This window comes from Ovis aries, chromosome 12 (assembly GCF_016772045.2).
Source record: "Ovis aries strain OAR_USU_Benz2616 breed Rambouillet chromosome 12, ARS-UI_Ramb_v3.0, whole genome shotgun sequence".
NCBI lineage: Eukaryota > Metazoa > Chordata > Mammalia > Artiodactyla > Bovidae > Ovis > Ovis aries.
The window spans coordinates 36,593,551-36,719,044 of record NC_056065.1 but is presented as its reverse complement, the minus strand read 5'-3'; the positions used below and the strand labels follow the sequence as shown (position 1 = coordinate 36,719,044).

The 125,494-nt window shown below is 40.8% G+C and overlaps 2 protein-coding genes and 1 non-coding gene across 4 annotated transcripts; all 3 read left to right on the top strand.

The window, feature by feature from the left end:
• Nucleotides 1–54,648: 54,648 nt before the first annotated feature.
• On the top strand, nucleotides 54,649–64,627 carry SELE (selectin E; the record flags this gene model as incomplete). Its single annotated transcript, NM_001009749.1, is given in 9 exon segments — nucleotides 54,649–54,729; nucleotides 55,566–55,949; nucleotides 56,945–57,052; nucleotides 57,701–57,883; nucleotides 59,004–59,189; nucleotides 59,288–59,476; nucleotides 61,095–61,271; nucleotides 61,811–61,920; nucleotides 64,541–64,627. Coding segments are annotated over 9 exon segments (1,452 nt in total), but the record flags the coding sequence as incomplete, so codon positions are not given.
• Nucleotides 57,941–58,012, top strand: TRNAC-GCA (transfer RNA cysteine (anticodon GCA)). Its single transcript has one exon. It is a non-coding gene; the product is annotated as a tRNA-Cys (tRNA).
• An 8,277-nt stretch (nucleotides 64,628–72,904) lies between the features above and the next one.
• On the top strand, nucleotides 72,905–98,200 carry SELL (selectin L). Of its 2 annotated transcripts, XM_004013677.6 has the most exons (9): nucleotides 72,905–73,005; nucleotides 74,020–74,101; nucleotides 75,372–75,758; nucleotides 77,175–77,282; nucleotides 83,206–83,391; nucleotides 84,848–85,033; nucleotides 87,085–87,213; nucleotides 91,637–91,655; nucleotides 97,096–98,200. In XM_004013677.6, exons 1-9 carry the CDS (start codon nucleotides 73,003–73,005, stop codon nucleotides 97,112–97,114), a joined length of 1,119 nt encoding a protein of 372 aa, XP_004013726.1. In that variant the 5' UTR covers nucleotides 72,905–73,002; the 3' UTR covers nucleotides 97,115–98,200. The 2 variants fall into 2 exon arrangements, with proteins under 2 accessions (XP_004013726.1, XP_012042636.1); XM_012187246.5 differs by lacking the exon at nucleotides 77,175–77,282.
• Nucleotides 98,201–125,494: the final 27,294 nt, after the last annotated feature.

Below are 125,494 nucleotides of genomic sequence, written 5' to 3'. Positions count from 1 at the left end.
ACCCGGGTCTCCCACATTGTAGACAGACACTTAACCATCTGAGCCACCATGGAAGTTATACGATATACATTTAATAGGCCACAAATAGGCTGTTTTGGTTAGCCCAAAGTTCAAAGTAAATCATGCATAAGCCAGAATGATTTCCCCATACCTCAACATGTGAAAATTTCTTTCATCATTTACCCTTTTCAACTGTAAATCTTTCCATAGAAATTGTTGATAATCAGTATATTTTCCCAGCGTTGCCAGGGTGGCTCAGTGGTCTGCTCTGGGTCTATCCATGTCCCTCGGTTCTAGACCTCCTTTATGTTTATGTATCTGCCTAGTTGTCCACATTAGGGGAAAACTAATCAGGTATCATGGAGAGGCTCTGAAGTATATTCATAGGGAAACACTTTATAAGCCATGCATTTTAACATTTATACCCAATTGTCACACAAACACTGGCCATGTGCTTTAAGCAGTGAACTTAAAGCCATCAGTGCTGCACATCGTGAGGAGTTATCCTCTGTGACAACTTTACTGGACAGTTTTTCCATAATCTTAATCCTGACAATGTACAAAATTCTTTTCTCAGAGTTTCTTTTTCACAAATCTTTTACCATCTTATGGATCCAAACAAATTTGTTTTGTATTTTCCCATCCAGAAACAAACAACTGTAGGACAAAACTATTATCATTTTTCCTCAACAAAAAAATATTTCCATTCTTTATACCCTCTCTTCACTGAAAACACACATATCCTACTTGCTTTACACACTGAAATGCTTCCCTCATCATTTATACACATCACAAGTTTTAACCCTGGAAAACCTTAACAAAACCAAGAAACAAGTGATTGAAATGTTATACCAGCATTTTCTGATTGGAAAATTTAAGAACATATTCCATAACCTCTAAAAACATACATTTTTCATATCAAAATTTTTCTTAAATGTGGTACAGGGTGTGTGTCTATAAATCCAAACATTTTTAGTTTCCTTCTTGGTCTTGCAAAACAAAAGTAGATACATTTAGATTTGTTGGATTAGTAAGCACTTATTTTTTAAGCCAATTAAAAGGATCTCCTTTACAAATTAACCTCAGCAGTATTATCCAAAGACAAAAACACATATTCAGACATATAGACATTCAGACAAACAGAGATCTCATTGTTTCACCTTTTTACATTTCATAAATTAGACATTGTGATTAAACTTTATCAGTTTATTAATAATAGTCAGAATAGTTGAATTTATACTCTCAATGTTAAAAGGCTTCCCTTTTGTTTCCCTTGGCTTAAACTTTTACTATTTAACCCAAGGTTAGAGTCCCAGGCAAAGTGGTCTGTGTATGTATTTCAAGGACATGATAAAATCTAACTTCAAATTTTCTCCTAGGCATATTCATTTCCTTAGTGTCTGAAAAAAAATGTTTTATCAAGCCAGGTTTCTCTAACTGCATATGCAAAAAGAACAAGTTTTGTAATTTCAAAAGAGTTTCATCTTAACCAGTTTTCTCTGGAGTCTAAGGAATACTGTTGTCATACATTGTTCAGAAAAAAATCATCTTTCTTTTTCTATAGTCATAGTTTTATAGCTTGACTTTTTCTTAATGAATTGAACCTGATTTTCTCATTTTACATAGGCAACAATAATGTCAATCACACAAATGGAATACCCAGTCACACATCAAACAACAGATCTGTCATAAACCCTCTCCATTGGTGACTGGTATGGAGTCCCAAACAAACACTTCCCCAACACAAATGATCCTCAACGATAGTCAGATATCAGAACCAATTGGCAAAAATGCCTAAATGACACTCAGTGCTCACAAACAGTCCTCAATGGTAGATGGATGTCAGAACCAATTGGCAAAAATGCTCAAATAGCAGTCAGTGCCTGCAAACGGTCCTCAACATCAAACACACATCAGAATCAGCTGGCAAAATGCCCAAATAGCACCTCATGCCCCTAAACAGTCTCAACATCATATACACATCAGAACCAACTGGCGAGAAAGCCCAAGTAGCATTAGCACTCAGAAATGGGAAGGTTGCCTGGGTGCATACCAGTGAACTTGGGAGGGTGGGTATCTGTCCAAAGGTCGACTCCCATCCTGACAAGCAGGGGGTGAGAGCTTTTATAGGCTGAGGGAGGGGGCCACAGCAGAAACAGTACAGTCAGCTCTGACAGCCATCTTCAGATTGGTCATCGGTGGTCTGACCAGTGTCATCTAGTTGTTTTAGGTACAGTTAATCTTCAGTTCCAGGGTTGGTTTGTTTCCATGTCTTTGAAGCCAATTCCCCATAGCTCAGTTGGTAAAGAATCCGCCTGCAATGCAGGAGACCCCAGTTCAATTTTTGGGTTTGGAAGATCTGCTGGCGAAGGGATAGGCTACCCACTCCAGTATTCTTGGGCTTCCCTTGTGGCTCAACTGGTAAAAAATCCACTTGCAAGGTGGGAGACCTGGTTCAATCCTTGGGTTGGGAAGATCCCCTGGAAAAGGGAAAGGGCTACTCACTCCAGTATTCTGGCCTAGAGAATTCCATGGACTGTATAGTCCATGGGGTCGCAAAGAGTCGGACATGACTGAACGACTTTTACTTTCACACTTTCACTCATAACTGTGGTAGCCTACAACATGGCTACAGCCTGGTCTCCATGTATTCAATTTCTCCATCTGATGAGCCTTTCAGTGTTTATAATATTGCTGAAAGGATATGGCTCAGAATATTATGTATAGCCCTTGAGAAGGAACAAAAAGTCTTTGATTACACTTAATGAGTACTTATTATTTGGTCTCCTGTGACTGTCTTCCTTTGTTTGTGAATGTGCTCATTTCTCTGACTAAACTTATTCTTTGACTAAAGTTTTCCACAGACAAAGGGCAGGCAGAGGACATGGGGGGAAGGACTATGGGGTCCCGCTGTGTTTCAGTAATAGGAAGAATTGAGCCCCTCCGTGGTGCCAGTCCCTTCGTGGTTAGTTTTGTCCAATATTTGGAAATAAAATAGAATTCTGCTCTATTCTGAAGCCTAAATGCATTCTCATGCCAACAAGAATTCATCAAGCGCTCACTGTTTCTGTTAAAGACATGTAATATTTGTAATAAAAGTTTACTCTTCAGTTCTCTGGTAACCAAACACTCCAGGTATACTCCATTTCTTCTGTATCTTTCCGGAAGTGGTGCAGAGAATAAACAAGTCCCCAAGTATATTTGACTTCTGTGTGCCCCCTTTACTATGGCTTGTGTATTTCCTTTGTTATTCAAGAGACTTTGTCAAATTTAATTTGTGAAATGTCAGAGATTATCTAACAGGAAACAGAACAATAGATAAGTGATAGGATTCAAGCCTCAGAAGAAGAGAGATGTATGAAAGCAAAACAAACACCCAAAACTGGGAGGGTTTGAGGGAAAGGACAGAAATGAAGAATGATAGAGAGAAATGAGTACCTGTGTGCTTAGTAGCTCAGTTGTATCTGACTCTGTGGTGAGACTGTAGCCTGCCAGGCTCCTCTGTTCCTGGGATTCTCTATGCCAGAATTGGAGCAGGTAGCCATTCCCTTCTCCAGGGTATCTTCCTGACCCATCGATCGAATCCCAGTCTCCTGCATTGCATGCAGATTCTTTTTACCATCTGAGCCACCAGAGAAGCCCATGGAGTTATATCTACTAAAATATGGAGTTCTATCAACTAAAATGCAGGAAACCAGAAAGGGTTTCAGGAAAGTTAAGATGGTGGAGCCCAAGGAAAAAGACCAATCAGAAAGTCAAGAGATTTCCTGGAATTTTCACAATAGCTGAACTTTTAAACAAGTAACTAGAGGTGGGATTCCTGGTGACTCACAGCAGAAAAGACAATGAAGGAACAAAGTCACATGATTATGGTAAGAGGCCAAGGAAAAGCATTTTATGGCAGCCCCACGTGACCTGGCTATACCCCTAGCATTTCATCCCCATTGGAGATTTGGTTTTATGGGACAATACCGCTGAGCTTCAAACCTAGAATGACCACACATCCAAGTGGCCCTGACACAGTCCTAGGTCCACACCCACTGCCCCAGTGTCTTATCTGGTTTAACATTCTAGCATTCTCAAACTCTCCTGGTTTGAATGATAATGATATGATCATTTATACCAACCCTGTAGCACTATCCTTAACCTTATAATTTTGTGGAGTAAGTCACAATGGAAAAAAACCACTCAATAAATCAGTATTAACTTCCAAGTTCAGTCTTTTAAAAAACCTACACCCAGGAATCAAGCAAAATGCACCTCTTTTTATCATATGTCAGACACTGAGCTTGACAATGGAATATAAAGATAAAGTAATATATTCTGTGTTTTAGGGAGCTTCCAGTGTGGGGTAGAAATAGTAACACAACTAGTGAACTGCTTACATCACACACACACTGCAGGTTTCTTTTCCTTTTTTTCTTTTAAAAAGTTGTTTTGGAGTATAGTTGATTTACTATGTGGTGTTAGTTTCTGCTGTACATCAAAGTGAATCAGTTATACATAAACATAGGTTCAGTTTTTGTTAGATTCCTTTGCATCTAGGCCACTGTGAAGATGTCTGATAGAGTTTCTTTTTGAGTTCTAGAGTAAGACCATCTGTCCGTAATGGCGTATATTAGGGAGGAAGTGGATAGAAACGAGAAAAGGTGGGTATTTCCAAATGTTAACGATATGATGGTGACTTGGTAATTTTTCAGACAGAAATAGAAGTTGGAAGATGGGTCACAGAGTTAGGAAATCCTGCCTTTCTTTGTTTTTTTACTTTTAATTTCAAAATTGAGACAGTCTTGTAGGGACAGATAGCCTCTTCCAAGTGGAGGCATGATATGGGGGACCATAGGCTAAAGGTGAGAAATCTAGACCTTAGAAGGGGAATGTTAGGTGAGTACTACCTCCCTTCCTAATTAGAGTCTCCTCATTGCCAGTCCTAAAGGCTAGGGATGTTATGTTATTAGAGGAAGTTACCAGTTTCCTTACATAGACATGTAAGCAAACCATTAACTTGCGACAGCAGAATAGCAATAATGGTAGACACCGTTGACTCAGTGCTAACACAGAGGAGAAAATCCTTTGAGCCAGTGAGGAAAGACTTCTCCGAAGGATAACACTTGTTCTCAGATTCAAATGTAAGTAGATTTTTATCAGATTGTGAGAGGAGTGGGGTTGGAGAGACAAAAGGACTGTGAAAAAGAACTGAAAGCTGAGATTATGTTAATTCATTGACTCACTGAATATTTATATGGCAAGCACATTACTAGGTGCTGCGGAGTGAGGGTGGGGAGAGGTGATTCTGGATTTCTAACAAACTCAGGTGCAGCTGCTGCTACACTACGGATGGCACCATAGAAAGCAAGGGGCTTCCCTGGTGGCTCAGATGGTAAAGGATCTGCCTGCAATGCAGGAGACCAGAGTTTGATCCTGGGGTCAGGAAGATCCCCAGGAGAAGGGAATGGCTAACCACTCCAGTATTCTTCCCTAGAGAATTCCATGGACAGAGGAGCCTGGTGGGCTACAGTTCATAGAGTCACAAAGAGTTGGACACAACTGAACGACTAACACTTTCCCTTTCATAAGAAGTGAAACTCCAAATAATGGTGCCACATGACCTCAGTCAGATGTGAAACGGACTCCTGGTGACTGGAGAAAGCTTCTGAATTCAATGCTTTCTCTGTTAAAATTTGACATCAATTAAATTTGTTCAAAACCTCATTACTTTGCCGGCTAAGGTCTACCTAGTCAAGGCTATGGTTTTCCCAGTGGTCATGTATGGATGTAAGAGTTGGACTGTGAAGAAAGCTGAGCGCTGAAGAATTGATGCTTTTGAATTGTGGTGTTGGAGAAGACTCTTGAGAGTCCCTTGGACTGCAAGGAGATCCAACCAGTCCATTCTGAAGGAGATCAGTCCTGGGATTTATTTGGAAGGAATGATGCTAAAGCTGAAACTCCAGTACTTTGGCCACCTCATGCGAAGAGTTGATTCATTGGAAAGAGTCTGATGCTGGGAGGGATTGGGGGCAGGAGGAGAAGGGGATGACAATAAATGAGATGGCTGGATGGCATCACCGACTCGATGGACGTGAGTCTGAGTGCACTCTGGGAGTTGGTGATGGACAGGGAGGCCTGGCGCGCTGCGATTCATGGGGTCACAGAGTCGGACACGACTGAGCGACTGAACTGAACTGAAACTGTAAGTTCCATGGGCACTTTACAAATCGCCTTTCTTTTAAAATGAGTCAATACAGTTTAGCACTTTAGTTTTAGATTGTGTTGTGGAGAAAAAATATTTTAGAGAGTGGGCAGTTTTTTATAAACCTACACCATAGCATATTAAAAAGCAGAGACATTACTTTGCCAACAAAGGTCCATCTAGTCAAGGCTATGGTTTTTCCAGTAGTCATGTATGGATGTGAGAGTTGGACTGTGAAGAGAGCTGAGCACCAAAGAAGTAATAATTGATAATATGATGAATTGATAATTTATCATAATTATCTCTGCCTCAGACAGTAAAGCATCTGCCCACAATGTGGGAGACCCAGGTTCATTTCTGGGTTGGGAAGATCCCCTGGAGAAGGAAATGGCAACCCACTCCAGTATTCTTGCCTGGGAAATCCCATAGATGGAGGAGCCTGGTAGGCTATAGCCTATGGGATCGTAAAGAGTCAGACACGACTAAGCAACTTCACTTCACTTATTTACATTACCTCAGAACCATAAGAGCCTCAAGTATAGAAAAGAGGACCAGGATGTCATGGGAGACTTTTCAGGGGAAATTTTGAAAAGAACTTACTTTGGTATCTTTGATTATTCCAAGGATAGCCTCCCCCTACTTCTGGAGAAAGGCCTGTGGGCTTGAGAAATGGGTCAGTGTTTTATTTTATCACTTCTTTACTCAAAAACTTTCAGTAACTCTTTATTATCTCAAGAGTGAAGTTTAAATCTCTTAGTCTGCATTCAAGACTCTCCTTAATTTAGCCAAAACTACCATGTCCATGCTGTCTCTAGAACACTGCTATAACAATTCCTCCTAAAGCAATCTTTCATTATCAAAGGTTACTTACCCCCTTATGGATTTACCGGGTGGTGCTAGTGGTAAACCTGCCTGCCAGTGCAGGAGACATAAGAGACACAGGTTCGATCCTGGATTGGGAAGATTCCCTAGAGAAGGAAATGGCAGCCCACTCCAGTATTCTTGCCTCGAGAATCTCCTCCTTCTCTTGGACAACCTCATGGACAGAGGAACCTGACGGGCTACATAGAGTCCATGGGGTCGCACAGAGTTGGACACGACTGAAGTGACTTAACACACACCCCATTATGACCACCTGGGTTCCCTTCTCTTTCTCTCTTTTAAAATTTTATTTCTTCTATCAGTTTTTTAGCTGGATAATGTTTATATTTTGGCTGTGCTGTGCAGCATGTAGTATCTTAGTTCCCTGACCAGGGATGGAACCCATGCCTCCCGCAGTGGAAACACAGGTCTTAATCACTGGACTGCAGGAAAAGTTCCCCTCTTCTGTCAGTTTTATTGAGATATAATTAACATACAGCACAGTGTAAGTTTAAGGTATACAGACCTCAAGTCAAGCATAATGACTTGAGTCACATACATTGTGAATGATTACCACAAGTTTAGTTAACATCCATCATCTCATATAAATATTGGAAAAAAGGAAAGAAAAATTATTTTTTTCCCCTTGTGGTGAGAGCCTTCAGGATTTGCTCTCTTGGCAACTTTTAAATATCCTGTAGAGCAGTGTTAACTATGCCATCATGTTGTGCATTCCATCCCCTATACTTATTTGTTTTCCTTGCATAAAATGGATGTTTGTAACTTTTGGCCACCTTCATCCAATTCTCCAACCCCAACCCCCCAAACTCTTACCTCTGGTAATCATAAATCTGATCCTTTTCTCTATGAGATTTTTTTTAAGATTCCGCATATAAGTGAGATCATATAGCATTTGTCTCTGCCTCATTTATTTTATTCAGCATAATGCCTTCATAGTTTATCTATGTTGTCTCAAATAGCAGGATTTCTTTTCTTTTCCACAGTTGTGTAGTATTCCTCTGTGTGGGTGTGTGTATGTGTGTGTGTGCGTGTATACCACATTTTCTTTATCCGTTCATTGTTGATGGACACTTAGGTCATCACTCTCCTTGGGATCTCTGAAAATACATTAGAACAATAATACTTCCATGTAAATTATTTTATCAAATCACTTTCTTCTTTTTCTGTGAAGCTAAGATTCAGAGAACACAATACGTCTGGTGCCTATGAAAGGAAAAAACACACATAAAAATAGGGAAAGGGAAACTCCAAAGATTCATTTTCATTGCATGACAATTTCCCCAGTAGTTGCTCTGAGAAAGGGAACCCATTTGCAAATAAAAAACTTATTTTCAGTTCAAACTTTTTCCTATTAGTTATCCCCATGGCATATAAATATGTCCATTGTAAGTTTCCTGCGTGTATGTAATTCCCCAGAGGCTAGTCAACCCCTGGTAACTATGGATTTGACAGTTTCAGAAACAATTTTAGGAAAAGTAAGATACAGCAAGCCAAGAGGTTGGGGCAAACAGCTAACACCCTTTGTCTGACCTTGTTAGTCACTGAGACTACTGTCTGATTGCTATGGAAAGTGTCTTAAAACAAATCTTGTTTGAGAATTATCTTTCCATTGTTTAGACCAGTCAAGTATATCAATGATTTTCTTGTTACTGACAGAGTTTCGGGAACAGTTTTTATTAAGGACCCCTGGGAACCTTGGGGCTATCCAAAAGGGGCTTTCAGCTTTTTAATCCTGAACAGGAAGCAACTTTGCAAGATACTAACCACAACCAATGAAACACCAAAACTTTTCCATGAGAAACATGCTAGTATCAACGCTCACTTTTTGAAATTCTAAGCAAATAATTGCATCTAATATTCTTTCCTGGTGGCTCAGTGGTAAAGAATCTGCTTGCCGATGCAGGAGACACAGGTTTAATACCTGGGTTTGGAAGATCACTTGAAGAAGGAAATGGCAACCCAGTCCAGTATTCTTGCCTGGGAAATCCAATGGACAGAGGAGCCTGGCAGGATATAGTCTAGGGGTCACAAAAGAGTTGGACATGACTTAGTGACTAAACAACAACAAATTCCTAGGTAACCTTCATGAGCTGAGTTTCATGTTTCACTGGCGTCAAAGTTAGAACAAAAATCTAAAGCCTCCTATCTCCATTGTTGCTTTGTTTCTGTTGTAAGTGTCCTCTTGGCAAGTCATAAGTCATCCATCCATCTATCCACCTATCCAGGCATTTAGCCAGTAAGAATTAACACACTTAGGGGTATAGTTGTATGCTAAGTAAGATGTATTGGCCCAGTTGTGTCTGACTCAGCAACCCCGTGGACTGTAGCCCCCCAGCTCCTCTATCCATGGGATTCTCCAGACAAGAATACTGGAGTGGGTAGCCATTCCCTTCTCCAGGGGATCTTCCCAACCCAGGGATCAAACCTGGGTCTCCTGCATTGCAAGTGAATTCCTCACCATCTGAGCCACCAAGGAAACCCAGGATAGAAATATAAAATGAATAATAAAATACTATTCCCAGTCTCAAACTGTTTACATTTCCCATGGAAAGACAAGCCATGCTAAGACTCTATCTCACTCTTCCTTTTTACAGAAAAATGTCTCCAAAATATTATTTATATTCACACACTATATTGCCTCATTTTTCCTATTTCCTCAAGCTCTTCTAATTGAGCTTCTGTCTCACCACTCTATGGGCCTCCCAGGTGCCATTAGAGGTAAAGAGCCCGACTGCCAGTGCAGAAGACATAAGAGATGTGGGTTTGATCCCTGGGTGGGAACGATACCATGTAAGAGAACACAGCAACCTGCTCCAGTGTTCTTGCCTGGACAATCACATGGACAGTGGAGCCTGGTAGGCTACGGTCCATAGCGTCTCAACAAGAGTTGGACATGACTGAGGTGACTTAGCATGCACGCACTCATCACTCTACACAGATAGCTCATTACTCCATATTTCCAAATCCAGTGGTGGTCACTTTTGTGTTCTTACATTACTCAACAGCTCAGGAGTTGATGACAGCCTTGTTAAAATCCTTCCTTCTCCTGTCTCCTATGATGCTCAGTTCAGTTCAGTTGCTCAGTCGTGTCTGACTCTTTGCGACCCCATGAATCGCAGCACGCCAGGCCTCCTCGTCCATCACCAACTCCCGGAGTTCACTCAAACTCATGTCCATCGAGTCAGTGATGCCATCCAGCCATCTCACCCTCTGTGGTCCCCTTCTCCTCCTGCCCCTAATCTCTCCCAGCATCAGAGTTTTTCCAATGGGTCAACTCTTTGCATGAGGTGCCACAGTACTGGGTTTCAGCTTTAGCATCATTCTTTCCAAAGAACACCCAGGACTGATCTCCTTTAGAATGGACTGGTTGGATCTCCTTGCAGTCCAAGGGACTCTCAAGAGTCTTCTCCAACAAGACATTCAAAAGCATCAATTCTTCGGCGCTCAGCTTCTTCACAGTCCAACTGTCACATCCATACATGACCACTGGAAAAACCATAGCCTTGACTAGACATGAACTGTGAACTCCCTGATGTTCAAGCTGGTTTTAGAAAAGGCAGAGGAACCAGAGATCAAATTGCCAATATCTGCTGGATCATCGCAAAAGCAAGAGAGTTCCAGAAAAACACCTATTTCTGCTTTATTGACTATGCCAAAGCCTTTGACTGTGTGCATCACAATAAACTGTGGAAAATTCTGAAAGAGATGGGAATACCAGACCACCTAACCTGCCTCTTGAGGAATCTGTATGCAGATCAGGAAGCAACAGTTAGAACTGGACATGGAATGACAGACTGGTGCCAAATAGGAAAAGGAGTACGTCAAGGCTGTATATTGTCACCCTGCTTATATGCAGAGTACGTCATGAGAAACGCTGGACTGGAAGAAACACAAGCTGGAATCAAGATTGCCGGGAGAAATATCAATAACCTCAGATATGCGGATGACACCACCCTTATGGTAGAAAGTGAAGAGGAGCTAAAAAGCCTCTTGATGAAAGTGAGAGAGGAGAATGAAAAAGTTGGCTTAAAGCTCAACATTCAGAAAACGAAGATCATGGCATCTGGTCCCATCACTCATGGCAAACAGATGGGAAAACAGTAGAAACAGTGTCAGACTTTATTTTTGGGGGGCTCCAAAATCACTGCAGATGGTGACTGCGGCCATGAAATTAAAAGACGCTTACTCCTTGGAAGAAAAGTTATGACCAACCTAGATGGTATATTCAAAAGCAGAGACATTACTTTACCGACTAAGGTCCATCTAGTCAAGGCTATGGTTTTTCCTGTGGTCATGTATGGATGTGAGAGTTGGACTGTGAAGAAGGCTGAGCTCCGAAGAATTAATGCATTTGAACTGTGGTGTTGGAGGAGACTCACTGCAAGGAGATCCAACCAGTCCACTCTGAAGGAGATCAACCCTGGGATTTCTTTGGAAGGAATGATGCTAAAGCTGAAGCTCCAGTACTTTGGACACCTCATGCGAAGAATTGGCTCATTGGAAAAGACTCTGATGCTGGGAGAGATTGGGGGCAGGAGGAGAAGGGGACAATCCAGGATGAGATGGCTGGATGGCATCACGGACTCGATGGACGTGAGTCTGAGTGAACTCTGGGAGATGGTGATGGACAGGGAGGCCTGGCGTGCTGTGATTCATGGGGTCGCAAAGAGTCGGACACGACTGAGCGACTGAACTGAACTGAACTGAACTGACTAGATGGACCTTTGTTGGCAAAGTAATGTCTCTGCTTTTCAATATGCTCTCTAGGTTGATAATAACTTTCCTTCAAGGAGTAAGCATCTTTTAATTTCATGGCTGCAGTCACCATCTGCAGTGATTTTGGAGCCCCCCCAAAATAAAGTCTGACACTGTTTCCACTGTTTCCCCATCTACTTCTCATGAAGTGATGGGACCAGATGCCATGATCTTCATTTTCTGAATGTTGAGCTTTAAGCCAACTTTTTCATTTTCCTCTCTCACTTTCATCAAGAGGCTTTTAGTTCCTCTTCACTTTCTGCCATAGGGGTGGTGTCATCTGCATATCTGAGGTTATTGATATTTCTCCCGGCAATCTTGATTCCAGCTTGTGCTTCTTCCAGCTCAGCATTTCTCATGATGTACTCTGCATAGAAGTTAAATAAGCAGGGTGACAATATACAGCCTTGACGTACTCCTTTTCCTATTTGGCACCAGTCTGTCGTTTCATGTCCAGTCTAACTGTTGCTTCCTGACCTGCATATAAGTTTCTCAAGAGGCAGGTCAGGTGGTCTGGTATTCCCATCTCTTTCAGAATTTTCCACAGTTTATTGTGATGCACACAGTCAAAGGCTTTGGCATAGTCAATAAAGCAGAAATAGATGTTTTTCTGGAACTCTCTTGCTTTTGCGATGATCCAGCAGATATTGGCAATTTGATCTCTGGTTCCTCTGCCTTTTCTAAAACCAGCTTGAACACCTGGAAGATCAGCAAACTAAAATGGACTGGAATGGGTGAATTTAACTCATATGACTATTATATCTATGATGCTACACCTTCCCAATTTTCTGCTCCACTCCATTACCTGCTCAGTCTCAATCTCCTTTGCCAGTTCCTATTGCTCTGATAACCATCTAAATGCATCCCAGATCTCCAGGCCTTCATCACTTCTTTATCTTCATCTATTCAGAGTAAGTATCTCATCTACTTTTATGCCTTGCATACATCAGTGACCCTCAAGTTATTTCCTTTGTCCCTTACCTTTTATCTGAACTCAGCTGGTGGGCAAGCACCTGCTTGCTTAAAATCTCCACTCAAATATTTATAGGCTTTCAATATTAATGTAGCAAAACAAAGCTTGTGATCCGTCTTCTCTTTCCCAACTTCCTTCTCAATTCATAGCTCCCATTCATTCAGTTTCTCAGGCATAAACCTAGGAATCATTATCACTTTCTTCCTTTTCCCTATTCCTATTAATGATTTATAAACCAACTGTATTAACTTTACCTCTAAAATGTCTTAAATTTGTTCCACTTTCATTTATTTCCACTACTATAATTCTAAAAATAGACCCTAATTTATTTTACACTTGCCTCTTCATAATTCATTCTCCATAATTATCTTTTAAAAATATAAATCAAATATCCCATCCATCCTAGCTTAAAACCTCTAGTCATTTCAGATGCCCTTGGAATAAAATCTAATTTTTTTATCATGACCTATAAGGGACTCGTTATAATTCTAGCCTCAGCATATACCACTTTTTCCCTCCTAACTCACTACACTAAAGGCACACTGACTTTTTTGTTCCTTGAGCAGAGACCAAGCTAGCTCCCACCTCAGGGTATTTACCCTTATTATTCACTCTAAACATCTGTCCCACATCTTTGCACATTCTTGATATCCTTTGGGTCTCAGTTCAAATGTGGTTCCCTTCTCAGAGAGACTATCCAAAGTGAAGTACCTTTCCTTGCTTTACTTTCTCTCCGGCCACAGCCTTGTTTTGTATTTTCCACAATAGAAACCATTGTCTGAAATCACCTTGTTCAATTATATGTTTCCTTATTTATTGTCTTCCTCTCCCTCTCTGGAATGTCAGGAATCTGGAACATTATTCATTCTATTCATTGTTGTATCCTCAATGTTTAGGAGGATGCCTGCACTTAAAAGGCTCTCAATCAATATTTGTTGAACAACTGGCTGAAAGACTCTTTAGCTGCTCCCTAATGCATTTAGGATAAGGGTCAGCAATGGCTCAGCTGGTAAAGCGTCTGCCTAAAATATGGGAGACCCGGGTTCAATCCCTGGGTTGGGAAGATCTCCTGGAGAAGGAAATGGCAACCCACTCCAGTATTTCTGCCTTGAAAATCCCATGGGCAGAGGAGCCTGATAGGCTACAGACCATGGGGTTACAAAGAGTCAGACACAACTGAGTGACTTCACGTTCACATTCAGCAACTCCGCAGGGCTTACAAGTGAGTCCCTGCTTCCTTATCTAGCCTAATCATTCACTACTCAGATGCTCTGAACTCTCCTTAGCTTTGGTCAGGTACTATCACTACTCACCACTTCTGTAGTTTCACATTTGTTGTTCTTTCTTTGGATTCTCTCCCTGCTCTGTATTCATCTGTGCCTGACTCATTTCTACGTACCTTTTAACTCTTAGCTTGGGGTTCAGTTCCTCTGTGTTGGTGGTTGATAGATAATCATCCCAAACAGCTTCCTATTCAGACCAGAAAGTTTGAAGTCCTCATTTAGAAAGTTCAGAAGTCTCCTTGTCTTCTTGGAATTGTGTGTGTTTCCACAAATGCCAATAACAAGAAAAATGTTGGGAGTTCTCACTGAGACAATGGTCTCAGTGAGACCATTAAATAGTCTATTACCATAGCAATCAGAAAGCAGTTGTAGTGACTAATATAGTAATAAAAGTTTTGAAGGTTAGGTTAAGCAAGGTGTTTCCTATGCAAACTGATGACTTTTAATTCTTTACCCCTCTGCCCTTGGGCCCCTTTGCTTTTCACTGCATGTTTTCTAAGGAATGGGCGTTTTCAGGAATTACACTCTAATTATCAAGTTTCATGAGTACATATCTAAATCAAAATTAGACTTGTGATTAATTTAAACTGGGAAACATCCTTTGAACTTAAGAATGGGAATTTGCCATTTGTAAGAAAACATTTTTTCAGGGCAGACAGCTGAGGAGAAAAAAACAAGCAAATATCATCATATATATAAATTCACTCTAATCTCACAAGTATCTTTCTACAAATACCAGAAAGGATTTGGATTGTTACCCCTGCTCTGTTCACTAAAGCTTCTCCTATCACAAAACTTGGTGGTGGTTTAGTTGCTAAGTCGTGTCCAGCTCTTGAGACCCCATGAACTGCAGCCCACCAGGTTGTCAGTCCATGGGATTCTCCAGGCAAAAATACTGGAGTGGGTTGCCATTTTCTTCTCCAGGGGATCTTCCCAACCCAAGGATCAAACCCGTATCTGTTACATCTACCTGCACTGCCAGGCGGGTTCTTTACCACTAGCTCCACCTGGGAAGCCCATCATAAGATCATCTGTGAGTAAGTATGAATTAAAGAGTCAAAAGGAGGGGACATACCTATGGCTGATCCATGTTGATATATGGCAGAAACCAACACAATATTGCAAAGCAATTATCCTCCAATTGACAATAAATTTTAAAAAATAGTCAAAAGAATATCGTGGAGTTCAGAATAGGTAAAAATCACAGTGGGCTGAAGTAGTCAGAGAAAGCTTTGTAGGAGCTGAGATAAGAATATGGCTTTGGAGGTTGAATGCAGTTGAGTAACCAAGATGAAGAAAGGACATTTCTCTAGAAACTGTGACAGAGCAGATGTAAGCAAGAAGCACAGGGCCAGTGAATAGACAAGTACTGCAGTGGAATTATTGCCACAAAGTCAGCTTGAGGTCTGCTTGGGGAGAGCTCTGTTGCCCCACCTAAGGGGTCAAAATCTTTTGCCTGTAGATAGTGGGAAAGTGTTAAAAATCTGTCACTGTACAAGTAATATACTGCAAATTCAATTTAAGAAAGAAACTTATCTTGTCATGGAATACAGGATCTATTAGAAGGAGGAGAAACTGGAGATAAAGAAACTAGTTTGGAATCTTTCATAAGATATAAAAGGAAGGCTTAGATTAGGCAAGTGGCTTGGAAAAGAGTATTCAGAGGCAAAGGATAGCCACCAGTGGTGGTGATGCCACACGTTAGGAAGGTGCCATAAGTCCTTTCCTTAAAAGATTAAAGTTGCTGAACTTCTGGTGCTCTTTGTGGACTCCTCTCCCTATATTCTTTATATACACCACGTCTCAATATCCTTCATCAATTCTAAATCAAGACTCTAAGATCTTTAAGTTGGGAATTTCCTCCATTCCTCCCTTCCTTCCAACAGCTTTGTTGAAGAATAGATATATAGCAAACAGAATGTTTTAAAGTCTGCAATTTGGTGAATTTTCACATATGTATACAGCCATGAAACCTCATCACATAAGATCATAAGCATACCCATCATCCCAAAGTTTTTTAGGCTACCTTTTTAATCCATCCTTCCACCTCAAAAATTCTATAACTCTCACCCCCATCCCCACCTAGACAATAATTGTTTTGCTTTTTCTCACTATAGATTAGTTTTCATTTTCTAGAGTTTCATGTTAATGGAACCATACAGTATGTATTCTTTCTCATCTAACTTAATTCATTTCACATGATTGTTTTTAGATCCATCCTTGCTGTGTCTATCAATAATTTAGTTATTTTTATTGCTGAGTAGCATTTCATTTTATGAAGTGAAGTGAAGTCACTCAGTCATGTTCGACTCTGTGATCCCGTGGACTGTAGCCTACAAGACTCCTCCATCCATGGGATTCTCCAGGCAAGAATACTGGAGTGGGTTGCCATTTCCTTCTCCAGGGGATCTTCCCGACCCAGGGATTGAACCCGGGTCTCCCCCATTGCAGGCAGATGCTTTAACCTCTGAGCCACCTTTCAGTTTATGGATAACAACAATTTGTTTATGCATTCACTTATTGATGGACATTTGGGTTATTTCCTGTTAAGGGGCTATTGCAAATGAAGCTGCTTCTGTTTCTGTTTTATTGTATCCGTTCACTTGTTTTAATTTTAGATTTCACATATAAATAATAACATGTGACATTTATCTTTATCTGACTTGTTTCACTAAGTGTAATACCCTCCAAGTCCATCCATATTGTTGCAAATGGCAAAATTTCATTCTTTTTTTTTATGGCTGAGTAAATAGTCCAAGTCAGGCTTCAGCAATATGTGAACCATGAACTTCCAGGTGTTCAAGCTGGTTTTAGAAAAGGCAGAGGAACCAGAGATCAAATTGCCAACATCTGCTGGATCATCACAAAAGCAAGAGAGTTCCAGAAAAACATCTATTTTTGCTTTATTGACTATGCCAAAGCCTTTGACTGTGTGCATCACAATAAACTGTAGAAAATTCTGAAAGAGATGGGAATACAGACCACCTGACCTGCCTCTTGAGAAACCTATATGCAGGTCAGGAAGCAACAGTTAGAACTAGACATGGAACGACAGACTGGTTCCAAATAGAAAAAGGAGTACGTCAAGGCTGTATATTGTCACTCTGCTTATTTAACTTCTATGCAGAGTACATCATGAGAAATGCTGAGCTGGAAGAAGCACAAGCTGGAATCAAGATTGCCGGGAGAAATATCAATAACCTCAGATATGCAGATGACACCACCCCTATGGCAGAAAGTGAAGAGGAACTAAACAGCCTCTTGATGAAAGAGGAGAGCGAAAAAGTTGGCTTAAAGCTCAACATTCAGAAAACGAAGAGCATGGCATCTGGTCCCATCACTTCTTGGGAAACAGATGGGGAAACAGTGGAAACAGTGTCAGACTTTATTTTGGGGGGCTCCAAAATCACTGTAGATGGTGACTGCAGCCATGAAATTAAAAGATGCTTACTCCTTGGAAGGAAAGTTATGACCAACCTAGAGAGCATATTGAAAAGCAGAGACATTACTTTGCCAACAAAGGTCCATCTAGTCAAGGCTATGGTTTTTCCAGTGGTCATGTATGGATGTGAGAGTTGGACTGCGAAGAAAGCTGAGCACCGAAGAATTGATGCTTTTGAACCGTGGTGTTGGAGAAGACTCTTGAGAGTCCCTTGGACTGCAAGGAGATCCAACCAGTCCATTCTAAAGGAGATCAGCCCTGGGTGTTCTTTGGAAGGAATGATGCTAAAGCTGAGATTCCAGTACTTTGGCCACCTCATGCAAAGAGTTGAGTCATTGGAAAAGACTCTGATGCTGGGAGGGTCTGGGGGCAGGAGGAGAAGGGGATGACAGAGGATGAGGTGGCTGGATGGCATCACCGACTCGATGGACATGAGTTTGAGTGCCCTCCAGTAGTTGGTGATGGACAGGGAGGCCTGGCGTGCTGAGATTCATGGGGTCGCAAAGAGTTGGACATGACTCAGAAACTGAACTGAACTGAAATAGTCCATGGTATATACTGAATGGATATACCAAATGTGCTTAACCATACTCATTAAAGGACATTGGATTGCTTCCAATTTTTAATGAATAAAGCTTCTAAAAATATTCAATTACAAGTTCTTGTGTAAAATGTTTCCCCCCAGCCCTGGGGTAAATGCTCAGGAGTTTAATTCCTGGGTTGTATGGTAAGTACATGTTTAGTTTAAGAAACTGCCAAACTATTTTCCAGAGCGTCTATACTATTTTACAATCCTCCTACCTTTAGGCTATGCTTCTCTCTTAAGCTCCAGACCTTTGATTCCAATTGCTTATTGGGCAATTGCCTTGGGTATCTCTTATCCTGAAGCTCAGCGTGTTAAAATGTGAGTTCATTATCTTCCCATACATACCAGTAACCCTCTTTTATTTTCTGTCTTCACTAACATAATCATTTACTACCCAATGTAGACACTGAAAGCCACCTTGGATTCCTCTTTCTCATCTATCTCCATAGTAAATCCCAAACTTGGATAGGCCCCCTTTTAACTCTTGTCTTTCAAACGGAGAAGACAGATCATTATTATCTACCAATAATTATAACTATCTAAGCATTCACATAATCATGTCCTAGCTTAGGGTACTTCCTCGTCAAATTAAGCACAAGTATTTTAGAGTTGGTAGGTATATTCATGCTTATGGTATGGAGAAGTGAAACAGACTCACTGGTCACATATAAGTAGGTCTAAATTGCCAAGTGAACTTAAAACCCTCTGCATAGTAGCAGACTGGAAAACACAGATTTATTCTGGGAAGAGCTCTAGACTTCTATCTGGGTCAAAACTGCAAATAAATTCTACTATATTTATGAAACAAGTATTTTAGCAGTGTGGAGACTGTCAAACAATCATATGTGGCCCAGTTTGCCGGCTTAGATCCACTGTCAGTTATAATAATGTGTGGTGGTGGTTTAGTTGCTAAGTCGTGTCTGACTCTTATGACTCCATGGACTGTAGCCTGCCAGGCTCCTCTGTCTGTGGGATTCTCCAGTCAAGAATACCGGAGTGGGTTGTTATTTCCTTCTCCAAGAGATCTTCCTGATCCAGGAATCGAACCTGGGTCTCCTGCATTGCAGGCAGATTCTTTACCGACTGAGCTACAAGGGAAGCCCATAATAATGTGTAAAAGTCACCAAGGAATTTAGCTAATAATTAATAATAATTGTGCCTTGATGGCTCAGGAACTAAATATCTACATTTAAAATTTTTGAAAGGAATTTTCAAGTTGTTTGTGAGATGAGCCAGGGCACACTTGTTTCTGGCCAATACTCTGGACATTTGACAGAATTTGAGTCATACCTCACTGCTGCTACTAACTCTTCTTACCTAGTTAGGTCAACCACACGACCCCAGGCTCCAAACTATGTCTTCTTTGTCCAAGGAACAAATTATCCTTAGATCAAATTCTCAGAGACATGACTTAACACTCATCAAATTGACATTCTGAAATAAAGGCCCTGTCAGTGCTGAGAAGTAAAATAAAGAAATGTACAATGAAGAGTCAGGTGCCAATCCACTTATTGGAGATTACTGTCCATTTCTTGGAGATGACCGTTTCCTTGTCTTCTTGAGGTGGGGGATGAGGATCAGAGTTAGCAATACCAACTGTGGCCAGAACACACACACCACAGTTACCACTGTTCGAGAGTTTCCTATGTTACCCTCTTCCTGGCTTCTTTTCCAGTTGGGTAGCCAATTCCACTTCTGGTGGAAAAGCCATCATCTCTTTTGCATTTAGTATAAATGTCTATTAAGAAACGGCTTCTATTGAAAGCAATTAGTAATATCGTGTCCCTAGAGACTGTGTAGTGTGACTGCTTGGTATAATTGTAGGTGAGGAAGCCAATGCAGCTTTGTAACAATGGGGAATATGTTCAGGAAATTCCCCATTTAAGCTCATTTCCAACCAGTTTTGTTCAACGTGTCCTATGGGATATTGGAGTCCTTGGACGCCAGAGCCATTATTACTGTTATAACCAGGTCCCATCACGTTACTGGACTGTCACCAACGGCTGCAAAGGGAAAACATTCATAAGACTGCAGCCTTAGACATGAGAAAGAGGCCAGGCTCCTACCTCTTGTCTTTTTGCTTGGAGCACAACTCATTTCCAATCCTTCTTTTCTTCCCAGCTACTCAGTATCCAGGTTTGACTTTCCTGTGGATATACTGGACATACAGTGAGACTAAGAAAGTGAAGCTGGAGGACTAGACATAATAGTTTGCTGCACAATCAGCTAATCTTCTGAGAAGTTTATCTGGCGTAGGCCCAGACACCTGCAAAATTTTTAGGGAAGAGCTCACTCACTCTCGCTTAAGTCTTTCTGTGTTAACTTTCCATTGACGCAGTAATAAATAATCATAAATGTATTATCTTATAGTCTTGTAGGTCAGAAGTCTGACAGGTCTCTCCTGGCTAAAATCAAGGTGTCACAGGGCTGCGTTCCTTCCTGAAGGTTCTAGGGGAAGATCCACTTCCCTGCTCATTCGAGCTGTTGATAGAATTCAGCTCCTTGTGCTTTAGAACTAAGGTCCTGATTTCTTGCTTGCTGTCAACTCAGGGCTTTTCCCTGTTTCTCAAGGCTATTCACTTTCCTAGGTTTATGGCTCCCTTCCTCCATCTTCAAAGCCAGCAATAGTGGGTAAATTCATTCTCTCACTTTGACTCTCTTCACTTTTCCCCCTCTATCTCATCCTTTTATAACTTAGCCAGGGCACGTTTTCTGCCTTTAAGGTCTCATGTGATTAGACTGGGCCCACACAGGTAATCCAGAATAATCTCACAATCTCGAAGTCCATACCCTTCATTACATCAGGAAATTCTCTCTTGTCATTTGATGCAATAGACAAATTTCAAGATTTTGAATTTGAGCATTTGGGGAGGTCCACTACTGTGCCTGTTAAATTATCTAAAGGTAAGAACTCATTCCACAGTTTACTGTGATCCACACAGTCAAAGCCTTGGGAATCACAATAAACTGTGGAAAATTCTCCAAGAGATGGGAATACCAGACCACCTGCCTGCCTCTTGCGAAACCTATATGCAGGTGAGGAAGCAACAATTAGAACTGGACATGGAACAACAGACTGGTTCCAAATTGGAAAAGGAGCACATCAAGGCTGTATATAGTCATCCTGCTTATTTAACTTATATGCAGAGTACATCATGAGAAATGCTGGGCTGGAAGAAGCACAAGCTGGAATCAAGATTGCTGGGAGAAATATCAATAACCTCAGATATTCAGATGACACCACCCTTATGGCAGAAAGTGAAGAGGAACTAAAAAGCTTCTTGATGAAAGTGAAAGAGGAGAGTGAAAACATTGGCTTAAAGCTCAACATTCAGGAAACGAAGATCATGGCATCCGGTCCCATCACTTCATGGGAACTAGATGGGGAAACAGTGGAAACAGTGTCAGACTTTATTTTTGGGGGGCTCCAAAATCACTGCAGATGCTGATTGCAGCCATGAAATTAAAAGACGCTTACTCCTTTGAAGGAAAGTTATGACCAATCTAGATAGCATATTGAAAAGCAGACATTACTTCGCCAACAAAGGTCCATCTAGTCAAGGCTATGGTTTTTCCAGTAGTCATGTATGGACGTGAGAGCTGGTCTGTGAAGAAGGCTGAGCACTGAAGAATTGATGCTTTTGAACTGTGGTGTTGGAGAAGACTCTTGAGAGTCCCTTGGACTGCAAGGAGATCCAACCAGTCCATTCTGAAGGAGATCAGCCCTGGGTGTTCTTTGAAAGGAATGATGCTAAAGCTGAAACTCCAGTACTTTGGCCACCTCATGTGAAGAGCTGACTCATTGGAAAAGACTCTGATGCTGAGAGAGATTAGGGGCAGGAGGAAAAGGGGATAACAGAGAATGAGATAGCTGGATGGCATCACTGACTCGATGGACATGAGTCTGAGTGTACTCCAGGAGTTGGTGATGGACAGGGAGACCTGGTGTGCTGCGATTCATGGGGTCGCAAAGAGTCAGTCATGACTGAACGACTGAACTGACTGAACTGAAGAACTCATTCATTCATTCATGTATTTTTTCAACAAACATTTATTTAGTGCCTTTTATATATCAGACAATTTGCAAGGCATTGGATGTTCTGGCCTTTTTCATTTGTGAACTGTAAGAGGTGACAAAGAATTTGTGCATTGACCAAATTTATCTGCTGAATTTTCTCTTGTGCCACATATTGTCCACAAGAAGAGGAGATCTGGGAGGCAACTGATGACATAGGAGACTCTCCAACAACCACAACTGTGGTACATGGTCATCCATCTCTAACTGCTATGCTGATTCAATTCACTTTCCACAGATCAGGGTCTGGGTGTCAGATGAGGAATTAATGATGTATATGGACTACTGTGGGAGTTATCTTTAATTCAGAAAGAATCAATTCATGTAACAGTACCTAAGGACATATGATATGTTTTATGGTGTGACACTAGCATCAATAAACACAAGCTTTGCTCTACCAGAACTTATGATTTAATTCAGGAGATATGACACTTCAAATAGCTTGATAATAATGCAGAGCAATATGTCATTTAATCGAAGCAAAAGTCATGCTTCGCTTACAGGGAGCCTAAGAATGACACGACCAATGCAAGCCTGAGATGCAGGAAAACTTCCTTTCTTTCTTGTTTACATCATCAGCAGGGGTGGTTCTGGCAGTGGGAGAAGAGGATCAGAGTTAGTAATATCAGCTGTGACCAGAACATCTCATTAATTGATGGACTACAAACAAAAGATAGCATTGCCATTATATATTCATTCTCCGTTATCTGTTATCTTCCTTGCACAAGAAAAGACTAGGGAAAATTACATAAAATATAATACTCAAACAGTGACAAAACCAAATGCTGGTGAGGACGTGGAGTTACAGGAACTTTCATTCATTGCTAATGGAAATACAAAACTATACAGCTATTTTGAAAGGCAGTTTGGCAGTTCCTTACAGAACGAAATATACCCTTATCATATGATCCAACAATCTTGCTTGTTGGTATCTATTCAAATGAATTGAAAACTTATGTCCACATAAAAACCTGCACACAAATGTTTATAGCAGCTTTATTCACATTTGTCAAAACCTGAAAATGATCACCGTGTCCTTCAGTAGGTGAATGGATAAACAAACTATGGTTCACTCAGAAAGTAGAAACTATTAAAAAGAAATGTACTATCAAACCATGAAAAGATATGAAAAAACTTGAATGTATATTACTAAGTGAAAGAAACCATCTTTCAAGATTATGTATAATATGATTCCAACTATATGACATTCTAGAAAAGGTTAAACTATGGAGACCAAAAAAAAAAAGATTATTGATTGCCACAGGTTTGGAGACACAGAGGCTCTTTAGGGCGGTGAAACTATTCTGTATAACGCCACAATGGTAGATACATATCATTAGAAATTCGTCCAAACCCATAGAATGTATGACACCAGCAGTGAACCCTAAGGTATATTACGAACTTTGGGTGAAAATGATTTGTCAACGTAGGTTCATCAATTGTAAAAAATGTACCCTAGAGTGATGGTGCCTATGGATGATGGGGTAGGTTGTGGATGGGAAGTGGTAAGGAGTTATATGGAAGCTCTGTACATTGAGCTCAGTTTTCCTATGAGCCTAAAAGTACTCTAAAAATAAAGCCTATTTTTAAAAATGCCATTGCTACTATTTTCTGAGGACCTATTTTGTGTCAGATAGCAGGCCAATCTATGCAAGCTATCTCTTGTCCTAAAATAGATGCTATTAACTTTTTTGGGGAGCTCCAAAATCACTGCAGATGGTGATTGCAGCCATGAAATTAAAAGATGCTTACTTCTTGGAAGGAAAGTTACCAAACTAGATAGCATATTAAAAAGCAGAGACATTACTTTGCCAACAAAGGTCCATCTAGTCAAGGCTATGGTTTTTCCAGTAGTCATGTATGGATATGAGAGTTAGACTATAAAGAAAGCTGAGCACCAAAGAATTGATGCTTTTGAACTGTGGTGTTGGAGAATACTCTTGAGTCCCTTGGACTGCAAGGAGATCCAACCAGTCCATCCTAAAAGGGATCAGTCCTGGGTGTTCATTGGGAGGACTGATGTTGAAGCTGAAGCTCCAATACTTGGCCATCTGATGCAAAGAGCTGACTCATTTGAAAAGACCCTGATGCTGGGAAAGACTGAGGGCAGGAGGAGAAGGGGAGGACAGAAGATAAGATGGTTGGATGGCATCACTGACTCAATGGACATGAGTCTGGGTAGGCTATGGGAGTTGGTAATGGACAGGGAGGCCTGGCATGCTAAAGTTCATGGGGTCGAAAAGAGTTGGGCACAACTGAGCAACTGAACTGAACTGAACTTTGTCCTACAAATTAGAAAACTGTTACTTTCTAGAATAAATGAGTTTGTCAAGGTCATTCAGTTAAATAAGTGAGAACCTGAGATGCTAACCTTTATTCCCTGGCTGAGAAGACCAAGTACTTTTAAAATTATACTATACTGTCTTTGGGAACCTGCTTGCCAATGCAGGAGACTTAGATTATGGAGGACAATTGATAACAATCACTGAACCTTCAAGCAGAAAGATACCTGACTAAGAAACTAGGAAATAAAAAGTTTATGGCTGAGAAAAACAGAAACTAAGAAGGTACACAGGAAGTAGCTATAAATCCTTTCCAAAGAAGAACACAATTTTAAGGCCTGTTATATCGAGAGGATTCAAACTTCCAATTATGGAGAAGTAGTCCTTTGGATAAAAAATGTTCCCATTTTTGTCAACTTTTTGCCTCAAACAAGGCTAAAACTTAGATAGGAAATCTAAAATCTTACTGACCTGAAGAATCATAAGGCAAAGTTTAGGGGAACCATAACAACTAAAAGGAAAAATTCTAGAAAAGGAGAAATCCAGAGAAATGGAGTCCTAAATTCTGTATATAATGTCCCCACATCTCTAGCTGCTCATGAACTACTGTGTGAATGGCAGATGTCAAGCATATGACTAAGGTTCAAAGAATTGAACAAAGATTTCTGCTGCTGCCCATTATGAAGCAGTGAGTTTGGAATGTGAGTTTGACTGAGTTGCCTGCCTGATAGAAAAAAATATTCTATATGCCTCAGGGAATCCAGCTGAACTTATTTTTCACAATGAACAGTTCAAAATGTTTAGGTAGCACCAAAAAATTATTGTACATATGAATAAACCAGAATATATGATCCACACTTTTAAAAAAAAAGGCAATTTAATAGAGACTGATTCCAAAATAACTCAGGTGTTGGAAACTGAGACAAAGATTTTAGGTTAGCTATTATAATTATTCTCAATACTGTAGAGGAAAATATGGTCATAATTAACAAATAAATAGGAAATCTCAGCAGAGAAATGGAAACTACAAGAAAGTATGGGTGTTCTAGAACTAGAAAACAACGTGTCTAAAATTTTTAAATTCACTGACTGGGCTTAACAGTACATTGGAAATGACCAAATAGAATGAATGAACTTGAAGTTAGCTAAATAAGAATTACACAGTCTGAAGAACAGAAAGATTGCATACAACAGAGAAAAACAAAAGAAAGAAAAACAAAAAAGCCTCGGTGACTTGTGGAACTGATAATATAGTTGGGTAAGATAATACAAAGGGGCTCCCCTGGTGGTTCAGTGGTAAAGAATCCACCTGCCAATGCAGGAGACTCAGGCTTGGTCTCTGGGTTGGGAAGATCCCCTAGAGGAAATGGAAACCCACTCCAGTATTCTTGCCTGGGAAATCTCATGAACAGAGGAGCCTGGAGGCTACAATAAATAACTGCTATCTTCATATGCTAAATCAGCTTTCAGGATGATGTCAATACTTGGCTCATTCTATGAGGTCTGCTGTTCTCATTTTCAGTGGTGCTATTAGTTAACTCACCCAGTTGTTATTGAACATTTTGTTTTTCTTGTATCAGCTACTGTGCTAACTGTTGTAGAAAGTAGATGAAATAGATTATACTTGAGAGGGCATGAAATAAGTGCAACACTAGAGATTCAGGCAAAGGGCTATTGTGTTATTGTGATGAGATGTTCGCTAGAGAAATTTTTTCAGCAACTGTCCATCTTCTTTTATTGGAGAGATCACGATAAGCAGTTGACCCCACAGTGTTTCAGTCCCTCCCTCTCTTCTCTTTGGGATTTGCTTGTCCATAGAGAATTTGTGTCCTACTCAGTGATATAGGGTATAAGGCATTGCCCCTGCTGGACAAACCTTGTGTTGGCCATGTGAGGTCAGAGACGTAAGTGGCTAAGTCCAATTCTGTGAGCAATGTTAAAAAGTCAGTTGCTGAAGACCTAAGCTAAATTCATCAAAAATGTATGCCTACATTAACATTTTTAGTGGTGGTATAGTATTTTGATGACCTATATGTACTACCATTTAGGTTGTTTCTGATTTTTTTTCTTTTTGTTGTTAATACTGCAATGAACAACTTATTATATGTTTATCTACACGAATATTTCTGAAGAAAGAAATGGAATTGCTGGGTCAGTTGGTAAAAATCTGATAACTATTGACAAAGTTTCCTCCATAATCCATTGTAAACATTTTACACCCACCGATTTTTCACAACCTCCTATCTTTTCATTTAGACCATCCATTTGTCCTCACACAGGGAGCTCCATTTTGACTGCCCCTTTCATCCACATCTTAGTACTCTTTATAGCCATTAACTTTGGCCACTAATCTCTCTCACAGGAATTGATGTTGGGACATTCTGTAAAAGATGCAATAATTGCTGAGAAAAATGTGCAGTCCTCTCTCTCTTCTATAATATCTCCCTGATTTCTATAGGGACAGCACAAATACAGCAAGTTTTTCAAAATATGGTTAGAATATGTGGATGTCAAATACTCAATAAGATTTATTTTTAACCATGCAAAACTTGCCATTTCCTGAGGGCTTGGTGGTGATGAATGGGGATGCAAAAGTAAGAAGGAAATCACTTTTTAAGGATAAGGCTTTTTAATCCTATCTTTGGAACTTGGAATATGCCAGTGGAATTATACCAAACATTTTTGTTATCATATCTCAGAATAGTTTACCAACATAAAGATAATAGTGACTTAACTATGTTTAGGTTAGAGGCCTTGCAAAACACTTGCAAGACAAGTGGGGTGTACATTAATATCCCTGCTTTACAAATGAAGAAGTGGAGGCTCAGAGACTACAAGTATCTTGCCCAGGGTCACTTTCTAAGTGGCCAAAGAAGGACTTAAAGTCAGACCCACATCCTACTTTGAGCTGACGAGAGAGACTAAAGGCCAACTAAACAGCACAGTGAATAGCTAACAGTAAACTTGTTTTTGTTTCCTCTGCTTTCATTTTGTTACTAGTCCAAGTTCCCTCTGCTTGCCACATGACAGGCCAATGAATCCAAGAGACAAGGTGTTGGGGCAAGACGTTGAGATAATGTCATTTGGAAAGCCAGCTGACTGAGAAGATGGCAGACTAATGACTCAAAATAACCATGTGTTGGGGCCTGAATGCCAGGTTCCTTTACAGAGAGAGAGGGAGGATCTTAGGAAGTAAAGGCCGTTATCTTGCAAATATCTCCTGGAATGGCCAACCTCAGGGAGTTCAGTTCAGTTCAGTTCAGTCTCTCAGTCGTGTCTGACTTTTGCAACCCCATGAATCGCAACACACCAGGCCTCCCTGTCCATCACCAACTCCTGGAGTTTACTCAGATTCACGTCCATCGAGTCAGTGATGCCATCCAGCCATCTCATCCTCTGTGGTCCCCTTCTCCGCCTGCCCCAATCCCTCCCAGCATCAGTCTTTTTCAATGAGTCAACACTTCACATGAAGTGGCCAAAGTACTGGAGTTTAAGCTTTAGCATCAGTTCGTCCAAAGAATACCCAGGACTGATCTCCTTTAGAATGGACTGATTGGATCTCCTTGCAGTCCAAGGGACTCTCAAGAGTCTTCTCCAACACCACAGTTCAAAAGCATCAGTCCTTTGGCAATCAGCTTTCTTCACAGTCCAACTCTAACATCCATACATGACTACTGGAAAAACCATAGCCTTGACTAGACGGACCTTTGTTGGCAAAGTAATGTCTCTGCTTTTGAATATGCTATCTAGGTTGGTCATAACTTTCCTTCCAATGAGTAAGCATCTTTTAATTTCATGGCTGCAATCAGCATCTGCAGTGATTTTGGAACCCCAAAAAATAAAGTCTGACACTGTTTCCCCATCTATTTCCCATGAAGTGATGGGACCAGATGCCATGATCTTTGTTTTCTGAATGTTGAGCTTTAAGCCAACGTTTTCACTCTCCTCTTTCACTTTCATCAAGAGGCTTTTTAGTTCCTCTTCACTTTCTGCCCTAAGGGTGGTGTCATCTGCATATCTGAGATTACTGATATTTCTCCCAGCAGTCTTAATTCCAGCTTGTGCTTCTTCCAGTCCAGCATTTCTCATGATGTACTCTGCATAGAAGTTAAATAAGCAGGGTGACAATATACAGCCTTGATGTACTCCTTTTCCAATTTGGAACCAGTCTGTTGTTCCATGTCCAGTTCTAACTGTTGCTTCCTGACCTGCATATAGGTTTCCCAAGAGGCAGGTCAGGTGATCTGGTATCCCCATCTCTTTGAGAATTTTCCACAGTTTATTGTGATCCACACAGTCAAAGGCTTTGGCATAGTCAATAAAGCAGAAATAGACGTTTTTCTGGAACTCTCTTGCATTTTCAATGATCCAGCGGATGTTGGCAATTTGATCTCTGGTTCCTTTTCTAAAACCAGCTTGAACATCTGGAAGTTCACGGTTCACATATTGCTGAAGCCTGGCTTGGAGAATTTTGAGCATTACTTTACTAGCGCGTGAGATAAGTGCAATTGTGCGGTAGTTTGAGCATTCTTTGGCATTGTCTTTCTTTGGGATTGGAATGAAAACTGCCCTTTTCCAGTCCTGTGGCCACTGCTGAGTTTTCCAAATTTGCTGGCGTATTGAGTGCAGTACTTTCATACCATCATCTTTCAGGATTTGAAATAGCTCAACTGGAATTCCATCACCTCCACTAGCTTTGTTCGTAGTGATGCTTTCTAAGGCCCACTTGACTTCACATTCCAGGATGTCTGGCTCTAGGTGAGTGATCACACCATCGTGATTTTCTGGGTCATGAAGATCTTTTTTGTACTGTTCTTCTGCGTATTCTTGCCACCTCTTCTTAATATCTTCTGCTTCTGTTAGGTCCATACCATTTCCGTCCTTTATCGAGCCCATGTTTGCATGAAATGTTCCCTTGGTATCTCTAATTTTCTTGAAGAGATCTCTAGTCTTTCCCATTCTGTTGTTTTCCTCTATTTCTTTGCATTGATCACTGAGGAGGGCTTTCTTATCTCTTCTTGCTATTCTTTGGAACTCTGCATTCAGAGTTCCAAAGTATCTTTCCTTTTCTCCTTTGCTTTTCGCTTCTCTTCTCTTCACAGCTATTTGTAAGGCCTCCCCAGACAGCAGTTTTGCTTTTTTGCATTTCTTTTCCATGGGGATGGTCTTGATCCCTGTCTCCTGTACAATGTCATGAACCTCCATCCATAGTTCATCAGGCACTCTATCTATCAGATCTAGTCCCTTAAATCTATTTCTCACGTCCACTGTATAATCATAAGGAATTTGATTTAGGTCATACCTGAATGGTCTAGTGGTTTTTCCTACTTTCTTCAATTTAAGTCTGAATTTGGCAATAAGGAGTTCATGATCTGAGCCACAGTCAGCTCCTGGTCTTGTTTTTGTTGACTGTATAGAGCTTCTCCCTCTTTGCAAAGAATATAATCAATCTGATTTCAGTGTTGACCATCTGGTGATGTCCATGTGTAGAGTCTTGTGTTGTTGGAAGAGGGTGTTTGCTATGACCAGTGCATTTTCTTGGCAAAACTCCATTAGTCTTTGCCCTGCTTCATTCTGTATTCCAAGGCCAAATTTGCCTGTTACTCCAGGTGTTTCTTGACTTCCTACTTTTGCATTCCAGTCCCCTATAATGAAAAGGACATCTTTTTTGGTGTTAGTTCTAAAAGGTCTTGTAGGTCTTCATAGAACCATTCAGCTTCAGCTTCTTCAGCGTTACTGGTTGGGGCATAGACTTGGATTACTGTGATAGTGAATGGTTTGCCTTGGAAACGAACAGAGATCATTCTGTCATTTTTGAGATGGCATCCAAGTACTGCATTTCGGACTCTTTCGTTGACCATGATGACTACGCCATTTCTTCTAAGGGATTCCTGCCCACAGTAGTAGATATAATGGTCATCTGAATTAAATCCACCAATTCCAGTCCATTTTAGTTTGCTGATTCCTAGAATGTCGACGTTCACTCTTTCCATCTCCTGTTTGACCACTGCCAATTTGCCTTGATTCATGGACCTGACATTCCAGGTTCCTATGCAATATTGATCTTTACAACATCGGACCTTGCTTCTCTCACCAGTCCCATCCACAACTGGGTGTTGTTTTTGCTTTGGCTCCATCCCTTCATTCTTTCTGAAGTATTTCTCCACTGATCTCTAGTAGCATATTGGGCACCTACTGACCTGGGAGTTCCTCTTTCAGTATCCTATCATTTTGCCTTTTCATACTGTTCATGGGGTTCTCAAGGCAAGAATACTGAAGTGGCTTGCCATTCCCTTCTCCAGTGGACCACATTCTGTCAGACCTCTCCACCATGCCCACCCGTCTTGGGTAGCCCCACAGGGCATGGCTTAGTTTCATTGCGGTAGACAAGGCTGTGGTCCTAGAGTGATTAGATTGACTAGTTTTCTGTGATTATGGCTTCAGTGTGTCTGCCCTCTGATGGCCTCTTGCAACACCTACCGTCTTACTTGGGTTTCTCTTACCTTGGACATGGGGTGTCTCTTCATGGCTGCTAATCTTTTCATTCTGGCAGCCATTCACAGATGGGCAGGGTCAGATTATTTCCCTGTGAGCTGAACAAAGGAAGTTATATAGATTCATGTTGAGGTTTGACAGAAAACAACAAAATTCTGTAAAGCAATAATCCTTCAACTAAAAAATAAATAAAAATTTTAAAAATGCCAGGGAGGGGGGCAGGGTTCCTTGAGGCAGGCCATTATGTATTATTATATTAACAACCACCTCACGCTAACGATAAGCTTGAGGAGCTGGGGGGATGTGAAAAACACAAGAGGTAGTCATCCGCCACATCCGCCACCCCTTACCGTAAATGAGAAATTCGGATGTGGCCTGATGGCTGCCTTTGCGCTTTCTCACATCCTGCTGGCTCCCACACCCAGCTCCTCTGCAGGGGATAACTGATGGCTGCTGGATAGTGGCATTGTTCTTCCTGGGCTTGGAAATGTACGTTTAGGAGGCTGGAATCCCGATGAAGACTGTGATATCCTTGTTTACCGCTACGGCAGGAAAAATTCCACTTCACAGTACCTTCTTAATCTTATGTGCACATGTTTTTCTAGAAGTTGTGATTGGCCTATAAACAGATTTTATGTTCACTTTTACAATTTAGCATCAGAACCATCATCCATGTTACCACAGTCTTCATAATGAGTGTTTTATTGGTTTCAGAGTAAATGATTTCCCCAGTGGGCATTTAGGTTGTTTCCAGTGTTTGGTTGTCCAAATCAAATTATGTTTTCTGCTAAGTGTTTTGTTGCTACTAAATTATTTCCTTAGAATAAATTCTCAAGAGCTATATTACTGAATAAAAGGGTGTTTTTTTTTTAATAGCCCTTCCCACATGGTGCCACATTATTAGGCAAAAGGGCTCTATGAATCTAAGTGACACACATAAGTAAGTGCAGAGTCAGATATTTTCAAAGGAAACCATCCTGTTTCCCAGTCCTAGTAATTTGATGAGTTAGAAACTTTGAAAGACTCTCCACATTAAAACAACCAAGATACTGAATAAAATGTAAAAGCCTTTTTCTTAAATGAATTACTGAACTGACGAGAAAATACAGAGTCTGAGATCCTCAAAATGGATTAAAACCAACAACCCCAGAAAGTAATTAATAAAGCTCTTCTTTACCTAGAGTACTGCCCAACACAGAAGAGTATCACATTGATAATTTGTATCTTTCCTAAGCATGATATCATATAAAGAGACACATGATTAAATTTGATGCCTTATTGGTGACATTAAGTTTGATCACTAGATTTAAGGCAGTATCTGTCAGATTTCCCCCATGTAAAGGCACCTCTCCCCATCCGTAATGAATAAGTTATCTTTAGCGTGTTACCTTAAAACTGTATAAATACCTAATTCTCTTTATGAATAGCATCTTTCAGTTCAGTTCGGCTCCCAGTAGTAATATATCCATTCATAACACTTGTTTGAAAGATGGTGATTTTTTTCCTTATAATTTCAGTTCAGTTCAGTTTAGTCACTCAGTCATGTCTGACTCTTTGTGACCCTATGAGCTGCAGCACGCCGGGCCTCCCTGTCCATCACCAACTCCCAGAGTGCACTCAAACTCATGTCCATCGAGTCGGTGATGCCATCCAGCCACCTCATCCTCTGTCATCCCCTTCTCCTCCTGCCCCCAACCCTTCCCAGCATCAGGGTCTTTTCCAATGAGTCAACTCTTCACATGAGGTGGCCAAAGTACTGGAGTTTAAGCTTTAGCATCATTCCTTTCAAAGAACACCCAGGGCTGATCTCCTTTAGAATGGACTGCTTAGATCTTCTTGCAGTCCAAGGGACTCTCAAGAGTCTTCTCCAACACCACAGTTCAAAAGAATCAATTCTTTGGCGCTCAGCTCTCTTCATAGTCCAACTCTCACATCCATACATGATCACTGGAAAACCATAGCCTTGACTAGATGGACCTTTGTTGGCAAAGTAATGCCTCTGCTTTTTAATATGCTATCTAGGTTGGTCATAACTTTCCTTCCAAGGAGTAAGTGTCTTTTAATGTCATGGCTGTAATCAGCATCTGCAGTGATTTTGCAGCCCTATAAATAAAGTCTGACACTATTTTCCCATCTATTTGCCATGAAGTGATGGGACCAGATGCCATGATCTTCGTTTCCTGAATGTTGAGCTTTAAGCCAACGTTTTCACTCTCCTCTTTCACTTTCATCAAGAGGCTTTTTAGTTCCTCTTCACTTTCTGCCATAAGGGTGGTATCATCTGCATAGCTGAGGTTATTGATATTTCTCTCAGCAACCTTGATTCCAGCTTGTGCTTCTTCCAGCCCAGCATTTCTCATGATGTACTCTGCATAGAAGTTAAATAAGCAGGGTGACAATATACAGCCTTGATGTTCTCCCTTTCCTATTTGGAACCAGTCTGTCGTTCCATGTCCAGTTCTAACTGTTGATTCCTGACCTGCATATAGGTTTCTCAAGAGGCAGGTTAGGTGGTCTGGTATCCCCATCTCTTGGAGAATTTTCCACAGTTTATTGTGATCCACACAGTCAAAGGCTTTGGCATAGTCAATAAAGCAGAAATAGATGTTTTTTCTGGAACTCTCTTGCTTTTGTGATGATCCAGCAGATGTTGGCAATTTGATCTCTGGTTCCTCTGCCTTTTCTAAGGCCAGCTTCAACATCTGGAAGTTCATGGTTCACGTATTGCTGAAGCCTGGCTTGGAGAATTTTGAGCATTACTTTACTAGCGTGTGAGATGAGTGCAATTGTGCGGTAATTTGAGCATTCTTTGGCATTGTCTTTCTTTGGGATTGGAATGAAAACTGCCCTTTTCCAGCCCTGTGGCCACTGCTGAGTTTTCCAAATGTGCTGGCATATTGAGTGCAGCACTTTCACACCATCATGTTTCAGGATTTGAAACAGCTCAACTGGAATTCCATCACCTCCACTAGCTTTGTTTGTAGTGATGCTCTCTAAAGCCCACTTGACTTCACATTCCAGGATGTCTGGCTCTAGGTGAGTGATCACACCATCGTGATTTTCTGGGTCGTGAAGATCTTTTTTGTACTGTTCTTCTGCGTATTCTTGCCACCTCTTCTTAATATCTTCTGCTTCTGTTAGGTCCAGACCATTTCTGTCCTTTATCGAGCCCATGTTTGCATGAAATGTTCCCTTGGTATCTCTAATTTTCTTGAGGAGATGTCTAGTCTTTCCCATTCTGTTGTTTTCCTCTATTTCTTTGCATTGATCACTGAGGAAGGCTTTCTTATCTCTTCTTGGTATTCTTTGGAACTCTGCATTCAGATGCTTATATCTTTCCTTTTCTCCTTTGCTTTTCGCTTCTCTTCTCTTCACAGCTATTTGTAAGGCCTCCCCAGACAGCCATGTTGCTTTTTTGCATTTCTTTTCCATGGGGATGGTCTTGATCCCTGTCTCCTGTACAATGTCACAAACCCTATAATTTAAGTAATGTCAATTTCAAACCGCTTGAGCCAATTTTCACTCCTACTAGTGAGACAGGAGTTTCCAATGTTCCACATCTGCACCAAACTTGCTAAGTTTGGATTTACTGAGTTTTAGCACTGTAATGAATATGGGATTGTATTTCCTATAAACTGAAAATTTAGATGCTTGTTCTAGATTCAGGTTCATTTATTTAGTCAAAGGTGCTTCATACGTGATACTATATACTTCCTGTTGTATCATATCAAGAGGAGTGTAATGTAAGGTTGTCAATCAATAGGTAAAAATATAGTTAACCTGATCTATTAACAGATATAATAATAAGATTCCTCATCAAAAAAAACACTCTTGTGTGTAATATAGTCTATTTTTATAAAAGTTTCATATATGTATTCAAATACTTAAAAATAATAGTTACCTGAATTGACTATTGCAATCATCGGTTGCAAAACAATTTTTCTTCAGTTCTGTCACTTCCTCTTTATTTATTATTTGATACTCTTCTAAACAAGAGCTTCCCCTTCTTTCACCTTCTGTTGGCTTTTTTAACAGAAAAAGATTATTTTTTAACCAACGTGTTATAATTCATTGTTCTTGATATTCTTTTTCACGTTCAAATTTCTCCATATTTGGTCAATTTGGATATATGAGGCAGCTTGATATAATCCTCTGATACATTCCCATAAGTTTTTGAGCACTTACTTATTTCTGGCCCAGCAAGAAATTCAAAGCTTAAATCGTGCTTTTTTCTGCTCCAGACCTGGGGTCAGTTATTTCCCCCAAGGAAATGACTATTCTCCTTTTAGTGGAGAATAGTAATGAGATATTAGATTCTGCCAATAGATGTATTTATTTCTACTAGGATTGCTAGTAAATCTAGGCCCTGCCACGCAGAGCTAGGAGATATATTTTGTGGCTCAGAGGTTAAAGCGTCTGCCTCCAATGCGGGAGACCTGGGTTTGATCCCTGGGTCGGGAAGATTCCCCTGGAGAAGGAAATGGCAACCCAGTCCATTATTCTTGCTTGGAGAATCCCATGGACGGAGAAGCCTGGTAGGCTACAGTCCATGGGGTTGCAAATAGTCGGACACAACTGAGTGACTTCACTTCACTTCACTTCACTTATACAGATATGTCACCATATAAGGATTGTTGAGTCCATATTATAATATCCCTTTTTACATATTGATAATTTTAGTTCCCAGTGACATCAATATATTTATTCATTTACTCAGTCCTATAATACAGGAAAAACAATTTCAGGATTCGTATGTCAATTTCATTACCAATAAAATCCTACAAGCTAAAGTTCAAGGTATTTTTGCAATTCTTTTGTCCTTATAATGTTTCTGGTGACCATGTATAGGGAGAACAGTATGCTCCACTGATACCTAGACTGGCTTTTTTTTTTCATCTCTGAGTTTATGTTATCAATTCCAGTAGGGTCAATTATTTCCTGTTTGCATTCAATTTTAGGGCTTTTTTTTTTGCTACTCAAGTTAATTTTTATTTTTGAATGTATAAACATGAATTTGGCTCAAAAGTTAAAACCATATATTTTTGTATACCCAAAGATGCTTCATTCTCTTCTATCTACCCTTTCCTCACTAACACCAGGAGATAATCAATATCATTAATTTCTGATTTACCCTTTTTGTGCTTATTATTACAAAATAAGCAGATGCATACATATTTACTCAATTTCCCTTTTTTATATTAAAGGTAGCATACTCAAGTATTTAAGAAAGGAAAATCAGGGTAAATATGCCTCTATCTGTTTATTGTAAAATATGTGCCTTGATTTTTAAAAAACTAACAAAGTAATTGAATAGCACTCCACTGTATAATAGTCCATAGTTTGTTTAACGTCTCCTATTTTGTCCATTCAGATTATTCCAATAGTTATTTATTAAAATTAGAGCATAATGAACATTCTCGTGCATATATATTTTTATATTGTTGCAGTGCATATTCACCCCAAATTCCTAGAAATTGGGTTCCTTGATCAAAGAGTAAATTCATGTGTAGTTTTGCTGTGCCTGCATGCTCAGTCGCTCCAGTTGTGTCTGACTCTTTGTGACTCTATGAACTGTAGCCCGCCCAGCTCCTCTGTCCATGAGATTCTCCAGGCAAGAATGCTGGAGTGGGTTGCCATGCCCTCTTCCATGGGATCTTCCTAACCCAGGGATCAAACAAGCATCTCCTGCATTGCAGGCAGATTCTTTTATTGCTGAGCCACTGGGGAAGCCCCATATTGTTAAATTCCATTTTGTAAGTGGGGTACCGTTTCTCATCCACACGAGCAATATATAGAAGTGAAGGCTTCCCTTCAGCCTCACCAAGAGAGTATATGCTATAAAGTTTGTGAAGATACTGCCTTTTAAATGGTTTGGCCTCTTATGGTCTCTCTTCTCTTTCTTCCTCCCATCTCTCATAGTATTTATACTAATTCATTTTGCTTGTCAGGACCTTTTTTGGTTCTGTCAAGTCTCCAGAAACAGCGCAGACTAGGAATATACCCTATCTGCTTTGGAGTTTTTACATTTACAGCATTAACAGAAAAGTTGCTTATTTGTAACCAGTCTATTCTAGGACAAGAAGGTTCTGCTTCATAATCTTAGAACATCTAAAGAAGCCAAACCACTCCTAGAAATGGTGAACTATGAAAAATTTACACCATATCATGCTGAACTTCACAAAAGCAAAGCCAAATTTCTTTTAGGATTAATCACTCGGCAAAACAGATATTGGTATAATTTATTCCTACCTTGAACTTTAACATGATTATGTGCAAAAAATAAAATGAATGTCCAAGACAGCATCAAAGATTGTAAGGCAGACATAAAAGATGATAGGAGAACAGCTTACATTTCTGCTTATATAGGTAGGAGGCTAGCAGAACTTTATTCTTGCATAAAGTGTTTTCCTTACTTTTAGCAACAGGACTATTTTCTTTCTTTCTTATTCTTTTTCTTTTTTTTTGAGAAATAATTGAATGGTTACAGTCTTAAGGTATCATAAATTTTAAAAATTATATATTTATTTATTTTTGGCTGCACTGGGTCTTCACTGCTGCACGTGGGCTTTGTCTAAGTTATGGTGAGCTGCAGCTGCGCTCTAGCTGTAGTGTGTGGGCTATGCTATTTGTAAAATGGGAATTCTTTCTATATTGTAATTCTGTGGTTTTTAAGTAAAAATAGATGACATAGGGACTTCCCTGGTGGTCCAGTAGCTAAGACTGCACCCCCAATGCAGGGGGATAAGGTTCCATCTCCGGTCAGGGAACTAGATCCCACATGCTGCAACTAAGACCTGGTGCAGCCAAATACATGAATACATACTTAAAAAAATTTTAATAGATGACATAGCATGAATCAAGCACTTGGCATAATCACTCAATAAATACTACCATGTAAAATACTATTATAAATGCTAATTTTATTTATTTTTATTTTTAAAAATGTATTTATTTTTCAACTGAAGGGTAATTGCTTTACAGAATTTTGTTATTTTCTATCAAACATCAGCATGATTCAGCCCCATAGGTGTACATAGGTCCCCTCCTTCTTGAACCTTTCTCCCACCTCCCTCTCCATCCCACCCCTCTAGGTTGATACAGAGTCCTTGTTTGAGTTCCCTGAGACATACAGCAAATTCCCATTGGCTATATATTTTAAACATGGTAGTGCAAATTTCCATGTTACTCTCTCCACACATCTCATCCTCTGCTCCCTCCCTGTGTACATAAATCTGTTCTCTATGTCTGTTTCTCCATTGCTGCTTTGCAAATGAATTCATTGGTACCATCTTTCTAGATTCCATATATGCATTAGTAATAGATATTTATCTTTCTCTTTCTGACTTACTTCACTCTGTATAATAGGCCCTACGTTCATCCACCTCATTAGCACCGACTCCATGTGTCCCTCTTTATGGTTGAGTAATGTGTGTATATACCGCAACTTCTTCATCCGTTCCTCTGTCGATGGACATCTAGGTTGCTTCCAGCGCTGTTGTAAATAGTGCTGCAACGAATACTGTTGTACGTGTGTCTTTTTCAATTTTGGTTTCCTCAGGGTATTTGCCTAGGGGTGAGATTTCTGGGTCATATGGTGGTTTTATTCCTAGTTTTTTAAGGAATCTCCATACCATCTTCCACAGTGGCTGTATCAATTTACATTCCCACCAATAGTGCAAAAGGGTTCCCTTTTCTCCACACCCTCTCCAGCATTTATTGTTTGTAGACTTTTTGATGATGGCCATTCTGACTGGTGTGAGGTGATATCTCTTTGTAGTTTTGATTTGCATAGAAATGCTAATTTTAGACTTAGCTATTCAGAGATAGTCAGCCAAGGCTAGCTATGTCAGGTGGCAACTAAGAATTTGCTTCATCTTTAGAACAGGAATAAACAATTCTTGAAAGTGAAGTGAAAGTCACTCAGTTGTGTCTGGCTCTTTGCGACCCCATACAATCTATGGAATTCTCCAGGACAGAATACTGGAGTGGGTAGCCTATCCCTTCTCCAGTGGACCTTCCAGATCCAGGGATCAAACCAGGGTCTCCTCCATTGCAGGTGGATTCTCTACCCACTGAGCTATCAGGGAATTCCCTGAAACAATTCTTAGCAAAGCCTCAATCCTAAATTGGAGTCTATCAGCCTGGGCAGGTGGGAAATTTCTGGTCTAGTGTCATGAAACCCCTTTCCTTGAGAAATAGATTCTGGATTGAGTGAAGGAAAATAAATAGAAATACTGCCCATAAAGCAAATCAGCAAAACAAACAGTTCTGGTGTTGACACAGACTGGCTGTGACCTTGACCTAGATATTAAATCTCTCTGAACTTCAGGTTCATCATCTGTAAAGCCATATAGTATCATGTTACAGCTTTGGGAAAACTTGATTTGTGTTTGTCTTGACCTTCCTTGGCAGCTATTGCTGTAGGAAAGTATTAATAGCCTTATTTCATATAAACATTACTTCCAAGTGCTAATGTAGAGGACTAAACGTGTCTGGTATTAAAGTAATCCGAGCCGGTTCTGTTAATGACTGTGTTTTGCATTACTGTGAACATGTGAAAATGCAATTAATTATAATGTCAAGAGTGTTCTACGTGACTTCTTTTTTAAAAAAAAAAATTTAATTATTTCTTTGATTGCACCCGGGTCTTAACTGCAGCATGTAGTATCTAGTTACCTGACCAGGGATCGAACCCAGACCCTCTGCACTGGGAACATGAAGTCTTAGCCACTGGACCACCAGGTAAGTCCCCATAGCTTCTTAATTTCTATATTTCATCTCTTACTTTTCTTCAAGGGTTTCCTTTCAGTAAGCAACTTTCCATACTGTTAATATATTCCTTACTGGTAGGAATCCAAAAGTATCAGATTGAATGGAAAATCATTCGACATTTCTAGGCTGGGGAATCACAAACTGAAATGCCTCCTGTGTCATATATGATGGAAGTATGGTGTATCTATGAAAACAGAGAATTTCCTGATACGCTCTTCATTTGCTGCTATTTAAGTTGACAACTTCTGTTCCCAATAAAAATTCACTTCACTTACACCTGCTGCTTTTGGAGTACTGGTATTCACTTCACCATGTAGTAGAAGTAACCTGTTGATGTCAAAATACAAGCATTGCTTTTGGCAAATTGAAGTGCATGTCATTTCTTAATACACTAGAAAGGGGAAATAAGCTAACGTACACAAGTCCGAGTCTAAAACTTTAGTACTTTTCCATGCAGATTTGTGCATGTGATTATTGTTTAGAGAGTTGGACCACTATTGTGTGTTGCTAATCATTGACTGTAGGTCCAAAAGAGTTTTGTGAAAATGTTATGCCTCTGCTGTTATGACAGCAGAGTAGCAAAGATAAAATTATATTTTATAAACAAAAAATTATCTGTTAGACAAAGAAAATGCAAAAAATATATATATACTTTCATTTCAATTTTCTGAATATGACTCATTTCTGATACTCCAGACAACTGCCCTTATTTGGGTTTTTTTAGTGGGGATTATGGTCCACTCATATCTGAGAAAGTGTTTCATTTTCCCCAAGTCAGATAAGACTTTCTTAATTAAGGAAAACATTCTACTTTTTAGAATCACAAAGATGCTCCCATGCCAATTACCTTTAGCCAGACTGACTGGAGACATCTTCTTAGGAAATAAAGCTGAACTTCTTAAAAATGTATTGTTCATCTCTTCCTCTCTTCCTATCTTTTGGAAGCTGAGATGAAGCCTTGCCGGCTTCATGAAACTGCCATCTGTATTCCTGTAACAGTCTCTAGAAAACGACCTCTGGGTTTTTGAATGCTGTTTTCTCTCCAAAATCAACATTGTTGAACAACAAAAGGAACTTCTAACCATCAAAGGCCAAGGAAGCCAACACCCAGAGAGCAAGGAAATTCCATTTTGAAAGTCAACCCTAAATCTTCTTTCACAGTTTCTTTCCTGAACAATGCATGCAAACTCCTCATTGTCAGGTTTATCATTTCATAACCATGGATGCTCTGCCCCACATAAGCACTAACTTTTCAACCTATGCTGCTGCTGCTGCTAAGTCGCTTCAGTCGTGTCTGACTCTGTGTGACCCCATAGACGGCAGCCCACCAGGCTCCCCCATCCCTGGGATCCTCCAGGCAAGAACACTGGAGTGGGTTGCCATTTCCTTCTCCTTTCAACCTGTAACACTGGCCATTTAGATGAAAGGAATGTGGTTGATTACCCTGACTCCTATGTTTTACATAGATGACTATTGTGTGTAGACAAGACACACAGAGGTAATACCAGGATGGTTGATTCAGGTGGGGTTTCCAGATCAGGACTCTTTTTTCTAGATGTCCAAAGATTGGTTTCCTTAAAAAAAAAAAAATGGTTTCCAACTTTTGTGCTAGCCCTCCAATAATTAGTTGGGTAAATTAGATTAATAATTAGTTGTATTAAGATATTTCAAAGATGGTTTCAGGGAATTACCTAGTGGTCCAGTGGTTAAGACTGCCCACTCTTACTGCCAAGGAACTGTGTTCAATTCCTGGTCAAGGAACTAAGATCCCCATAAGCCCAAAGTTGTGGCAAAAAATAAATAAAGTATTAAAGAGGGTTTGCAGATGCTATAAATCAGAGTCATTCTTTATTGAACAATCTTCTTTATGCCTTTAAATATTAAAAAAAAAAAACATTTTAGCTATGTATCTAATGCTGTGCTGTGCTGCGCTTAGTCCATACATTCGAGTCTCTTTGTGATTCCTTGAACTGTAGCCTGCCAGGCTCCTCTGTCCATGAGGATTCTCCAGGCAAGAATACTGGAGTGGGTTTCCATACCCTCCTCTAGGGGATCTTCCCAACCCAGGGATCGAACCCAGGTCTCCTACATTGCAGGCAGATTCTTTACCATCTGAGCCACCAGAGAAGCCCAAGAATATTGGAGTGGGTAGCCTATCCCTTCTCCAGGGGAACTTCCCGACCCTTGAATTGAACCGGGGTCTCCTACATTGCAGGCAGATTCTTTAAGAGCTGAGCTACCAGGGAAGCCCCATGCATCTAATATTTGAGCCTAATTATTTTCAGTGTGGAACTGTGCCCCTGGAGGGGTGCTCTCTGATCTCATGTGATCTGACTACCCACAGGGCTCTCAGCATGGTGAGGCATGTGGGTGAGGCTCAGCCACCCTCTCACTCAAGCACTCAATTTGTTTTTAGGAGACACTGAGGCTGACAGCTTTTCCCAGATGCTTTTCTGTTTTTACAATCACAAAAAATTAAAGTGGAAAGAATAGCGCATGCACTTTTATTAGGATGCCAACTTTTCTAAAACTCATGAGTAGGACACATTAACAAATGTTTTACATGTTTCAAGTGACTTCATTTATTCATTCAATAAGTAACTGTTGATTGTTTCACCTCCACAACCTGATTTCGGTATTGACCGTCTGGTGATGTCCATGTGTAGAGTGGTCTCTTATGTTGTTGGAAGAGGGGGTTTGCTATGACCAGTGCATTCTCTTGGCAAAACTCTGTTAGCCTTTGCCTTGCTTCATTTTGTACTCCAAGGCCAAACTTGCCTGATACTACAGGTATCTCCTGACTTCCTATATTTGCATTCTAATTCCTTATGATGAAAAGGACATCACTTTTTGGTGTTAGTTCTAGAAGGTCTTGTATGTCTTCATACAACTATTCAACCTCAGCTTCTTTGGCATTAGTGGTTGGGGGCATAGACTTCGATTACTGTGACACTGAATGGTTTGCCTTGGAATCAAACTGAGATCATTCTGTCATTTTTGAGATTGCATCCAATTACTGCAGTTTGGACTCTTGTTGACTATGAGGGCTACTCCATCTCTCTTAAGGGATTCTTGCCCACAGTAGTAGATATAATAGACATCTGAATTAAATTAATTTTGCCCATTCCCATCCGCTTTAGCTCCCTGATACCTAAAATGTAGATATTCACTCTTGCCATCTCCTGCTTGACCATGTCCAATTTACCTTGATTCACGGACCTAACATTCCAGGTTCCTATGCAGTATTGTTCTTTATAGTTCTTTACTTTCACCACCAGACACAGCCACAAATAAGTGGCATTTCCATTTGGGCCCAACCTCTTTATTCTTTCTGGAGCTATTTCTCTGCTGTTTCCAAGTAGCATATTGGATATCTACAGACCTCGGGACTAATCTTCCCATGTCATATCTTTTTGCCTTTTCACACTGTTTATGGGGTTCTCAAGGCAAGAATACTGGAGTAGTTTGTCATTCCCTTCTCCAGTGGACCACTTTTTGTCAGAACTCTCCACCGTGACCCATCTGTCTTCACTGGCTCTGCACCACACGTCTCATAGCTTCACTGAGTTATGTAAGCACCTTCGCCACGACAGGGCTGTGATCCATATGATCATATTGGTTGGCTTTCTGTGGTTGTGGTTTTTGTTCTGGAGGCTGTGGGACTGTACTTCTTGTGTCTTCTGTCTGCCCTCGGATGGATGAGGATAAGAGGCTTGTGCAAGCTTCCTGATGGGAGAGATTGGCTATGGGGAAAGCTGGGTCTTGGTCTGGTGGGAAGGGCTATGCTCAGTAAACCTTTAATCCAATTGTCTGCTGAGGGATGGGGCTGTGCTCCCTTCCTTTTAGTTGTTTGGTCTGAAGTGAGCCAGTCCTGGATTCTACAGGCTATAAATCTCTATTTATATTTAATCCCCACTTAAAGGTCTGGAACATTCTTGGATTCAGGGAATTAGTCCCAGTTCTAAGTACAGTAATTCCCCTCCATGAGAACTTTCAAAGATTCAAAGTGTATTCTCATGACCAATCATGTAAGTTAGTTCATATGTATGGTGTACACTGTCAAGTATGTGCTGTAAGGTCGGATCCCGGGGGCCATGATGGGCTGCCCCTTTCTCTCCCCCGCCAGCCAGGGAGGTCTCTAACGGAAGGAGCCTCCCAGATCCCAGGGACCAATGACAGCACACTTCGCCAGCTAAAGCCGCCCCACCCCAGCCACGTAGAAGGACCTGTCAGCCAGCGACGCCTCGGCCTGGTGACCTATCCAAACCCCCATCCATCTAGCCTGACCATCCCTCACAACGAACGTACAAAAACCACCCCCAACACGGTCAGGGTGCAGACTTCCTCGACCTGCCTCGTTCGGGTCCAGGAACCCCGCGCGGGAGCGCTTCGCCATTAAAAAGCCTGTTGGACACTCTTTTGGTGTCCTGGTCTTTTACCTAACATGTGCATTCTCTATAAGTGGTTGCACATTTGTGTCCTTTACTGAACAGTAATGTATAAGTACAGTAGTACAGATTATTATTTCAAGCTCAGTAAGTCCAGAAGCAAGCATAAAAGCAGTGGTAACATAGCTGGTACTACTGTACTTTTCAAAGTTAAAATAAGATTTAAAAGGTTTTCTTTATTTTTAGTGTTTATTTTTAATGTATTCGTTGTATGAAAAGTATTATAAACATGCTACAATACAGTAATATATAGGCACCTGTGTTAGTTGGGTACTTTGGCTAACTTTGTTGACTTTCAAACAAATTGGACTTAATGAACATGCTCTCAGAATGGAACTTATTTGTATATAGGGGACTGACTATAGAAGAGAAAACATCACAACAGAATTGGCCTTAGCACAGCAGCACTAATTTAGGCTAGCCATTTACCTAGTTCCTGTACTGCATCCCTGTGACCAAGTCCCTATTCTGGTAGGCAAAATGCTAAAGATGTCCTCCTCCATCCCAAAAAATTCCCTTCTCCTCTTTGATTATCTAATCAAATATTTTGATTACCCAATCAAATCTAGGTACTGTCGGGAAGGGATTTTGCAGATGGAATTCAGTTATTAATGTATTGACCTTAAAATAGGGAGATTATCCTGGATAATTTGAGTGAGCCCAATGTAATCACATGAACCCTTAGTAGTAAAGTGGTGGCAGAAGAGTAAGGCAGAGAAATGTGGCAGAAGTTGTAGGCCAATAAGTGATGAAGCAGAAAGGGAGGTTGGAGAGATTTGAAGAGAGGAGGACAAATTGCTATTTTGGACAGTGAAGAGAGCCATAAACCAAGGAATGCAAATTGTCACTAGTAGCTGAAAATGACTCCTGACAGCCAGCAAGAAAATGGAGATCCCAGTCTGACAACCACAAGGAACTAGATTCTACCAACAAGTTGGATGATCTTGGAAGTATATTTTCCCCAGACTACCCCAAGAAGAGCCCAGCTGGCTGACTTCATGACTTTGGCGATGTGAAACCCAGAGCAGAGCATCCCATAATGTTGCCCTACAGAAACAATGAAATAATCAGTTGGGGTTGTTTTTACCCACTAGATTTGTAGTATTCTGTTAAAGCAGTGATAGAAAACTAACATGCCTATTATGTCCCAATACAGTTTATAGACCATCCTTTAAAAACCCAGGTCAAATCATGTCATTTCAAACCACAAGCAGCTGCATCTCTTTGTGGAGGGCTCTCTCTGGCCTCAGGAATCCACTTGGAAGAGCAGGAGAATTAACCATGGCCTCCCTCCCACTAGGATCAGCCTCTAGCCAATGATGACTGGAATTAATAGGTACATCCCCCAGCTCCCTTGCCTTTCCTTGAGAATACTCTGAGGTATCTCCCAGTACTCTAGTGGGGCTGGATCCTGGTTTCCACAGTGGTTACCTGCTGATTAGCACACCCTTTACTAGATTCCTTCCTTTGCTTGTCTCACTTTCTCACTCCCCTACTAGTACTTCCCAGGATCACCTTGCAAATAATTGACTTACACCTACACGCTTGTGGCCTGGTCTGCTTCAGAAGGAACTCAATCTAAGACACTGAACTTACAGGGCTGATTGGAGGTACAGGAAGCCAAGGAAGTTGCTATAACATTTTTTTAATGGAAAAACTATAGTATATTTTCCTTCTGAGGTTTTAATCTGAGCAGGCATGGAATCAACACAAAGATGGGCTTTAGAATAACAAAGACATGGATTTGATTCCCTGCTTGACCACATATCAGCTGAAAAAACATAGGCCAGTTACTTAACTTTTTGAGATCTGTGTTTCATCCTCTGCAAATGGAATTAATAATATCTACTTTTCATTTTGTGAAATTTGCCTGAAGTAATGCAGGTAAAGTGCTTGGCACACATTAGGCACATATGTATGCCAATAGTACATGATATCATTATTAATCATCAGCTATAAACATCACAGCAAGGAAAAGTGATGAACACTTGGATGTAGAGTTTCTTCCTGTATTTACGTTATATCATAATATATTACAGCTGGCAGGGACTGGGGTCAAACACCTTTAATTCTAGATGAGAGATCTGAGACTTAACTAGGACAAGAAGCTTGCTCCAAGTCACAGTGTTGGTGTAAAATAGCAGATTTTTTTTTGATAGTACATTCATATGCTCAAAAATTACAATATACAAGGGAAACAGAGTAGATCTTTTTATTCCAAAAGTGACCAGGCCAGGTTTTCCTCCTGATGTAGGGCTCTGAGAGCAAAGCTAATAATAATCATTTAGGAAATTTCTGATTACAAAACAAGCAGCACAATGGCCAAGGAAAACAAGTGAAGTTTTCTAAAATCCAGGAGGATTTTCCCTTCTTTGTTAATGACAGATGGCAAACAGCCTGGCTACATTCAGGAAGGATTCCGTCAGTCTATCAGCCCATCTGCCCTTATTTCTTCTGCTTTGGGAACTCACTGGGCTTGGCTCATTTTGAAGATATTCCCGCTAGTTATTTCTTAGATTCCAAAACAGAAAATGGAGCTTCAGGATTGCTGGGAGAACTATAAACAACCTCAGATATGCAGATGATACCACTCTAATGGAAGAACAAGAAGAGGAACTTAAGAACCTCTTGATGAGGGTGAAAGAGGAGAGTGAAAAAGCTGGCTTAAAACTCAACATTCAAAACTAAGTTCATGGCATCCGGTCCCATAACTCCATGGAAAACAGAAAGGGAAACACTGACCAATTTTATTTATCTGGGCTCCCAAATCCCTGTCGATGGTGACTGCAGCCATGAAATTAAGAGACGCTTGTTCCTTGGAAGGAAAGCTATGACAAACCTAGATAGTGTATGAGACATCACTTTGGAGACAAAGGTTCACATATTTAAAGCTATGGTTTGTTCAATGGCATGTATGTGACAGTTGGACCACAATGAAGGCTGAGAGCCAAGAACTGATGCTTTTGAATTGTGGTGCTGGAGAAGACTCTTGAGAGTCCCTTGGACTGCAAGAAGATCAAACCAGTCAATCCTAAAGGAAATCAACCCTAAATTGGTAGGACTAATGCTGAAGTTGAAACTCTCATACTCTGGCCACCTGATGCAAAGAACTGACTCACTGGAAAAGACCCTGTTGCTGGGACAGGTTGAGGGCAGGAGAAGGGGATGACAGAGGATGAGATGGTCGGATGGGATCAGAGACTTAACAGACATGAGTTTGAGGAAACTCCAGGAGATAGTGAAGGACGTGGTGTGCCGCAGTTCGTGGAGCTGCAAAGATTCGGACATGACTAAGCGACTGAACAATAAACAGATAAGGTGCTGCCAAGCAGGAAGCAAGGAAACACATTAGACCTGAAATCTCAGAATCATGTCAGAAGTTTAGAAAGGGAAATTAGGGGAATACGGAGTCCTTAAATCAGAGGAGAAGGGAGAATAAACATATACATACTTACGGTATTTCTTTAAAGCAACTTGCTTTCTTTGGTTAAAAACCATAGACTTCTTTGGAAAAATGTCTGTTTAGGTCTTCTGCCCATTTTTTGATGGGGCAGTTTGTTTTCCTAATATTGAACTGCATGAGCTGCTTATATATTCTGGAGATTAATCCTTTGTCAGTTTCTTCACTTGCAAATATTTTCTTCCATTCTGCAGGTTGTTTTTTCATCTTGTTTATGGTTTCCTTTGCTGTGCAAAAGCTTTTAACTTTAATTAGGTCACATTTGTTTATTTTCATTTCCATTACTCTGGGAGATGGGTCATAGATCTTGCTGCGGTTTATGTCAGAATGTTCTGCCTATGTTTTCCTCTAAGAGTTTTATAGTTTCTGGCCTTACATTTAGGTCTTTATTCCATTTTGATTTTATTTTTTTGTATGGTGTTAAGAAATGTTCTAATTTCATTCTTTTACACATAGCTGTCCAGTTTTCCCAGCACCACTTACTGAAGAGACTGTCTATTCTCCATTGTGTACTCTTGCCTCCTTTGTCAAAGATAAAGAGCCCATATTTGCATAGGTTTATCTCTCAGTTTTGTATCTTGTTCCATTGGTCAATATTTCTGTTTTGGTGCCAGTAACACACTGTCTTGATGACTATAGCTTTGTAGTATAGTTTGAAGTCAGCAGGGTTGATTCCTCCAGCTCCTTTTTTCTTTCTCAATGTTGCTCGGCTATTTGGGGTCTTTTGTGTTTCCATGCAAATTGTGAAATATTTTGTTCAAGTTCTGTGAAAAATGCCATTGGTAATTTGATAGGGATTGCACTGAATCTGTATATACCTTTGAGTAGCATAGTCATTTTCACAATATTGATTCTTCCAACCCAAGAACATGATGTATCTCTCTCTCTGTTTGTGTCGTCTTTGATTTGTTTCATGAGTGTCATAGTTTTCTGTATACAGGTTTGTTTGTTTGTTTGCTTGTTTTTGTCTCCTTAGGTAGGTTTACTCCTAAGTAGTTTATTTGTAGGGCAGGAATAGAGAAGCAGACATAGAGAATAGACTTGTAGACACAGCAGGGGAAAGAGAGGGTGGCATGAATTGAGAGAGTAGTGTTGAGACATAAATATTACCATATGTAAAATAGATAGCTAGTGGAAAGTTGCTGTATGACACAGAGAGCTCAACCCCATACTCTGTGACAATCTAGAGGGGTGGGATGGGGGTGAGGGGTAGGAGGGAGGTTCAAGAGAGAGGGGACATATGTATACTTCTGGCTGATTAATGCTGTTGTGTGGCAAAAACCAACACAACATTATCACACAATTATCTTCCAATTAAAAATTTAAAAAATTACTTTCCATGTATGAGAAATCAAAACAGTGACTCATCCTACTCATTTTCTGTATTTGCCCAGCACTGTTACCAATGATGCCTCTAGTCTTCCAGTGGAGAGTGTGTTAGTAACCATACTGACATTTGGGTCAAAATTCTACTGAGAGCTGAGCACCAGCCACAGGGTCTTCTTGGTATTCTTTCCCAAATTAGGTGACCCTGGACCAACATATCACAAAGCATGGTAGAACTGGGGCATTTATATCAGAATCACCTGAATATTCATTTAAACTACAGATTCCTGGTCCCAACCCTAGACCTACTGAGTCAGAGTCTCTGAGTGTTGGGCTTGAAGATAATGCACTTTATTTTATTTTGCTTATTTATTTTTTGGTTGCCCTGGGTGTTCATTGCTGCACTCGGGCTTTCTCTAGTTGCGGTGAGTGGAGGCTACTCTCTAGTTTCAGTGTATGGGCTTCTCACTGCCATGGTTTCTCTTGCTGCAGAGCACCAGCTCTGGTCGCTAGGGTTGCAGGCTTCAGTAGTTGCAGTGCACAAGCTTAGTTGCTCCATGGCATGTGGGATCTTCCTGGTCTAGGGATTGAACACATGTGTCCAGTATTGTAAGGCAGACTTTTAACCACTGGACCACCAGGGAAGCCCAAGATACACATTTTATTTTTCAAAAGACATTAGTTTTTTGTTTTTTTTTGGTTGCACTGGGTCTTCATTGCTGCATTCAGGCTTCTCTAGCTGTGATGAGTGGAGGCTATGCTCTGGTTATGGTGCATTGGCTTCCCACTGAGGTGATTTCTCTTGTTGCAGAGCACAGGCTCTAGGCATCCAGGCTTCAGCAGTTGCAGCATGTGGGCTCAGCAGTAGCAGCTCCCAGGTCCTCGAGCACAGCCCCGGTAGTGGTGGTACACAGGCTCAGCTGCTCAGTGGCACATGGGATCTTCCCAGAGTAGGGACCAAACCCCTGTCTCTTGCATTGGCAGGAGAGGTCTTTACCACTGACCCACCTGGGAAACCCCACATACACATTCTAAATGAGCTGCTCAGGTGAGTCTTCTTCATATGAGAGAAGTCTGAAAACTCCACTTCTCCCTAGGACTGGGAGTGCAGACTGAGAGCCCAAGGCTCCTACCTGACCCAGCTGTTTTGAGACGGCTACACATCCCAAAAAAGTGAACATGCCTTTCTGCAGGATGAATTTAGACAGAACCAGACTCATTTTCTATCAAATATACCCATGTTTCAATCATGCAAGAAATGCCATTCTACACCATGATGGCACATTGTTGATTTATTTTACTTCACAATTTTGAGTGTGCAAGAAATATCATATTTGTATACTCCATGTAAGATTGAATCTTTATTAGGATTTCCCCTCTCTACCTTCAGCTTCCCAAGTGGCACTTGGTAAAGAACCCACCTGCCAAAGCAGGTAACTTCGAACCCACGTTTGATCCCTTGGAGGAGGGTATGGAAACCCAATCCAGTATTCTTGCCTGGAGAATCCCAAGGACAGGGAAGCCTGGTGAGCTATAGTCCAAAGGGTCACAAAGAACTGGACACGACTGAAGCAACTTAGCCCACATGCACTCCCGACCTTAGACTCTGCAGAAGTACTTTAGATGTTAGCAGAGTCAAATTTGGGGGCAAGTTACCAAGGCTTTCAAAAAGAAGCACCTCGCAACACTGCCCAGAGGTGAGGGAACCCAAAACCTCAGGAAGGCCACTGCCCATGGGTCATAGTTCCTTTCAGCTGAGGGAACTGAGGAACCAAAGCTAAATTCACACTTTAACAGGTGGTCTTGCCATATATTCTTACGGCCCATGCTACTTCCCATTCAACCCAATAATCCCCTGTCCATAGCTTTTATTGTCCCTCACTATGGAAGATGAACTGGATGGCCTTGAGTAAACTGTAACATTTGCCTTGGGAATCTTGACATCCTCTTTCCGGCTCTCCCTCACTCCCTCAGGGATGTCCCTTCACCATAAAGATGAGAATGAGTTTGCCTGGGGGGCAGCAGCAAAAGTGTTTAAAGTCCTTGGTGCCCCATTACAGGATGTGGAGAGGCCAGGCAGTGCACTTTCAGGAAAGTGATGATGACGCCAGGAAGGGCGGTGCCCGAGGTGTGCCCGTGTTTGGATTATCTTCTTTCCTTTTCTCCTTGCCTCCCCAAGTTGGAGATTGTAAGAGGGTGTCCATATGAGGCCAGGGTTGAAAATGGAGCTATCCAGGGATAGCCAGCTGCATCTTCTAAGCTTGGGAGATTCCATGTGGCCTTGAGGCACCTCTAATCAGCCTCCTATGTGGGGGTATTAAGTTCATTTGGGGAAGGGGAGATAATATTCAACACCCCCTATTGAGCTATTCAGTGCTCACCTGATTTCCCCTTCAACTCATTCTTTGATCCTCCAAGTGAGGGTGCCCCCTCATCAGACTCTGATTCAAAAAAAGCAGGTGAAGAAGCTACAGTCCAGCTGTCAACCCACTCCCGGCCCTCACCGTGCTGGCATCTCTCTATGACAGGCAAATGAGGTCTGTCTATGGCCTCTTTCAGCAACTCTACAGTCAAAAGAAAGCCCCTCCACTCTTAGTGGCCAGGTACTTGATTTGTGGTCCCAACCTCAGGGGACAGGCATGTGGAAAATATTCTGGGAGAATGCAGGATAACTGTAAGGGTGAGTGAGTTTGGAATATTATACTTCTGGTGGTAATAACAATAATAATAAGTTACCTTTACTCACTATTGCTTCTATTCCTTATTTTTCATATCCCTCTTTTTTGGTATTGGGGTATGTCCCTGCACCCTTTAGCCACAGAGAGAACCTGCTTTAAAACAGGATCTCCTGGAAAGTGTGATACAGGGATCAAAACTTTCCCTGGTGTAGCTCAGCCTGCCTTGCTTCTTTCTTCATCCACTTTCCTGCCGGAGCTGAGAACCTAGAGTCTCCTTTGATTGTATCTTCTGTCTACTGCTTACTGCCCCCTAGTTCCCTTCCTGCCTTCATGTCTCAGGACGCAGGACACAGCCACTCTGAGGGAGAGCTGGGACTATCACACCGCTCTTGGGAAGAAGAAGAGATTGGAGGTTTGGGAAAAAGAGGGCAAGGGGAAGACTGGAGACTTGGGAAGAATAGGGAGGCTCGTCGTGGAGCAAAATAACAAGAGAAACCAAAGACTGGAATATAGCAGTTAAGGAAGCTGGCTCCGGAGACTGCCCAGGTTTCAACTCCTTACCACCGTGCTTTTAGCTGAGTCCCGTAAAATCCTTGGTTCCTCAGTTTCTTCATCTGTATTGCGGGGATCATAAGAGTGCCTATTTCATAGGCTATTGTAAGAATTAAATAAATATGTAGATGAATATGTAAAAAACTTAGAACAGGGCCTGGCACATGGTGAAGGTTCAATATATGTTACAGATTATAACTGGGGAGTCCAGGACATATATAGTAAATGAAATAGGGACTGTACCACCATTGGAGATATTTTTAGATATTTGTGAACTAATGAGAAAGGAAAAAGACAAACAATTTAGTTACGAAAAATTGTAATAGTAAATGTAGTTATCCTCGGCTGTTATGGCTAACTTCTATTTTCAAAATAATTATTAGGTACTTTATTATTGTGTCAGATAAAGATCTGCCTACAGTCCACATTTTTAAGTGACAAATCATGTGTTCACAACTTATTGAAAATTAACATACATATAGATTAACAATATTAATATTAACCCAGCTTCACGTCTTTCTCTAAAATCTAAACAAACACTGTGACCGATTACTTTCCACATTTACTGAGCAACAACAAGCACATTTACAAAAGTAAAGTTTGATTAAAAGTTAAAATAATGCTAACATCTGGAAAATATAGGACAGTGGGAGGGTGGATGGTATATATTCTCTGTTAAAAGTTGAGCATATTTAGGAGTTAAATTAGCTAACTGGGTTATTCATTTACTTTTTAAGTCGGTTGTATTTGCTGGAATTTTTCTCCTCTTTTCCTGTTTGGTTTAGGTCTTTATGTACACAGAAAGAACCAGGGCGCTAACAAGTAATGAGAGAAATAAACCTGTTATGTCCCCCTCAACCCTCTCACGACTACTTCATGTCTGCTGAGAGTACATTGTTAGGTGTCCTGTTTATAAAAGCTGTAACTGTGGAATATTAGCTTTACTTGATCTCTACAGGATGTGGAAATTAAAAGGTTCCCATTTACTGTCTCTACCATTTGAATTAGATGGGATGCAGAGATAGGGAATGGTGATTGTATTGTATATAATCCCCCCAAAGAAATGCCACTATAAAGAGCAGGAATCAGTGATATTATATATACATATATGAAGGTGATAACTATATATATAGTTATATTTGACACAGAATTCTTTAAACTGTGTTCATTTTACTATAAAAGTAATAGAGGGTCATTGCAAAAACTGCAAAATGCTGAAAATAATCATGAAGCTTATAAAAATAACCCCTAAATCCTGCCCTCTAGAAATCTATTGTTGACATTTTGATACATTAAATTTTTTTTTTCTTTTTGCAATTCACATTTAAATTTTTCAAACCAAATTTGGTTCAATTAAATACAAATATGTATAGTTTTCATCTTTATTTTCTCACTGAACAAATCACAAACACTTTCCAGATGGCATATCTGTTTCTCATTTTTCTTATATTTAAGAAACAAGGAATTATTTCAGACATGTAAGTGGGTGATACTATTTCTAGTAATTTAGTCAAAACTATGCATATAATCTGAGGATTAACATTTATTTAATAATTAACATTACCTCTGTGAGACAATGTACCTTAAAATGAGTTGAATTGGAAGGTGAGAAAGAGAAAAAAAGTGAGTGATGACCCATTATTGACTGGTATGCAGTAAGAAAATCAAGAGTAATAGCCCATAGATGACAAAACTATTCTTAGTTCACTTCAGTTGATAAAATTCTGATTACTACCACGATTTCAGGAAAGGGACTGCTAATTAGCCACATTTTAAAACTTTCTAAAGACATGGATTTTATGTTAATAGAATTAAAACCATGCCTTTGTGTCATATTAATAGAATTCATCTAAAATAAAAAGACACTTTAAAAAGGAGAACTCATTTTGACATCATTGTAATTTTTAGCACTGTGGAATTGCTGGGAATTCCTCTTTACTGGGTTTGGACATATCTGTATTACTCACAGGAAGCGAGCTATCCTATAAAGGATGGTTCCAGCAGGAGCAAGGCTCCACTATTCTTGGCTGACCTCACATCAAAATCTGCAGGAGTGGCACAAAACAGAAGCAGCAGCAACACGGGAGGAATCTGATACTGAACAGTAAGTGCAAGAAATCTTTACAAGAGCAGTCTTGACCATGAAGCACAGATCATGAATATGAATAGATATGCAAAAAGCCTTCCATAGAAGATCTGTGCAAGCTCTTATTGTATTCAGACTAGTTAAAACCTGACTTTTATTTTTGACTGAAATTATGAAAATCTTAACTTCTGTATTGATTCCCTTGGGCAGACTTCTTTGAAATAAACTTTGTGGCACAAGATTATAATCCTTTAATCTAAACATCTTATGATGCCACTCTACACATCACTGTAGAATGATCTGCGTATCTGGTAGCCTGGGAGTTCATTCTATAATTAATTTTGTACTTCCCTCACCAGAAAAGCATTTTCAAGTCTAATCTTTGGATCAGAAGAACTCTTGAAGTCATGATTGCTTCACAGTATCTCTCTGCTCTCACTTTCGGTAAGTCAATGTCAGTTGATAGACTAAAATTTCTTATCCTTAGCACTACTGGTATTTTGGACCAGATAAGTCTTCCTTGTGGGGGGCTGCCAAGTGTAATGTAGGTTGTTTAGCAGCATCTTGGGCTCCTCCTCATAATGTGTTGTGCCCTGGGCTAGGAGCCATTTACCTCTTTGTGTCTCAGCTCCCTTAGGTATAAACAGTGATCATAAATAATCTATTTCCCAGAAGCCTTTTGAGGATTCAATATCATGGCTCATATAAAGTGCCTCAGACAGTGCTTGGTGGTGTATATTTAGTGCTCAAAAAAGCTTAGTTATTCTGATTATTATTCTACTATTAGGTAGGTGTATTGATAGGTTATATTGGGTGAAGCACCAAGTGGAAGGTCAATTACAAAAGAGAAACACAGTAAATGGTAGTTTCTCCATTCGTACCCATTTTACTTTGGAAAAAAATTTTGCAAGAAATTCTTACTTTGGAAAAAAAATTTGAATCATCCCAAAGGCCACTAAGGGGCTTCCCTGGTGCCTCAGCAGTGAAGAATCCACCTGCAATGCAGGAGACATGGGTTCGATCCCTGGGTCAGGAAGATCCCCTGGAGAAGCGCATGGCAACCCACTCCAGTATTCTTGCCTGGAGAATCTCATGGACAGAGGAGACTGGCGGGCTATGGTCCATGGGGCCGCAAAGAGTCAGACACGGCTGAAGCGACTGAGCAGGCACGCACACAAAGGCCACTAGATTCCAAAAATACGACAACAAAAGATTCAGCTAACAGAGTCAAACCACAGCAGGGCTAAACTTTCCCATTCCTCTCATGTTTTCCCCCTTAGTGCTTCTGTTTAAAGAAAGTAGAACCTGGTCTTACCACGCATCCACGGAAATCATGACTTTTGAGGCGGCCAGAGATTATTGCCAGAAAACTTACACAGCTCTAGTTGCAATTCAAAACCAGGAAGAGATTGAATACCTGAACTCCACATTCAGCCACTCACCGAGTTACTACTGGATTGGAATCAGAAAGATCAACGGTACATGGACCTGGATAGGGACCAATAAGTCTTTGACTGAAGAAGCCACAAACTGGGCTCCAGGTGAACCAAACAATAAGCAAACTGATGAGGACTGTGTAGAGATCTACATTAAGAGAGAAAAGGACTCAGGCAAGTGGAATGATGAGAACTGCACCAAAAAGAAGTTCGCCTTGTGTTACAAAGGTAGGGAGTCTGCGGCAGCAGTGGGAGGGAGGTGTTGTGTGTGAGCATCATGACAGATTGTTGACTGTATACAAAGACTGGTCTCTATTGTGTGGATTTTATGTTCTAAAAAGATACAGGTTGTACACATTCTATTTGAAATGTTTAAACACCTGAAATTTGCCTCTTTTTGCTTCTTTGTGTGAATGTAGTTAAGAATGTATGTATTTATGTGTGGTGGTGATTTAGTTGCTAAATCGTGTCTGACTCTTATGACCCCATGGACTGTGGCCCACAAGGCTTCTCTGTTCATGGGATTTCCCAGGTAAAAATACTGGAGTGGGTTGCCATTTGCTTCTCCGGGGGTCTTCCCCATCCAGGGACTGAACCTGAGTCTCTTGGATTGAAGGCAGATTCTTTACCTACTGAGCCACCAGGGAAGCTATATATAAGTATAGACCTAAATATATGCATATGTGGCTTCCCTGGTGCCTCAGGTGGTAAAGAAACCACCTGCAATGCAGGAGACTCAGGTTCAATCCCTGGGTGCGGAAGATCCCCTGGAGAAGGAAGTGGCAACCCACTCGAGTATTCTTGCCGAGAGGAATCTCACGGACAGAGGAGCCTGGCAGGCTAGAGTCCATGCAGTCTCAAAGAGTCAGACATGACTTAGCGACTAAACCACCACATACTTATATACAGTGTGTATGCACACGTATAACACAATTTTTAGTTACTTGTTATTTATTTGCAGTAGGAGAATTCTCTTTAGAATTTGTGATAAAGTGACTTTTCTATTTTGGGTGCCAGTTACAGCTCTACCTCTAATATTAACATCAGGGTTTGAAATTCTTGAGCTTAAAACTCAGCTTGGGCATTTCATCAAGCACCTCTATTAAAATCTCTGACACTCTGTATCATTGGTGACATCCCTGTTACACATCATCGATCCTAAATTCAAAGAAACTCAGTTGAAGCATAATAAGAGCAGTCCTCACGGATTGTCTTTTCCACAGCCGCCTGTACCCCCACATCCTGCAGCAGCCATGGTGAATGTGTGGAGACCATCAACAGCCACACTTGCCAGTGCCACCCTGGCTTCAAGGGCCTCAGGTGTGAGCAAGGTAAGGCTTGGTCTCACCTTTTCCTTCACTTGAGATTGTAGGAGCACTTTATGTCCCAGTTGGTTTTGGCGTCAGGTCTGCATGCTTTCCCTTCGCTGGAGCATATGGAGTCAGAAGGAGGTTAAGAGCTGAAGCTGTGAAATCAGCTCCTCCTGTGTTTGAATCCCAGATCCACCTCTTAGTAGTTATGGCACCTTGACAACAGCGAGGTAAACTCTCAAGTCCCAGGTTTCTCATGGTAAAACAAGGACAAAAGAGTACCAACTTCATAGGCTTATGGTTTGGATGATGTGAACAAATGCAGACATGACATTTTCATAGTGCCTGTTCTTCACTGAGTCCCGTTAGTCATGTATGACTCTCTGCGACTCCATGGACTGTGGCCCTCCAGGTTCCTCTGTCCATGGGATTCTCCAGGCAAGAATACTGGAATGCGTTGCTGTGCCTTCCTCCAGGGGAACTTCCCAACCCAGGGATCTAACCCAGGTCTCTTTTGTCTCCTGCATTGGCAGGCAGGTTCTTTACCACTAGTGCCACCTGGGAAGCCTGGTGACTGACATTTGAAAAATAGTAGTTCTGGTTTCCAGGGTTCTTCCCACGTGCTACAGGGTGACAGAGGAGCAGAACTGATTTGTTTTCCTTTTTCAGTTGTGACCTGTCAGGCACAGAAACATCCTGAGCATGGACATCTGGTTTGCAACCCTTTGGGGAAATTCACCTACAACTCTTCCTGCTCCATCAGCTGTGCAGAGGGCTACCTCCCAAGCAGCACAGAGGCTGCTCGGTGCATGTCCTCTGGAGAATGGAGCACTCCTCTCCCAAAATGCAATGGTAAGTCTCTCTCAGAAAGCATAGAGCATTCTCCAATTCATCTCTCATCCCCTTGGTTCCCTGGTGGCTCAGACGGTAAAGCGTCTGCCTGCAATGCAGGAGACCCAGGTTTGATCCCTGGGTGGGGAAGATCCCCTGGAGAAGGAAATGGCAACCCTCTCCAGTACTCTTGCTTGGAAAATTCCATGGACAGAGGAGCTTTGTAGGCTACAGTCTATGGGGTCGCAAAGAGTCAGACACGACTGAGCAACTTCATTTCACTTCACTTCACTTCACTATGCCATTTTCAGCACTTCAGGGAAAGTTCCTTCTAAACTTATTCTAATTAAATTCCAATTCAACTTGTTCTCTCAGCCAGTGTATATAGGGCCAATATGGTACCAGCTGGCTTTGAGAAAAGTTTTGATCCTGTATTTGGCATGAGTGTTTCTGAGGCTCTTGTGATGTGTAAGGGAACACAGAACTGTGGAACTGCCCTCTCAAAATCTGAATGGCTTCCTCTCTCCTGTCTCTGTTGAATTTCATCCATGCAATTGGACCATTGAAGATCATGATAACCAAGCAGCCTCAATATATCCTTTTCTCTCTGTTTTATCTTCTTAGGAAAAGACAGAAAAACTCTTTCCTCCAGGTCTTATTGTTTAGTCACAAAGTCATGTCCGACTCTTTTGTGACCCCGTGGACTGTAGCTCCTCTGTCTGTGGGATTTCCCAGGCAAGAATGCTGGAGTGGGTTGCCATTTCCGTCTCCATCCTCCAGGTCTTGCTGGGATAAAATAAATGAACATTCTGTGTCTGCTGGGATTTTTTTTTTTTAATCACAACTAGTCATAAATCCTGATCTAGAATCTGCTATTTTTCTTTGTTTTTGCCTTTTGTAAAATAAGCCAGGTAAAATGATCAGGAACCACTTAGCATAGTCAAAGTCAATCAGAGAGGATGAAAATATCAAGAAAAAAACATAACAACTTTATTGCGGGTGTGCATGTCCCCAGAAGGTAACCTCAGGCTTTGAGTTCTACCCTCTGATGGTAGTTTCCTTACTGTGTTATAAACTCCAGTTCAAGAAGTGAATATCTCACTCATCTTTAAAATTTCATGGTGTTCTTTCAAATCCCTAGTGGTTAAGTGTGATGCTTTGTCAAATCCAGACAACGGAGTTGTAAACTGTTCCCAAAACCATGGAAGCCTCCCATGGAACACTACCTGTATGTTTGAGTGTCAGGAAGGATATAAACTCACTGGACCCCAGCACTTACAGTGTACCTCCTCTGGGATTTGGGACAACAAGCAGCCAACATGTAAAGGTAAGGTGGTTCCACATCAAGATTTACTGTAACATCTCAACCTGTTCTCCAAATGGGCAAGTCTGACCTGCTAATATAACTTGGGACATGTGTTGCAGCTGTAACCTGTGCAGCCATCAGCCATCCTCAGAATGGCACTGTGAAATGTAGCCACTCCTTGGTTGGAGAGTTTGCCTTCAAGTCATCCTGCCACTTCACCTGTGCAGAGGGCTTCGCGTTGCAGGGGCCAGCCCAGGTTGAATGCACTGCCCAGGGACGATGGACACAGCAGGTCCCAGTTTGTGAAGGTAAGCCTAAGAGTCTCCTTTCTCAAAGAACAGCAGTCTGCAAATGGGGGCACTTAAAATGAAACCAGCTGCCTACACTAACTATAATAATCAGATCTGATGGGCAACAATCATCTTATGTTTCTGAGATGCATATAAAATAACTGATGCTTGTCCAGGGAAAGGACTGTGTGGAATAAGAGTGGATGCTTTGCTGGTTTCTTAATTGTCCTGGGCTAATATAACTTTGCAACTCCATGGACTATAGCCTGCCAGGCTCTTCTGCCCGTGGGATTTCCCAGGCAAGAATACTGAGGTGGGTTGCCATGCCCTCCTCCTGGGGATCTTCCCAACCCAGGGATTGAACCCACATCTCCTGGGCTCTGGCACTGGCAGGTAGATTCTTTATTGCTGAGTTACCAGGGGCTACAGTCCATAGGATTGCAAAGAGTCTGATACAACTGAGCACATAAGCATATATATAAATATATATAATTTTATAACATTAGCATCAAGTAAGCAGAAATCTTAAAGGGAAATCGCATTAGAAAATTTACAATATAGAATTATGAGAACATGTTGTTGCTGTTGTTGCTCAGTTGCTAAGTCATGTCTGACTCTTTGAGACCCCGTGGACTGCAGCACTCCAGGCTTCCCTGTCCTTCACTATCTCCTGGAGTTTGCTCAAATTCATGTCCATTGAGTTGGTGATGCTATCTAACCAACTCATCCTCTGCCACCCCCTTCTCCTTATGATTTGACTCTAAAACTCTTGTCATGCCCTTCTTCTGAAACTGCTCATAACTAGCAGTGAGGAAAATGTTTCAAGAATGGTCTCAGTTAAAGAGACACCCTTAAAACATACATAAGCACTAAAATTTAGTTTAATAAAGCAAGAGTGAGGATACTGAAAACAAACAGGTTTCACTATTAGGTACTAACATTTTTGTAGCCAAATACAGCACAGAGTTATTTCTAGTGGCAAAAAACCACAAGACAAAAACCAAACTGTAAAGCAGATAAATTTGATGTGGCTGCCTTCTTATCTTCCTTTCTTTTTAGCCTCATCTGTAAGTACTCAAGACTCATAAGTTGCTCCCTGGCTACCTAAAATCTTTCTCCTGACCCTAACTTCATCACATGTCAGAACAGAGCTCAGGAGCCATTGGTCCTATAAAAGGCTGTCTAGTACCATTATCAACAGAGGGACTGGAATTCAAAGAAAACACAGCCATCTTCCCATTTGTCCAGGGACTAATGAAGAGGCACAGTTGTGTCCGACTCTTTGCAGTCCCATGGACTGCAGCCTGCCTTGCTCCTCTGTCCATGGAATTCTCCGGGCAAGAGTACTGGAGTGAGTTGCCTTTTCCTTCTCCAGGGCATCTTCCTGACCCAGGGATCGAACCCGGATCTCCTGCACTGAGGGCAGTTTCTTTACCAACCGAGTCACTAGGGAAGCCCAATGAAGAGGCAGCCACATAAAATTTATCTGCTTTGCAAATTGCCCCAAAGGACTTGATTCTAATTTCCTACGTACTGAAAACTATTTAGCACGGAAATGTATTGGTGACTTTCTGTCAGTTTCAGAAGTCTTCCAGTAGATTTTTCTTAACTGTTACCCATATCCTATCATTTTCAGTGGTACGATGTTCACGTCTGGACGTTTCTGGAAAGCTCAACATGGACTGCAATGGGGAGCCTGTGCTTGGCACTGAGTGCATGTTTGCATGTCCTGAAGGATGGACACTCAATGGCTCTGTAGCGCTGACCTGTGGTGCTACAGGGCACTGGTCTGGGATGCTGCCAACCTGTGAAGGTGAAGCACTGAGTGATCGTGGTTGTCTGGGGTGGAGGAATAAGAGAGAAGAAAGCAAGCGAAGAAAGGAAGCTATCTGGCTACAATAATGAACTATTCAGTATATCCAAACCAGAAAGGTCAGAAAGGTCGCCCAGGTTAACATTTAAGGGATGGATATTTCGTTTTACGGGGAAGAGAGAAAACAGGAGTGACATGTTGATGGAATTTTGATAATTGGAGAAAGGAGAGCTAGTGGGAGAAACTGGAGGGAAAGGAAAATGAGTGAAAAAGAGAGAAAGAGAGACAGAGGTTAACCAAGGTGAGCTGTAAAAGCTTGGCAAGTTAGAGCTCTGTCTGACCGTGCTGGGAGATAAGCTCACAAAGAGGTTTGGGCTGATCTCAAAGGCCTTTAGTACCATGTCTCTGCCTCATGTATTGGACTAGATGACCTCTGCTTTGCACATTATAACCAGTGTACAAAGAAAAGGGCAAATGGACAGAACAGAAGACTTTAAATTTAGTTTCTTCTCATGACCGTTCACCCCCTGCTTCCTTAGCTCCCACTGTGTCCCAAACTCCCTTGGCGGTTGGACTTTCTACTGCTGGAGTCTCCCTTGTGACAATACCATCATTTCTCTTCTGGCTTCTGAAACGCCTTCAGAAGAAAGGTGAGGGCATTTATGAATGTACTCCAAAAAGGTTTTTGAAAAAAATTTTTTTTTCTCATTGATGAGTCATGTTGTCTTTCACAGATTTAAAAAGTAATTAGAATCAAACCACTAGTCATTTAATGATAAACATGAATAAACAGCAGGATGAATAAGCAGAACTCTTAGGAAAAGAGTTTTAATACAAATGTTAGTATGCTAACATTGTACAGCTCCAGGGGATGCTATTCACTTTGAACCCTGTGGTCCGAGGAGTTGCTGCACTGAGGCTGCCATAATTAGTGTTCATGGGAAAATGAAGAAAATGTTTCCAAAAATTGTATTTGGAATATAGGCTTAAATTTTGGAGCATCTCAGGAAATATGCAGTATTCTTGCCAGAAAAAAATCATAGAGGAGCCTGGTGGGCTACAGTCCACAGGGTCACAAAGAGTTGGACACGATGGATCAACTAAGCACACACAGAGAATATGCAAACACATCTAGCCACACTCTTGATCTGTTTGGCCTACAGAGTCTTTAAATTTTTTTGAACTAAATTCTGACATTTACGAAATAGGAAATTTCATATCAAATCAGATTTGAGATTTCTCATGACCAACTGGAAGACAGACTAACTTGGCAGGTGGAGCCTATAGGCTATCTGCCTGCCTTTGGAAGCTGCTGCACCCTCTGCATGAATGTGCACTTTGCATTCACCCTGCCCTGTTGTCACCAAGATATGTTTGTGTTCTGATAATTATAGGGGGCTTGAAGGCCTTGAGTTTACAATCCGTGATAAATAGAGACTTATTGTTTCAGGATTTAAAATGTACTTGAAAGTCATTTAGTCCAAATTAATAGTTCTCTTTCTCTTGCAGCAAAAAAATTTTCTCCTGCCAGGTAAGCTGCATTCTTGAATTTAGTTTGGTGCAAAAGTAATTGTGGTTTTGCACTGTTGAAATTTGCTGTTTGATATTGGAATACATTCTTAAATAAATGTGCTTATGTTATACATTATTTTAATGCACATTTCTCACTTTATGTGTTTTTGCTAATGACTTTGTGTGTGCTAAGTCGCTATAATTGTGTCTGACTCTTTGGAACCCTATGGACAATAGTCCACCAGGCTCCTCTGTCCATAGGATTCTCCAGGCAAAAATACTGGAGAGGATATTTCCAACCCAGGGATCGAACCTGAGTCTCTTATGCCTCCTGCATTGACATAAGACAGGTTCTTTACCATTAGTGCCCCCTAGGAAAGCCCCCTAGGAAAGCCCTGCTAATGGCATTACTTGCTGTTTATTTATTTATTTATAATGAAGAGTAATAGTTTCCTACTCTGTTCCTATTTGCTCTCTTTTTAAAATTAATTAATTTAATTAGAGGGTAATTTCTCTACAATACTGTGGGGGCTTTTGCCCTACATCAACATGACTCACCCACAGGTGCACATGTGTCCCCCCATCCTGAATCCCCCTACTCAGAGCACCAGCTTTGAGTGCCCTGCTTCATGCATCAAACTTGCTATTTTGGACTGTAAAAATGATGTTCGGCAAAACTCAAATTAAAGCGATTTTTAAATTTGAGTTCAAAATGGGTTGTAAAGCAGCGGAGACAACTTGCAACATCAAGACATTTGACCCAGGAACTGCTAATGGACACACAGTGCAGTGGTGGTTCAAGACGTTTTGCAAAGAAGGCAGCCTTGAAGATGAGGAGCATAGTGGCAGGCCATCGGAAGTTGACAATGACTAATTGAGAGTACCACCAAAGCTGATCCTCCAACAACTAACTACGTGAGAAGCTGCCAAAGAACTCAATGTCAACCATTCTATGGTCATTCGGCATTTGAAGCAAATTGGAAAGGTGAAAAGGCTCAATAAATGAGCTGACTGCAAAAAAAAATATCATCATTTTGAACTGTTGTCTTCTCTTATTCAGATTGTGACATGCGATGAAAAGTGGAGTTTATATGACAACCAGCTCGGTGGCTAGACCAAGGAAGAAGCTCCAAAGCACTTCCAAAAGCCAAACTTGCATAAAAAATAGTCATGGTCACTGTTTGGTGGTCTGCTGCCTGTCTGATCCACTACAACTTTCTGAATCCCACTGAAACCGTTACATCTGAGAAGAATACTCAGCAAATTGATGAGAGGCACCAAAAACTGCAATGCCTACAGCCAGCATTAGTCAGCAGAACAGGCCCAGTTCTTCTGCACAATGCTGGACCACACATCACAGAAGCTGAACACATTGGGCTATGAAGTTTTGCCTCATTCACCATATTCAGCTGACCTCTTGCCAACCAGCTAGCCCTTCATTAAGCAGCTTTACAACTTTTTGCAGGGAAAACGCTTCTACAACCAGCCTGACGCAGAAAATCCTTGCCAAGAGTTCACTGAATACCAAAGCACAAATTTTTATGCTACAGGAACAGAGCAACTTATTTCTCATTGGCAAAAACGTGTTGATTGTAACATTCCTATTTTGATTGCTAACGATGTGTGTGAGCCTAGTTATGATTTAAAATTCACAGTCTGACACTACAAATACTTTTGTACCAACCTAACTGTAAAGCATGCCATTGAACATTTTACACATTTTTTTCTTCATGTTGGAAACCAGTGCTTTACCTTGGCGTTCTCATGTGTTCCACAGCAGCTGCTCAAGCCTGAAATCAAATGGATGCTACTCAACACCTTCTGAGTTAGTTTAAGTCCAAAGGAATCAGGTAAGATTTGAAAATCACATATGGTTTTGAAAAAAGACATTTTCTCCACATATTCTATTGTTCCTTGAAACCTCCAAACCTGCTAGTTTCTAGGCGGGAAATCACCACCTTGGTGTTATTTTATGGAAAGTTGTTTCTTTTCCTTTTTTTTTTTTTTTTTTTGTAGGAGAGGAAAGGAACAAGAATCTTGCCTTCAATGAGTCATTTCATTTATGAACATTAATAATAATAATGATAGTTAACCATTCTATGGCACTCACTATATTCTAGGAAACACTCTAAGCTAGGAATTCTATGAGATAAGGGCTATTGTGTTTATTATTATATATATGAAGAAAATGAGGCACAGGGAAGTTGAGTAATGCCTAAAATCTCAAAACTATTAAGTTACATAGTCAGGAATCATACTCAGGCAGTCTGGCTCTAAAATCTGTATTCTTAAAAACACTCTGCTTTGCTTTGTGAGAATCTGGAAGGTTCAAGTTGCCTCTGAATAGATTTTTTTAAATTAATAGACATTTTTGTGTATGCAGTTTTGGGTTTACAGAAAAAATCGGTAGAAAGAACAGAGTTCTAACATACCTCCCTCATACCTTCTGATTTCCTCTATTATTGACATTTACATTAGTATGGTATTTTGTTAAAATTGATGGGCCAGTTTTGATACATCATTATTAACGCAATCCCACAGTTTACATTAGGGTTCAGTCCTGGTTCTGTACATTCTATGGGTTTTGACAAATATGACATGCATCCATCATTAGAGTACCGTACAGAATAGTTTCACTATACCAACTGAATAGTATAATGTTCATATTTGCTGTTCGTATTTGGACTAGCCTTGTGAGAGTACACACAGTTGTCTGTGCTAGAAGGAGAATTTTGTTGTTGCTGTTAGTATGCAAAATATTAAGGATCCTGGTGTCATGCACTCTCATTGCAGGAGCACAAGCAAATTAGGGAACTAGAGCAATACCCTGAAGATGGCAGAGACAGAGAGGTCTGCTTGGGTCTCCAGCTCTTCTCTCCTACTGTATCCACTGGCTACATTTACAGGTGGGGCCATGGTGCTCATGAGGACTTCAGTGGACAAAATCCAATGAGCAAGTCCAGTCTGCCACCAAAATAGACTCAATTCTCTACTTTCCAGCGCTGGCTACTGGAAGGAAAGCATATTCTTATCCATGCAAAAGCAAAGAGCCTAAGGCTCTAGAATCTCAGAATTCCTTTCCTAACTCACCCTTCACTCACTTTGAAATCTTGTGGGGGTAATACAATATTTAGTGGCACTGTTTCTTTCTTTTGTCCGTCATCATGTTTCAGCTGCTGACTCTATAGTTGCTGTCATGGGGATGAATAATAATTGTCAAGAATTTAGAGGAAACTAATTGGTCATAGATATTCTATTAATAGACTTGGGGGAAATGACAAAAGTTTAATGCCATTTCAAAGTTGTTAATAGTGAAAACTCTTATTTAGCACAGCAAGTACCGTCTCAATCACTTTGATCCTTGTGGGATTCAGTGTTTTTTAAAGTATTTTTACCTTCCCAGGTGGCACAATGTTAAAGAATCTGCCTGCTACTGCAGGAGATGTAAGAGACATAGGTTCAATACCTTTGTAGGGAAGATTCCCTGGAGAAGGAAATGGCAACCTACTCCAGTATTCTTGCCTGGGAAATCCCATGGACAGAGGAGCCTGGAGGGCTACAGTCCATGGGGTCACAGAGTCGGACACGACTGAGCGACTAAGCACTAAAGTGCTTTTAGAGGTTGTGTTCTTTTTGCTTGCATTGAATGTAGTATAAATGTGTAAGTCTTAATTCAGTGCAAGTATTTTAAGTTATTATTTTAAATGTTTTATGTACATATTTATTAAGCTTATGTCATACCTGGGCTTACCAGGTGGCTCAGTGGTAAAGAATCCATCTCCCAAGCAGGAGATGTGGGTTCGATCCCTGAGATAGGAAGATACCCTGGAACAGCAAATGGCAACCCACTCCAGAATTCTTGCATGGAGAATCCCATGGACAGATAAGCCTGGTGGGCTATAGTCCATGGGGTTGTAAAACAGTTGGACATAACTTAGTGACTAAATAACAAATGTCTACAATCACAACTATTGTACGTAACATGGCACTGTAAAGTTTGATAATAAACATGTTTATATTTATCCTGTGTAATGGCTCTTAAAAATCTATTTTACTTAGGTAAAACTCACATACCATAAAATTCACTGTTTATAAATATAAAACCCAATGGATTTCAGTATATTCACAAGATCCTGTGACCATCACTGCTATCTTAACTCTGGAACATTTCTATCACCCCCCAAAAGAAACACAGGACCCAACAGTAGTCACTCTCCATCTTTCCCAGTCCCTGATAACTACTTACCTACTTTTTCCTTCTATAAATTTATCTTTCTAGACATTTCATAAAAATAGAATCATTCTACAATATGTGGCCTGTTATGTCTAGCATCTTTTGTTTAGCATAATGTTTTTTGGGCTCCAAAATTACTGCAGATGGTGATTGCAGCCATGAAATTAAAAGACGCTTACTCCTTGAAAGGAAAGTTATGACCAACCTAGACAGCATATTCAAAGGCAGAGACATTACTTTGCCCACAAAGGTCCATCTAGTCAAGGCTACGGTTTTTCCTGTGGTCATGTATGGATGTGAAAGTTAGACTGTGAAGAAAGCTGAGCACTGAAGAATTGATGCTTTTGAACTGTGGTGTTGGAGAAGACTCTTGAGAGTCCCTTGGACTACAAGGAGATCCAACCAGTCCATCCTAAAGGAGATCAGTCCTGGGTGTTCTTTGGAAGGACTGATGCTGAAGCTGAAACTCCAGTACTTTGGCCACCTCATGCGAAGAGCTGACTCATTGGAAAAGACTCTGATGCTGGGAGGGATTGGGGGCAGGAGGAGAAGGGGACGACCCAGGATGAGATGGATGGATGGCATCACTGACTCGATGGACATGAGTTTGAGTTCACTCTGGGAGTTGGTGATGGACAGGGAGGCCTGGCGTGCTGCAATTCATGGGGTTGCAAAGAGTTGGACACGACTGAGTGACTGAACTGAAGTGAACTTTTAAGGTTCAGCCTTTTTTTTTTTTTTTACCATGTATCAGTATTCTATTCCTTTTCATTACTGAATAATACTCTACTGTTTGAATATGCCTCATGTTCTTTTTCCATTCATCAAATGATGGACATTTGGATTGTTTCTGTTTCTTGACTATTGTGACTAACACTGCTATGAACATTCATGCCCAAGTTTTGGAGTAGACTTATATTTTCAGTTCTCTTGGTCATATACCCAGAAGAGGAATTGTTGGGTCATATGGTAACTTCATGCTTCACATTTTGTGGAATTGCCAAATTGTTTCCCAAAAGGGCAGTACCCTTTCACAGTCCCACCTACAATGTGTGAAGGTTCCTATTTCTCTACATTCATTTCAATACTTGTTATTGCCTGTCATTTTGATTATCACCACCCTAGTGTGTATGAAATAGTATACATATGGGTTTTTGCATCAGTTTTTGGAAAAATATTAATAATCTAAAAGCAATCATTAAGTGCGATGAAACAAAGACTTCTGGAGTCTGTGTATCATGCTAGCTTCAATTCTAGGTTACTCAAGTCAACCAATTCACCTTGATTTATCCCCCAGACTCAGTTATTCTCCAGGGTTAGAGACAGTAGTTTTGTCTGTGGATGTGTGCCTTCTCTTTGCTAAAATAATGTCAACGCAAAATGCCTTGTGTATACCCAGCTAAAAACCACCTCGTGAATCTCATTGTTATCAAAGAATTGGAATATCTGAAATTCCTAAGAAAACAGGGTTTAATGTTTGTCTTGGTTAGCCAGACTTGAAAAAAAAAATGTGGCTATAACATTGTTACAGGCTAAAGTTTTTTTCACTTTGATTTTATACTTCTTCTTAGCTCAAAGTACTACTTAAGATAAAATTAAAGAAAAGGCGAAAAACAAGTATAGATCCTGCTAATTAGGGATGTTTTCATGTAGGACTGAAATGGGTACACACTTGAGACATCAGCTAGAAATGCAGAGGAAGCAGGAATATTAGCTTTCCCAGGTTCCCCCAAAGAGAAAACTGGACAAATTAAATGTATTCAGAAGATACCTAAGTCAAACAGACATAGACAAGTAGCGCACACATGGTAGTGCGAAGTGGAAAAATTCTTGGTGTCAGCAGATTAAAAGATTAGAAAAGAAGTTTTTAATGAAAGAAAACAAAAATCTACCTAAACAGGAAGAGCTCACGGTCCTCTTTCAGTTCGAAAAGATATAGTTTCTACCTTAAAACTTTAACTGCCCTCTCCCGAAAGATTCTAAGCCAAGAGAAATTAAAATATTTCTCTCTTCAGTTATGCACATATGTAGTCATGCTGCTGGTTTATAAGATTAAAGTCTAAAATCAAGAAGATGTTTTCTTTTCCTTGATCTCCCAATAGTGCAAAATCCTATCAATAGCTGTTTTAATAACTTTCATCAACTGATTCCTACTGAGAGCCCTCAGAATGGGTCTTTATTACCACCCCTGGACTACACGGTAAAATCCCCACCAACTCATTAGTTTCTAGGTTCTCAGTTGGCTGTTAGGATGTTCTATGGTTTCAAGTCATTGACACAACAAGCACACAAATCTAGTCTTTGCTCACTTCCCAACCACATTTCAGCACTTCAGGAATTGTACTCCATCCACAATGGAGAACTTTCTCTGCCTGCCTTGGAGACATTAGCTTCTTCCGTCTGCAGCTACTCCCCCTCCCCATCTAGACAGCCTCTACTCTTTGCGTCCCTGATTCCTACTCATCTTTCAGGTTCTCTGCTTAAATTTCGCTTCATGACAATTGACGCCTTAGACCAGGTCCCCTCTTTAATGCTCTTATAGCCCTTATTCTTCTTCTTTTTTGATTGGCATTAAATAATTATTTGTTTAATATCTGTCTTCCCCACTAGATTCTATGTTTCTTAAGAGTAGGAACTTATTATCTTATTCATTGCTATAATCTTAGAACCTCGCCTATACCTGACACATGGTAGATACTCAACAAATATTTATTGAATGAATGAATAAATAAGTGGATGAACAAAAGCAGATTTGGGCTCATCTTAAGAAGCAGGACTGCTTTTCACAAATGGAATGAGTTGTCTCCGAAGGCAAAAAGTTTAAATCCAGTTATGGAGCAAAATATATTTGGCAACAGTGCAGCATAAAATGGAAATAAAGGAGAAAGCTGATGGCTACAAATAAAGGAACTAGGTAATATCCTAGAGGTTCCATAAGGTAGGATTAAGAGGCAATGCAGTGGGCTTCCCTGGTGGCTCAGTGATAAAGAACCCACCTGTCAATGGAGGAGGTGAAGGTTCAATCCCTGGGTCGGGGAAGATCCCTTGGAGAAAGAACTGGCAACCCCCACTACTTTTCTTTCCTGGAGAGTTTTCCATGGACAGAAGAGCCTGGCGGGCTACAGTCCATGGGTTTGCAAAGAGTTGGACATGATTGAATGAGTAAACAACAACAAAAGCAGACCAGAAAATGAGAAGAGAGAGTGGTCAGGTTGTTTCCTACTCACTCTTTTCCCTTTCTGGTGCTATTTCTGGAAGCAGCTGCCTCCTTCCTCTACTACATCTTCTGATGGGGGATTTCTCCCCAGGGTCCTAGTCCTCACTGATACACTATGTCCTCTCCTTGACTTTCCAGTCCCAAGGACGCAATAGCTTCCTGTATTGCCAGTCTCTGGATACTCATTTTCTCTTGTTTGTTCTCTTAACCTTGTTGTTCGCCTGTCGCAAGTGGTCCCTCCATTAAAGGCTTTTCAGGGGGGGAAGAATTCACTCATCTGGGGCCAGCTTTGTTTCTGGATGGGCCCCTGAATGAAACTCATTTTAACTGAATCACTTAAACTATTTTGTTGAAAACAGGCCATGAGAGGAAAAGAGTAGAACCATGGAGTCCAGATAGGAGGCTTTTGCAACAATAATATAGGTGAGGGATGATGATGGTTTGGATTCATAATAAAATAGAAGTGATTGAATGCTGAAAATATTTTCATGAGAAAGACAAAAATGGTGACATATTGGATATGAGTTGTAAGAAAAAGAGAGGTGTCCCAGTTAACTCCAAAGCTTTGGCTTAAGTAATTGGAAGGATGGGGTTATAATTTACTGAAATGGGAAAGGCTGTGGGAAGAACCCACCAGGTATGGAGGAAGTTTCAATTCAGTACATGCACAATTTGAGAGGCTTGAGGTGAGGCTCAGTTGTGTTCAACTCTTTGCAACCCCATGGACTGTAGCCTACCAGGCTCCTCTGTCCATGGGATTTCCCAGGCAAGAGTACTGGAGTGGGTTGCCATTTCCTTCTCCACAAAGTCATCAGCATCTAGCTGGTCATCAAAGTGTAGAGACTGGATTGTGTTGTCAAGTCCATGAAGGTAAATAAGAAGAGAAAAAGCAGTGAGCAGTGGAGCACTCCAAAGGTCTGGTGGTTGGAGAGATGAGGGAGAGTCAACAAATGAAATAGAGAGGGACTAGTCAGGGAAGTAGGAGGAAGTTCAGGAGTGCGTGTGTGCACCATTGGTCAGTCACGTCCGACTCTTTGTGACCCCATGAACTGTAACACACCAGGTTCCTCTGTCCATGGGATTTCCCAGGTAAGAATATTGGAGTAGGTTGCCATTTCCTCCTCCAGCGGATCTTCCCAAATCTGGGATCAAATCTGAGTTTCCTTCATTGGCAGCTGGATTCTTTACTGCTGAGTCACTAGGGAAGTGAAATCCAGGAGCTGATTGGTCAAATAAGATGAAGACAGATAACTGGCTTTTGGCTTCAGTGAAGTGAAGGACCTCGGCAAGAGCAGTGTCTGGGGATGTGTGTGGCTGGAAGCCTGGTTGGATGGACAAGGGTTGAGAGAATTAAAAGGAAGGACTTAGAAACACAGGTCTAAACATGTCTTTGGGGTATATATAGCAGGAGCACTGGCAATTCTCCGTCTTCTTAGCTCCCAGGTTGGTTCCCACTTCAGCATGTCTTCTGGGTTCCTTTCAGAATTGCAGCTTAACTATCAACAGCATGGTTTCCAGGACTGACTGACCCTGGTTCAAAACTCCAGCCCTGTCTCTTACTACTTTTGTGACTAAAGCAACTTTTTTAACCTCTCTGAGACTTTTAAAAACGGGGATAATAATTATATTCACTGGAGAGCAGTAATACTTAATATAATTACTGGATTATTGTTTTAATATTACTGCTTAAATATAATAATTTAAGCAGTACTATTTAATATAATTACTGGAGAGCTGTGATATTAAGCTTTATAAAGGTTAAATAAGGTGATAAATATGGAGTGTTGAGCCCTACACAATTGTTGTTACTGTCTTTCTAAAAATGTTAATCTGACTATGTCAGTAACTCTTCCTTTACATTTCCCTCTACCATACGGATCCTAATTTTGTATGCAGTCTATCCCCTTTACATCTTAGGTCTAGAAATATAAAGGTACCTGTAGGCCCTGACACCTGCTAGGGCAAAAAGCTAGAGTCGCCGATCTTCAGGAGGTGCCATTAATAAGAATGTCCACTAGGGGGTGAGCAAGGAAAGAGGGAGGAGAAAGAGCTACTATTAATCCAGTCTGTTGGGTTAACTCTACTGGAGTTTAACAGGGCCTCCCCGTGTAGCTCAGGGGTAAAGAATCCATCTGCCAATGCAAGGAGATGCTTGGGGTTGAAATTCCATGGACAGAGGAGCCTGGCGGGCTACAGTCCACTGGGTCGAAGAGTCGGATACAGCTGAGTACACAAACACTGAGGTTTAAGACTTTATAAATCTGGCCAAAATAATAATGTTTTGAATGTGTGGTGCTTGAAACTGTCAGGGGCTCTCTACCATGGATTGCCAGGAGCTAGTCTAATGCTTATAAAAAGAAAGGAGAGAGACAGAGAAAGGAGGAGGAGGAGGAGGAGAGGAAGAAGAAAGGGGAGGAGAAGGTGGGGAGGAGGTTGGAAGGAAGGGAGAAAGGAAGAGGGAGGGAGCAAAGGAGGGAAGAAGGGAAAATCCAGCACTAATGTCTTGGATCAGCAGTTCTTGTTTTCTTAGGGTTGGTGTTAGAGCACAGACTAGGAAAGGGGTGGAGAAAGAGGTGCAGAGAGGTGGAGGAAGGGGAGGAAGAAGGGGAAGGGGAGGGTGTGAGCCTTGGTTAGAGATATGAAAGAAAGTAAGCCTTTCTGGGGACAGTGAGTGCAGTCTTCCTGCACACCCAGCCTTGGGCAAGGACCCAGAGACCTGTGGTGCTGAGCTGAGAGGCTGAAGGGCTGCAAAAGGACGGAGCAAAGCCATGGTAAGCTTTTCAGCCTAAAATATGTCCAGATGCTCAGATAGAACCTCGTCTTGGAATGCAGAGGCAGGTGGCAGAAGACAAGAAGCAGCACATTTATTTTTTGGTTTAAAAAAGCCAAAACTAAAATTGCTGAGTCTAAATTAAAAAGTGTTCCTAGAATCTCTCTTCCCACGTGTGCTGATTTCTTCTCCTTGACTTGTCTCTACTGAGGGTTCCTGAAGAAGTACTACAATCTTGCGGAAATTAGCACTCTTGTGACTGAACACTGACGCTATCTTGAGAATTGATACATTTCAGAAAATATGATGTAAAGATGTGAGGAAAACTTATGGTCTTGTCATTTGAGTTGCTCAAAATGTATTTCTGTTTAGTTGAGAAAAAATGAACTCCTTTCTTTTAGTAGTGTCTGTTTGGTTACCTACTTCTTTTAGGAATTTGGAGTACTGACCCATCATAGTTAAGTGTGAGTTTTTAATATTAAATCTAGACACTAATAGTTCATTAAGGACTAAGTAAGTAAGTGTTAGCTGCTCAATCGTGTGCAACTCTTTGCAACCCCATGGACTGCAGCCCGCCAGGCTCCTCTGTCCATGGGATTCTCCAGGCAAGAATACTGGAGAGGGTTGCCATTTTCTTCTCCAATTAAGGACCAAAGAACACTTAAAAAATATATGTACTATCACATAGCTTTATCTGACAGCTCAGCAGATAAGTAGATGCAAAAAGTTACTGAAATGTAGAAAAAAATATCAGAACAGCAGCAATAGCAACTTGAGGCTAAAATAGGAGAAAACAAAACAAAACAAAACAAAAAAAACAACTATACACCAGTTTTGAAGCAAATTTAACTCTACTTTTTCACCCATGTCTGAGAAATCTCTTACCTCAGACAAGGTTAGTAGGCATATGCGTTATACTTTGAACTTTGAGAAAGTTGTAAGTACCTCTTCAAGGTACCTGTAAAATGGTGATTTAGAGTATAAATCTGAGTAAACTTTTGTATTCTATTTGCAGCTATGTCCATGGAAATGTCAAAATGTTCAGAGGGGCTTGTGGAATGTCTTTAAACTGTGGGTCTGGATTATGCTCTGTTGCGGTATGTTATGATTTTTTTTTATATTGCTAAGCTTTTTAAAAAACATATGTTTAGTTTTTGGTAAATATCTACTGAGTGTACATAGGTAAAAGTGGCAGGTAAAAGTATTAGGTAGGTAGCTGCTAATTCTACCCTTTCTACAAACATCCCTTTTCTTCCTTTCACCTTTAATATTTCCTTCCCCAGAGAACTCCTAGCCTTGACCCAACTTTTGCTGCAGGGTTTATTCTATGACATGATTTATTCCTTAATCATAACTGTTTCCCAGTTCTCTGTACATTTTATATTTGTTTAATCTGATCAAGATTAATTATGTATTCTTTGCATCTGTTATTCCTTGCTCAGAGTCCTTAGGAAACTATAAAAATTGAATCTGTGTTTTCTTTGGTATTTCTCCATAGTATTTGCCCTACACAGTGAAAACTCAGCAAATGGTGATGGCTGTGAAAAGTTTCACCTTGTGCTATAATAGTGCTTTACTTAGATCATACCATGCTTAGAATGGCATGTATTATTATAGTGTCATTGTGTAATTATGTGTTTGTTTTGATTTCTTCAAAGCCCTCATATTTGAAGCACCCATGTGATTATTAAACACCATCAGCTGAGTATCTTTGTGTGTGTAACAAAATCTAAAATCAGTTTCATAATCCTACCTCATCTGGTTTTGTAAATTGTTCTTTTTCTATTTGTATATAAGTCTTGGACTGTCTGTTTTCCCAGAAGCAGCTCTTTCATGATAAAACATTATCTTTTTGATATAAAAGAGATTACTTCAAAGTGTGCCATTATTTCTGTTCTTATTTTACTTCTCCTTTAGAAACATAAATATTGGTCTTTAGGAAATTATCCCAGAATAAAAGAGTGGGCAGTAAATTTTAGAGTTATATGATATTGTAATTAAATTAACTTTAAATGATTGAGAGCCACTAAGAAATATGAATTTCTAGAATATGTTGGTTAAATTTTACTGGAAATAATTTTTGAGAAAAAACTAGTTTATGAAAATAAATCTAGAAAGCCACCAAATTCATCTAAAATAGAGCTATGAGCAAAAGTATTCCATATTATGGTGAAAAGTGATTGGAACTAGAAGTTCTAGGTTCTACTTCAGATCTGCAGATGACTAATTCCACAGCCTCAAGCAGGTAACTTACCTTCTTGAGGTGTCAGCTTCCTCATCTCTAAATGTCAGGATCAGCTTGGATTAGTTCTAGGTTCTTTTCAGCTATAACCATGCGGCTACACAATTCACGCTGATGTCTTTCAGATTTCTTTGCGCATCGTGGCACCGATTGCTGGACTTACCATTATTCTAAAAGACCCATGCCCTGGGAAGAGGCTAGAGCGTTCTGCAGGAGAAATTACACAGATTTAGTTGCCATACAAAACAAGGGAGAGATCGAATACCTGAATAAGACACTTCCCTTCAGTCGTACTTACTACTGGATTGGAATCCGGAAAGTAGAAGGGGTGTGGACTTGGGTGGGAACCAACAAATCTCTCACTGAAGAAGCAAAGAACTGGGGTGAAGGGGAGCCCAACAACAGGAAGAGTAAGGAGGACTGTGTGGAAATCTATATCAAGAGGATCAAAGACTCGGGGAAATGGAACGATGATGCCTGCCACAAAGCAAAGAGAGCCCTCTGCTACACAGGTAGGGACTGACCAGACTGCTGCCCTGCTCAGGGAGAGCAGAGTGCAGAGGACGAACGTGCTAACCCCATGGGAACCTGGGGCCACAGAGCAGCTGCTAGGGCATTCTGAAACAGGGCCAGTCCTCTAACTAAGCTTGAATCATGTCACTTCTGAGCATTTTTGGTGGGTGAGACTAGGCCCTATGCCCCAAATCTATCTGCCTGAATCAATTTACATTAAAATGACAAATCCATGTGGAAAGCAAGGAGGAAGAGCTAGACAGTGAGTGTCCCTGATAATAAGGCAGGGAAGCGGAAGCAGAGGGCCAAGAGCTGATGCTCACATCACTGTTTCCTCCTCATGAAGTAGGCTACTTGATGCTACGTGTTTCCTTTTTGGCCTAATCTTACAGTGCTCAGTCATGTCCCGCTCTTTGTGACCGCATGGACTGTATAGCCCATTAGGTTCCTCTGTCCATGGGCTAATCCAGGCAAGAGTATTGGAGTGGTTACCATTTCCTCCTCCAGGGGATCTTCCTGACCCAAGGATCGAACCCTCATCTCTGGCATCTCTTGCATTGGCAGGCAGATTCTTTACCACTGAGTCATCTGGGGAGCACTAATCTTATAGAATTCTATGTAATGAAACTTTGCAGTGTTTCATTATCTGTGGTATGTGAAAATTTCTGTAGAAACCATGGTGACAGTTCAAAAGTCATCAGTATTTTTCCAAGTTATTTTTAACAGTGAAACATTCATTCAGTCTCTTGCTCACTTGGACTCTCTACCCATTTAGCAGGGCTTCTTCCCAGGAGGTTCAGTGGTAAAGAATCTGCCTGCCAATGCAGAATACACAGGACTGGGGTTCAATCCTTGGGTCGAGAAGATCCCCTGGAGTAGGTAATGGCAACCCACTCCAGTATTCTTGCCTGGAAAATTCCATGGACAGAAGAGCCTCATGGGCTACAGTCTGTAGGGTCACAGAGTTGAACACGACTGAGCATGCACGTGCATACTAATTCAGTAAGTTCAGACTCTCTAATTTTTGTTCAGTACTTTCTATAATGAGAGGGATTGCCAAGCATACTACAGAAGTGATTGGGGTCAGGTTATCATTTAACTCACTTACTGCATCAAAAACAAAACAAAAAGAAATTTTAAGAGTTTCAATGTATATCACTGTTTCCCCTAAATGTTATAGAGTATTAGCTTCCGTAAATTCATTCTAAAAACAAATCTCTATGGCTGTATGACAACTATATTGTATAAATAAAAATTTTAGGATATGGTTTTTATGCAAAAGTGGTATGAATGTACAAATATACTTTTCCCTGTTTGTTAAAATAGTCACAGCCAAAAAGTTGTTTATGTCTAAAGAAATGACTAGGAGTACTAAAAAAGTATCCATCTAAAAATAACTTCTGACCCCTTTAAAGCTTCTTGTAAACCCTGGTCATGCAGCGGCCATGGACAATGTGTGGAAGTCATCAATAATTATACCTGCAGCTGTGATTTGGGGTACTACGGGCCCGAGTGTCAGTTTGGTAAGCTGCGTTTGTTTCTTTGTTTCTTCCTATGCAAAGTATTATAGTTTATGGAAGTTGGTTGGGGGAAAATGATACTAGCCATTCTGAGAAATGAGAAGTTTTGATCAGTAGGCCATGCTTGCACAATATTGTTACTTTTCCGTAAAGATTTCATAAGTCAGCATGAAGTTTCAATTCACTTCTCAGCAAGTCCTTTTGAGTGCCACAAGAGCATTGGCATTGGAATAAAAGCTGTAAGGATTACAATAATGAATCAGGCCTGATAGATTCTGGCTGTTAAGGAATGCATAAGCTAGTGAGCTTGTTGGATTCATTAGAACTCTGAATCTGAAAGAAACAATACCATTTATCATTAGGAGGCTGAATCACCCACCTTGCTTTTTACATTATCTTCAAGATCATGACAAAAGCAAGACCAAAAAGAAAAATTCACATGATGATATATAGTGTCTGTCAGGAAATAGAATAATAAATTCAACACATTGGCTGGCATTTTAGGGGATGAGGATAAATCTATTACAGATTCTTACCTTAAAGGATTTACAGTTAACTAGTGGAAATTATGGGTTTCCATGATGGCTCAGCAGTAGAGAATCTGCCTGCCAATGCAGGAAATTAGACAGGGGTTTGAGACCCTGGAAGAGGAAATGGCAACTCACTCCTGTATTCTTCTCTGGGAAATCCCATGGACAGGGGAGACTGGCAGGCTAGAGTCCATGGGGTCATAGAGAGTCAAATATGACATGGCAACTGAGCATGCACACAGTGGAAATTACACATGCTTATAATTTAATCTGATGGAAAGCCAGATATGCTGGAGGAAGCCTGTAAAGACTAAAAATTGCCAAATAAAAATCTCTAGCCTTTATTTGATAGTGAGAAACCACTTAGTATCTGAACACCAGAATTTAGGGCAATTATCTTAGAAACAGTGCATAAGATGGACCAGAGAACAAAAAAGAGAAGATGGGATGATAGAGAGCATCATTAGGAGTCCATTGAAATCATTCTGAGTCGTGGTGGTAGAAACAGAAAGGAAAGAATACATAGACTGAAAGACATGGAGTCTTTGACCTAGTCAACTCACTACTGAAAGAAACTTCAAGTCCTTTGATTGATATTGGTGAAGTTTCAAAACTATATTTGAAGTATCTGGTGAATAAAATAGAAAAATATAATAAGAAAAGAGCAGTGTATGCAATGAATAAGGAATTAAAGCCAAACAAATTTAAATGATCAACCAACTGGAACAGATCTGGCTCATTTCACTCAATTCCTAAGCCCTGACTTCTATCCAATACTTTATACTCACTCCATTTCTAAATTTTTAAAAATTATTATATCATCAGCATGCCCATTTCACTCCTTTTTGAACGTTGTATTCTTTTTTTTTTCTGTCTTGGTTTCCATCATACAACTCTTCCCTGGTTTTCTTTCTACCTATGATTGTTTCTCCTTGGGTTTCCTCATGGGCACTTACTCAAGCCCGTATATTTATTGTTATTTCTTATCTTCCATCTTTCATCCATTGCTCTTCTCGCTTTACATGTCCCCTTTGGTCAAACCTAGAAACTTCTGTGGATGCACACATCTATGTGGGCTTTGGACAGACAAATCTGTTTCCAGCCCTGAACTCCAAATATGCTAAGCATAATCTTTGGGGTGCCCCAAATATTGAAAAATCAATTTTCTCCAGCCAGCTTTCCTTTTTGTATTCCTTATCTCAGTGTGTGGTACCACCATTTATATGGGTACCCTGGTATAAAACTCTCTCACCTCCTCCTACATTTTTGCAAAGTAACACACTACTCATTTTTTATAATTTAATGTTTCTCCAACTTGTCTTCTACTTGTTAACTCTACACTATTGCCTTCATTATCTTCCTCCTAGATTATTGCAATAATTTCTGAGCTGAGTTCTACATCTTTAAATTAGCTCACCTCAAATATATTATTCATACTATAGGCAGTCTGATCAACTTAAAAAATCAAGTAAACATCACACATATGTGGCCATCCACCATTTAATTTCTACCTATCATTTGTCCCATAGGATGAAATCTGAACTCTGAACTCAAGGCATAGAATAATGCTTGATCTACAGTAGATACTCATTAAATTGATGAAAAGATAGGGGCATTTTGCCTTAGCACCTGTCTTTCTATCTAATCTCATCTCACATCATCCCTCCTCTTTCCTTCTAGTATTAACATCAAAATCCTTGTAGTCTTCCACACTTACCATATTGCTTTGTAGCTCATTGACTTGCTCATGGCTTCCTCATTTTGCACATGGATAAAATACATATTCAACTGGAAGATAACAGTTCAGGGGCCATTTCTATCTGGAAGTTTTCTTTGGATGCCAAGACAGGTTAAGCATCCCTATTCTGTGTTCCAATAGCTCCACATATTTGTTTCTTATTTATCTGGCATTTGTTGAAATCATCCATTTAGTTGTCTGCATGCCTCAGCAGACTGACAGCAACTTGGGATCAGTCAGTATTTTATTTATCACTGTATCTGTAAGATTGAGACTTAGGCACCTGCTTGTGGGCATGCACTTATATGGACAACATAAGTGACTTTCATTTGGACTTGTACTGTAGATGGAAAATACTAAAATTATTCTAATTTCTTGAATTCAATCTTCAATTCTTCATTTATTTCTTAAGAACAAGGTTAAAATGATAGCTCACATTTGATAAGGAATAAGACACAAGAGTTGCAATATTTGCCTAAATGATGTGGCAGGACCTAAAACATGAAGACTGAATTCCAAGTCTTAATTTAATCTATTATGCCACTGATGAGAGAAAGAAAGTAGACATACGTTCTGCAGAGGACTGTCAAAATCAGAAGAACCAAAGCTCTGGACCTGATCTACAGATATGAAGACAGAATGCAGGCTTAGATGCTTCCTAAAGCCTATGCCCCAACCAGCAACACTGAAGAAGCTGAAGTTGAATGGTACTATGAAGACCTACAAGACCTTTTAGAACCAACACCCAAAAAAGATGTCCTTTTCATTATAGGGGACTGGAATGCAAAAGTAGGAAGTCAAGAAACACCTGGAGTAACAGGCAAATTTGGCCCTGGAGTACGGAATGAAGCAGGGCAAAGGCTAATAGAGTTTTGCCAAGAAAATGCACTGGTCATAGCAAACACCCTCTTCCAACAACACAAGAGAAGACTCTACACATGGACATCACCAGATGGTCAACACTGAAATCAGATTGATTATATTCTCTGCAGCCAAAGATGGAGAAGCTTTATACAGTCAGCAAAAACAAGACTGGGAGCTGACTGTGGCTCAGATCATGAACTCTTTATTGCCAAATTCAGACTGAAATTGAAGAAAGCAGGGAAAACCGCTAGACCATTCAGGTATGACCTAAATCAAATTCCTTATGATTATACAGTGGACATAAGAAATAGATTTAAGGGACCGATCTGATAGATAGAGTGCCTGATGAACTATAGACGGAGATTCATGACATTGTACAGGAGACAGGGATCAAGACCATCCTCATGGAAAAGAAATGCAAAAAAGCAACATGGCTGTCTGGGGAGGCCTTACAAATAGCTGTGAAAAGAAGAGAAGTGAAAAGCAAAGGAGAAAAGGAAAGATATAAGCGTCTGAATGCAGAGTTCCAAAGAATACCAAGAAGAGATAAGAAAGCCTTCTTCAGTGATCAATACAAAGAAATAGAGGAAAACGACAGAATGGGAAAGACTAGAGCTCTCTTCAAGAAAATTAGAGATACCAAGGGAACATTTCATGCAAACATGGGCTTGATAAAGGACAGAAATGGTATGGACCTAACAGAAGCAGAAGATATTAAGAAGAGGTGGCAAGAATACTCAGAAGAACTGTACAAAAAGGATCTTCACAATCAAGATAATCATGATGATGTGATCACTCACCTAGAGCCAGACATCCTGGAATGTGAAGTCAAGTGGGCTTTAGAGAGCATCACTATGAACAAAGCTAGTGGAGGTGATGGAATTCCAGTTGAGCTATTTCAAATCCTGAAAGAAGATGCTGTGAAAGTGCTGCACTCAATACTCTAGCACATTTGGAAAACTCAGCAGTGGCCACAGGACTGGAAAAGGGCAGTTTTCATTCCAATCCCAAAGAAAAGTAGTGTCAAAGAATGCTCAAACTGCCGCACAATGGCACTCATCTCACATGCTAATAAAGTAATGCTCGAAATTCTCCAAGCCAGGCTTCAGCAATACGTGAACCGTGAACTTCCAGGTGTTCAAGCTGGTTTTAGAAAAGGCAGAGGAAACAGAGATCAAATTGCCAACATCCAGTGGATCATCGAAAAAACAAGAGAGTTCCAGAAAAACATCTATTTCTGCTTTATTGACTATGCCAAAGCCTTTGACTGTGTGGATCACAATAAACTGTGGAAAATTCTGAAAGAGATGGGAATACAGAGCACCTGACCTGCCTCTTTGGAAACCTATATGCAGGTCAGGAAGCAACAGTTAGAACTGGACGTGAAACAACAGACTGGTTCCAAATACGAAAAGGAGTACATCAAGGCTGTATATTGTCACCCTGTTTATTTAACTTCTATGCAGAGTACATCATGAGAAATGCTGGGCTGGAAGAAGCATAAGCTGGAATTAAGACTGCCGGGAGAAATATCAATAACCTCAGATATGCAGATGCCATCACCCTTATGACAGAAAATGAAAAGGAACTAAAAAGCCTTTTGATGAATGTGAAAGAGGAGAGGGAAAAAGTTGGCTTAAAGCTCAACATTCAGAAAACAAAGATCATGGCATCTTGTCCCATTACTTCATGGGAAATAGATGGGGAAATAGTGGAAACAGTGTCAGACTTTATTTTCTTGGGCTCCAAAATCACTGCAGATGGTGATTGCAGCCATGAAATTAAAAGACGCTTGCTTACTCCTTGGAAGAAAAGCTATGACCAACCTAGACAGCATATTAAAAAGCAGAGACATTACTTTGCCCACAAAGGTCCATCTAGTTAAGGCTATCGTTTTTCCAGTTGTCATATATGGATGCGAGTGTTGGACTCTGAAGAAAGCTGAGCGCCAAAGAATTGATGCCTTTGAACTGTGGTGTTGGAGAAGACTCTTGAGAGTCCCTTGGACTGCAAGGAGATCCACCAGTCCATCCTAAAGAAGATCAGTCCTGGGTGTTCATTGGAAGGACTGATGCTGAAGCTGAAACTCCAATACTTTGGCCACCTCATGAGAAGAGTTGACTCATCGGAAAAGACCCTGATGCTGGGAGGGATCGGGGGCAGGAGCAGAAGGGAACGAAAGAGGATGAGATAGCTGGATGGCTTCACCGACTTGATGGACATGAGTTCGGGCAAACTCCAGGAGTTGGTGATGGACAGGAAGGCCTGGCATGCTGCAATTCATGGGGTTGCAAAGAGTCAGACACAACTGAGCGACTGAACTGAATTGAACTGAACTGAAAGCTTTTATCTTCTCCCCTTGTAAAGAAGACAGTTATGGATACCCAGTCTTTCTGTGAACCTCCTACTTCCAACACTCTGGCATACTTAGGGTCTCTAATATGGCAGCTGTTTCCAAACTGAGCTGGTCATTCCCACTTAAACCTGTCTACATTTGAAAGTTCTCTGTCCAGGTAATGCCAAAGATAATAAGATTGTGTGCATGCAGATTAGCTAATATTTCATTGAAAGCTTCCTATGAACCAGACTTTAAATCCTTGACTTGCATTAAATTATTTAATTCCCAAACTCTGAGAAGTCAATACATTTATCATTATCCCTCTTTTATAGATAAAGAACCTAAAGCTGGAAGGATTAAATCACCTTGCTTAAAGATACTTGTTTATTAAGTATCAGAGCTAAGATTCAACCGGCTCATCAGGTCCTCTTAACTCTGTTTCTTTTCTCATTGAAGTGACTCAGTGTGTGCCTTTGGAGGCCCCAAAGCTGAGTACCATGACCTGTACTCACCCTTTGGGAAACTTCAGCTTCATGTCGCAGTGTGCCTTCAACTGCTCTAAGGGAACAGACATAATTGGGATTGAAGAAACCACTTGCGGACCATTTGGAAATTGGTCATCTCCAGAACCAACCTGTCAAGGTGAGCCTATGTTCATACCAGAGGCTTTATCACGGCAATCCTGGATTTATAAACTAAGAAAATGTGGCGGAGCCTTACTAAGAATTCTATGTCCTCTTTTGAAACATAATTTAACCTAACTTAGATTTTACCGTGATACTTTTCAAAGGGGTTATTTTTTTCTAATTTAAAAGAAAAACCACAAACAAAAAATAACAATCAATTATCTCTGAGACTATGTCACTATATATGTGCGTATATATATATATATATATATATATATATATACACACACTGTTCAGCAGAACAGTGTGGTTATACTGTATTTTTTATCTTATTTTTATTTTTCTCATTGCTATGGAATAATCAGTCTTGCTGAACTGCTGTTGAATTTTGATTGTTCTCCCTTTCAATAACCCCTTATTGTGGGGTGGTGGGGTTAGAGGTCTTTATTGATTGTTTTATTTGGTTTATTCTTAGAATCATGTTTTACCTTTCCTCCTCCATGTATTCTCAGGAGAATAGCAAATTCTGTGAAAAACAAACATACAATCTCTTGATTTTTTTTTTTTTCATTTGAAACATGGTGGTTTTTTTTTTTTTCTTTCTTATTTACTGTCAAGATCATCTCTTTAGGGGAAAAAAACTGGTGGTATCTAAACTTGTGAAGTTTTGATTACATATTCAACCTTTATGCTTTTGACTCACTAGTTTAAGTGGTTTAATTCTCGAAAAAACCATTCAATCATTTTTGAAATCATAGAACTAATTGACCAACCTGCTAAATTTTAAAAAATTTGAGGGACTTGCTTCAGAGAATGGCGGTGTTTTTCAAAACTTCTTGGACTGATGTTAGAACAGGTAAAGTGAAAGTGAAAGTGAAGTCGCTCAGTCGTGTCCGACTCTTTGCGACCCGGTGTACTGTAACCTACCAGGCCCCTCCATCTATGGGATTCTCCAGGCAAGAATACTGGAGTGGGTTGCTATTTTCTTCTCCAGGGGATCTTCCCAACCCAGGGATTGAACCCAGGTCTCCCGCATTGCAGGCAGACACTTTAACCTCTGAGCCACCAGGGAAGCCCAAAGGCAGGAAATTCTGTCTTTGTTGACAATGCACCATAAGAGCTCTTGAGGCCAAGGCCACATAGCATGGTGCTTCCAGAAGAGCTAGAGAGTTACCAGGGCTGGGGAAGCAACATGGAACAGCCAGCTCTCCCCACCTCTCCCCAACCCCACTGCTCCCCTCCCACCATGGGCTTTCTGGGTTCTCCTCATTCTACCTCTGACTCACCACTCTCCATCATTCTCAAGACAAGAAAGCCTGGAAGCACCATCAGAAGTAATTTCTAGAAATTAGAAATGTCTAGATTCATGTCAATGGTTCCCCAGTTAAGTTAGGCAGTTTGGCTAAAAGCTGTTCCTCACAGAAGGTCTCTGCTCAGAAATACTGATTTTTTTTTCTTCTTCTTCATTGAAGTGATTCAATGTGAGCCTCTAACAGAACCTGATTTGGGAACCATGGACTGTAATCACCCCCTTGTCGACTTTGGCTTTTCCTCCACGTGCACCTTCAGTTGTTCAGAAGAAGCTGAGTTAATTGGGGAGAAAAAAACTATCTGTGGATTGTCCGGAAATTGGTCCAGCCCTAGTCCAAAATGTCAAAGTGAGTAAGTTTGGCCCAATATGTTCAAGACTTAAAGAGGTATTTGATGAATAAGCACATGGTGGGAAAAAGTATTAAACTTTGAAGTTTTGTTGCTAAGACATATGTAGCTTAAAAAAAGATTCATACACATTGATTTACCATAAAATCTTTGGCTGCTCTTTCCTCTTCCTTCAATGACAGTGATTGCTTTTTTTACTTTTCAGCCAGTTCTCAACTCCTCCTCCCTTAACATCTAAACTCACTGTTTCTACTGACTTATTTCTTACACATTTTTCTATTCCAGTACAATCTTACTTCTCTGTTCAGTTCAGTTCAGTCGCTCAGTCGTGTCCGACTCTGCGACCCCATGAATCGCAGCACGCCAGGCCTCCCTGTCCATCACCAACTCCAGGAGTTCACTCAGACTCACGTCCATCGAGTCGGTAATGCCATCCAGCCATCTCATCCTCTGTCGTCCCCTTCTCCTCCTGCCCCCCTATCCCTCCCAGCATCAGAGTCTTTTCCAATGAGTCAACTCTTCGCATGAGGTAGCTAGCCTACTAAAATATCTCCACAAAAGTCACCAGTGACCACCTAATTCCCAAAGTAATGGATACTTCTCAATTATCACAAAGTTGATTCCTCCCAAATCTGTCTGTGCATAAGAACTGTGTCTTTCTCATCTCTGTATACCTTCCACCTGACACAGCTCCAGGCAATAGGTGCTATATTAATCCATGTTCAATTAGCATTTGACAGAACACTTACCCATGTCTGCCCCGACTACACCAATGAAAGAACGCTTTATTTTTGTCTTTTTTAAAGGCTCTATTTCTATTAGAGTATAAATGTTTTACAATGTTGTGTTAGTTTCTGCTATCCAACAACGTGAATCAGCTCTAAGTATACACATCTCCCCTCCCTCTCAGCCTCCCTTGAGCCACCCCATCCCACCCCTCTGGGTCACCATGGAGCACCGAGCTGAGCTCCATGTGCTATACAGCAGCTTCCCACTAGCTAGCTATTTACACATGGTAGTGTGAATACGCCAGTGCTACTCTCCCAATTCACCCCATGGCAGCAGTCCTTAAGTGGTAGGATCTGTAGAAGCTCACAGAGAAGCTGATCTCTCTGTGGTCTAGGGCCAGGAAGTGGGGTAGGGAGTTGGGGAGGTGGCATGAGGTCTTTGGAGGAGGACTGTACATCAGACTTATGGGGCATTTCCTTTAAAGGCTGGGCTAGTGTCTGCCTCCTTAACCTCCTACAGTCCATAGATGCAACCCTCTGGGAATTGCACCTCTTTTCCATTATACATTTGGGTGCGGGGATGAAAACACCTTGAAAGGGTTCATCAAAGTGATGTGAAGAATAAGGGACAGTCAGACCCTGTGCCAATATGCAAAAGTAAGTTTCTTCAACTGGTGGTATCAGAAGATAAATTTTTTCATATCAGTGTTTTTTCAATAAAGGTCCCCACATAAACTTAGTTCACCCTTATGAGAGGATATATAAATGTATCCTTTTATTGATTTGTGAAGGAAGTAGAGGGAAATGGTAGGAGTACAGCATTTAGAAGACAAATTAGTGCAAGTCCTCGGCGTGTAATTGTATGTGCCTGCATTTGCATAGCTGCTTCAAAGCCTTAATACTTTGCTTTGGTTGAAAAGTTACCTGGTTCAGATCACTGGCTTTTATTTTTTCTGTAGTTGTACTAGACTTTTTCGTTCTTCTCTGTGTTTGAGTCCTAGGCAGTGATCAAGATCATAGAGCTGAGTACAGTGATGACCACTTTTTACCAAAATATTTAGGTACATCTCCCAGGAATTCCATGACTCACAAATCTGAGGACTGAGATTCTGTAGGCATTGAGCCAGAAAAGCTAGTTTAGTCGTTGCTTCTGCCGTACACTCATCACGGGTTTTCCCAGGCCAGTTTCCTCATCTGTCTAATAGTGTCAAATGGACAATTATTAGAAGATGTAAGGAGGAAGAAAGTTTAATGTTTTGAAAAGACACTAAGGAAATAATGCTTGTGGGCTCATCTAAATGCGTTACTGATTTCTCTTTCAGAAGTAAACAGGACTATCTCAATAAACGAAGAGAGTGATTATAACCCCCTCTTCATCCCGGTGGCAGTCATGGTGACCGCATTCTTTGGGTTGGCATTTATCATTTGGCTGGCAAGGAGATTAAAAAAAAGTACGTGAGTTTACCTTCATGTAAAAATGGTACAACTTTCAAGTGGAAGAAAATGTACAAAGCCACAGAAAATTAAGTATGAGAGCTTTGACTAAAGCAGAATACCAAGTTCTGGGTTCTGTAAACATCAGTCCCTAGAGATGCATGAAGCAGCCCAGGACACACTCTGATTACAATAAGTTGACTAATTTTTTCTTTTCATCTGACAAGTCTTTTTAAAATGCCTACTATCTTCAAGTACCTGTTACTACCTGACCATCTTGCTAGGGTATTAACAGACAAATGAGAAATTGTAATGGTTTGCTATTATTTAATTCTTTAAAAAAGAATGTGTGATCTGGTCCTATAAGAGCCCACATGCTTTTGATTTCAGTGCAGTTCTACTAGGAAGTGAATTTAATGTCCCACAGGGTTTCCCAGGTGGCACAGTGGTAAAGAATCCACCTGCCAATGTTAAAAAAGGAGCAGATGCAGGTTTGATCCCTAGATTGGGAAGATACCTTGAAGTAGGCAGTGGAAACCCACTCCAGTATTCTTGCCTGGAGAATCTCATGGACAGAGGAGCCCAGTGGGCTACAGTGCATGTGGCTGCAAAGAATTGGACACGACTGAGCATGCAGGCAATGTTTTCAAAGCACTGCTCTCAAATACCCAACTTTGTCAAGAGTCAGACACTTGTCTGACTCCTAATGTGTGGGAGCTGTTGCATTGTCCCTTAGGGAAATCCCCACATTTTCTTCCCTGTGTCTATTCACCAAGGTCACAGGTTTAACCAAATGCACCCCATACTTATGCTTCCCCTCCACTCTGGACTGGAAAAGAAAAGATAATAAGGAGGACTGCCTCAAGAAGTTAGTGTCTGCTGCTTAGCATAGTAGGCAAAACACCATCAGTGAAGAACAGAAGCATCATTCTCTTCACTGCCCTTCGGAGTGTGTCCAAACCCTCAAGTGGAACCAACCTGCTGGTTATAGGCCCATAATCAGGCAAGTCTTGGGTATGTGCTCCCACATTTGGCCAAAGTCATCAGGCAGAAACATTCAAGATAATGATGAGTATAGACATTAGGCAGATTTAAAGATAACCCTGCTTCAACTTTAGGGGCCATCAATGACCTCAAAACAATGGCTAAACAACTTCTCTGCGTTACCTCTATGGGGTCAATTGAGTACCATTTAATTTCACTTCCATCAAATTAATTAGTATATATTATATTCCATGAGTATAGTATGTAAAGACTGCTATACCACCCATTCTCACTGCAAATGCCGGAATATTATCTGCCAATCCCTAATGGTCCTCTGGTATGATCTGATCTTTCATTCCAAACTGAAGACCAAGGGTGCTTGAGTGCTAAGTTGCTTCAGTCGTGTCTGACTCCTTGTGACCCCATGGACTGTAGCCCGCCAGGCTCCTCTGTCCATTGGATTCTCCAGGCAAGAATACTGGAGTGGGTTGTCATGCCCTTATCCAACTCAGGGATCAAACCTGCATTGCCTGCATCTCCTGCATTGACAGGTGGGTTCTTTACCACCAGCACCACCTGGGAAGCCCATACCAAGGGTACTAGATCAGTTTTGTAACCAACCCAGAAACACAATGGAAGGGGGTGCTCCTGGTGTACAAGAACTTCATTAACTGTAAAGTGAAGAGTCTTGAGCAGTTAAAGGGTCTCTGCTCCTGCTTTTGCAACTTCAGTTGAGACTGGATCCCACCATCTCATAGTACTATGCTATTTACTTAAATATTGCACTAAGGCAAGAGAAGAATGAGATTTTTCTCCTACTGTTGATTATCCTTTCCCTTAAGACTGAAAGCCTGTCTCACAATCATCCTTTCTTTCCTCCTTCTTTGGGTGACATTGGCAGAAGTGAGGTGGTAGAGAATAGATGGGGTAGTTAAGCTCTGCCCTCTGGGATAAGAGGGCTATTATTTAAATAACCACTAAGGATAGTGGGGCTGGAAGTTTCCTTAGTAAGGAGATATTCTCAAATGGCTAAATATTTCAACAAGTGCTAGTGGAATAAAAAAAAAACCAGAATTGAAGTGCATATTTAGTAGTGGGGTGCAGGAGGCAGGTTCTACCTAAGGCTGTGTTCTAACCAGATGAGAAAAGCAGTGGGGTTGTTTTTAATTATTCTTTTTTTTTTTACCTTGGAGTCATTTCTGTACAAGATCTCAAACTGATACCTTGAAAACTTCGTGCCCCCACTGTGGGAATCAGTGTGGGGCAAACAGGAAATAGATAACGGGCAGTTAGGGTAGTTACAGTTATGCCAACAAAAAGCACTAGCGAACAGAAGCCCTGAGAGATCACTGACTTTGTAGGGAAGTCAGGGCATCTTTAGTCTCACACTCAGTCGTCCTCATTGGTGAAATGCCTTCTGATATTGCTAACTCTCAAGTGACTTTATTTTCTAAAAAAGTTGAGCTGTTAGTTCTTGGAAAAAGAAATGTTTTTCCTGTAGAGACAATGATTATAAATGATGGATAGATTCCCAGGTTAAGCCCCTAGAGCTTTTCTAATACAATAGAGCTGATGCCTGTAAAAGAAGAAAGAGCAAAGCCAATAAATCTGCCTGCATCCAGTATTCATCAATCTGAGAACTGTATATAGGCTTTCGGGGTTCTGAAAGCTGGAAAAAAGGGACAAGTGAATATTTTGAGCAGAGTAGCTAATAAAATGACCAGTCTTGACCCCCATCCTATCCTCAGATAGATCTTCTGAACCTGTACTTTGGCCCCTGCCTGAGTTTTCTTAATATCCAGACTTCAGCTCCTTTATTTTTTTCCTAAGAAAGGAGTAAGGGTGGGCTCCAGAAACATGCTTCCGTGTGTATGGACTTGTCTAGAAATATATATATATTTTTCTCCTAACATCATCATTTTCTGATTAGTCAGCATCACTGGCCTTATTCAGTAAATGAGGAAACTGAGGCAGTGCTGTTTTTGACCATATCTCTAAAATTTCATATCACCAGGGGCTAGGGTCAGAGATCAGACTTCCATCAAAATATGCCCCTTAAAATAACTGGTCTTCAGATTAATGAGGCTCTATTTTTCTCCTCCTCCCCTCTGCCTCCCCCCTGAGAAGAATTTTCCACCTGAACCAACACACAGGTTGAGAACTGGGCACAAAACTGAACAGATGCCCCTTAGTTCCCTTTTTCTTGAAAAAGAAACTCTCTCAATAGGAACAGCTTGTTGCTCATGTATTGCTATGTGTTTCATTGTTCCTGAGAGAAAAATATATTTGTATGAAAATGAGCAGAATCTGAAATTCACTCAGATTTATTTCTCCCTGCTCAAATGCTTTTGGCTCATGTCACTGGCCTGCTAAATTTTGGAAGAAGTACTTAAAATAGCAATTTCTAACATTTTAAAAGTTTGAAACAAGAATTGAGCACTGTCTATGCTCTAGGCCCTGGCTTAAATAATTTGAGCATATTTTACCAACTCAGTGAGGAAAACAATTATCAGCCTCTTTCACAGATGAAGAAATGGTAGCTTAGAGAGAGAAAGTAGTTATTCAAAGACACACTTAAGTTGGCAAAAAGGGACCTGGACCCAGATTTCATCATCTAGTGCTCCAGCTTAACAGTCACAGAAATACATTGGCTCCTAGTGATATTTTTCCTCCTCAAAAAGCATTTTTTGCTTTTGTTTCCTCTGAAGCCTAACCCTGCAGTTTCATTCACTTGTTAATACTCTGCTTTTTTCAAAAAGAATGTAAGATAGTTTCTCAAACGCATTCAACACAGCAAATTAAAATTAGTTTAAAAATAAGAAAAAGAAGGTCAAGGTTTAGAATACCACAAATAAGTCAAAGCCAGGGACAAAGAGGCTTCAGATACACCTGTTTTCCTGCACCCAGCCAAAGGACACATAAGCAGTAATGCTATTCAGTATGTTTGTAAGATAAGAACACAATGGTTACATAGATGAGGCGTGTAGTTCCAACCACTGAGACCTGAGTGAAATTTCTCTTGCATATTCTCACAGAGAAGATGACATGAGGTGTAATGATACATATTCTTACAGTATTTGCAGCTGAGTCTCTTAGGGAAGACTCTGTAGGTAGGATGAGATGGCAGATCAGAATGGGTAAACATAAGAATGGATACATGGGGCCTTGATCATCAGACAGTTCAGACTAGCCTTCTGTCTTTATGAGCGGCATCAAGGATGAAATGGTGCTCTAAGAAGCATCTGCATTAATGGGTCTGTTCCGAATGAGTATCTACCAAAGCTCAAATGAGAACATTAAGCCAGGACCTCAAATCCCCTTAGACACCGATGAGGTCCACCTGACATAAGACTCTTCAAAAAATTGTTTTGAGATAGGGAATCTCCCTTCTCTTCTAAGTATAAAATAGAGAAATTGCCTATTTCTGCTGATACCATTTTTCTCTTCTATTTTTAGGTAAAAAGTCTCGGAGAAGGTAAGTTTGATCAGAAAGAAGTTTCTACATCTGTTGATCTGTTCTCTACCTCTGTGAGATACTTCCTGTTATAGCTAGAGACATTAACTCCTTAGTAGTTATTTACATGGGTTTCACAGGTGGCTCAGTGATAATGAATCCTCTTGCCAATGTGAGAGACGTAGACACAGGAGACGTGGGTTTGGTCCCTGGGTTGGGAAGAGCCCCCGGAGGAGGAAATGGCAACCCACTCTAGTGTTCTTGTCTGGAGACTAACATAGAGGAGCCTGATGGACTGCAGTCTATGGCTTTGCAAAGAGTCAGACATGACTGAGCAACTGAGCATGCAAGCCCACAGTTATTTACATGGGATCTCATCCAAATAAAGTTTCCAGACAAAGTAATAAATCTAATAACCTTCCTTAATAGCTGTCAGGTTTTTCAGTGCTAGTGGAGCTGAATGAATGAACAAGTACCACCCTATTAAGAAGGGACAGTTTATGTAAAGACAGCTTTTTCTGATTGCTTCAGAATTTTCTTTGTGGATTGGAAGCATTATGGTTTTTTTCTTCTTATCCTGACTGAACATGAGGGCAATGCTAAATATAGTATTCAGTGAACAATCAAGTCAACAAGGATTTATTTATTGAAAAACTAATGAATCCCAGGTTCTAAGAAAATGGTATAATTCCAGATCTGAGCCTGTAGCACCTAGTACAAGAGGGTAAAAGACCTCTGATAAGCACTGACCTTCAGAAATGTGGGAAAGGTGGGGAGCATTAATTCTACCTACAGCTTCCCCCAAAGAAGGGGAAGTTGTTTGATTTGGTCTTGAATCTCATATTTCTTCAATTGCAAAAACACATTCATATGAAAATACAAGGCCCCACCTGGCAGAAATGAAGACAACAAGACATTTCTCAGTTTCAGGGTTTGGTGAGTTGCTTTGAAATTTTAGGAAGGAAAGTATATGTCAAACGAACAACAGAGATGAGATTTTGGTGACAGACTAGGTGCCCAGCCAGACAACTGGGCTCCTTTTCAAATGCTGGAGGAAATGAAGCAAGATGGTCCCTGAGGAGGCTGGTTTCTTGTTCAGGCAACCATCCTACCAACCACAGATTGTTATTGAGAAGTTCTTAATAGTTTACTGAGCTGTAGCTTAGGGTACAAAAGAAAACCTGGGGAGACAGAGGGCAACAGAGGCTATTATAAAGTAATTTATAAGCCATACACAGGAGTATGGACTTGAGGTCATTGAGTTATTACTAACAGGGGTTGAAGCAGGTGAATGTCATGCTGAAATTTGCATCTTGGGAGGATCACTATCCATAAAGTTTGTAAACATGAGTTGAGTGAGTCTGAGGGCAAAGAACTGTTTTGGAGGCATTTGAAGTTATTAGGTTAAAGCCAATGATGCCTGTCTAGGGCAATAGCAATGAGGATGAGTTTGTGAGATAACTGGTGGTAGAATCAACTGACTGTGATTATTAATTGACTAAGAGAGAGAGAGAAGACTCAAATAAGTTGCCATGGTTCTGATCTGGGATCTGGTGGATGGTTACCATCTCTGTTTTATTATTTACTGAGATGGGAACACAAAAGAATGAGAAGTTTTGGAGGTGATGATCACAAGTTCAGTTTTGTACCTGTTAAGATTTAGGTGTCTGTGGTTCAACCACAGTTTGTTGGTTCTATCTGCCCGTTTCTTCTGCCTCAAAGGGGCAACCTTGGGGCAGAAGAAATGGATCTGGAGGTCCTCACATTACAGGAGGTAACCATATCTTAGGAACACGTACAGTCACCAAGGGAGTCTATACAGTGTGAGAATGGAAGAGGATGTGGGAGAGAGGATAGGAGCCAGAGGAAGGTCAATATCAACACGTCAGCTAAGGTAAAGGAGAACAGGGAGAGGCTGCCAGAAAGGTAGAAGAAAATGAGGAGAGTATGGGGTCATGATCCTAAGGAAAGCTGCTGCTGCTGCTAAGTCACTTCAGTCGTGTCCGACTCTGTGTGACCCCATAGACGGCAGCCCACCAGGCTCCCCCATCCCTGGGATTCTCAAGGCAAGAACACTGGAGTGGGTTGCCATTTCCTTCTCAAATGCGTGAAAGTGAAGAGTGAAAGTGAAGTCGCTCAGTCGTGTCCGACTCTTAGCGACCCCATGGACTGCAGCCTACCAGGCTTCTCTGTCCATGGGATTTTCCAGGCAAGAGTACTGGAGTGGGGTGCCATTGCCTTCTCCACCTAAGGAAAGTGGGAAATGAAAATGATTTCAAATACTGCAAGGAGAACCAGTAAGTTTCTACTAGATATAATAAGGGTATCAGTGGGGAAATTGTTTTCAGTGTTGAGCTCATGACGCAAGTCCTATAGCCAGGGGTTGAGGAATCAGTGGGGATGAAAATGTAGAGGCAGAATATATACATCATCTCTTTTATAAAACTTGGCTGGAAGGAGATGAGACGAGAGAGTCAGGAGGGGTAACAGGATGGGGACATAGGGCCCATGAAGTTTCTTTTATTGCCCTCCCTGTCTCTTGTTAGATAATGTAGATGGGAGTCCTTGACCCTTCTCTAGGCTGACCTCCCTGTCTCTGTGGGCAGGAAATCCACAAGATAGAAAGATTTTTTTCATGCTCATACCCACTGAGTGAAAGTCTTTTCTGGCCACAGGAACCACCTGTGTTTTAATTGCCACTAGATGGAAGCAGATCAATTTTTCAGATGTCTTTGAGGGGCAGAAAGAGATGTTGGCAGGAAGAGTATTAGCATTAAGTGAAGTTCCATATTAAGCTAATTGCCTTATTAAGTGCTTCACAGGTTTTTACAAGGAACCAATCAATAGCTGTTTATTAAAACACCTTTGTGTTGGGGAAATACTAGGCTTGACTGAGATACCAAAAGTAAATCCTTGTGCATGACCTCAGGGAGTTTATTATCTAGTTGAAAAGCTAAGGAGTGACAGCTCAGTCACGTCTGACTTTGTGACCCCATGAACTGTAGCCTGCCAGGTTCCTCTGTCCATTGAACTCTCCAGGCAAAAATACTGGAGTGGGTTGAGAAAATTAACAAATGTAGGAAAACAAATTCAGAAGAATGAAGGCAGAATATGGTAATGGTCAATTAATTCTGTATTGAAGACAAGACTTCTTCAATACAGAAGTATGGTGATTGCAGAAAACCTTATAGAGAAGCTGGAACCTGGGTTAGTTTTTGAAGGATAGATAGGATTTAGGGGTATGGACAGAAAGCAGGGAAGACAGTCTGGAGAGAAAATGATGTAGATGGCATGGTCCTGGGACTCTGAAAGCACATTCAGGGGCTATGAGTAGAGCTACCTGGAGCCCACAGTGTGGGCTGTGAATAGGAGCTGTGAACAGAAGTTGGAAGGAAAGGTTTGCTCCATCAACACAGGTCTTGAATGCTTTACCAGACATTCTATAAGGACCTAGCAGAGAAGAATTATTTGCCCAGATGCCTTGGGATGTTACAAATTTATTGGCCAAAATGACCACACAATCATAGAATTTTAGTTATGGAAAGGATTTTGATGTTCATACTCTCTTGATAATTGAGCTAATTAGCTTTCTTTTTCATTTATTTCTGCTCTGATCTTTATGATTTCTGTCCGTCTACTAACTTTGCGGTTTGTTCTTCTTTATCCAGTTGTTTTAGGTGTTAAGTCAGGTTGTCTATTTGATGGGGTTTTTTTTTGTTTGTTTGTTTCTTGAGGTAGGGTTGTATTGCTATAAACTTCCCCCTTAGAACTGCTTTTGCTGCATTCCATAGGCTTTGGGTCATCACGTTTTCATTGTCATTTGTTTCTAGGAATTTTTTTATTTCCCTTTTTATTAAATATCTTTCTTACAGTGCCTGAATTAGTGACAGAGTTAGTTACAATAATAACAGACATTTATCAACCATTAATTCCATGCTGTGCATTGTTCTGAGTGTCTTATATCATTAAAGGTTGCCTACAAGCCTGTGAATGTAGGTACTATTAATATTTCCATTTTAAAGTGGTGGGCCAATGAACTTAACTACCTGAGGTCACTGAATAAATGGCAGAGCTGAGATTTGCACCCATCTAGATCTAAAGACCATGATCTAGGTAACCCATCATGATCCGAAGATCTTAACATCCATGCTTCTAGAACTCAGGTCTCTTGACACCCAGGTTGGAGTTGTATTGGGTTGGCCAAAAAAGTTCATCTGAGTTTTTCCATAAGGTCTTACGGAAAAACCTAAGCGAACTTTTTGACCAACACAATAAGTCCCAGATACCCTCCTCCCCCCAGTGTTGTAAGTTTTTTGCACTGAAACCATTTTGTGATGACACTGAGGAAGGGTGGGGTGGCAGAGGTAGGATGTGTTTCTAAAACAAGCCAAAGGTAAAATGAACACTATCACACACAACACCGCCTATCAGTTTTTAAGTCCTTAAGCTAACCTGCATAGTCCTTTGTGCCGATTCCTATTAGCATTCGGTTGGTGAATGACTGACTCTTAGGGCATTTGTGGTTTCAATTCTTGCTGGGTTATTTTGACTCTTCTGCAAACTGGCTCTGTTTATCACCTCATTTGGTTTCTAGTGTCTAAATTCTGCCTGGTAAAAGCTACACCCAAGATACACAGGAAGATACGATGCCAACCTCAGAGGTGGGGGGGGGGGGGGTAGGGGGGGGGGGGGGATACGTGAAATTTTGTTTTCAGAAACATTTTTATCTCTGTAATTGGCAAGCGTGCTTGCAGCTGCTGAACTGTGGTTTACCCTGGCAGTTCATCATGAGAGCAGAGTCTCGGAATCTGGTTCTTCTTTTGAAGGGTGTTATTGAGACATACCCTATTTGGTTCTCCCTTGTTCTTTCCAAGAATAAGACAATTGTTTCACACGTACACAAGTGTCATTTTTTTTTTCTCACAAAACTAATCACCTCCTCAAATCATATCCCACCAGCATCAGGCCTTCAGAATCATGATTGTACTGCCTTTCATGAGTTTCAATTCTCTCTGATTTTTCTTTCCCTTGAAATATGTCTTATTCTACGTTTCTGACTTTCCACTGTTCGAATTCTATCAAAGTGCCCTTCATATTCATTAGATCTGAAGACAAAGTCTGTACCATCGACATTTCTCTCCGTGTGGGTTCTGAGGTCTGGCTGCTTTGAGCATTACCCGAGAGCTTGTTAGACACGCAGAACCTCAGGTCCCCCCAGACCTGAACAGGGTCTGTGTTTTAGCACCATGTCTGAGTGGTAAGCACCTGACATGGTGAGAAGCCTGGCTTTGGGGTTGACTTCTCATTCCTGTGCCTCATTGAATGTCTTGCATCTTGTAACTCATCTGAAATGTGGAGTTCCTTTACTTCTGACCTTTAGTGACATTTTTCTTTACCACCAACACTTTAAGTTTTGCAGTTTTTTGGTTTCTGAGTTTATTTTCTCTGGGTTTTCATTCAGCACGGTTGATGCCTATTAAACGACCTGCTCTGAAAGAAAATTCTTCGGATATGAAAGTGTCAGTGGATCCTTCAAATCCTCTCGTGAAGTTTTGCTGGTGGCATCTTCTACATTGAAGAGGAAATGTGTCTCTCCCAGAACAGCTGAAGAGTTTTCAACACGACCAGCTTCTCCTTCTGTCCCCTCTTTGCTCCATCTCCCACCCCTCAACTTTCAGCCTGAGGCGGGGAGTTTAATAGCTCAGCCTTTCATTCTTTTTTTCCATGGACTACCAAGACCATGGGAAAAAGGATTACTATGGAATGTAAATGCACTGATTTCATTCTCTCTCTTGATTCTGGCTTCCAGCTTCAATTCCATGCTGTGCCTGATGACATATACTTTTAAATCTAGTGAAAATTTGATACATATGCAAGTATAGGCTCACTTTTGTTACAGAACACACTGTATCTCGCTAGTCCTTCCAGTGTACTGTGGGGGCAGTTCATAAAATGATGTTACCCTTGCTTTCCAGCTCAAGTGGCACTGGGGATCTGCTCCAACTAGGAAAAGCCCTATTTGCAGTGTAGCCCCAGCCTCTATAATTAGAGGCCGTCCCATTTAACTGCCTCCAGTCGCCTGCCTTCTTCAGCTATCTCTCCTCAGTTGGCTCATTTCCACATATAGCAGCTCATGAGCACCAAACAAAAGAAGAGAAGAGAAAGCCTGCACTGTTGGTTTTATTTTTTAAATTATTTTTGGATTGGGGTTTTAATGTTTCTTTTTTATTAGCCCCATCCAGATGTTTCTCTTATGACCACTCATCACTAGAATGGCAGCTGCAGGCATCTCTTTGATGTCATACAGAAGAGCTAAAGCAAGTGGAAAGAGATGTCTCAACTCATGGTTGAAATGCCCCTCCTTCCTCACCCTCAATCCTCTTATGTATCCACCTCGATTCTATCTACTCTTTCTGATTCATCTCAGGCATCCCCCACCCTTACCACTGTTTTCATAACTAATCCTTAACTAGTCCAAACTGGAAATCTCCCCTTCCTGGCCTCCTACTACAAGATTAGTAACATGCATTTTTTTGTACTTAAATACAATTTTTTTTAAAATAAAATACTACCTAGTTTGTTATTTTTTAAATCAAATCCTAAGTGTGTTTTCTCCCCAGGGAATTTCTAACCCCCCTTTAGGCAGACACTGTGCCATGTCCCTGGAATGTCTCATTCATAACTTGGTGCTTAGTAAATGTGCATCAAATAAATCAGAAAGAGAATACAGTGTACTGTCAATATCAGTTACAGCAAACTCTTTCTCCATGGCATGTTATGACCCATACAGATACTCATCTAATGTCAAGGGCTTAATTCTTATAAGAGAATAGGCCCCTGTGTAAAAACTAGTTGGAAATACTCCTTGCACCATGGCCTATACAACTTTTGTACAAACTTGTACATGTTATGAGAATCATTTTTTCACAATGATTACATTTTCCTTTCTCAAAGCCACCTCAGATTCTGCATTATGTCAGGGCTGTTGCAAACAGTTCTCCATGATGTGCACCATAAATTGAGGATGTGCCATTCATCCTCAATTTAGCTTAGAATAAATCCTTCAAAGTTGTGCAGGGCACAGCCTGCACAGACTCACAGGGCAGTCCTGATTGCAAGAGCTTATTCAACTAAGATACCAAGATCAAAGAACACCAGTAGAGGTGGCTACTTAGGGGTACGATATATAGACTTAAAAACACAGTCCTATGTTTAAGCCCTGAGGCTACTATATGATCTTAGGAATTATGTCACATGACATTTCATGAAGATTCATAAATAAATAAAGATTCACAAAATAAATTCCTCAAAGACCTTGGGTTTAACCTCCCTAAGACTTAGTCATAAGAATGAAGTATGCCTTGCTTACCTCACAGGGTTATTGCACTGATTGAGTATGAAATTGCTTTGTGAACTGAACCTTAAGAGTAGACTTTTTTTACACCCAAATCTTGTCTTACATGCATTGAGTGGTGTAGGATTCTGGCCTTAGGCAAGGGCTTGAACACAAGCAGATCTGAGGTCTTCTCCTGAGATTAGAAACTGGAGGGGATCCTTCACTTGTGTCCCCACTCACAACCCAGTGCTCAGATTTTCCCCACAGGTCAGCTCTACTACCTATGCCCTTGCTGGGGTGAGATGGGAGGGGATGGCTTGGAGAATCCGACCCTCTTGGTTGGGATCTGGTCTCTACCTCTATTGGGTGAACCTGTAAGTGATTCACCTCTCTGAATTTCAGATTTAGTTTGAAATAGGGATACCATCATCTTCCTCACACAGTTATGCTCCAGATTAAATGAAATAACCCCTTTCTTCTATAACCCAGAATACCAGCCTTAGTGAAACTGATAGAATCCAAGGGACATAGAACGATCCATTCATCTGGATTTGTTTGCCAGAGCTTGGAGGACCTGTGCTATATTATTTTAGTTGCCTCAAGAAATATTTTCTTAAATTAAGGTTTAATCTTATGACTTGAGCTCTGATAAATCTGTCCACTGGATGTTACCCACCACCCCTTGGCCTCCCTCAGACTGTGCTGTGTTCTTTGTCACACGTCTGAAACAGACCTAACTCCATAATAAGTTAATGAGAAAGAGATGAGGCAAGAAAGAGGTTTTATACTGAAGTCATACTGTGGAAAATTAATAAAGTTATCCTCTAGACATCTATGTTCCTCCCCATCAAGGTTCCTATTCTCTGCAGCTGACTCAACTCTTTATTTCCCCTTTTGTGCAAAGTTCTGCAATTACCCTTCTCTTGACTCTAGCAATTTGGTTCTTCCTTCTGTTCACACGTTGCATTTAGGAGACAATCACCACCAAAACAACCCCTAACCCATGACAAGGGATAGGAACATTTTTAGGATAAGTAATGAGATTTTCACTTTCCTTTGGCCTTAGTCTTGTCTATCTAGTGACATTGGGTATTTCATGAGAAAGAGCTTCCCTGTGTGACTCTGAAAGGTTTCAGTGGAACTAAGGTTTACTCCTAGACAGCATATTAAAAAGCCAAAACACTACTTTGCCAACAAAGGTTTGTATGGTCAAAGCTGTGGTTTTTCCAGTTTCAGTTCCAGTTCAGTCTCTCAGTCGTGTCCGACTCTCTGTGACCCCAGAAATTGCAGCATGCCAGGCCTCCCTGTCCATCACCAACTCCCGGAGTTCACCCAAACTCATGTGCATCGAGTCGGTGATGCCATCCAGCCATTTCATCCTTTCTCGTCCCCTTCTCCTCCTGCCCTCAATCCAGTCAGCTCTTCGCATCAGGTGCCCAAAGTATTGGAGTTTCAGCTTCAACATCAGTCCTTCCAATGAACACCCAGGACTGATCTCCTTTAGGATGGACTGCTTGGATCTCCTTGCAGTCCAAGGGACTCTCAAGAGTCTTCTCCAACACTACAGTTCAAAAGCATCAATGCTTCAGCACTCAGCTTTCTTTATAGTCCAAATCTCACATCCATACATGACCACTGGAAAAACCATAGCCTTGCCTAGATGGACCTTAATGTCTCTGCTTTTGAATATGCTATCTAGGTTGGTCATAACTTTCCTTCCAAAGAGTAAGCGTCTTTTAATTTCATGGCTGCAATCACCATCTGCAGTGATTTTGGAGCTCCTAAAAATAAAGTCTGCCACTGTTTCCCCATCTATTTGCCATGAAGTGATGGGACTGGATGCCATGATCTTAGTTTTCTGAATGCTGGGCTTTAAACCAACTTTTTCACTCTCCTCTTTCACTTTCATCAAGAGGCTCTTTAGTTCTTCTTATGGATAGATATGAGAGTTGGATCATAAAGAAGGCTGAGGGCTGAAGAATTGATGCTTTTTGAACTGTGGTATTGGAGAAGACTCTTGAGAGTCCCTTGGACTGCAAGGAGATCCAACCAGTCAATCCCAAAGGAAATCAGTTCTGTGTGTTCACTGGAAGGACGGATGCTGAAGCTGACGCTCCAATACTTTGGCCACCTGATATGAAGAACTGACTCATTGGAAAAGACCCTGATGCTGGGAAAGACTGAAGGCAGAAGGAGAAGGGGATGGCAGAGGATGAGATGGTTGGATGGCATCACTGACTCAAAAGACATGAGTTTGAGTGAGCTCCAGGAGTTGGTGAGGGACAGGGAAGGCTGGTGTGCTGAAGTCCATGGGGTTGCAAAGACTTGTACATGGCTGAGCAGCTGAACTGAACTGATTCTCTATTGTTCTTTTTTCTATATGTTAATTTTTGCTCAAATTTATTATTTTCCTTTTTTACTTTCTTATGGCTTATTCTATTGAATATAATTTTTTCCCTCTAACTTTTAAGTGTTTAATTTTTGTCATTTTACTTTTCTAAAATAAACAATAGACTTTTGGATAGCAGCCATTCTGACTGGCGTGAAATGGTACCTCATTGTGGTTTTGATTTGCATTTCTCTGATTATGAGTGATGTTGAGCATCTTTTCATGTGTTTGTTAGCCATAGGTATGTCTTTATGTCTTCTTTGGAGAAATGTCTGTTTAGTTCTTTGGCCCATTTTTTGATTTGGTCGTTTATTTTTCTGGAATTGAGCTGCAGGAGTTGCTTGTATATTTTTGAGATTACTTCATGCCAGTCAGAATGGCTGCGATCCAAAGTCTACAAACAACAAATTCTGGAGAGGGTGTGGAGAAAAGGGAACCTTCTTACACTGTTGGTGGGAATGCAAACAAATACAGGCACTATGGAGAAGAGTGTGGAGATTCCTTAAAAAACTGGAAATAGAATTGCCTTATGACCCAGCAATCCCACTGCTGGGCATACACACCAAGGAAAACAGAATTGAAAGAGACACATGTACCCCAATGTTCACTGCAGCACTGTTTATAATAGCCAGGACATGGAAGCAACTTAGATGTCCATCAGCAGATGAATGGATAAGAAAGCTGTGGTACATATACACAATGGAGTATTACTCAGCCGTTAAAAAGAATACATTTGAATCAGTTCTAATGAGGTGGATGAAACTGGAGCCTATTATGCAGAGTGAAGTAAGCCAGAAAGAAAACACCAGTGCAGTATACTAACACATATATATGGAATTTAGAAAGATGGTAATGATAACCCTGTATGTGAGACAGTAAAAGAGACACAGATGTATAGAACAGTCTTTTGGACTCTGTGGGAGAGGGATAGGGTGGGATGATTTGGGGGAATGCCATAGAAACATGTATAATATCATATAAGTAACAAATCGCCAGTCCAGGTTTGATACAGGATCCTTGGGGCTGGTGCACTGGGATGACCCAGAGGGATGGTACGGGGAGGGCGGTGGGAGGGGGGTTCAGGATGGGGAACACGTGTACGCCCGTGGAGGATTCATGTTGATGTGTGGCAGAACCAATACAATATTGTAAAGTAAAAAAAAATAAATAAATAAAATAAAAATAAAATGCATTCAAGATTAAAAAAAAATAAATAAACAATAAAATGATAAAATTTCCTTGACATTTCTTTGGCTGTACTCAGAAATATCAACATGTAGTACCTTAAATATTATTCAATTAATAATAATTCAAAATTCTCTTTGAGATTTTTTTTACTTAAGAGTTGTTTAAATACTTTCATATTATTAAGCATACTGGGATTTTAAAAGTTTTTCTTCTTAACTTTGAAAAGGCTTTTTTTGTATAATTCTGATTTTTCAAAACTTATTAACACTTGCTTTATATTCTATGATCTATTTCTATACATGTTCCATGTGTAATAGAATTGATTAATTGTTGTATTCTATATGGGTCCATGAAATCATACATAGGTGTTTTTTGCATGAGGACTGTGGGTGAATATACTCTTTGATGAAGATGAGAGACCTGATATCTATAAAGTTGGGCTCTTTAAACACATTGCAGTGTAGGAACAAGCAGTAGTTTCTAACTTTTGGGCCTTAAATTCCTTCTGAGTAAGGAACCTTTATTTTTTATCATCCATATATAATCTGTATTTTTTTCAATTAGTGGATAGTGAAAATAACTACCATCCTGCAGTTGTTAAACATTAATGAATGTTCCTTATAACAAAAAAGTTTGGAAACTACTCCTCGGGTATATGCTTTCTAAAGATATGCTGATTTCTCGAGAACATTCACACAGTGCTTCAGAAGTAATTAGCACAATTGTGCATGTCTCATGTGTATCATCAAACTTGCCTCCTGCCTGTTAACTCTAAATCCATATGAAACTGACTATGTAATCAAAGATGAACCCAATGGACAGGTCCCAGCACACCAAGACAGGGGAGGCCAGTCTGCATGAGGGTTTCTGTCAAAACTGCTTTGTGGAAACTAAACACAGATTGCTTTCAGTTAAGGATTCCCTGGTGGCTTAGAGGGTAAAGAGTCTGCCTGGAATGAAGGAGACCTGGTTTCAATCCCTGGGTTAGGAAGATCCCCTGGAAAAGGAAATGGCAACCCACTCTAGTATTCTTGCCTGGAAAAATCCCATGGATGGAGGAGCCTGGCAGGCTACAGTACATGGGGTCGCAGAGTTGGACACGATGGAGTGACTTCACTTCCCTTAAGGGTTCAGAATTGATTCAAACCCACGTCTCTCTCTCTCTAAGAGCTCTTTAGTCTGGGGACTTTTTCCATTCTCAGACTCCACCACTTGTCTTCGTGAATCCAAAGTCACTTTGTCATATCCTTGACTCAGTCCTAAATTAAGAATAAAGGAGAAATGTTCATGTAGAGGAAATATAACAAAGGAGGGACTTTCCTACAAGATCTTTGAAAAAAAAAAGAATATTTGCATAAACCATTTTTAACCAGTGTCTTTGTTTTGTGTCTTTCCTTTCTGAATGCTTTGTTATACTCCCTTGCAATTCCCTTTCTGGCCCCAGCTAGTCGGAGACCAAAACCTAATTCTGTTTCACTTTGGAATCTTCCTGGCTCCACCCTCATTATCATGCTTGAGTGATTACATCTACTGACCTGTCTCCCTGCTTCTCTTTCTTTCCACTCCTAAACCCCTAGGAGCACTAATCTTCCCAGAATATCACTGTAATCCTATCCTTCTCCTGCTCAAGCTTTCCCAGAAACTACCAGATAAACTTTACATGTGTTAGTCTGGAGTTTAAAGATATTCTGTGCCTATTCATTGCTGATTCTCTGCTAAGCCCGTAGGCCTGTCTGATATCTCTGACTTCCACACCTATGTCTTAGATAGTTAACTCACCTTCTGGTTCCTAACTAGACCTCACTCAAGATTTATTTTATCTGTAAATTCTGCTGCCCTTTGTCAAGTGGCCCCTCTCTCCTCTGGACTGCGGTACCTCTGAGCTCGCACACTCAGCGTGCCAGAGTTCACACTGCCTCCACATGCAGTTAGAGGTATTCTCCTCCCTCCCCTCCAGATGCTGGGTCCCTCAGGGCAGGACTTGGCCCCTGGTAACATTTTTTACAATAGTGACTTTTCAGTAGACATTTATCAGTTAATTAAAGACCACAATCTTATGCTGCCGGCTGCTCTTTACTCTAAACATGCCCATGTAACTAAAATTAAAAAGCAACCCATTTGAGCATCTGTCACCCTCCATATATATGGGTGTATTCTAAGGATGCTGAGATCAAGAAACACAGCCTGGCTTCTCAAAGTCACTTTCTTGGGTGATTTTGGCGTGAACTGGGGAATGGCCACATTCTTTCAGCCTACCCAAGCAGCTCAGCATTAGTACTTAAAATTAAATCTATTTTGGGTAATTTTTATTATCTTTTTTCTTCAACATTGGAAACATAGCTCCTTTTATTTATTTTAAAATTTATTTTATTTATTTTAAATGTTAGTTTAATGTGTTATTTTTTATATTATTTATTTTAAATGTGTTAGTTTCTGCTGTACAGCAAAGTGATTCAGTTATACATATGTATGTATATATATATTCTTTTTCATTATAAGATATTGAATATAGCTCCCTGTGCTACACAGTAGGACTTTGTTGTCTATTTTTTATATAGTAGTTTGTATCTGCTAATCCCAAAAACCTAATTTATCCCTCCCCCTTTGTCTTCTGTGTCTGTGAGTCTGTTTCTGTTTTGTAAATAAATCCATTTGTACCATAATTTAAATTTCACATGTAAGTGATATATGATATTTGTCTTTCTCCGCCTGATTTACTTTACTTAATATAATCTCTAGGTCTATCTATGTTGCTGCAAATGGCATTATTTCATTCTTTTTGTGGCTGAGTAATATTCTATTGAGTATCAGTTCAGTTCAGTCACTCAGTCGTGTCTGACTCTTTGCAACCCCATGAATCGCAGCACGCCAGGCCTCCCTGTCCATCACCAACTCCCGGAGTTCACTCAGATTCACGCTCATCGAGTCAGTGATGTCATCCAGCCATCTCATCCTCTGTCGTCCCCTTCTCCTCCTGCCCACAATCCCTCCCAGCATCAGAGTCTTTTCCAATGAGTCAACTCTTTGCATGAGGTAGCCAAAGTACTGGAGTTTCAGCTTTAGCATCATTCCTTCCAAAGAAATCTCAGGGTTGATCTCCTTCAGAATGGACTGGTTGGATCTCCTTGCAGTCCAAGGGACTCTCAAGAGTCTTCTCCAACACCACAGTTCAAAAGTATCAGTTCATCAGCAGTCATCCTTCTTCACAGTCCAACTCTCACATCCATACATGACTACTGGAAAACCATAGCCTTGACTAGACAGACCTTAGTCGGCAAAGTAATGTCTCTGCTTTTGAATGTGCTATCTAGGTTGCTCATAACTTTTCTTCCAAAGAGTAAGTGTCTTTTAATTTCATGGCTGCAGTCACCATCTGCAGTGATTTTGGAGCCCAAAAATATAAACTCTGACACTGTTTCCACTGTTTCCCCATCTATTTTCCATGAAGTGATGGGATCAGATGCCATGATCTTCGTTTTCTGAATGTTGAGCTTTAAGCCAACATTTTCACTCTCCTCTTTCACTTTCATCAAGAGGCTTTTTAGTTCCTCTTCACTTTCTGCCATAAGGGTGGTGTCATCTGCATAGCTGAGGTTATTGCTATTTCTCCCAGCAATCTTGATTCCAGCTTGTGCTTCTTCCAGTCCAGCATTTCTCATGATGTACTCTGCATATAAGTTAAATAAGCAGGGTGACAATATATAGCCTTAACGTACTCCTTTTCCTATTTGGAACCAGTCTGTTGTTCCATGTCCAGTTCTAACTGTTGCTTCCTCACCTGCATACAGATTTCTCAAGAGGCAGGTCAGGTAGTTTGGTATTCCCGTCTCTTTCAGAATTTTCCACAGTTTATTGTGATCCACACAGTCAAAGGCTTTGGCATAGTCAATAAAGCAGAAATAGATGTTTTTCTGGAACTCTCTTGCTTTTTCCATGATCCAGCAGATGTTGGCAATTTGACCTCTGGTTCCTTTGCCTTTTCTAAAACCAGCTTGAACACCTGGAAGTTCACGGTTCACGTATTGCTGAAGCCTGGTTTGGAGAATTTTGAGCATTACTTTACTAGCGTGTGAGACGAGTGCAATTGTGCAGTAGTTTGAGCACTCTTTGACACTGCCTTTCTTTGGGATTGGAATGAAAACTGCCCTTTTCCAGTCCTGTGGCCACTGCTGAGTTTTCCAAATGTGCTGGCATATTGAGTGCAGCACTTTCACAGCATCATCTTTCAGGATTTGAAACAGCTCAACTGGAATTGCACCAGCTCCACTAGCTTTGTTCATAGTGATGCTCTCTAAGGCCCACTTGACATCACATTCCAGGATTTCTGGCTCTAGATTAGTGATCACACCATCATGATTATCTGGGTCGTGAAGATCTTTTTTGTACAGTTCTGTGTATTCTTGCCACCTCTTCTTAATATCTTCTGCTTCTGTTAGGTCCAGACCATTTCTGTCCTATATTGAGCCCATCTTTGCATGAAATGTTCCCTTGGTATCTCTAATTTTTTGAAGAGATCTCTAGTCTTTCCCATTCTGTTCTTTCCCTCCATTTCTTTGCATTGATCACTGAAGAAGGCTTTCTTATCTCTCCTTGCTATTCTCTGGAACTCTGCATTCAGATGCTTATATCTTTCCTTTTCTCCTTGGCTTTTCACCTCTCTTCTTTTCACAGCTATTTGTAAGGCCTCCCCAGACAGCCATGTTGCTTTTTGGCATTTGTTTTCCATGGGGATGGTCTTGATCCCTGTCTCCTGTACAGTGTCACAAACCTCATTCCATAGTTCATCGGGCACTCTATCTATCAGATCTAGTCCCTTAAATCTATTTCTCACTTCCACTGTATAATCATAAGGGGTTTCATTTAGGTCACACCTGAATGGTCTAATGGTTTTCCCTTGTTTCTTCAATTTCAGTCTGAATTTGGTAATAAAGAGTTCATGATCTGAGCCACAGTCAGCTCCTGGTCTTGTTTTTGTTGGCTGTATAGATCTTCTCCATCTTTTGCTGCAGAGAATATAATCAATCTGATTCGGTGTTGACCATCTAGTGATGTCCATGTGTAGAGTCTTCTCTTGTGTTGTTGGTAGAGCATGTTTGCTATGACCAGTGCATTTTCTTGGCAAAACTCTATTAGTCTTTGCCCTGCTTCATTCCTTATTCCAAGGCCAAATTTGCCTGTTACTCCAGGTGTTTCTTGACTTCCTACTTTTGCATTCCAGTCCCCTATAATGAAAAGGACATCTTTTTTGGGTGTTGGTTCTAAAAGGTCTTGTAGGTCTTCATAGAACTGTTCAACTTCAGCTTCTTCAGCATTACTGGTTGGGGCATAGACTGTGTATGTGTGTGTGTGTGTGTGTGTGTGTGTGTATATCTCATCTTCTTTGTCCATTCTGTCAATGTACATTCATGTTGATGCCTTGGCTATTGCAAATAGTACTTCTATGAATTCTGGGGTGCACGTTTCTTTTCAAATTCTAGTTTTCTCTGGATGTATGCTCAGGATCATATGGCGAGTCTATTTTTAGTTTTTTTAAGGAACGTACATTCTGTTTTCCATAGTGCCTGAACCAATTTACCTTCCCTCTAACAATGGAGGAGGGTTCGTTTCTTCATACCATCTCCAGCATTTATTGTTCGTGGACTTTTTAATGATGGCCATTCTGACTGGTGTGGGGTGATACCTCATTGTAGTTTTGATTTGTATTTTTCTGATTATTAGTAGTGTTGAGCATCTTTTCAGGTGGCTATTAGACATCAGTATGTCTTCTTTGGAGAAATGTCTATTTAGGTTTTCTGTCCATTTTTAAAATTGTGTTGTTTGTTTTTGGTATTGAGTTGTTTGAGCTATTTGTATATTTTGGAAATTGAGTCCTTGTCACACACAGCTATCTTTTAAAAAATATATATGTATTTATTTTTGGTTGTGCTGGGTCTTCGCTGCTGAGCATGGGCTTTCTTTAGTTGGGGTGAGTGGGGGCTACTCTCTTGTTGCGATGTGCAGGCATCTCATTGAAGTGGCTTCTCTTATTGTGGAGCACAGGCTCTAGGGCTCGTGGGCTTCAGTAGTTGTGATGCATGGTCTTAGTTGCACCATGGCATGTGGGATCTTCCAGGACCAGGGATTGAACTCATATTCCCTGCATTGGCAGGTGGCTTCTTAACCACTGGACCAGCAGCAAAGTCCCACACAGCTCTTTTTAGTATCACCTTTCCTTACCTGTTAAACAGACACTAGCCATGTGGACTAAAGTTATTTAACATCTTTGAGTCTCAGTTTCCTAAAATTTGAAATAGGGATAATAATACCTGTGGCCAAGGATTGAATTCTATGAGGAGTGTAACCCAGGTGTCAAGTAGGGTCTCTCTGCCCCTGAAAATCCCAATTATTAATGGATTTTATGGATTATCATTAATAGATTATACAATGCATCAAAATTCTTATTGTGGAAGCACAAAACCCTCTCTGAAACCTCTCAAAATTCCCTTAATTTTCATGCTTACCATGGTACTAATTTTCTTCTAAAAATTTTGCTTCTGCCAAAGTAATTTTTTTAAAAGATTTTTTTAATGTGGGCCATCAAATTAAAAAGTCTTTACTTAATTTGTTACAAATTGCTCCCATTTTATGTTTTGTTTTTTTGGCCACAAGGCATATGAGACCTTAGCTCACCAACCAGGAGTCAAACACGAATCCCCTGTATTGGAAGGTGAAGTCTCAACAACTAGACTGCCAGTGAAGTCCCTGCCAAACTATTTTGATCCAGCTTTGTTTTTTGTGGCTATTTTTTCATAACTGCTGTTTTCCCAAACTAAGGAAGCAGCCCCTTCACCTTAAACCCCTCCTTGAAAGCAATCTAAATATGGGTCTATGTTTGCAGTGACAGTGGCAGTGACAGTCACTCAGTTGTGTCTGATTCTGCTACTCCACTGACTATAGCCCACCAGGCTCCTTTGTCCACAGGATTCTCCAGGCAAGAATACTGGAATGAGTTGTCATTCCCTTCTCCAGGGGATCTTCCCAACCCAGGGGTCAAAACTGGGTCTCCCGCATTGCAAGTGGATTCTTTACCATATGAGCCACCAGGGAAGCCCCAGCATGATTACAGGTTTGTGTAATGCGGGGGGAATCATACCATTTAATATTCATATTGATCCTAACAGGCTGGGATGCTCCTACAGAGTTCTTGCCTCTCACAACTTTTCTATTTTCATTCCTCTCTATCTTCATTACCTTCCTCCTTTTCCTTGTCACACCCTCACAGGAGCAGAAAAAAACTAACTTCCTTGCATTATTTTTATGCACAGCAGCCTCATTACATATTACTACTGCTCAAGTTTCTGCCAACACTGAGTCTGAATCTGAAGGGTCTCACCTTCAGCCTTAGAGGATTCCTAAGAAAAGAAAGTTTTTTTCCCAATTTTGATTTGGATGCCACATCAGATAATTGGATGCAAGTAAAATAAGTTTAAAATAATAAGCTTAAAAAAAAAAGAATCTGTTATTCTGCTAGTATCACCACCATAACTACTGTTGCTGTTAGAACTGTTTGTATTGGACACAATACAACTTGACCTGATACTTCGAACAAGCTTTATACCAAGATGTTGAGTAAACCTTTGTTGTTGCTGTTCAGCCACTCAGTTGTGTCCAACTCTTTTCGACCCTGTGGATTGCAGCACACCAGGCTTCCCTGTCCCTCACCATCTCCCAGAGCTGGCTCAAACTCATGTCCATCCAGTCAGTGATGCCATTCAACCATCTCATCCTCTGCCGTCCTCTTCTCCCCAAAGTCAATATTTCCCAGCATGAGGGTCTTTTCTAATCAGTCAGCTCTTCACATCAGGTGTACAAAGTATCGGAGCTTCAGCTTCAGCATCAGTCCTTCCAGTGAACATTCAGGACTGATTTCCTTTGGGATTGACTGGTTGGACCTCCTCGCAGTCTAAGGGACTCTCAAGTCTTCTCCAACACCACAGTTCAAAAAGCATCAATTCTTTAGCCCTCAGCCTTCTTTATGGTCCAACTCTCACATCTATACATGACTACTGGAAAAACCACACCTTCGACTATGTGAACCTTTGTTGGCAAAGTAATGTCTCGGCGTTTTAATACACTGTCTAGGAATAAACCTTAGTTCCATTGAAACCATTCAGAGTCACACAGGGAAGGCTCTTTCTCATGAAATGCCAAATGTCACTAGATAGACAAGACTAAGGCCAAAGGAAAGTTAAAATCTCATAACTTATCTTAAAAATGTTCCTATCCCTTGTCATGGGTTATGGGTTGTTTTGGTAGTGGCAGCCTTTCTTTCCTGAATGCAACATGTGAACATGTCTGGTTCCATGTCTGGTTCTAACTGTTGCTTCTTAACTTGCATTCAGATTTCTCAGGAGGCAGGTAAGGTGCTCTGGTATTCCCATCTCTTTAAGAATTTTCCACAGTTTGTTGTGATCCACACAGTCAAAGGCTTTAGCATAGTCAATAAAGCAGAAGTAGATGTTTTTCTGGAACTCTCTTGCTTTTTCTATGATCCAAAGGATGTTGGCAATTTGATCTCTGGTTCCTCTGGCTTTTCTAAATCCAGCTTGAACATCTGAAGCTCTTGATTCAAGTACCTTTGAAGCCTAGCTTGAAGAATTTTGAGCATTACTTTGCTAGTGTGGGAGATGAGTGAAACTGGGCCATAGTTTGAACATTCTTTGGCAGTGCTTTTCTTTGGGACTGGAATGAAAACTGACCTTTTCCAGTCCCATGGCCACTGCTGAGTTTCCTGAATTTGCTGGCATATTGATTGCACCACTTTCACAGCATTGAAGTAGAGAAACAAAGAGGATCCAAAAGTAGACAAACTGATCAAGCAAAAAAAAAAAAAAAAAAAAAGTGGTACAAATACATAAAATTTTCAGGAGTAGCAAAAAGATATATATATATAGTGGTATCAAGGATGATTTTCTTTTTGACACTAAAAACCACTTAATAAAAATATATTTTGTAAGAGTCTAACAAATTTGCTGTAAAAAATGTACTTGCCAGATTTTCTATTTTTTCTATTTCTATTAATTCTTTAAGAATTAAAGAATTAAAAAACCTGAATGGTCTCCTATAATCAATAAAGAATTTGAATCTGGAGTTAAAACTTTTCCCACAAAGTAAATATCAGGCTCAGATAGTTTTACAGGTGTGCTCTATCAATTCAAAAAGAAAAATCAGACTTTTTCCAAATATATTCAACATTTTCTAGGGAGATGACAAGAAGAGCTATCCTCCACTTATTTTATAGAGGCCAAAATATCCTTGATTTAAAAACCAGATGAACAGAACTGGATATGGAACAACAGACTGGTTCAAAATTGGGAAAGGAGTACGCCAAGGCTGTATATTGTCACCCTGCTTATTTAGCCTATATGTAGAGTACATCATGTGAAATGCTGGACTAGATGAAGCACAGGCTGGAATCAAGACTGCCGGGAAAAATATTGATAACCTCAGATATGCAGATGACACCACCCTTATGGCAGAAAGTGAAGAGAAACTAAACAGCCACTTGATGAAAGTGAAAGAGGAGAGTGAAAATGTTGGCTTAAAGCTCAACATTCAGAAAACAAAGATCATAGCACCTGGTCCCGTCACTTCATGGCAAATAGATGGGGGGAAAGTGGAAACATTGTCAGATTTCATCTTCATGGGTTCTAAAATCACTGCAGATGGTGACTGCAGCCATGAAATTAAAAGACGCTTGCTCCTCAGAAGAAAAGCTATGACAAACCTACACAGTGTATTAAAAAGCAGAGACATCACTTTGCTGACAAAGGTCCAGCTAGTCAAAGCTATGGTTTTTCCAGTAGTCATGTATGGATGTGAGAGTTGGACTCTAAAGAAGTGTGAGTGCTTAAAAATTGATGCTTTTGAACTGTGATGCTGAAGAAGACTCTTGAGAATCCCTTGGACAGCAAGGAGATCAAAGCAGTCAATCCTAAAGAAAATCAGTCCTGGATATTCACTGAAAGTCCCTGTGTGGGGAAGATTCCCTGGAGAAGGAACCCACAGCTCCTGAACTGCAGGTGGTCTCCTGCATCACACTCAAATTTTCCACCACTGAGCCATCAGAGAAGTCCCAGTTACAGGAATAACAGAGTATATATCAGCATGGCTCTGTCAGGTGAGTATATGCTCCTCGGTTCTGTCTCATCACAACAAAGATTTGGAACGATGGACATTAAAGCCCTCGGCGCATCACAGCTCTCGGGTCTTGGACAAACCGTGTTATAGCTCTTAGACAAATCAGTGTTACAGCTCTATTTTATATCGAAAATGACAGGAGAATCCATCCTCCAGGCATGAGGGCATGTCGACCCAAAGACGCAAAGAGTGCCCCAGCTCGCAGGAGAGAGAGAAAGAGAAAGAGTGCACGCACGTGGAGGGGGCGGGAGAGAGAGAGAGAAAGAGCGCACACACGCGGGGGGAAAAGAGAGAGCGAGAGAGCGCTTTGGCTCCTCCTTTTATATGTTTTTTCCTCCCTCTGGGCATGCCCTATGCAAATCGGGCCAGCCAGGAGTGCTGTTTGTTCTACCTGAAGTCCTCACTCTGGTCCTCGGACCTTCCTTTGTTTTATTTTTGCGGGCTTTTTCCTTCCTTGTCTTTTAGCCACCGCCATTTTGGACTCCTGTTTCCTGTCTACCTACCTAACAGATCCAAACCTTGCAGAGGTCTGGTTAACTACAAGATCATTCTAACATTCCTTCTTCAGGAAGGACTCTGAACAGTTCTTCCCTGGGAAAAAAAAAAGTCCCAAATGTAATTAAACTGGTATTCAGGAAGCTCTCCTTTATATCTTGCTTAAATTCCTCTTGCTGTAACCTCAGTATATTTCTGTTCTTTGGGGGAACTGAAACTTCCACACAGAGGAAGCCAATATTGTAGTTACAGTTAACCCAAGCTCATTTATTCTTGCCAACACTTGAGTGCTTTTAAAAATTGTAACAGCATCTGGTGATGACCCTGAATTATTCCCTCCCCAGTAAGGGTCTGCTTCTCCTAGTTAGGATTTGCATTTCTCTCATGGGTGGTGCTGTTCTGGGCTAAGCCACTTCCTAGAAGCAGGAGAAAGATTGGGTGGGTCATCTGGAAATATTCCCTGAGGTTATAGGCCACCACTTCCCCTTCCTGCTCTATTGAAATGCAATTCCTCGGGCTCTGCTGAGGACTCCCTGAGCAAGTGCTCTCCAGCCCCCAGGCTGGCCCTTTGTGTGTCAGCCTGTGACTACTCATCAAACACTTTCAGATTTTGCCTATAAGAAAGTCCTGGGAAAACCTGGGGGCTGGAATCCTGATTCATACCGCCCCCCCCCCCCTCAAGCAACAATAGCAGAGGCAAACAACCAAGATGTTGGGGCAACAGGGTGTGCTGCTGCAAGTGAAGAGAAATTTAACTTTCAGCTTCGTAATACTGACAAGGAACATGCCCAGAAACCCACTTTTCCTCAGAAGCAGCTTGTTATTGCCAAATATCCTGTTCATCTGATTGAAGAGGAGATTCTCTCTGTATTCTGAGACTCTGTCCTGACTGTGGATATCAGCTGAACAGAATCTATCCCAGAATGCAGGACAGAGATGGGGGTGTAGAACTGAGTTGATGTTCCTTTGCTCTGGAACATCGGGTCGATGTTGATGGATAAACCAGCAGTTAGCACAATCATTGACACTACTTTATTCAGTTTGCTTTTTTAAAAGATAAATGTGGGATTTTAAATAATTTAAAAAATTAATTTGTTTTTGGCTGTGCTGGTCAGCCTATTCATTGCTGCACAGGCTTTCCTCTAGTTATGGCAAATGGGGGCTATTCTCTAGGTGCAGGAGGGCGAGAGGAGCTACTTCATGTTCAAGGTCAGGAGGGGCAGCACTGAAGAGATACCCCTCGTCCAAGGTAAGGAGCAGCGGGTGCACTTTTCTGGAGCAGCGGTGAAGAGATAAGCCATGTCCAAGGTAAGAGAAACCCAAGTAACAGTAGGTGTTACAAGAGGGCATCAGAGGGCATCACACTGAAACCATAATCACAGAAAACTAGTCAATCTAATCACATGGACCACAACCTTGTCTAACTCAATGAAATTAAGCCATGCTGTGTGGGCCCACCCAAGACGGGTGGGTCATGGTGGAGAGGTCTGACAGAATGTGGTCCACTGGAGAAGGGAATGACAACCCACTGCAGTATTCTTGCCTTGAGAACCCCATGAACAGTATGAAAAGGCAAAAAGATAGGACACTGAAAGAGGAACTCCCTGGGTTGCTAGGTGCCCAATATGCTACTGGAGATGAGTGGAGAAATAACTCCAGAAAGAATGAAGGGATGGAGCCAAAGCAAAAACAATACCCTGTGGACGTGACTGGTGATAGAAACAAGGTCCGATACTGTAAAGAGCAATATTGCACAGGAACCTGGAATGTTAGGTACATGAATCAAGACAAATTGGAAGTGGTCAAACAGGAGATGGCAAGAGTGAACGTTGACATTCTAGGACTCAGCGAACTAAAATGGACTGGAATGAGTGAATTTAACTCAGATTACCATTATATCTGCTACTGTGGGCAGAAATCCCTTAGAAGAAATGGAGTAGCCATCACGGTCAACAAAAGAGTCCGAAATGCAGTACTTGGATGCAACCTCAAAAAATGACAGAATGATCTCTTTTCGTTTCCAAGGCAAATCATTCAATATCACAGTTATCCAAGTCTATGCCCCAACCAGTAACGCTGAAGAAGCTGAAGTTGAATGGTTCTATGAAGACCTACAAGGCCTTTTAGAACTAACACCCAAAAAAGATGTCCTTTTCATTATAGGGGACTGGAATGCGAAAGTAGGAAGTCAAGAAACACCTGGAGTAACAGGCAAATTTGGCCTTGGAATACGGAATGAAGCAGGGCAAAGACTAATAGAGTTTTGCCGAGAGAACGCACTGGTCATAGGAGATACCCTCTTCCAACAACACAAGAGAAGACTCTGCACATGGACATCACCAGATGGTCAATACCAAAATCAGATTGATTATATTCTTTACAGCCAAAGATGGAGAAGCTCTATACAGTCAGCAAAACCAAGACCGGGAGCTGACTGTGGCTCAGATCATGGACTCCTTATTGCCAAATTCAGACTGAAATTGAAGAAAGTAGGGAAAACTGCTAGACCATTCAGGTATGACTTAAATCAAATCCCTTATGATTATACAGTGGAAGTGAGAAATAGATTTAAGGGACTAGATCTGATAGATAGACTGCCTGATGAACTATGGACGGAGGTTCATGACATTGTACAGGAGACAGGGATCAAGACCATCCCCATGGAAAAGAAATGCAAAAAAGCAACATGGCTGTCTGAGGAGGCCTTACAAATAGCTGTGAAAAGAAGAGAAGTGAAAAGCAAAGGAGAAAAGGAGAGATATAAGCATCTGAATGCAGAGTTCCAAAGAATAGTAAGGAGAGATAAGAAAGCCTTCCTCGGTGATCAATGCAAAGAAATAGAGGAAAACCAGAATGGGAAAGACTAGAGATCTCTTCAAGAAAATTAGAGATACCAAGGGAACATTTCATGCAAAGATGGGCTCGATAAAGGACAGAAATGGTATGGACCTAACAGAAGCAGAAGAGGTGGCAAGAATACACAGAAGAACTGTACAAAAAAGATCTTCACGACCAAGATAATCACGATGGTGTGATTACTCACCTAGAGCCAGATATCCTGGAATGAGAAGTCAAGTGGGCCTTAGTAAGCATCACTATGAACAAAGCTAGTGGAGGTGATGGAATTCCAGTGGAGCTGTTTCAAATCCTGAAAGATGATGGTGTGAAAGTGCTGCACTCAATATGCCAGCACATTTGGAAAACTCAGCAGTGGCCACAGGAAAGGAAAAGGGCAGTTTTCATTCCAATCCCAAAGAAAAGTAGTGTCAAAGAATGCTCAAACTGCCGCACAATGGCACTCATCTCACATGCTAATAAAGTAATGCTCGAAATTCTCCAAGCCAGGCTTCAGCAATACGTGAACCGTGAACTTCCAGGTGTTCAAGCTGGTTTTAGAAAAGGCAGAGGAAACAGAGATCAAATTGCCAACATCCAGTGGATCATCGAAAAAACAAGAGAGTTCCAGAAAAACATCTATTTCTGCTTTATTGACTATGCCAAAGCCTTTGACTGTGTGGATCACAATAACCTGTGGAAAATTCTGAAAGAGATGGGAATACCAGACCACCTGACCTGCCTCTTGAGAAACCTATATGCAGGACAGGAGGCAACAGTTAGAACTGGACATGGAACAACAGACTGGATTCAAATAGGAAAAGGAGTACGTCAAGGCTGTATATTGTCACCCTGCTTATTTAACTTCTATGCAGAGTACATCATGAGAAACACTGGGTTGGAAGAAGCACAAGCTGGAATCAAGATTGCCGGGAGAAATATCAATAACCTCAGCTATGCAGATGACACCACCCTTATAGCAGAAAGTAAGAGGAGCTAAAGAGCCTCTTGATGAAAGTGAAAGAGGAGAGTGAAAAAGTTGCTTAAAGTTCAACATTCAGAAAATGAAGATCATGGCCTCTGGTCCCATCACTTCATGGGAAATAGATGGGGAAACAGTGGAAACAGTGTCAGACTTTATTTTGGGGGGCTCCAAAATCACTGCAGATGGTGACTGCAGCCATGAAATTAAAAGATGCTTACTCCTTGGAAGGAAAGTTATGACCAATCTAGATAGCATATTAAAAATCAGAGACATTACTTTGCCAACAAAGGTCCATCTAGTCAAGGCTTTGGTTTTTCCAGTGGTCATGTATGGATGTGAGAGTTGGACTGTGCAAAAGCTGAGTGCCAAAGAATTGATGCTTTTGAACTGTGGTGTTGGAGAAGACTCTTGAGAGTCCCTTGGACTGCAAGGAGATACAAGCGGTCCATTTTAAAGGAGATCAGTCCTGGGTGTTCTTTGGAAGGAGTGATGCTAAAACTGAAACTCCAATACTTTGGCCACCTCCTGTGAAGAGTTGACTCATTGGAAAAGACTCTGATGCTGGGAGGGATTGGCGGGCAGGAGGAGAAGGGGACGACAATGAATGAGATGGCTGGATGGCATCACGGACTCCATGGACATGAGTTTGAATGCACTCTGGGAGTTGGTGATGGACAGGGAGGCCTGGCGTGCTGCGATTCATGGGGTCGCAAAGAGTTGGACACGACTGAGCCACTGAACTGAACTGAACTCCAGCTGCTTCTCATTGTGGTGGCTTCTCTTGCTGCAGAGCATGGGCTTAGGTGTGCAGGCTTAGGTAGTTGCTGCTCACTGGCTTAGTTGCTCTACTGCATGGGGGATCTATCCAGATCAGGGATCGAACTCCTGAATCCTGCATTATTAGGTGGATTCTTTACCACTGAGCCACCAGGGAAACCCCTATTCAGTTGTTTTATTTTTGCCCTTTGTTCTCTGTTACAGAGTGTTAAATGTTTCTGTATTTATTTTAAAAAATAGTGAACTCGGAATTTAAAAGGGTTGAATTTAACCCCAGGTCCTGGGCTTCCCTTGTGGCTCAGTGGTAAAGAATCCACCTGCCAAAGCAGGAGAGGCAGGTTCTATACCTGGGTCAGGAAGATCCCCTTGAGGAGGAGGAAATGGCAACCTGCTCCAGTATTCTTGCTGGGAAAATTCCAAGGACAGAGGAGTCTGGTGGGCTTTGGTTCATGGGGTTGCAAAGAGTTGGATATGACTGAGCATGCATATATGCCTGAATTTTAGCTATGTCTTTGTTTTCCATGGAATGAAAATATCACCTTCAGAAGGTCTCTGCAGCTAATGTTAACCCTAAATTGTTCTTTTTTTATTTTTTAATTTAATTGGAGGATAATTATTTTACAATACTGTGATAGCTTTTGCCTTACATCAACATGAATTGGCCATAGATATACATGTGTCTCCCCTAGTCTGAACTCCTACCCCCCACACCTCACTTTCCACCCCATCCCTTGGGTTGTCCCAGAGCACCAGCTCTGAGTGCCCTGCTTCATGTATCAAACTTTCACTAGTCGTCTATTTTACATATGGTAATGTACATGTTTCAATGCTATTCTCTCAAATCATCTCACCCCTGCCTTCTCCCATTGAGTCCAAAAGTCTGTTCTTTATATCTATGTCTCCTTTGCTGCCCTACATGGAGGATCGTTGGTAGCATCTTTCTAAATTCCATGTATATGCATTAATATGCAGTATTTGTCTTTCTCTTTCTGACTTACTTCACTCTGTATAATACGCTCCAGTTTCATCCACCTCATTAGAAATGACTTAAATGGGTTCCTTTTTGTAACTGAGTAATATTTCATGTGTATATGTACCACAACTTCCTTATCCATTTATCTGCTGATGGACATAGAGGTTGTTTCCATGTCCTAGCTAATGTAAATAGTGCTACAATGAACATTGGGCTACATAGGTCTCTTTCAGTTCTGGTTTCCTGGGGGTATATGCCCAACAGTGGGATTGCTGTTGGACACCCAAAATATCCTACCCTGAGAAACTCTAATACAGGGCCACTTTGTTATTCTTATCAACTGTAAAGTATACTATGATACATCCTGCAGTGCGTATTCCAGAGAACACCATTTCCGTTGTATTCCACATGAATTGTGCCCCTTTGGGTTATACACAGTGTGATACTTTGGACACTAAAATGTGATATTTGTACAAGAAATAGTTACTCTTTGTTGATAAGTTAACACAATTGTCTTAAATCCCCATAGCAATGTTGCAAGAAGAAATTACCATATCCATTTTACAAATTCGAAATCAGGATTCAGTTCAGTTCAGTTCAGTCACATAGTTGTGTCCACTCTTCAACCCCATGAATCGCAGCATACCAGGCCTCCCTGTCCATCACCAACTCCCGGAGTTCACCTAAACCCATGTCATCGAGTTCGTGATGCCATCCAACCATCTCATACTCTGTCATCCCCTTCTCCTCCTGCCCTCAATCTTTCCCAGCATCAGGGTCTTTTCAAATGAGTCAGCTCTTTGCATTGGGTGCCCAAAGTATTGGAGTTTCAGCTTCAACATCAGTCCTTCCAATGAACACCCAGGGCTGATCTCCTTTAGGATGGGCTGGTTGGATCTCCTTGCAGTCCAAGGGACTCTCAAGAGTCTTCTCCAACACCACAGTTCAAAAGCATCAATTCTTCTGCACTCAGCTTTCTTTATAGTCCAACTCTCACATTCATACATGACCACTGGAAAAACCATAGCCTGAATTAGACGGACCTTTGCTGGCAAAGTAATGTCTCTGCTTTTTAATATGCTGTCTAGGTTGGTCATAACTTTCCTTCCAATGAGTAAAGTCTTTTAATTTCATGGCTGCAATCACCATCTGCAGTGATTTTGGAGCCCAAGAAAATAAAGTCTGACACTGTTTCCACTGTTTCCCCATCTATTTCCCATGAAGTGATGGGACTGGATGCCATGATCTTCGTTTTCTGAATGTTGAGCTTTAAGCAACTTTTTCACTCTCCTCTTTCACTTTCATCAAGAGGCTTTTTAGCTCCTCTTCACTTTCTGCCATAAGGGTGGTGTCATCTGCATAGCTGAGGTTATTGATATTTCTCCCGGCAATCTTGATTCCAGCTTGTGCTTCTTCCAACCCAGTGTTTCTCATGATGTACTCTGCATAGAAGTTAAATAAGCAGGGTGACAATATACAGCCTTGACGTACTCCTTTTCCTATTTGAATCCAGTCTGTTGTTCCATGTCCAATTCTAACTGTTGCTTCCTCACCTGCATACAGATTTCTCAAGAGGCAGGTCAGGTGGTCTGGTATTCCTATCTTTCTCAGAATCTTCCACAGTTTATTGTGATCCACACAGTCAAAGGCTTTGGCATAGTCAATAAAGCAGAAATAGATGTTTTTTGGAACTCTCTTGTTTTTTTGATGATCCACTGGATGTTGACAATTTGATCTCTGTTTCCTCTGCCTTTTCTAAAACCAGCTTGAACATCAGGAAGTTCACGGTTCACGTATTGCTGAAGCCTGGCTTGGAGAATTTTGAGCATTACTTTACTAGCGTGTGAGATGAGTGCAATTGTGCGGTAGTTTGAGCATTCTTTGACATTGTCTTTCTTTGGGATTGGAATGAAAACTGCCCTTTTCCTTTCCTGTGGCCACTGCTGAGTTTTCCAAATGTGCTGGCATATTGAGTGCAGCACTTTCACACCATCATCTTTCAGGATTTGAAACAGCTCCACTGGAATTCCATCATCTCCACTAGCTTTGTTCGTAGTGATCCTTTCTAACGTCCACTTGACTTCACATTCCAGGATGTCTGGCTCTAGGAGAGTGATCACACCATTGTGATTATCGGTCATGAAGATCTTTTTTGTACAGTTTTTCTGTGTATTCTTGCCACCTCTTTTTAACATCTTCTGCTTCTGTTAGGTCCATACCATTTCTGTCCTTTATCGAGCCCTTCTTTGTATGAAATATTCCCTTGGTATAATCACACTAATCCTGTGAGGTAGATATTATTTTTCTGTTTTACAGATGAAGAAGCTGAGGAGCAAGCATAATTTGTCCAGGATGACATTTCTGGTCAATGACAGATCTGGGAGTAACGATCAGGGAGTCTAGCTCTAAAGGGCACTTAACTACCAGCAACACTAATGATGATGTAAATCACTATTTTATGACTGCTATAATAAAGGCTATAAAAGAAAGGCACAGTGTGAAAGCATGTAATGTATGCATTTTAATTCAAAGGGCATTAGACTCACTTTTTATTAAAATCCATACATGCATTTAAAAGGGAAAGAAATTTAGGAATATGTATGCATATTTATTTTATATCAAATTCTTAACCACTATTTTCTAGGAGTTCAAGCAACTTTAAAAATTTTATTATTGTGGTTTTTTTGTAATATATAATTTTTTTAAAAAAGAATCATCTATTAATTTTATCATTATAAAAAATGCTAGTATCCTTTTAATCTTGAGAAAATGCTATAAAAACTGGGTTTTGATTAAGAAATTATCCTTCACTGGGGCTTTGTGGGGCAGGAGTGGGGAGAACCTGATGTCCAAGGGGAAAAAAAAATTCACAATGAAAAAACCTTTCCATGATTCACCTCTGTGTGAAAATACATAAAAATCACTAAATTGAATGAGTCCTCTGGCTTCAGAAGATCTCACATTACACTCAAATTTTTTAATTCAAAAAGTTTGATTTAAATCAAATAAGATAAACAGCAGTAAACACCTATCTTCATGGGAAGTATGTTACAAGGAAAAGCCAAAGCCTTGTAACCATTCAGAAGTGAAAGTTGCTCAGTCGTGTCTGAATCTGTGACCCCATGGACTATACAGTCCATGGAATTCTTCAGGCCAGAATACTGGAGTGGGTAACCTTTCCCTTCTCCAGGGGATCTTCCCAACTCAGGGATCAAACCTAGGTCTCCCACTTTGCAGGTGAATTCTTTACCAGCTGAGTTATCAGGATTCTTTACTAGCTGAGCTACCAGGGAAGCCCTTACCTGTTTACCAATTGTGGTTAAATGCTTTTTCAGGTAATAGAAGCAGAGGTTGTTTTTCAGAAGAAAAGGACAAAGTGCTCTGATTCCTTAAGGGCTGGCATAGAGGAATACGCCCATGTTGCTATGATCTGTTGAAAATAATCCTATAAACCTAATGACTCAATAAATGATCCAATAAACCTAAATTCTGAAAATTTCCCCTTCTGATATCCCCCTAAATTTGCCCATTCTTCAAGTGATTGATGGCTCTCTTTTAGAAAGATGAAACCATGATCAAGCCAGAATGCTGAGGCTAACTTAGGTAGTTTTGACTTGTAATTACTGTTTGAACTTTTTCAAAGTATAAAATACACATGACAATGGGTACATGTCAAGAATGTACCAAGGAGGGCACAGAAACCCTCCTGGAGAACCCCATGGACAGAGGAGGCTGGCAGGCTCCAGCCCATAGAGTTGCAAAGAGTCAGACACCATTGAAGCAACTTAGCACACAGGCACACCCAAGAATGTACCGCTTGGTGAATTTTCACCAACTGAACACTTCCGTGTAGTTAGCACTCAGATCAAGAAACATCGTTACCAGACCCGAGGATCTTCCCTTCATTACCTCTTAAGAGTAAAAGGTAACGCCTCAAGGTAAACCCTCTCCCAACTTCTAACAGCACAGATTGTTCCAACCTGTTTTTTATTTCTATCTATAGGATCTTTCAGTAAGTTCTCTTTTTCAGTTGGTTTCTTTCACTCAGCATTTCATCTATGAGACTCATCCATATTGTGGTGTATAGATTGCTCTTCGTCATTGCTTTATAGGCAACCTGTTGTATGCACAACAGTTTTTCGTTATATATTCATTTTCAACACATAGAGCTAAAAATAATTTTGTAGTGGTGTGTAGGCTTTCTTTCTCCAATTCCCTAAACCCTTGACATGGAGTTTCCTAAAGGAGTTTATTAAGGAAACTTTTCACTATAGAAAGGAAAATGTTGGATTCCCGTTAATTTTCATTTGTTTGGAGTTTTCCACAATGGGAGATGTTAGCAGGGGAAATATAACATTGTGGGGGAAACACAGCAAATCCACTGTTTGTCATCCAAGTTTGCCAGGCCAGTGTAACTAACTTCCTGTGTAAGTCCCTAGGTACTTGAAGACAGGAAAAGATGCTGCCATCTCGCTGCTCCAGAGAAAGTTGGAACCAGGCCCAGGTGTGACGTGGTTTAAATTGGCTTCTAGTCCCGCCCCAGTCTCCTTATCATCATCTGCAGTTTCCTATTGCTCACTGAGACGCCTGGGATTATGACCCTCTTCTTTGTCAGTAGATACACACCACCTAAAAATTACTTAACTCAGTCGTTTCCCACTATTTCTCCATCACTTATCAACCCAGTTGGGATCTTGGAGCTAGTATGAATAAGGCAATTTTCCTAGACCATGCTATGACCTTTCATGGGAAATTGTGTCTTTCTGTCAGAGATACTTGGAGATTAACTATCTCCTTAAGGAGAAGGATTGGAGAAGGAAATGGCAATCCACTCCAGTATTCTTGCCTGGAGAATCTCATGGACAGAGAGGAGCCTGGCAGGCTACAGTCCATGGGGTTGCAAGAGTAGGACACAACTAAGTGACTAAACCACCACCACCAAGGAGGGAAAATACGCGTTGACAAACCTAGTAAGATAAAGGAAACCCTAGTGAGACTATGAATCTTCTATAGGCGATGGAAAAAAATTTGTAATTCCACACGAAAGAGTGTGGTCTGCTAATACCATCAGCATTCTTCCACAATGGTGAGGGCAGTCACGTGCATGGTCATGGGAAGAGCCAGAAAACTGGTGTTCTCCCTCTGTCTCCCTTGACCTGATGTTACCATGGTCACATCAGGGAAACACACCTGACCCTGGTACCCCAAGGGCAGGCTAATGAAACCCTGCAGCTCACCTGGTGGGAGTCCCGGGCTGCCTGGTACAGGCCTTCAAAATACTGGTGTTTCTTCCTCCTTTTTAGTTAGTTATTTGATCAACTTGCCTTGTTCAAAGCAGATGCTCAACAATAATAATAATACCTACCTTTCCCAGGGATATTAGCATTTTAGCAGTGGATCCTGAATGCCTAAATCCAAAGAATAAATGTCAACTTTACTGGTTAGAATAAAAATGATAATAGGCATTAGTTTTTTGAGCATTTGCTATGTGCTGGGTACTACATGAAGCACTGTAAATGCATTATCTTATTTAATCCTCCCTTATTTTTATTTTATGAATGATGTGTGGAGCTCTAATAAATTTCAGAAGGTCAGACAGCTGACAAGTGGCAGAACTGTAATTCAACTAAAGCCAAACCTGTCTGATTGAAGAGACAACTTCTTGATCATTACAATCTAGACATTGTCTTTTGGATTTGCTTTTCTGCAGTAACAATTCTGCTTTTTACAGTTTTACAGTTTACAGCCATTATTTTCTTTGCTCCATCACATGTTGCTGAGCTTGTTTTTTTCTCACACCTGTCCCTGATGCCATATTCTCTTTTTTTCTCACTGGACATAATAAACAACCAGTTGTTTAAAATAATCTCCTGATTTTTCAGGTTTATGAATTAAAACACTCTCTAGAGAAAGGCTTTTCTCAGCTCTTGGCTTGATTCTTATTTATTAGAAGCATTTCTTCTCCTTCCTATTTAGTCTCCATCAATTTGACTTATTGGTATTCACTGTCATTCAGAAACCTGAAAAGAGAGTTTTAAGCACTTGCCTTAAATTACCTACTGAAGCTTCCTACAGCAAGGTTAAGGCAGAAGGTGAGATGGGGTAGTAGCCCAGGACTGCAGCCAGGTGAATTGCAGGGTTTCTTTAGTTAGGACTGGGGGAACAGGTCTCAGATCCCATTTCTGAAGCATGGTTTTGCAAAGATGTTCCCTTCACAATGCATTTGGGTACTAAGGTTAGGCAAGTTACAGGAGATAAAGCCAGGCTGCGGCAAAATCTTAGTTATGATATAAGGTTGAGCCTTTGTGTCATTATTACCATAGTTACTGGAAAAAAAAAAAAAAGCCCCACTAAAGTAACAGCATTGGAGACAAGAAGGTTGCTGACATTTTCCCTTATTGCACAATCTTCCTAGAAATCCTAGAGCCTGACTCTCCAATTGTGGAATTTTTCAAAAACTGAGATAATCCAGGAAGGAGAGCTTTTAGAGGAACATCCTTGAAATCACATCACGGCAGCTGCCAACTATGTCTAAACATAGAGCCCAGTGGCGCCAGCATACGTGAACACTGCATGCACTTTGTTGCTGCTCCAACTCTTACGCAGCTTTGTGCCCAGGTCATGTATACTCTGTGGATGTTTCAGAAGCATCTGTGGCTCCATAAAGATATACAGGGGAATATGCAACCTGTGTGGTGACATG

Excerpts from the sequence above, each read along its gene's own strand:
- SELL (XM_004013677.6), top strand. Across the intron at positions 77,283-83,205 it reads CGGGCCCGAGTGTCAGTTTG|TGACTCAGTGTGTGCCTTTG; the intron begins GTAAGCTGCGTT and ends TTCTCATTGAAG. Across the intron at positions 83,392-84,847 it reads TCCAGAACCAACCTGTCAAG|TGATTCAATGTGAGCCTCTA; the intron begins GTGAGCCTATGT and ends TCTTCATTGAAG.